This window comes from Molothrus aeneus, chromosome 7, assembly GCF_037042795.1.
Source record: "Molothrus aeneus isolate 106 chromosome 7, BPBGC_Maene_1.0, whole genome shotgun sequence".
Lineage (NCBI taxonomy): Eukaryota > Metazoa > Chordata > Aves > Passeriformes > Icteridae > Molothrus > Molothrus aeneus.
In genome coordinates this window covers 32,396,132-32,515,100 of record NC_089652.1, presented here as the reverse complement: position 1 = coordinate 32,515,100, position 118,969 = coordinate 32,396,132, and the positions used below count along the sequence as shown (strand labels likewise).

General features: G+C 41.5%; 4 protein-coding genes across 13 annotated transcripts; 2 read left to right on the top strand and 2 right to left on the bottom strand.

Moving 5' to 3' along the window:
- Positions 1 to 1,878: 1,878 nt before the first annotated feature.
- Positions 1,879 to 14,843, top strand: MCM6 (minichromosome maintenance complex component 6). Its single transcript, XM_066553525.1, has 17 exons — positions 1,879 to 2,000; positions 2,865 to 3,011; positions 3,573 to 3,683; positions 4,165 to 4,414; positions 5,086 to 5,251; positions 5,359 to 5,504; positions 6,396 to 6,546; positions 6,946 to 7,087; positions 7,358 to 7,499; positions 7,637 to 7,744; positions 8,301 to 8,456; positions 9,493 to 9,621; positions 10,481 to 10,642; positions 11,699 to 11,834; positions 12,095 to 12,262; positions 13,115 to 13,254; positions 13,863 to 14,843. Exons 1-17 carry the CDS (start codon positions 1,888 to 1,890, stop codon positions 13,974 to 13,976), a joined length of 2,481 nt encoding a protein of 826 aa, XP_066409622.1. The 5' UTR covers positions 1,879 to 1,887; the 3' UTR covers positions 13,977 to 14,843.
- Positions 14,844 to 16,465: 1,622 nt separating this feature from the next.
- On the top strand, positions 16,466 to 32,864 carry LCT (lactase). Its single transcript, XM_066554047.1, has 17 exons — positions 16,466 to 17,099; positions 17,983 to 18,062; positions 19,301 to 19,384; positions 20,079 to 20,181; positions 20,560 to 20,635; positions 21,364 to 22,051; positions 22,423 to 23,068; positions 24,378 to 25,934; positions 26,279 to 26,547; positions 26,694 to 26,984; positions 27,779 to 27,977; positions 28,593 to 28,795; positions 29,142 to 29,251; positions 29,779 to 29,913; positions 30,791 to 31,014; positions 31,778 to 32,014; positions 32,653 to 32,864. Exons 1-17 carry the CDS (start codon positions 16,466 to 16,468, stop codon positions 32,862 to 32,864), a joined length of 5,748 nt encoding a protein of 1,915 aa, XP_066410144.1.
- A 571-nt stretch (positions 32,865 to 33,435) lies between these two features.
- On the bottom strand, positions 33,436 to 47,961 carry UBXN4 (UBX domain protein 4). Its single transcript, XM_066553865.1, has 13 exons — positions 47,830 to 47,961; positions 42,342 to 42,444; positions 41,475 to 41,503; positions 40,540 to 40,658; positions 39,777 to 39,942; positions 39,253 to 39,355; positions 37,686 to 37,740; positions 37,359 to 37,523; positions 36,413 to 36,540; positions 35,608 to 35,710; positions 35,141 to 35,272; positions 34,607 to 34,815; positions 33,436 to 34,050 (listed from the first exon to the last, which is right to left on the bottom strand). Exons 1-13 carry the CDS (start codon positions 47,906 to 47,908, stop codon positions 33,912 to 33,914), a joined length of 1,530 nt encoding a protein of 509 aa, XP_066409962.1. The 5' UTR covers positions 47,909 to 47,961; the 3' UTR covers positions 33,436 to 33,911.
- Positions 47,962 to 51,058: 3,097 nt separating this feature from the next.
- On the bottom strand, positions 51,059 to 106,309 carry R3HDM1 (R3H domain containing 1). 10 transcript variants are annotated; one of them, XM_066553583.1, is made up of 27 exons: positions 106,197 to 106,309; positions 105,142 to 105,352; positions 97,989 to 98,030; positions 97,452 to 97,541; positions 92,133 to 92,247; positions 89,962 to 90,040; positions 88,386 to 88,445; positions 88,164 to 88,304; positions 85,559 to 85,667; positions 85,368 to 85,463; positions 84,046 to 84,083; positions 83,913 to 83,963; positions 83,551 to 83,762; positions 80,383 to 80,640; positions 77,750 to 77,904; positions 76,290 to 76,391; positions 72,872 to 73,132; positions 72,401 to 72,521; positions 67,567 to 67,721; positions 66,861 to 67,009; positions 64,728 to 64,831; positions 63,962 to 64,129; positions 60,873 to 61,042; positions 59,934 to 60,084; positions 58,567 to 58,646; positions 57,700 to 57,784; positions 51,059 to 56,302 (listed from the first exon to the last, which is right to left on the bottom strand). In XM_066553583.1, exons 2-27 carry the CDS (start codon positions 105,310 to 105,312, stop codon positions 55,962 to 55,964), a joined length of 3,504 nt encoding a protein of 1,167 aa, XP_066409680.1. In that variant the 5' UTR covers positions 105,313 to 105,352; positions 106,197 to 106,309; the 3' UTR covers positions 51,059 to 55,961. The 10 variants fall into 10 exon arrangements, with proteins under 10 accessions (XP_066409680.1, XP_066409681.1, XP_066409685.1 ...); XM_066553584.1 differs by having other exon boundaries at positions 58,567 to 58,643; XM_066553588.1 differs by lacking the exon at positions 63,962 to 64,129.
- Positions 106,310 to 118,969: the final 12,660 nt, after the last annotated feature.

Here is a 118,969-nt window from a genome sequence, read left to right as displayed (position 1 = left end):
CTGGGATAACCCTGGTGGGCTGCACCTCACAGCTGCTTGCTCCCTGCCCACTGGGCCAGGGCAGGAGGAAGGGAAGAAAAAAAGCAGGAAAACTTGGTGCTTTCACCTGGTGCCTGTCAATTCCAGGCATATTGGACACCACTCAATGTGAAAGTAAAGGATGGAGGAGAATGCCTTGACTATATCCATTGTGGAACACCATATGGCTGCCATGGACTCGGGTTCACACTGGGGTTCCAGAAACTTCCCCAAACGTATTTTAATTATTTATTGTTTCTTCTTTGGGTAATTGTAGATTCTTTTTTGAGAGAAGGATGGATTATTTCTTTTAAAACAAATCTCACAACCAACTGTGTGCATTTTTCCAAGTATTATCTCACAAAAAATGGAATTTACTCACAAGTGTTTTAAAAATTACCAAATTAGTTCTACAATCTCTCACTTACTATTTTGCAGTTAAGTCTCTGTTTGTTATATGGCAAGTGTGCTGTGACATGAACAAACACTGCTGCAGGAGGCTGCTGCTGCTGGCACTTCTGAAAGGGTTTCAAAACTGAGAAAGAGCCCTTAACTGCTATAATTACACCAAAATTCCAGTTTAGGCAGAGATTAATGACTTTACAGGTGGCAGAGCAATTGTAAGCAATTTTTCATAGATGTTGAAGCGGTTCCTGCTGGCAGGCACCGTGTGCCAGCAGCTGCCATTCGGGAATGGCTGTCAGCCATGGCACCGCTTGGCAAATGTTGCCTTCAACCATCCTGCAGTGGTGCCAATGAGGAGCCAAGTGTCCAGACTGTGTCCAGACCCTCACCTGGTGTAGTTTACACCCTTTCCACCTGGGCCAGTTCTTCAGAAGCTGGAGATGCTCCATGGCGTGGGTCTCCTCTGTGAGCAGCTGCCCAAGTGCCTCCTGTTCACATGGTGGGGATTCCCTGGCTTGGGCATTCTTCAGCGGTGCCCTGGCCACACCACAGTAATTTTAACTCCAGCCACCATAGCTGATTTCTTCGTGGGGAAAGCAATGTTGTGTGGAAGCTTCACTGCAGCTGCTCTGCTGAAGCTGCCCATAGCTGACACCTCCAGGCCTATGGTTCTGGCATCCCCAGCATAAGAAGGACATGAAACTGTTGGAGCAAGTCTACAAGAGTTGATAAAAGGAATGGAGCTCCTCACCTGCAAAGACAGGCTGAGAAAGTTGGGGATGTTTAGCCTGGAGAAAAGAAGGTTGTGTGGAGAACTCATAGCAAGCTTCCAGTATTTTAAGGGGCTACAGGGAAGACTCTTTGTCAAGAACTGTAGTGACAGGACAAGGGGAATGGACATGCATTGGGAAAGGGGAATTTAAGTGAGATACTAGGAAGAAATTCTTCACTGTGAGCATGGTGAGACAGTGGAAGAGGTTGCTCAGGGGGGTTGTGGATTCCTCATCCCTGACAGGGTTCAAGACCAGGCTGGATATAAGCCCCTGAGCTCCACGGTCGAGTGGGAGGTGGGTTGGGACTAGATGATCTTTAAGGTCCCTTACAGCCTCTTAGCATTCTATGCCTCTGTTTCTTAATGGGAAGGATTGTACTGCTCTGGCACAGCTCTAAGCCGCCCGCAGCAGTGAGCAGGTCGCTGACAAGCCCAGGACCGGCCCCGTTCGCTGTCCCTGGCGGCGCAGCTCGGGGCGGGACGCTGGTGCCGGCCGCTGCCCCGGCCGCCTCCTCAGAGTCCACCCTCAGCCCTGCCCGCCCCTCGCCTTTGGCGCGAAAACGGCCGTGGCGGGCGGGGCTCTGCGGCACAGCGGGCGCCGATTGGCCGGCGCGGCGGGCGCGCGGCCCACGTGGTACGCGGCGTGGCGCGAACCGCTGTGGGGTCGGGCCGGGGCAGCGGCAGCGATCGGGATGGATCTGGCAGTGGCGGCCGTGGGGGGCGCGGGCGCGGCGCCGCAGCACCAGCAGGTCCGCGATGAAGTGGCCGAGAAGTGCCAGAAGTTGTTCTTGGACTTCCTGGAGGAGTGAGTGCCGGGGGCCGGGCCTGGCGGCGGGCGGACGGGGTCAGCAGCGGGTGGCGGGCCGGCAGCGCCTCACGGAGGGGCCGCCATTTGGCGAGATCCTGTCAGGGCCTGGTGCCCCCTGCCCTTGGCGTTCAGCTGGAAAAGCTCGGCTGTGGTCTCAGGCCCCGCCGGGAGGAATCTGTAGGAAGGCAGCACGGTGCTCTCGTGGTAGGCAAAACCCTTCTCGGAGAGTTTCCGCGGAAACGCTCCCAGAGAACTTGGGAGGTCCTGGAAGTGTCTAAGGTTGGATGTGGCTTTGGGCAGCCTTGTCTAGTGGAAGGTGTCCCTGCCATGGCAGGGGGTCGAAACGAGATTATCTTAAAATCCCTTTTAAACTAAACCGTTCTATAATTATATGATTTTTTAAAGGTGCATTTGGTCCATTTTAACAAAGTTTTGTCACAGCTGTGGTAAAAACGCGTTCCACGGCTTGGGTATTAGACGTTAATATATCTGTCTCCCTGCGTTTTGCCTCCTGAGGGGCCCATCCGCATCAAATAATGAAACCATTAGCATCACCCAGAGGAAACAAAACGTTGTTTGCTGGTGCAGAGTCATTGTTAAACCTTAAACAAAATTTTATCTGGCATTGGGACAACTCTACTGCTATATGAAATGTAAATCCGGTGTGTCTGTGCTAGGGTGTGAATAGAGCAGATGTAGCAAGGGGGTAGAAGAAGAAATACTGTTGGAAAAGGGCTTTGCAAGGGACTGTGGGATGCCTGAATGTGAGTGATCCTTTCCTCTGTCTTTTCTCCTGAACTCAGAAGTATTCAGTTGCTGCCTGGTGTGTGACTCTGAAACATTCTCCCGAATCACTTTCAGGTTCCAGAACAGCGATGGGGAGGTCAAGTACCTGCGAGATGCTGAAGAACTGATCCGGCCAGAGCGGAACACACTGATCGTCAGCTTTGCAGATTTGGAGCAGTTCAATCAGCAGCTCTCTACCACTATTCAGGAGGAATTTTACAGGTGAAATGTAGAATTTTTTTTCAGGTAAAGCTGAGCTCTGCTAGAGTCTCAGGCCCATAATGTCTTGCTTTTATGTAAAAAAATAAGAGGCTTATCTTCTTTCTGCATCCTGAAAACATTTCTATTTAAGTTTTTTTTTTACTGTCTAAAAGCTTTTCTTAGTGGATTCCTCTCTGGAAACCATGAGTTAACCAGAAAATTTGCATTTATTGTGGTAAAGAAGTAGGTGGTCAGTATGACAATACAGAATAAACTCTAAAATTCCCTGCTCTGGTGATGTTTTATTGATTTGGTCACTTATTTTAAAGATATATTTCTTAACATAAGGATAAAAGTGTCATAAAATGAGACACTAAAAAGTCTATTTTCAAACAATAGTACAAATAACATTATTATGCAGTGATCTCACATTAGCATATCTGGAGTGGTTTTTTTGGGTTATACAATATAGAATTAAAAGCCAGAACCTGGAAATCTGTTACAAGCCTTTAATGTAATCTAAAGCAGAGAAGGCATTTTAAAACCTTCTCTAAAATTTGAACTTTTTTTCCCATATTTCAGGGTTTATCCATACCTGTGTCGAGCAACAAAGGCTTTTGCCAGAGACCACGGAAATGTTCCTGCAAACAAGGATTTTTATGTTGCATTCCAGGACCTGCCTACCAGACACAAGTAAGATGATTATTAATTCCAGAAACTTGTGCTGTTTTACTACCAGGGCAAAACATGTCAAAGCATGCTGAAAATGTTTTGGTTATGTAGTGTGAAATGTGTAGTTGGCCAGTACAGTTGTGACAAAGTTTCCTGATCTTGTGCAGGAGATTTTTTAACTCAGTTTTTCATTTGTAATTCACACTCAGATAGTTAAATTCATCATATGTCACAAACAAGTGTAACTTCTCTAGTTAAAAAAAAAAATAGCGTGTGTGACTTTTGAAGTACCAGCGATCTAACTTTTGCATTGGTTTGACCTTTAGTATTAATCTAAAAGTTTATGTAAAATCATAAAATGAGAATATATTGTAGTAAGTTTGTTTCTTTTGTTTGTTACAGCAGCTGTTTAGTCAGAGTTACACTGTATTGTATCTTAGTACCCTGGGCCTAAAATTGTCAACTCAGTAATTTAATCCTTGTGAATTTCTGCTGTAAACAGAATTCGAGAACTGACTTCAGCAAAAATTGGGTCCCTGCTGCGCATCAGCGGGCAGGTGGTTCGTACCCACCCCGTCCATCCCGAGCTGGTCAGTGGAACCTTCCTGTGCCTTGACTGCCAGACAGTGATCAAAGATGTGGAGCAGCAGTTCAAATACACCCAGCCAAACATCTGCAGAAACCCAGTCTGTGCCAACAGAAGGAGATTCCTGCTGGACACAAACAAATCAAGATTTGTTGATTTCCAAAAGGTACAGGGTGATGTTGGGGGGTGATGACGCCCAGTAATGTTCCTGTGGTAGTTGGAAGATGTTATTTGTACTTCTACACATCGAAGATGGTTAATTGTTCTGTCAATGTCAAGAAAAAACCTAAGGAAAGGCACTGCAATTTATGCAAAAGGTTTCTTCCTATCTCTGGAAGACTTAGGTAAACCTAAGGAAACAGGAAATTATTAGTTTTTTTGTGTGACATTTATTGTCTAAATAAGCCCCCGAAACTCCACATATTCAAGCCAGAGTTAGTTTCGTGTTGCCAGCACATCACGTGTAGCTGCTTTATACAAGTATGAAAAGAGGTGCTTATGGGTATCTGCAGTGTCTTGCTCTTCCAGGTTGATTTACTCTGACAAATCCTCACCACTTCACATCCCACAACTCTATTTTATGTCAGCCACATTAACTGAAATTTTCAGGTTACCTTTCAGAATTGTCACTGTGGCCCTTGTACATCCTCTAAGCTGCTCCAAGACTCCTTAGAAGCTGATTAGTGAAGGGATTTTTGATTGTGTGTTGTAGAGTGAGAGGGATTGACAGGGATAGCAGCAGTCAGATGCTGTTTAACACATCTGTTAGCAGTGTAGCTTTGGAAGCAGTTTCAGATCTGGTGAGGTGCTCAGTGTTGGAGTTTCTCTCCGTGCCAGGTGCGCATCCAGGAGACGCAGGGCGAGCTGCCGCGCGGCAGCATCCCGCGCAGCCTGGAGGTGATCCTGCGCGCAGAGGCCGTGGAATCCGCCCAGGCGGGTGACAAATGTGACTTCACCGGCTCACTGATCGTTGTGCCTGACGTGTCCCAGCTCGCCACACCAGGTTTGCTGCTACTCCATGGGGTGTCCTTCATGGGGTGGGACCATGACCTCCATGGGGTGTCCTTCCCGTGCTGGGAGCCGCTGTCCTGACTCCCGTTTCCCTGGCAGGGTTACGTGCAGAAACCGGCTCGCGGGTGACGGGGACAGAGGGCTACGAAACCGAAGGCATCCGGGGGCTGCGCGCCCTCGGCGTCCGGGAGCTCTCCTATAAACTCGTCTTTCTGGCATGTTATGTGGCACCCACAAATCCACGGGTGAGTCTGCAGAGAATGGAGATTGAAAGGTGCTGGTGATTTCTGTTCTGTATGGTTTTCCCTCAAATTAGGGAGCAGGAATGGGTAAAGCTTTAAGTGTGCGTGTGTGCCACCTTTCTATGTTGGTTTGACTGTCTTTATATTCTCATTGAATCTACGTAGCGAAGTTATTTTCTTGTCTTTGTTGCTCGTAGCATTTTTCACAGATGTGATTATTTGCCAGTGTTACAGTTTGTTCTAAACAGCTAACTGGCACATGTATTTCCATTCAGCTTTCATCCATTTCTGCAGCATTTCCTTTTCTTCCAGGAAATCCTATAGCTGCATTTTGTCACAGGAAAGACAGGGATCCTTTTTGTTCTCTCTGGTTTATCAAGTGACATCTTGGGATGTTACTGCAATGTGACTAATACTAAGTACATCTGGGTTTTGGCATGGTGTGATGCTGTAATCTATCATTCTGCTAACAGCATCACCATCACATAGGATAAAAAGAGCATCTGGTATGTTCTGGGAGTAGTTGTTTCTGGCCCCCATTTCAGAGCATCAAAAGACCTTGGAAGTTCCAGTTAATGTAAGAATGCTTACAAAGACAGTTTTAGTCAATGGAAGTCATATTGGTTTTACTCTTTTTTTTTTAATCTCTGTACAAGCAAGTCACTTGGGATTTTCTCACTAACTAAAGTTACACCATTGATTTTGCCTGCTAGGAAATTGGGTATTGGTTTTTAAAGGTATAAGGTAATGAAGTTACTCAGCCTAAGGGCAGCTTTTCAGAATGTGTTCCTACCATCTAGATTTCAGAGTAAGTTTTTGTGACCTGTCTGCAGTGCTCACATTCATTAGTGACTCTGTTACTACTTTTAATGCTGTTTTATTTCCGTGTTTTAGTTTGGTGGAAAAGAGCTCCGAGATGAAGAACAGACTGCAGAAAGCATTAAAAACCAAATGTCTGTAAAAGAGTGGGAAAAGGTTTTTGAAATGAGCCAAGATAAGAACCTCTACCATAATCTGTGCACCAGCCTCTTCCCTACTATCCACGGTAAGAATCCATTTGTGGCCTTAGAGAGGGAAGATTTCACTTACATAAATTAATTAATTCCTTTTGCTGTATCTGTAGTTTATGGGAAAGGTTGAAAGCCCTGTGCCAGCTACCACAAACTCCCCCTCAGCACTGGTTGTGCTAGAAGAGGAAAATTTATTTTTTGAGTTTTTGTGGTGTTTAATCATTATGGCCTGCAAGCCCAATGTAGAAGGTTGGGTTTGATGTCAGGTGTTCTGCTACTGAACCCTACAGGTTTTAGTGGATGCTTAGCAAATAGGTGATTTCTGAGCAGAAGTGTCCAAATGCTCTAAAATTCTGGCAGGGTGGAGGTTTTTTTTAAATAGGAAAATTGTGGTGGTTTTTTGGATGTTTAGTTAAATGTCTTTTCTGGGGCAGGTAATGATGAAGTAAAACGCGGGGTCCTGCTGATGCTCTTTGGAGGAGTTCCCAAGACCACTTCAGAAGGCACTTCCTTGCGTGGGGACATCAATGTTTGTGTTGTTGGTGATCCAAGTACAGCCAAGAGTCAGTTCCTAAAGTAAGATTAAAACCCACCTTTAACTATTGTCCAATGTGCACTGTGCCTTTTTCTGTGTTAACTGTAGGAAAGGGAAGTAAAATATTTGAGAATATTTCCAGAGATTGTGTGGATGTGAGTGAAGTATTTGAGCAGGGCTAAAACATACTCAACACACAAATTGCCAAATATTTTCAAAGGATGTTGACTATTAAAAATACAAGTTAATTGCACATGTAAAATTATCAGAGGTAGATGAAACACTGGAGGTTTTATTCCTCTTTTCCACAGGCATGTGGATGAGTTCAGTCCCCGTGCTGTGTACACCAGTGGCAAAGCCTCCAGTGCCGCGGGTCTGACAGCAGCTGTGGTGAAAGATGAGGAGTCCCATGAATTTGTCATTGAGGCTGGAGCACTGATGCTGGCAGACAACGTGAGTCTAGGAAGGGGAGAGGTTCCTTCATCCCTAGAATGAGTTTGATTGATGACAGAGAGCCCTAAATTGTCTTAGTGATGCTTGTTTCATAAGTGATTGATTCTGGGTCACTTATTTTCATTTTCCTGCTGCAGGGTGTTTGTTGCATTGATGAGTTTGACAAGATGGAGGTGCGGGATCAAGTAGCCATTCATGAGGCAATGGAACAGCAGACAATATCCATTACCAAAGCTGGAGTGAAGGTAGCTTGCACTACTCCTCTGTGTAGTCTGTAGCATCACCTGACTTTGTTATGTGTACTGATGTGGCTTCACTTGCCAAATCTTCATGTAACCTCTGCAGCTGCCTCACTGTGGCAGGACAGAGATCACTTGTTGCAAAGTTTTTGTGGCACATACCCAAAGAAGGTCAGAAATGTTACTGAGAGTTAAAAAGTAGTGAACAAGAAACAGAAAATGGGAAAAGCCTAACCTTGAAGTAACCCCAAAAAAGGTTACAGAATGGTGTGTGTTTGTAGAAAAACAGGATCTTGTGAAAAGCAATTTTCAGGGCTTGTTTCAGTATTATTGGCAAGAGTGTGGCAATGTTTCAATATTGATCATCAAACTGTGTCTCGGGGCAGAGACCTGGTTAGAAAGGGCTTGTTGGTGGATTTTGGGTGATTTTGGGGGGTGATTGTTATAATACCTGCATTGGACTCCTAAAAGGTGTTAAGCTAACCCATTTGGGTTGCCATGAGTTGGTTTAGGAAGTGGTCACAGATAGAGATCTTTTAAATTTATTTTTTCCCACTGTCAGGCTACTCTGAATGCCAGGACCTCCATTTTGGCTGCAGCAAACCCAGTTGGTGGCCGCTATGACAGATCCAAGTCACTGAAACAAAATATCAACCTGTCAGCTCCCATCATGTCCCGCTTTGATCTCTTCTTCATCCTTGTGGATGAGTGTAATGAGGTAATTTTAAGGAATTTTAGAATAGTTTGTGTCAGAAAAGATCCCTGGAGGTCTCTAGTCTAACCTTGCACTCGGATCATTGAGAACAGTTTGCCAAGACTTGACCTGGTGAGTTTTGAGTATCTCCAAGGATGGAGATTCTGCAGTCTCTCCAGGCCCCTGCAATGTATGACAACTCTCATGTGTTCAAAAATAATAACTTTTATATCTAATCAGAATTTCTCATGGTTCAGTTCATGTGGGTTGCCTCTTATCCAAGGACTATTTGGCTTCATCACATCTATGCAGGCCAGTAAAGCAGTTGATTTCCTTTCAGGCTGAACAGACCTTGCTCCTCTAGCCTCTCATACATCATGTTCTGCTGCCCTCTGATCATCTTGGTGGCCCTCTGCAATTTTGAGTGAAGCAAATCTCATGAGAATGTCTTGCTCCTGCTTTTCTGCTCTGTCTGTGCAGCTAAAAGTTGGCAATACAAATTTTAACATACTCTGCTGAATACAAGGATGCTGCCTTTTCATCGTGTAGTGGTTTGACCTGCAAACTTTAAACCATTAGTCATTTTTACAAATGGCTGGTCACTAAGGCTGAGACTGCTGCCACCTGTCTATGTGGCATTTGCCTTGGGAATGCATGAGATCCAGAGATTAATGTTGGTTCAGCCACTGTTCCGCTCAGAGTGATTGTCTAATTGAGAAGGGACTGGTGAGAGAGACAGCAGGCTGAAAAGGAAGGAAGTTCCCACGCTGCAAAGTGCTGCTTTCTGCCTGTTCTCTGGCTAACTTGTAACCCAGGAGAGTTCCAAGAGGTTATAAATCCTGAAACTGCCTTTTATCCCTCCTCTGTCCCCATGTTTCCTTGTATTAAAACCCCCAGGACATTCTCCTGGACCTCCTGGCAGAGAGTTTGTCTCCTGGAAAGGGCAGCTGTGCCATGAGGATTACAAGTAAACAGGGGCAATGGGAAGGAAGAATAGAAGTGTTGTTTTGCTCTTTGGCTGGTGCTGTGCACGTGATGCTGACTCAGCCCAATGTCCCAGGTGATAGATTACGCCATTGCCCGGCGCATCGTGGATCTGCACTCCAGAGTGGAGGAGTCTGTTGACCGTGTCTATTCCTTGGATGATATCCGAAGGTATCTGCTGTTTGCAAGACAGTTTAAACCAAAGGTAATTTTACTTTTTAAGTGAACTGGGGAACAGTTGTTCTGTCTGAAGTGGTCCAAAGGAACAATCACTCTGCAGCAGGTTTTTCTCCAGCAAACACCAAGACACTTGGGGTAGTGTTTTCTCAAGGAAGGAGCCATAAACTCAGGTTATTACCTAGAAACGGAGTGTATTTTGGAACCTGGTGCTCCTAAACTCCAGAAACCCAGTCAGCCCAGCTGAGACTGTTACAGTCCATGGCAGTCCTTAATCTTTGTCTAGAATAATTGAGGGATGACTTCATGGCCTTCTCATACCTCACAGGTATGGGTTATTCAACAAGGCTGCTGCAGAGTTTTTTGTAGTTTATTGACTTACTGCTTAATCAGTTTGTGTGTCTTTATTTTAAAAGGGTATTGTGCCTCTATTTCTTTGCTTTTTGGTAAAATACAGAACATGGCAAACTGGTCTAACTACAGATTTTTTTGGGGTCTATCCAAGTAGCAGCTTGGAAGGGTTGTGTGTTGGATTTTTCATAGGTCTATAAACAGAACAGTCTAGTAGGGACAGACATGAATTATGTCTGGAAACAAGTCAGTAGAAGAGAGACATTGTTAAAAAAACCTGCTGTAAAATAATTAATGCAGCTATGTACTTACTGTAATTTCATTGTCATTGATAGGTTTAATCATTATTACAACATAATTTCAACATAATGTGGTTGCCATTATACTTCCATAGAGTATGTGTATAGCATAGAATATTTCAGATAAAAGCAGCAGCCAGTACAGCAAAGGCTGTACGCTGCCAATCTAATGCAAGAAGAAAAAGCTTTAATACCCTGAGCACTGGAACTCCTGGCACTCTGTTTGATGGCACACAGATATCCAAGGAGTCTGAGGACTTCATAGTGGAGCAGTACAAGCGGCTGCGGCAGCGCGATGGCTCCGGAGTGACCAAGTCATCCTGGAGGATCACAGTGAGGCAGCTGGAGAGCATGATCCGCCTGTCTGAGGCCATGGCCCGCATGCACTGCTGTGATGAGGTACCGGGGTGTGATGGAGGTCTGGGTAAATGTTCATGGAATTGTGTGGGAGTTGTGCATTTGCTGTTTGACTGTGATTTTGAACATAGTCCTGTGGGTGAGGAGGAGAGCTTGAGTCGTGGTCGTACTCAGTCTGAGTCTGTATGCCAGAAACTGTTTTAAGGGATGACTTGTAAAACTGGTGTCAGCTGGTCCAAACTGAGAGCTTGCATGATTTTGTATCACAGCTGTGTCAACACGCAGCCTCCTACCCGTCAAATCATGGCAGTCACCAACTACTGCCAGCCAGGGCTGCTGGAAGTTTCTTTCCTGATCTTTCAGTTTGTAGTCTCTTGGCTCTCTTCCGTTTGCAATCTGAAAAGCCAAAGTTCACCAAAGTATCTGGACCTCCCCAAGAGTAGCTGTATGTGTGATCTGAGCTCCTGCTCACATCAACCACTGCTGAAAGGCACATTGTTCTGGCTGTTAACTGTAGTGTGATTGCTGCCCCTCTAGTCCTTGCTTTCAACCCCAGCAGGCCTTTTGAAATGTTGATTAGAGGCTATGTGACACATGCAGGGATGGAACCCTGCTCGCTGGTTGTGTAAGGGCACCCTTTGGGTTCTTTGAAATTAAATTCAGCTTATAATGAAACAGATAGCTTTTAGGTTATGGCTCAGCTACAGATGATTTTTCCAGTTTTTGCTTTTCAGTTCTGGAGGAGAGTATCATTAATTACATCTCTCTTTCATATTGTCTCTGTTTGGACCCATTTCTTTCATGTTTCTTGCTCCACTGATCTTTCTCCCAAATGTTTTTGGCTTAGTAAAAATTTTATTGACTCCACATGATTGCTAAATCCTGAAAGATTATACAGGCTGCTTTTCCCTCCATAACCTTGCTTGACCTTGGAGTACTTGTAGTGGGATAGAATTTAATTTGCAGAGTATTTACTGCTTAGGATTAATCAGCTGAGATGTGTAGAAAATCCCTTTGTTAAAATCAGAGATGAGTCTCTGGAGCTGTTTGAAAACTAGAAGCACCTCTGTGCCTATGTTTTTTTCAAATCTTCCTCAGGTTCACCCAAAACATGTGAAGGAAGCTTTCAGGCTTTTAAATAAGTCCATCATTAGAGTTGAGACTCCTGATGTCAATTTAGACCAAGACGATGACCAGCAAATGGAGGATCAAGAGGACCAAGATGGAGTCAATGGTAAATTACTTAGAGAAATTTTTCAAAGAGGAAAGTCCTTCCAGTCTTTACAGCTTACCTTGATTGAGCATGTGCTTCTCTTCAGTTTCTCATCTAATGTGCTCTAGAAATCTGGGCTCCTGCTCTTAACTCTCTTGCTTCTTCAGCCTCTTTCAGCAACTCACCTGGTTGGTCACCAAAAGCTTTTCAGTGGCTCAGAGTATTAAATAGCTAAAAGATGTTTCAGATACAGCTTTAAACGTGAGCATGTGTCCAAACAGGTGAGGCAGAAGCTCCAGCTGGGGTCACTGGTCTTGTGAATGGGATCAATGGCCACTCTGAGGATGTGAGCAAGGATGCTGCACCCAAAGCTTCTCTCAGGCTGGGCTTCTCTGAGTACCGGCGCATTTCTAATCTCCTGGTGCTGCACCTCAGGAAAGCAGAGGAAGGTAAGAATTTCTGCAAAGAAGGCAGACCCTGACTTCAGGGAGCAATTGTTACTGCATCTCTTGCTGTTGTACATGGGATTTTCACTCTTGTTGAGACAACAAACTTAATCAGGTCATGTGTAGACCTATGCTCATATGACAGTAGTATATCTGGTGATGGAAATAGGACTTCCTGGAGTTTCTAGCTCTGTTACCTTAGTCATTTATCAAAACCTATTGAGCTGAGCAGCATGTCAGCCAAGTAGAGCCAGGAGAGGCTCATTGTAGCAAACGATGGTGTAACCAAGCTAAAAGAGTCTGTAGCAGTGAAAACTGGAGCAGGAGCTTTAATGCATGCCAACAACCACCCCCTGTCTTAAGCAAATGGCTGGATTAGTTCTTCAGAAGCTAAAATATTTCAGTTGCCATGAGGCTACTCCTGCAGTGAAATGCAGCAGTTGTCTCATGGCAGATACTAAAGCTGCAAAGCTTTTGGAAGGGTGTGGAGATGACAGTGTGTGTTCAAATGTGAGTGCATGTGGAAGGATGGATGACTCCTGGCTTTGTGTGACAGTGCTTTTTCTTTAGCCCTTACTTAGAGGAAAGGTGTGTTAGTCCTTGTGACTGGTTTTTCTTGAAGCTGAAGGATTTGGAAGCCAATTGAAAGCATAGAACTGAAAGCTTCCATTCTCAATCTAATTATCTCCAATTAAACCATGACACAGCACCCTCCTGTGCAAAATATGGTGCTTTAGGAAAAAACCCTTAAGTCTGACCTTTCCTAAACATCTTTAAAAGTATGTAAATCCTTTTCTCCTATGGTTTGAGTGGTAATTTACTGCTGCTGTGTTAATGAAATTATTTTCTCTGCAGAAGAGGATGATGCAGCACTAAAGAGGAGTGAACTTATTAATTGGTATCTAAAGGAAATTGAATCTGAAATCGAATCTGAGGAAGAACTAATTAATAAAAAGAAGATCATAGAGAGAGTCATTCACCGACTTACACATTATGTATGTATAGAGATGTGTGGGTAGTGAAAAAGGGTTTTGACTTGTATAGGGTTGTAACTTATATATTAAAATGTTTCCTTTTTAATAGAATACAATCCTGTTTGGAGAAGTCTGTTTTGTTCTTCCATTGATTGATGCAGTATAAATGTCTTCTTTGTTTAACACCTGCTACAGTAATTACAGGAAAAACCACTGAAATAAATTAGAGATGTGTATAACTAAAAGTTCCAAGTGCTATACTGTGTCACTATAGAAGTGTGATATTTTTCTGGTTTTTTACAGCAATTATACATTAGGATACAAAAATACAATTAACACTTGTATTCAATGGATAGCCTTAAGTCAGAGGCATACAAGGGCATTTTGGAGGAGAAAGTATAACAAAATAAACTACTTTTCACTTTTAAAGACAAAAAACTATTCCAGTGGAAAGCATTAGGCTGGAAAGATCCCAGAAAGGATACAACATAGAAGTGATTTCCCCTGAATGCCGTTTTTAAGAATCTCTTAGAGCATCCTTAGAGGTCCTACTGATATAAAAATGCTTTTTAAAGAGTACAGACAAACATCTCTGCCCTTGTTTTAACACAACTCTTTGTGTGTTGCAGGACCACATTCTGATCGAACTGTCCCAGTCAGGACTGAGAGGATCCAGGGAAGAGGAGACTTTTGATGATGATCCATACCTGGTTGTCAACCCCAACTATCTGCTGGAGGACTGAGGGCTGAGAATGGCATTGTAGAGCTCACTGGTTACAAGTTGGAAAATGCATTCTTTTCTTGCAGGGGTTGCTGTGTGGCTAATTCCCTAAATTCCTATGACTGTGCCAAGAGTGTGGTCAGTAATATGTGATTTCTCATTTACACTGAGCATACCTGGAAGGCTTTTAAAGACATCACGCACATGTATTAGTTCCACTGTTAGCTCTGAATTTCAGTGCCATCATCTGGATGCAGAGAAGAATCATCCAATAGCTTTTTTCATCATCAAGCTGTGTAGATGTTTCTGTTTTAAATAAGATTAATTTTACATTTAGTAGACATTTTATGCTATAGGTTTTTACTGTTTTTCTTATTAACATAAATAAAAGCTGATTAAATGTCTGGGGGTGGGTTTGTTTTTACTCACATGTGAGATTGCTGTTTTCTATGCCTGTCATTTGAGGCTGAAAAAAACAGTAATCTAGATGTTTAATGTCTTAAGGAAGACCAGATTTCCTGGATGAGTGATGCTCTTTTTTAAGAAGTTTTTTAAACTTTCTGTAATAGACAGCGAGAAACTGATTGCTTTTCTTTCTTTTTAGATGGACTAAAGATGTGCAGGCTCCTGTTGCATATATCAAGTAGAAAATAGCAAATAGCCAAGCCCAAAGCAAGCGTTTAAGTCAGCAGGGCAGAAACCCCTACCTTGATGAATGTCTTGACTTGTAAGTGAATTAAAAACTGCCACCATTTGTGAGGGATTTTTAAGATTATATTTGTAAACCTGTTTGAAGATCTTTCTATAAGATAACTTTGCTTGAATTTCTACTCTCAATTTTTTTACTGTAAACTAGAGGGTTATTAAATTATCTATTAAGAATTTAAAATACCTGAATATTTGTCTTGTTTCCTGGATACCAGCACCTCAGAAACATTTGTAATGCATGAAAGAGATCAAAGTTACATATTTTATTTAGAAATAGTGTGAAATAACTGTTTCTGAGGGAGGCTCAGAAATGGAGCTGGTTTTTAAGACAGTATTCTTTTCCTGTTAATCTCTCCTAGCTTTCAAGAGTTACATTTGGTCTAACTAAGCATGTCATTAAAAATAACTCTTCTATTTAAGGAGTAGAGGGAATAATAAATATTTGTCATCAGCACTACCCCATCACTGGGCACTACTGCAGTAACTTCTCCACTCATTTCTTTCATAAACCACATTTTGGCAAATTCTACATTTCATTACAAATAGCCACCCACCTGCAACAATACTTCCATGTTATTCTATACTGTTCCTTTACTTTCAAAATAAAGATAGGAAGATGTTTGGCCTTCATTATGTTTCCCCCTCCCCTCCTCTCAATCTTAGTTTGAAAATAAATATTCTTCATGTAGGAGAAAGTATTTTTTTTCTGCTTCTTTCCCCAGTTCTGTAGGCTGAAAGGGGTTTTCTCTGAGTTAATGCAGCTCTACTGAAAGTAAGCACCAGGTGGTGCTGTAAAGTTAATTTTTAAACTTGCTATTCAGACATCAGAGTGGAGGGAACTTGTTCAGAGCACTCAGCACAATGTTATAGTGAGCTCTTTAGGGCTTCCTGAAAAAAATCACCTGGGAATCAAATAGAGTCAAAGTACACAAATTACAATCCCTGTATAAAGTTTGAGTAACAGCAAATGTTGAGGGATGTCTTCAGCTGTAACTTAAAAATAACATTGCTTGACAGCAATAACTTGCCCAGATGGTTGCAGATAAGCTTTAGACAAAATTTTGGTTATTAAAAGAAATTAACTCTGAGATAGAACCAGCATTTCATAGGTATGTAGAATTTTGTGTTTAATTGGTTTAGAACTGTTCTCAGCCCTTCAGTTCTGCTGTACTGGAATGCAGAAGAGCTGAGCTAGACGTGAAAAAGCAAGAAATTGAGACTAAAATTCCTGGATGATTTTGGGTTGGAGGAACCACGTTCTTGCTGCTGCCTGAATTCATATCAGAGTCACTTTTCCAGCTAGGTGAGGTGCCACATCTCAGATTTCCTTTATCCACCCAGGATTAGAGCACAAATGTGCTTCCTGCTGCCCTGCATGCCCTGAACTGTGGTGGACCCAGCCCCAGCCATGCAGATAGCACTGCTTTTGTTGGTTTTTGCATCCAGAGCTGTGCTGGGATTCTTCTAAAGCTGAAAAGGCTAAAAAGAGAGGGAAAGTTTATCTGCTTATTTCATCTTCCTATAAATGGGAGGCAATATTAGCAAATGTCAACTGATATTTAAACATAAAGGGAAACATAAGCATCTCAGAAAATGTTTTCACATGACCTTTCTCCAGCTGATTAAAAGTGATTTTGTGCTCATCTATGTTTTTTTTTTATCTACAGTGAAGTCCTGGTCTGTTATTCCAGTGTCAGCTAATTCAGATAACACTTATCTATGGAACAGATAATTTCAGTTAAATATTACTTCTACTGGTGTATAAGTAGTGTGGAGTAGTTGTTTCTGAAGCAAGGTTCAGAAATGGACCTGATTTGTAAGACAATCATCCTCTTTCTGTTGGTTTCTCTCAGCCTTGGCATAGATGGGGCATTGGCTCAGAATTTTATCACCGTTGCTGGGCCTCTCCCCAGTGAGCTGGCAGAGAGATGGGGCCTGCAGGACCAGGTCCTGCCCGAGCAGCAGCAGGGCCCTGAAGCCCAGGCTCAGCTGTGCCAGGCAGATCTGATGGCCTCCGAGCTGCCCCGGTACCTGCAGCGGCTCCGTGCGCTGGGGGTGACGCACCACAGGCTGCTGCTGCCGTGGGGCCGCCTCCTTCCCGAGGGGAACGCCATGAGGGCAGAGGGAGCCCAGGTGCGCTGCTACCGCCGGCTGCTGGAGGCCGTGGCTGCCGCGGGGCTCAGAGCCGTGCTGCTGCTGCACCGCGGGCCCGTCCCCGCCGCCAGCACTGCCAGGGCTTTTCCTGAGCTTTTTGTGGAGTACGCGGATTTCAGCTTCCGTGCCTTTGGGGACCTGGTGGATGTGTGGGTCTCCTTCAGTGACCTGCCAGAGGTCCTTCGAAGCCTGCCCTACACTGAGCCCCAGGAGCGAGTCCAGGCCGTGGCTGCTGCTCACAAAGGATTTTACTCTTTGCTCCATGAGATAGTGTCACCAGCAGGTAAGGAGAGCAGGGTTTTTCAGTATGACTCGCAAATATTTTGTGATTGCATTAAATGGCAACTGCTACGTAGATATTTTTGTGTGCCTCTTCCTGACCCACAGAGGAAAGACTAAAACCTTTCTGAAATGTACCTGAAACCATGAAGAGACAAGGCACAGGAAGTCTCCCATGTGATAATAACTGTGAGGAAGTCTGCAATGCCCTTTGTGTGACTTTCCTTATTGTGGACACTGGGGTTTGCAGTAATTAAATCCCAAATCTACCTGTGTTACACAGAGCAACAGAATTTCACCTCTTCTATGATGGATAGCTGGGATTTTCCAAGCAGATATCTCCTGGGGTCTGGCTTCTTTTCTCTCCCAGACAGACAACAAGTAGAGCTGACTGAGTCACTATTTCTTTTCCCAAATTTTTAACTAGTTAATTAATTTTTAATTCTTGCATTTGTCAGGAATACTTTGTTGTACAGTTCACACTATCTGGTGATAGCCTTTAGAAGTTGCCCAGATCCCCTCCTGCATCTCCTGTTCCTCCAAGTTCCTGTCGCTCCAACATCTCAAAAACATTCAGCATAGAATGGATTAAAAAAATCAAATTGTTGAACCATCACGAAGGCATGAAAATTAGTAAAGATATTACTTATGCAGGGAGTAGAAGGGCATTTTATTTACAAAGGCTCTTTGAATGGCACCTTTGAATTTCTACCTTCTTCAGTTCTCCATTGAAATCACAAAGGGTATCCTGAAATCAACTACCTGGAGCAGTGCCTGTTGTTCCACAGCTTCAACAATTTAAAACTGGTTTTAAAATAACTGCAGTAAATTGAAATTTTTATTTGTCCTTAATATGTTATCAACAGACTGCCTCTTTCTCTCTCAAGGTGGAAAGCTGTCCATTGCTTTGGAAATGGATGATGTCTTGGACAGTGCTTCATCAGAATTGTTTTCAGTTTCTCTTCAGGTAGCTCATAATATTTCCTCATTAAGGAAGTATTTCCAAAATTATATAAATTTGCCTTGATTTAGCTTTGGTTTTATTTATGGGATCAAATGACTTGTTGCAACTTAAATAAGATTTTAGCTTATTTAGATTTTTAGGTTGACCAGTTTGTAAGCTGTAATTATTTGATTAGTCTGATTATGTGAAATCAGTGATTTAAAAATTGTTTCAGCATCCTTTCTTGGCTGGTAGGCACTGATTAAGCTACATGGAGGCAAATTTGCTTTCATAATTGGCAATGTTAGCAATATACTTGCTAAATGACAAGATGTCTCCAGAAAGTCTACCTGTTACCATTTTCTCTGCAGGCGTACTTAGTGCACCACCAAAGTTATGGATACATTATCCTAATTAGCTGCTATTTAAAATATCTGCTGATTATGTTAAAACCTAGACTGAGCTGTGCTAAAAGCAATGTAGTTGCACAGGGATGGCACAACACAAGGAGAATGTAATCTCTACAAAGGCAATGACATTCTTTCTTAAAGATCCAATTCCCTGTTCATAGCTGTCCTCACCCAGAGGATGTTGATGTAGGTTGTAATGTACACAGGACAGTGCAGGGTTTTTTGCTGTATTCATAATCTTTGAACACTTAGAACCAGGTCAAGCAATGTTGTAGGATTTAAGCAAGGTGTGGTTTGTAGGGAGAGCAAAGATGAGCTGACTGAATAGAAGAGAACCTTGGACTGAAAAACAAACTGAAAGCTTATCAGTTTTATTCCAACTTCATCACCTGGTTTAACACGAGAGTGCCATCTGTTCCCTTGAGGTTGATGGCTGCTAGTGGGATAATTTAATCATTCCATACTTGTGGTGTGTAGATTTCTGAAGTGGACTTTCAGCCAAGGGTTATATAAGATTATATACCTGAACCACATAGTTATAAAGGTTTATCTGATAAATCATAAACAGACATAAAGAAATTACCTGTAAATCATTAATTTTAAATTCATAAAATAGAATTTAATGCAGTTAAGTTGTACTTTGGTTAAAAGGAGACATACAAAGCACATCTTCCCATACAGTATCCAGTTTGTGCTCTCTGTATTGTCCAGTGCTCCCGTACAGCTGTATGGCTTCTTACTCCAGCAACATGTCTTTATCAAACCTTACACAGTTTTATGTATTTTTAATGTAATACTTTAAAAAAATCCCATTTTTCTCCAGCATGATTATTTTCCTTTTCTTTTTTCCAGGATTCAATAGACTTTGTGTCTCTTAACCTTCAGTACCATTGTGGAAATGAAACAGATTTTGACAAGAAATTGAGTGAATTCCAGGTAAAGTTATGCACAGGGTTAAAATGATAACAGCAAACAACAGACCATAAATAGGAGCAGAATTTCATGTGCTGTGATGCATGTCTAAAGAGTTCTGATTTTCTGTGAAAGCTCGGGCAGCAGCTACATTAGGAAGCAGCTGCAAAGTGCTCATTTCTCTGTTGTTATTCTGACTTAAAAACTGTTATTGGAAAATGCTGGAAAAGATCATCTTGGTCAGTGCTTATTATTGATGCATTAACAACAGGAATGGCAAAATTATTTTGTCTGGGACTGAAAAACCTTCTCTCTCACGTGCTGTTTGATAACTAAGCTGTTAGGCCAATACCTAAGTCCTGAAAGATATTAAACTCCAGCTTGAGCTCTACAGCAGTGCTACCAAACTTCACATTCCTCATCAGCGGGGGTAGAAATCATCATCAGGTGCCAGAAATGTTACTGAGGGTGAGTTTATTAAAGGATCAGATCTCCTGGCAGCACCAACATCACTGATGCTGTAGCTGGTACCTATTATAACCTATATTAAATCTCTGGCAGTGAACTGCATTCTTAAAATTCATTAGCAAAGAGTCATCCAGCATCTGGGTAGCAGGATAAGGAGCTGCCCATTTAAAATGCACAAAATGCCAAGAGCATGGCTTTACTAGCTGGCTGATGCTTCTTTTCATACTACTCCCTGATTTCTGTTTTGCAGAGTGTCTGGAAGGACAAAGACATCTTGGTTTTTAGTTTAAAGGTCCTTGACTGTGCCTCCATGGAAGAGCATCCTTTCATACCAGTAGCTGCCATTGCCACAGGTGAGTGATGTTTGAAGAGGAAGAGTTTTTTAGTTAAGATCTGCATGTAGAGCAAATTCAAACTTCACTTTCCTCTACAAATAACTTGTAGAGGAAATTCAAAATCATCCAATCTAGGCTGCTGCTATTAGATGAAATAACAGTTTTTATAGTATTTTTGGAAGATTAAGGATGGATGGTGAGTGTTGAGGGAGGGGAAGCAGGAAATCTTTTCCAGATCTTTTCATCCTTTTCATCAGCCTCAAATTGCAGAAGGTGAAGTTTAGGTTCAATACTGGGAAAAATTTCTTTCAAGATATAATTGTTTGTTACAAGGAGTGTCATGCAGTCCGTGGCATCTAAGACAATATCCATCACTTACCATTTGTTTGTTTGCAGCTATTAATAAAGAAGAAGCACGTATGATTGGGTGTGACATTAATGAGTTCTTGGACTACTTACCTCATATTTTAAGGTACTATAAAAAATACTGTAACACCATACATTACTATAATAGCATACAATGATAAAACAGCTCCCTCTAGAAACCTATGTGCAGGCAGAGACAAGATGTTTTAGTGGTAATGTGTGCTGTTAGTTGCTGCAAAGGGCTGTTTTCTGCTGAGCCCAGTCTGTTCCAATTACTTGCAATCCTCTATCCTGCTACTAATCCTATAATGTAATCCTCTTCCACTCTCTCATCCTTGGTTACCCAAATTGCACCTTCAAGCCAGTAGTAACAAGTACATTTTTCAAGACCTCTGCTTTTTCCAAGAGCAAAATGGTTATAAATAAACAAATCCAGTAGAAGCTTTCCTAGGGGAGAAGTCAATTGAGCTTATGGAAATGTGGGAGATGTCATGGTGCAAGGAGATGCTAAGGATTACAATGGCAGGAAACTCATGAAGCAGTTGTAGCATGGGAAATTGCTGCTCACTGCAAGGATTCTGTTTGCACCTCTGACCTAACTAATGGATGATAAGACCCTATATGCAAAGAGCTGTTCTGCAGTTACCCACTGCCCTCCACCTTCATGTCCCAGCTGGGAGAGAGCAGCGTTAGATTGGTCAGATGTCAGAGCAACTATATATGGCTTATGTGACCTCAGAGGGAAGCAAACTTCCTTTATACTCCGTGTTTGCAAGTTTTATGGCACTGACGTCCACCTTGGGAGATTTTAACTTCTATTTATTATATTTCCAGTGAAAGAAATACTCTACAGGAAAAGCCAGATGCTGTTCTTGCTCCTCGGTCCTCGTATCAAACAGTCTGGGAAATGTTTGCTCAACAGTCTGAATCAGAGAGGGATTCTTTCCTGCAAGATGTTTTCCCAAGTGGGTTCCTCTGGGGCATATCCACAGGTGCCTTTAACATTGAAGGAGCTTGGGCAGAGGATGGGAAAGGAGAGAGCATCTGGGACCAGTTTGGGCATGGGGGCCATGTCCAAATGAACCAAACAGCAGACGTGGCATGTGACAGCTACTATAAAACCAGCTATGACATTTACCTGCTTAGGGGTCTTCACCCCCAGCTGTACAAATTTTCTGTATCCTGGTCTAGAATTTTCCCTGCTGGCACCAACAAGACCATCAATTCCAAGGGTGTTGATTATTACAACCGCTTAATTGACCGCTTGGTAGACTCTAGCATTGAGCCCATGGTGACTCTGTTCCACTGGGACCTGCCCCAGGCTCTGCAGGCTCTTGGTGGCTGGCAGAATGAAAGCATCATAGATGCTTTTGTGAACTATGCAGACTTCTGCTTTTCCACCTTTGGAGATCGGGTCAAACTCTGGGTTACGTTCCATGAGCCCTGGGTTATCAGCTACGCTGGCTATGGCACCGGAGAGCATCCTCCAGGAATCACTGACCCAGGAGCAGCATCTTACAAGGTAGGGGCACAGGAATAATTAGGATCCTGCAGCTACTCTTGTTGGGTTGTTTTCCATGATGTTTCTGTGCTTTAACTATATTCAAATGTAATGTTGCCTCTACTTGGTTGATCGATTTATGATATTTGTTAAAAATGAGTTAGTTAACAGATGTTATTTTATTTTTCTGTTCTGAAAGCTGATGTGGATGGATAGTCAGATTCTTTTGCTTATTCTAAAACTTACTACACTCCCTTGTCTATCATTACTTTTGTCAAGGTGTTTTCTTTTGGATGGAGAGGACATTTTCACATGGCAATAGATAAACCCAATGTTTAAGAGTTTTTGTGCAATGCAGTGTGACACATTTTCCTCTGCTTTCTGCTTCCTAGGTTGCTCACACAATTCTCAAGGCTCATGCCAAGGTCTGGCACCTGTATAATGACAAATACCGTTCTCAGCAACTGGGAAAGGTGGGGCTGGTGCTGAACTCGGACTGGGCTGAACCCAAAACTCCAGGCAGCTCCGAGGATGTGAGGGCATCTGAGAGGTACCTGCAGTTCATGCTTGGCTGGTTTGCTCACCCCATATTTGTTAATGGTGATTACCCAGATGTGCTGAAGGCTCAGATCCAGGAAGTGAACCAGCAGTGCTCCACGACAGTTGCACAGCTGCCTGTGTTTACAGAGGAGGAGAAGTCCTTGGTGAAAGGGACTGCAGATTTCTTTGGCCTTTCCCATTACACTTCCCGCCTGGTCAGTGCTGGGACTAATGGGACGTGCACACCGGGCTACGAGAGCATTGGGAACTTCTCCTTGCATGTAGATCCTTCCTGGCCACAGGCTGCCTCTCCTTGGATCCATGTGGTCCCTTGGGGATTAAGAAGGCTCCTGAAGTTTGTATCCCAGGAATACACAGGGTCAAAGATCCCAATATACATAGCAGGGAATGGTGTGCCCACAGGAGACGCCGGGGATCTTCTCAATGACACTCTGCGAGTGGATTATTTCCGCCGCTACATCGATGAGGCCCTGAAAGGTATGGAGAAACCAAATTATTTTATTTTTTTTTTTAATCATGGCAGGTGGTTATTCTAGCCCTTCCATGGTGGTTAACTTTAAGACATCACCACTTGCACAGTGATGTGAGGTCAGCCTCCTGTTGTGTAGGTAATGAGTGTGCATTTATATTCTTAAGCCTGTGTGGTGTCCAGATATGGAGCTCTCCATTCTCTTTAGATATTGGAATGCATTTTTTTTATGTGTGGAATAATGTAGCCTGGACCCTAAGGCCAGTCTCTCTGTGAGGACACTGTTCATGCTCTCTAGTTCTCCTGGAGATTACTGGTCTAAAGGCTTTTGCCTGTAGACCTCTCATAAATTGGGGCTGAACTGCCTTTACCAGTTAATCAGACCTACATGGCAGTGACCACTTCAGACTGGAAATATCTTCCTAACATTTCTACCTCAATCATTTTGAGAATGTTTAGGTTATGCTTGTAGAATGTTCAAGTTATGCTTGTATCTTTGCAAGATGTGTACCTTTTGACATAAAAATAGTGTTAGTGGAAGTTCTGGACTAACATAGAGAGCTGAGATTTCAAATAGAGATTTGACTGATGCTCTCTAGATAGACTAAACAATACTGTCAGGAAAACATTAAATATGCTGTATTAAATATGTTGGTGGTCAGTGTGTACAGCATTTGATCTGCTTGACCTAGATCTCAACATGGTGCTAGAAGTGCTGAAAGAGCTACAGAAAACACAATTTAGTGTTGCTGTTAGGCCTCAGCAGAAGTAAAGAGGATGGACTGCACATGGGAGTGAACTTTTTTTGAATAAGAGGATTCAGTGCTTTTTTGTAAGCAATGTGAGGAGGGATGCTAGACTTGCCTCTGCTGGTATTGGGTACACAGTTCAGCTAAAAGAAGCTCTCTGTGCTCAGGGAATACAGGCAAGCACTAAATACCTGATTCAAATGTTTCCGTTTAATTACTGTGTTAAATCTAAAAGTGAACCATACACCTAAATTGATGAAATCTCCTTGAAAACAAGAACAAAGGGGAAGGGATACTAGTGGCACAAGTGTCCTGTCCTCAGATACCTCTTGACAAATACTTCTTTTCTCACACGTTTCTATCACTAAGCATTTCACCAGCTCCTATTACCGTCCTGGCTGCTTTTCCTACCAGGTACTCCTAATTGTTAGGAAGTTGTTTTAGCCTTTAAAGCCATTTGTAAGTGCTTGGCTTGTCACACCTGTCCTTGCCTGTGGTGCTTCTGTAGTGCTGGCTGTGTTCAGGAGATGTTCAGGTGGGTAATTACAGTGTTCTGTTTCTGTGGCAGCGGTGAAACTGGATGCCGTTGATGTCCGGTCCTACATTGCTCGATCCCTGCTTGATGGCTTTGAAGGTCCAGCAGGATACAGCCTAAAATTTGGGCTGCACCATGTGAACTTTGAAGATAGCAACAGACCAAGGACTCCCAAGGCATCTGCTTACTTCTATTCCAGTGTTATTGAAAAAAATGGTTTTCCATCCCAAGCCTTGAGCAGATCTGCATCAGTGGTGTTTGACCGACCTGTGCCATCAAAGCTGCCAAGTTTACCAGCATCAGAAGTTCCCTCCAAGGCAAAGGTTGTCTGGCAGAAGTTTTCATCCCAGACTGCCTTTGAAAGAGACATGTATTTTTATGGGACATTCCCAGAGGATTTTATGTGGGGTGTGTCTTCCTCTGCCTACCAGATAGAGGGAGGTTGGGATGCTGATGGCAAAGGACCCAGCATTTGGGATAACTTCACCCATGTCCCAGGGAATGTAAACAATAACGAAACTGGAGATATAGCTTGTGATAGCTACAACAAGGTGGAGGAAGATATTTACATGCTGAGAGCCTTAGGGGTAAAGAACTATCGCTTTTCGCTCTCCTGGCCTCGAATTTTCCCCACTGGAAGGAACAACTCAATCAACAGCCATGGAGTCGCATACTACAACCGTCTCATTGATGGACTGATTGCAAACAACATCACTCCAATTGTCACTCTCTACCACTGGGACCTACCACAAGCTCTCCAGGACATCGGTGGCTGGGAGAGCACTGAGCTGATTGACCTGTTTGACAGCTTTGCAGACTTCTGTTTCCAGACCTTTGGGGACAGGGTGAAATTCTGGATTACCATCAATGAACCCAACATCATTGCCCGGATGGGCTACGGCGAAGGCTTGTTCCCACCCAACGTCAAGGAGCCTGGCAGCGCTCCCTACAGGGTTGCCCACATCTTACTGAAAGCTCATGCCAGGGTCTACCACACCTACGATGACAAATACAGAGCAAGTCAGGGAGGGGTCATTGCCCTGTGCCCCTTCGTTAGCTGGGCTGAGCCAAAGACCCCAAGCGACCCCAGGGACATTGAAGCTGCTGACAGGTACCTGCAGTTTTTGGTGGGTTGGTTCACACACCCGATTTTCAAGAACGGGGACTACCCCGAGGTCATGAAGTGGAAAGTCGGGAACAGGAGCGAGCTCCAGAACCTGCCGTCGTCGCGCCTGCCGGTTTTCACAGCGGAGGAGCGCGAATACATCCGGGGCACGGCAGACGTCTTCTGCTTCAACACATACTCCTCCAAAATTGTGAGCCATTCAACAACACGTCTGAGGCCCTTCTCTTATGAGTATGACCAGGAGGTTTCAGTAACAGTTGACAGCTCCTGGCCTTCCTCAGCTCTCACTGACCATCGGCCTGTGGCCTGGGGTCTGAGGAGGGTACTGAACTGGATCAAAGAGGAATACGGAAACCCCCCAATATATATTATTGAGAATGGCGTGGGGAAAAAGGCCAAATCGGATGTTGATGACAATGCCAGGATATTTTACTACAAAACATACATTGATGAAGCTTTAAAAGGTACCAGAATTTGCTTTTGTTCAGTGTTTTGTTCTGGTGTTGTGTGTCTCCTCTCTAGATTCCTGGTTACTTAACTCCTCTGAGGAGTACTTTTTAAAAGTGATTAATATTACTCTTTAAATAGTCTGAACACAATATAAACATAGTGTTTGATTTTATGATCTCTTTTGCATGGCTGTACTTTGTTTCCTCCAACTATGAAGATTCTCTCAATAATCTTAGTTGACCAGTGCCATGTGTATGAAACTAGGAGCCTGTATGTGCTTGCATGTAAATTCCTTAGGGTTCATTAGTGTGTGATTATGCCACTGATGCCTCTCTGTTTTTTTTTTCTGGTCTTTCAGCTTACCAGGTAGATGGTGTTAATCTGAAAGGATACAATGCTTGGTCTCTGATGGATAACTTTGAATGGGTGGATGGTTATGATCCAAGATTTGGATTGCACCAGATTGATTTTGACAACCCCAACAGGCCAAGGACGCCAAAGCGCTCTGCTGTGTACTATGCTGAAATAATCCACAATAATGGCATCCCACTGCCCAAGGAAGATGAATTTTTATATGGAGAGTTTCCAGAGAACTTCCTGTGGAGTGTAGCAACTGCAGCTTACCAGGTCAGGAAACTGAGATGGACTCCTGAAGTATCTGTGGACAGTTAATTCATTGTGTGGCACCACAGAGAATAACAGGCTGAATTCTGTGCTAGGCTGAGACCTAAATTTGGGTTTGCTAATAATTCTTCCCACATTTTCAATTACAGATTGAGGGAGGATGGAGAACAGATGGGAAAGGACTTAGCATTTGGGACAAATATGCCCACACTCCCTTGAGAATCGGCAACGATGCGACTGGAGATGTAGCTTGTGACAGCTACCACAGGATTGAGGAGGATGTGGAAATGCTGAAAAGCCTCAAGGTGTCTCACTATCGCTTTTCCATCTCCTGGTCCCGTGTTCTCCCAGATGGGACCACCAGGTACATCAATGAAAAGGGACTGAACTACTATGAAAGGCTGATCGATGCCCTTCTGGCAGCCAACATTGTGCCTCAGGTAACTTCACCCAGTAACTTTCAGGTTACTAAAAAATACCAAATCTGATGCTCAGAGCAACGTGTGTGTTTCCATCCATACCCTCATTCACACAGAAATTGTTTTTCATGGGTTTTAATTACATTTTGTGAGGAAACATGGGGTATTGCATAAGCAAATGAACTTGGAATGTGTAGGTATGTGTTGAAATTACTGCCTGGAAAGACCAAAGTAGACTTATTGTCAGCTGTTTCCAATTGCCTTCTTGTCCCTTTACCTTGGAAATAGATTCCACAGGGACCTTTGCAGGAATCTTTCAGACACTGAGGTGAGACTGACTAATGTAGTTCTCAGGATCTTCCTTCTTGCCTTTCTTAGAGATGGATGTAACTTTCTTTTTTTCCTGGGAGTCAGGAAGCTCCACTGGTCAGTGTTATTTGTCACATACAATGGATGGTGACCTCACCCCTGCATCAATCAGCTCTTTCAACACTGTTGAGTGACTTTGAGCCTTACCAGCCCAGACAGGTGTTCTAGTGGATTTTATTTCAGCTGAGAGTCAGTGCAGGTGCAGCAGTTCTTCACTGATGAATTCTGGCTGTCACAAGGTGGTTTTTTGGTAAAAGCTTCATCTTCACCATCAGGCAGTCCCTAAAGAAACTGGCAAAAATGTATTTTATTGGGTGCATGAGTGATCACTGCCTTAGGAACAGGTAACTGCAGATCAAAGCACAGTTTATTTGTGGTGATAAATGAATCTGAGTTACTATGAGATTGGCTGGTTGAGTCCTTTGTCCTCCTGTCTTTCCCCCCAGGTAACTCTCTATCACTGGGACCTCCCACAGGCGCTGCAGGACGTTGGTGGGTGGGAGAATGATACTATAGTTCAGAGGTTTAAGGAATATGCTGAGGTCCTTTTCCAGAGGCTGGGGGATAAAGTGAAATTTTGGATAACTCTCAATGAACCCTACAACACTGCCTATCTCGGCTATGGCGTTGGCACAGCTGCTCCAGGTAAGACTGCTGGGCATAGCCTCAGAGCCCTCATGGCACTGTCAGCACAACTGTTTTATGCTGCAGCAGAGCAGTTCCTCGGGGCTTGCAAAGGTAGAACAAGGAAAATGGTGTGCTGTGGATAGATGGGGTTTAGATTGCTGTGGTGTGCTGAACAGGTCCTTCTTTTACTCTGCCTGTCACCTCCAAGTCTGGATTACACTTCTGCCTGGAGCAGACCTTATTTCCAGACCAGCTCCAGGGACTATAGAGAAGATTTAGGGCTGAAGGAAGACCCAGCTCAGTAGCAGGGTAGAACCAAAAGAGGGGATGTGAGCTGACCTGAACACACAGCTTTCTGCTTTCCAAACTGGCAGCAGCAGCCTGTTGCCAGGGCTGGCAGTCCAGAGGGAGGAGGGGGCAATGCAGGGTCCTCCTCACAGCTTTCCCATGGCAGCTGCTCCTTCAGCTGCCTCTGCCTAGCACTGATTCCAGCCCAGGGCTGGGCTTGGGGCACCAGGTGTTGCACATTCACTCCTTTCCCAGGGGCAGTTCGGGGTGCCCTGGGGTTGTGTTAACCTGGGAACAGCCACGGGAGGTGCTGCTGCCCTGCCCGTGCTGTCCCTGTCCCTGCAGGCGTCTCGGTCCGGCCAGGGCGCGCTCCCTACGTGGTGGGGCACAACCTGATCAAGGCACACGCGGAGGTCTGGCACCTCTACAACGAGACCTTCAGGGCCAGGCAGGGAGGGCTCATCTCCATCACCATCAACTCTGACTGGGCAGAACCACGCAACCCACACAGCCAGGAGGACGTTGAAGCTGCCAGACGGTTCATGCAGGTACAGAGACCCCTGGTCACAGCTCTCCCTGCTCCTCTTTGGGTGCTGGACATGCCCAGAACCCAGGTCAGCATCTCACTGAAATAACATGGTGAGGCAGAGGCATCACTGCAAGGAAATATATCCCACTCTTATGGGGGCTGATCAAGAACACAACAGAAATGAGACAAAACATGGTTGCATTGTCAAAAGCTTATTGAATTTGCTGCTGTTATATGGGCATCCTTTTGTATCTCTGTGTGCCTGTTGTAAATTCAAGTATCACCTATAAAGCAGCACATGACAGAAGAATGGCTAAATCCCAAGTTTTGATATATGATTTATCTTCCCTTGTCTTCTGGTTTAGTTTTTTCTAGGTTGGTTTGCTCACCCTATTTTCAAAAATGGTGATTATAGTGAAGTGATGAAAAGACGGATTCGGGAACGAAGTCTGGCCCAGGGCCTGAGCAAGTCCCGGTAAGAGCCCAGGGCACACACCTGCTTTTGTCTCACTGGCTGTGCTGAATCATGTTTTTCTTACAGAAATGATACATTTCAGTGATTCTATTCCAATGTTACTGTAAAAAAGCTTACTGTATCCTCACAGAAAAATTCTAGTGTATATTTTCAGAGAATCACAGAATGGTTTGTGTTGGAAGGGACCTTGAAGATCATTCAGTTCCAATCTAGGCAGGGGGGCTTTATCTATTCCCTGTCTTTACCTCTCTTGCAAACTAAACTGACTAATATATCTTTGGGGTAACAAATTGTCAGCACAGTGACACAGTAACTGCCCTGCATTAGCCACAGTACTTTACCTGATGCCTGTGGTAAATTTGTTTAACTTTCTTAAAACTATGTACAGAACTCATTGGTCCCTCTCAGTTACATTTCTTATTTTCCATTCCCAGTTTCTCTCCTTGGGCTTGTGGTGCTGGTACCAGGGATCCCAGCATTACCCACAGAGTGGGTGTGCAAAGTGTATTCTCTGTTTTCTCTTGCAGACTTCCAGAATTTACTGAAAGTGAAAAACAAAGAATTAAAGGCACATATGACTACTTTGGCCTAAATCATTACACCACGGTTTTAACATACAACCTAAACTATCCTAAGGGTGTTATGTCATATGACTCTGACAGGTAAGAGATGGATGTGAATTATTGCTCAAGTAAAATCTGCACAGCTGGAGCCTGGGTTAACTGACAAGTGTAAATTTCTAGCAAATAAAGCTGAGATAGGTGTTTTAAGTTGTTAAAAACCAGTACTAGGGATAATATAACCAAGCAGTACCTGAGGTGCTGTTGTCACAAAAGTGCAGCAACAGCCTTTTTCTTACAGACATGAGGTGATAAACAGTATTTATCATATTTCCTGCCTCCAGTCTGCAATTTAAACGGTGAGGTGTTATCCTGGTTTATGCATACTGATCCATTTGCTGTTAAACAGGTTTAGGTCCCTCAATGCATTGGATAAATGTAAGTTCAAAGCCTAAATAGCTAAATCACTTCATGATTAAGTATAGATTAAGTCAAGATTTTTTATTTAGATACTAATTATTTCATTTCTCAACCTCAAAAAGTAAACAGTAGGAGCTTACTAGTTTTTCTAATGAGAATTCAGGTAATGGTGTGACCACACATGGGGGTGAAATTGTCTCCTTTCCAAAATGTTTCCACAGGGAATAGATGAAATTGGAAATAACTTTGCTTTGCTGGTACATCCCAGCCCCTTATAGTTTAACCCTCTAGGACAGTGGGCTCATTACATTCCTGCATGTAATGTAAAGGGCAATTTTGTGTGCTCAAGCATTGTCCCTTGAAAAGCAGAAGCCGCGTTGTAGCATGCAAAGATTTGGAACCAACACATTGTCAGCCACAGCTGATTTACACAGAGTGTTATTGGAAATGAAAACATGAGAAGGGTTTTTTAGGCTTGTGAGCAGCAGCAGCACCTCAGTCCTGGGCACGGAGCTGCCTGGCAGGTGGGACCGGCCCTGAGCAGTGTCCTCCTCCACAGGGGCGTGGCCACAGTGACCGACCGCAGCTGGCTGAGCTCCGGGTCTCTCTGGCTGAAGGTGACGCCCTTTGGGTTCAGGAAGATCCTCAGGTGGATAAAGGAAGAGTACAACAACCCTCCCATTTATGTGACTGAAAATGGGGTCTCAGAAAGGGGAGCCTTTAAATTCAATGACACTTGGAGAATGCATTACTATCGGACCTACATTAATGAGGCACTGAAAGGTAAGAGTCATTATTGACATCTGGTCATCCAAAGCTCTGAGAGCAGCACTGGCTTTGCCACAAGAGTGATGTGTATAAAGCAATTTGTAAAGAGCTGAAAGACCGCTGCTATCACACTTGCAAGTTACACAGTGACATGGGCTTACTGAATTCATTTCAAAGAGCCTTTGGGTTTACCCAAAACTGCTCATGGATAGTCACAAATGTGCCAGGAAAGATAATCTAAAGGAAGATAACAGACCCTGGGTTTAGTGGGGTATCCTGCAGGTTCCTTGGTTTGCTGCACCTGGTGAGAGAGGTACTACTACCTGATAAACTCCTTCTAGTCTGACTACTGCTGTGTCTAAAAACTGTATCTTTTTAAAAAACAACAGTAAAAACCCAGTGCCCAAACTGGTTTCAGTTACAGGAGTGGTTAAACAGCTTCAGGAAAGGGCTTTTTCAGTTTGCTTTTCTGATATACTGGGAGCAGCCAGGTGTTCAGGCATTTACTGCTGTGTAAAGGCCCCACAAACACTAGTTTTGGCAATGGTTGCATTTTGATGGGTTTTCTTCTCTATTCCTAAACCTTTGTTTCTTGCACAAAAGCTTTGACTTTTGGAGCAGAGAAAAGCAGTGTCCAGTCCTGGGCACTGAGTGCACCTGCTTGTTGGCAATAACCTCCCTGTGTGCCATGTGTGGGTGCTCTGGAGCACCTTCCTGCCCTGGCTGGCTGAGGGGTGACCACTGACCTGTTTTCTCTGCTCTCTGCTCCTGCCTGCAGCCGTTGTGCTCGATGGTGTCGACCTGCGGGGCTACACTGCCTGGACACTGATGGACAACCTCGAGTGGGCAGCAGGTTATGAGGAGAAGTTTGGGCTCTACCACGTGAATTTCTCAGACCCAGCCTTGCCACGGCGCCCCAAGGCCTCAGCCAAGTATTACTCACAGATCATAAACTGCAATGGCTTTCCAGACCCAGCCACGGGCCCACATCCCTGTCTGGAACAGGAGCCAGAAGGTAAGTGACACAGCAGAAATGGTGCTTGTGTGTTTGCATCTAATCCTAATCCCAAAAGAGTTCCAGAATTCTAAGGTTTTTAGAGACACCACCATTTTCTGCAATATTTTTTTAAAGACTGCAGTTAATGTCAGTTCCCTATGCAAAACCAGACTAACAAACCTTGTTGAGGTGCAAGAGCACCTCAACACATGCTTATCTTAAGAATGTAGCAAAAGTTACTCCATTAGACTTTACTCCAACAGAACTGCCCAAGATCTTTTCTAAACCACACACATGTGATACTCCCACAAGATTGTTTAGAAAAATTTTTGAATACTTTATACAAATCCTAGTTTTGAATAAGGCTTTGGAAATACTGATTCTTTTGTCATTTGTGTCTTCTCCACTGAAGTAGTACAATGAAAAGCAAGCAGTGTTAGGTGGGGGTTTGGGAATGAGAACCCTCACCTGTTCCATCAGGAATTGCACTATCAGCCTCAGCTGTGCCTTTACTCTGAGCTAGAATTGTATCAGTCCTGCTCCTGCCAGAGTATTGAAGAGCAGAGTTGAAGGCTGGTGGAGGCAGGGAGCAGCGATGCCCACCCCTGCATGGAACACGCTCTGCACTAACCCTTTCTCATTGTTTTCCCATTCAGTGACACCCACAGACCCCACTCCAGGAGCAGCTGACAGCGTGAGCTTTTTGGGATTGGATTTGACATCCCAAGGGGCAGAAACAGCACTCTATGTGCTTTTTGCTCTTTCTATAGTTGGAGCACTGGGCTTGGCTCTTTTTGCATACAAATATGGAAAATTGTCCAAAAGATCCCCTAAACAATCACACATGGAACTTAGTAGTAAACTGTAATATTTCCATCTCATAAAACATTTGTTTGGTTTGTTTTTTCTTAAAAAAAAAAAGTCTATAACAACAGGAAAAGGAACTACTGCTTGCAGTATTGCAGCTTTCTGTCTTGCCTCAGAGATGGCTCCCAGCATTGTATTGTTTTCATTCCAATTTAAAAAGGGGGAGGAAAATTATTTTTCTATGTTAACTGTCTCTTTTGTCCATGGGCATTACTGATTTGATTTCTTAAAGACCAAAGTAAAATTGGTTGTTCCTGTCTGCATATAAAGATTCTGAACATCAGCTGGCATCTGTCCTTGCTTCATCATCATCATCAACAGTTCTGAAAGGACCCCTGGAAGTTCTCCTGCTTCTCAGAATTTTAAGACAAATTAGTGTCTCTCCTGGTGAAAACTGCTATACTGCAACTACTGTACAGATTGGATTTTCACCCCCTTTTTCCTTTATTTTGTGTACAGTAAGGTCATTTAAACCGGAACAAAATGTTTGTCTGCTGTATTTTAAATTTCAGTGCATGATCCTGCTTGCTTCCCTTGTGACACCAGCACATCAGAGGAACTTCACAAGGTAGTCATGTTTTCTGGAAAATAGTTTATTGAGTGCTTAGGCAATTAAAAACTACAAGGTTTTGCTTGCAGTTGCAGAAGCAAGAAAAAAGTTAAACATAAATTAGTTACGTGATTTGCTACTTATAGTGCTTCTGAAACCCTCATTTTAATCAGTCATTGTCTACCATGACCTTCATATGAATATATCTGGCCCTTAAATTTATGTAGCAGAATATTTATAGATTAAAAAGTGCCTTTCTATGGCATAGGGCAATATTTATGAAAGCTGATGGAGATTTTCAGTCTTTTTACTAGGTTTCACCTACACCCACTTGATTTTTCTGGCATAAGTGACTTTATTCCATAATCCACCAGGAATAAGAATTAAGTAATTCAGTCAGTGGAAAATAAGCCCCACTTGTCCAGAAGCTTTAGTTGACAGATCAAATAAGAGAAGGAAAAAAAAAAGCAGCCAGATAGTAACTGCAGTTACTCAAAACTACATTTGTTGTGTAGAATTTCCATTCCAAGTATTGTTTTCATCTTCTCCATCATCTTGAGTCCTCAGTCTATATATTTTGCCTTCTTTTTTGAAGTCTTCCCCCCGCTTTTCCACTACTCGTTTCCTGACTGCTTGCCTAGGGCACAAAAGAACAGTGAGGTTTGACAGTTTCCTCAGTAATAATTACACAAGAGAAGCAACAACTGCAATAAACACAAATCATCCATCCTTCTCTTATCCTCAAGAATAGTTTTCTTCAACCCTTTGTTTCCTTGGGAAGCAATACCCAGGTGAAAATTTGTCACTTAGCAGTCAGACAGAGTGGCAGACTCTCATTTTCCCTGTCATTGAAGCAATAAGTGGCTTCTTCACCAGAAACAGCTGAGCAGCTCTCCTGGTACATGGGAGATCTCATTCTCTAGGCAATACAAAACCTGTCAAAACCAGACTTCATCTGCTTCTGTTTCTTGAACAACCATCCCCTAACAGTTTGATATCTCATTTTTACCTTCCAAACAGTATCAGCTGAAGTGAAGCTCACCTTTGTAGTTACAGCTGAATTCCCTATTCATAAATAACTGCGAGACAATGCTTTTCCTACTGTGTAATTGGAAGTTCAGTTCCCAACTACAAGATTAAAGCAATTGCAGCAAGAGGCTCGAGAAACAGCTGCCTGAAACGCTTTGCCTTACCTGCTTTGCTCGAGGCTGCCCGACGTGGAGGGAGCTGAGTGCTCTTGCTGATGAGCTGATCTCACAGAGGGCTGTGAGGGGGGTGGGCTCGTAAACAGGAAGTTGCTAATGAATCTCCAAACCGCTAAGAGGGGGTAAAGGATTGTGCCCAAGAACTTCCACAGATCACTGCCCGAAGCCTGAACAACAGAAGTCGCAGGTCTTCCTGCCTGTCATGAACACACCAAGCAAACCTGTCAGGTGTTAAAAGTCCTGCTCTTGTAGACAGAGTATTTCACACATCCTTTCTAAGCAGCTCAGCAGACACAAAAAAACAACTTTGGTTACAGCTTAGACAAGTGTCTATGCCACCATTTATCTGCTTCAGAGAAATTTCTCCAAATCAGTCCTGACAAAAACTAGAGTAATTTTGCAATCTTTAGACAAAGAAAATCCCCAAATTCAAGCCCAATACCATCACGGCCAACTAACAGCAAGTATCCAGCTACTGTACTGCTGTTTGAAAAATCAGACACGCCAAAACCCAGCACCTACCGGCAGCAGCACTACTGAAGCACTGGGTGCTAACTCGAGTTCCAGTAACTTCTTTCCATAATCTTCTTTGGTAAACTCCCTCCTGGGAAACATTGTCGCCAGTGAAAAATTGCCGTAAGTGTTACCAACCGTCTGCGAAGCACATAAAGAAAACATTTGATTTATAACTGCTCATTTTCAAACAACTGTTTATTTGCCAGCTGAATATACCTTAGCAAGAGTTTTGTATCAAATTATCAATCATCCTCAGAGTAAGAGATGAAATATTGTTCATTTTTCTCTATATCTTACTAATGACACACTGCAGCAATCCAAAGGCACTTGGTGGCACTGGAGAAGGCTGCTAAAACTCCCTTCAAATACCCATTAGGGAAAGGAGTTGATGACAACTCCACCACCATAACAACTACTTGAGGCTCAACAAATCCTAATCAGCACATAGCTGAGAAACAAAATGCCCATACTACCTGTGCAGCAAACTGCCTGGCTTCTTCTAGCCGTGCTTCAGATGGGAACTGGTTGGTGAAGGAAGATCCATCGGGGAGGCGGAACTGAATCCTGGCTATTGCACTGCGGGACAGGTATTGGGGTCAGTCAGGACATGAACACTTACAGACAAAGGCTCCTGGGCCTTGAGCTTGGTACTACTGAAATGTGGCAGAGGGGGACAGTCATCCTGCCCAGGGCAGTGCAGAAGGGTTGTAAGATTGAATTCACAATGGAAAACCACCTGCTGATCTCAATGGATCTCTTCCACAATTCCATATAAGGTTCCCATAGGTTTGGATAATTCTTAAACCAGCAGTGCTGGGCAAAGCAGGAGACAGCTCTGACATGGGCAGCTGATGGCTTCAACCCAGCCTTGCTGAATCCAAGCCATCCACACACAGCCCCTGGATCTGCACCAAGCTTCCCAGCAGTGCTGACATTATCCAGTCATTCTGTCCAGGCATAATCTTGGGCATTCTCACCTTATCTAGTACCCCAGCAAGCTCCATTATACTGGTATTTAAATCAAAGCTCAGACACAAAACAGCTCTTATCTAACTAAAATAACACACCAGTAAAGGTGGTCAGTGTTTCATGATCATGAATGTCAAAAAGATGAGAGCTCTCAAAGAGCATCACGTTCATGTAAACAGCTACCTTTAATGTCACTATTTAAACAGCTCAACATGGCAACCAGAGATGAGGAGATATATTAACTCTTGTAAAAAAGTTTCTTTATCTCTCTCCCCCAAAATACACACTTGTGTCTCTACTGCAACTCACCTTCGCTCCCTTTGAGCTGCCTCTTTTCTGGCCTCTATTTCAGCCTGTTTAGCCTGAAGAGCTGCAGCTTTTGCAGCTTCTGCTTCTTCCTTCGACTTTGCAAAGCGAGCTGCCCTCTCAGCACGATCCTGTGGAAGGATCAAAGGGAAACCTTCATTGTTAACATAACTTGTTGCTTAACATTCATTAGACAGCTATGATCTATACTCGTGAACCAACTGCACAGATACACACAGACCATATGGAGAAAAGACAGTGGAACTGCAAAGAATTATTCAGTGCCAAACTGCACAATCTTGTGTCATTAGCCAAGATGACACTTCTCACTGAGTCACTTCCCACAACCAGTTGTTAATAGATATCTTCCCATGCAAGCTCAACACAGCAGGGAAGATAAAGGCAAAAACCTTACACAACTGCAATTCTGAGTGTTCTATATCAAAACCTAATAATGAGGAAGAATTTCAGTTGTTATTTACTGTTTACATCCATATATGCACACACACATATATACTAACTTGGAAAATAATCCTCCTCACCATTCTGAGAGCAGTGTTCTTGTGTATGTTCTACAATTAAATACTCCTCATGCTTGTCTTTTAGCACCATGCCTAAATTGCAATTATTTTTACAGTTATATGATAATTCTCCACTAGGCTCAAGCAATATGACAGAAATGTTTGTTCATATAGAAAAGAATTGTGAAGATGAAAGCAGAAGTTTCATTTTATACGCAGGAAATGCGTATAAAATGAAACAGATTCCATTGTCTCCTATAAAAAAACATAAACCCCAAACACAAAAATTGTTACTATACAAGGCTATACAAGATTCCAAATGGAAAAATGAATAATCTTTCAAAGCCTCAGCAAATGAGAAAAATTATCATTTTAGCACACTGTGAGAGAGAGAAGCAGCAAACTCTCTTCCAAAATGCAAAATTTACCATTGCAATCTGTTGCCTTATGCGCTCTCTGGCAGCCCTCTCTTCTGCCTTTTCTCTGTTCCTTTCCTCCAACATACGTTTGGTCAGTTCTTCTTCCTGTCGTCTTTTGTACTCCAACATTTCTTTACCAGTTTTCCTTCTTTCAATTTCTTTCTTAATTTCTTTCTGAATAAAGAGATATAAAAATTGGACCACAAAATTACCTTGGGAAAGAGAAAAGACTGAAGTATGTTTGTGTAAGGTGGAATTAATTATTTATTATTTATTCAAATAAGGGTTAAAAAAAACAAACCTGCAACTGCAAGGGGTTTTACACTTTTGTGTTACCTGTTCTTCTTCTTTCCTTTTCTCTTCTCGTCTTTCTTCAAGCTTTTTTGTTAACCTGAATTTAAGAATAGAGTGAAAAGTCGTATCATTGCAGTATTTTCAAATGTTAATGAAGCATTTGCAAGCCCAGGAGAACACATGAAAATGAGCTGTAGCACTGTGCTAATAGCTCGTGTACCAGCAGTGATTCATTCCCATGTGGGTGCACCTTCCATGCAAAGGGCAGTGGTGATTTCACCACCTCCTTTCTCACTGCAGAGTTCTTCTAACATATTCCTTTTGTCCTTTTTCCACTCATTAAATGAAGATTCCTACATTTTCTTACTCTTGAATCAACTTATGAAGATATACAATAAGCAAATACTATTTATGATCTATGGTAACAGAAACACTAAATCTCAGTCTCTTTTTAGCTATTTAAGCCATCTGGTTTATTCTGCACATCATCTCCTAAAATGGAACACAAGTAATATATAGCCCTGACATAGATGCAGATGCATCTGTCTCAGCTATCCAGAAAAATGCCTCAGAATAAAGATTAACTTAAAAGAACAAAGTAAATTCTCAATACAGATTGACAATAAAATTCCAACATATTTGAAGTCTGGGAAAAGGGCAGGCATGACCCAAAGTCAAAAGTCTCATAATCAGAAAAACATATGGTAGCTGTTCAAAAGAAAGTGGTAATTACCACAGAGCTTGGCCTCTTTCTCCCCCTTGCAAAAAATGCTGTAGATAAATTATGCATTATTTAAAAAGGAACATTGATAAATATATTAAAATGTTTACTGCATTGCCTTATCAGTGGTAAGTAAAAAATATACCTCTTGTCTAATAACTTTAGAAGAAAACTAAAATAAGCATGAAAAAGATTTAAAATATATTCTAGTATTATAAATATTCCTATTTTCTAAACATGTGTTATGGTTTTAGACAGGTTATTTCAAGTATCAATTACTTACTAAAAACAAGTTTATAAACAATATCCCATATTTAAAAACAATTAATGATGAATCAATCATGTTTTGAGCCAGGTGTTGCTGATCACCAGGCTTCAAAAAACTGAACTCAAGTCATTACTGCTCACTGATCAAAACATGAGCCTCAGAATAGGATTCCACTGACTTTTTCAATGACTGTAGTCACCAAACCAACAAGAAGAAATAAGATGACATCTCTATACAAACCTAGGTTGGCATTTTATTGCACCAGTTTCCATTGCTTTGAGTTCAATGTTTCAATTAATTCAAGAACCTGCAGCAAACGTATTCTCTCTATTGAAGTTATATCAAAGGTGAACACTTACAGTTTTCCAGATTACCTTTCTTTCAAAGAACATGAGGAATTATATTAATTAAAAACCTGATTTGGTATCAGCCCTAGTATTGTCAGAGACATGTAATAGAAAGTAAGACCACCAGTATTTGCCAGATGACAACAGATGAAGGACCAAAATCCTGTAATTAAATGTGTTTGTTAAAAAAACCCCAAACCAACCCAAAACCCAACAAAACTGCCTCCTGAGAAACAAATACAACAGATTAAGAAGTCTGCAAAAAAGACTTGCCTTTCTACTTTGAGTGTAAGATCATTCACAGGCTGAGCATCATTTGCTTGCTCATCTGCAGAATTAGTTGCTTCCTGGTTTGCTTCACCTGAATTTGCTTCATCTTCAAGGGATTTACAAGAAAGAAGAAAAAAAGAAAAGGTGCATTTCTTATCATAACAATTATCAGGCTCACTGCTAGCCACAATTTTCAACTGGGATATCTCATACAGGGTTCTGTTACTTAGACTCTCTCCCTCAATCCGGTTTCAGGTTACTAAGCCAAAAACCTCTTTAACTGAACCCTTTTTCAGGAAAGCATACACAGTTTTATTGAGTTATAAACCAAAGATTCCTCCTTAAAACTAAGCAGAATGACAAGTTATCTTTCCCTCTAGACTTGCACAAAGCTTTCTGGAATATCCCAAGTTTTTCTTCAGTGAGTCTGCTCAATATGTATCCTTTTATGTACCATCATGTAACAACTTAAGAAAAGCCATTTCCAAAGCAAATGAGGTGCCATTTGAGGTGGCAAGAACACTAACCATTACCAGCAGAAGATGCTATTGTCTCAGGCATAAGAGCCTCAGCAGAGTTACAAAGCCCTGCTCTGGATTCTGCATTTTCTGGAGCACCATCAGACTGAGAGGAGGGACAGGGAGCAGATGCCTGACTGCCGTTCTCCACAGGCCGCCCTTTCCCTGTGTGCATCTAAGAAATTGGGAAGAGAGAATGAAGTCTATGAAAGTTCAAATATTTTTCACAGGTTAAAAAAAGGTCAAGACTGAATTATTACTGAAGAATCAGCCCTACTGAAATTATAAAACTAGAATTACCACATATTGTTGAGTATGGTACAATCATGCATTTCATATTTTTTTTTCTAATTTTAGTCTTGCACTTGAAATCAAAGTGATAAAGCAATCTACATTTGTATATAACTTTATAAGTCCACATTACAGAACAATATTACATAACCACATTATAAGCTGAAGAGTAATCCCCTTAAAGGTGAGTTGTCACATTTTGTCATTCCAGTTTAGAGCTCTTGACACATTTCTCCAGTACCGTGGGTTTATTTACAGAGGTGATCTAAACCAAACAAAAATTAATGCAGCACATGTGCACAGTGCTTCCAACCTGTGTGCTGAACCCAAGGTTGCAGATTTTATTGTTGGAAGGACAGAACCAGTAACTCACTGGTTCTGCTTCCACCAGTAACTTCCAAAGGCACAAGCTGAGGCCCAGGGCCATCACTGAACTGAGCATTACCAGCTCCACCTGGAAGATCCAGCCTGTCAGCATTACCTGTTTGACTTTATGGATTCTGGTAACAAGCTCTTCCACAGAAACGCTGCCAGCAATAACTTCCAAAGGGATTCCATTGTCTCCTATAAAAAAGCTGGATGGGACGCACACTACGGGATCTGCACAGGAAGTTAAGGGCAGTGAATGGCAGGAGTTGACACAGAGTGACAGGGCAAAGCAGACCTGCCTACAGCAGCTTCTAGGCCAGGGCCCTCATCCCCAGCTGCTCACCAGCAGCCAGGGATGGGGGAGGAAGAAAGAAAAAGATGCTGGCAAACATTACATGCAACTGGTAAGCATTTCTACTTTCCTTTTTACTGGTTTAAGCCAAAGTATTTTTCTCCAGCTTTTCAGGCAACTGATTATGCATTGACTTGAGAATATTTTGTTTTAGTGTCAGACAACATCTTAAGTAGACAGTAATGAAATCTCCCGAGGATGGAGGATATGCAAGTTAAGAATTCCCAGGATCACACAGAATTAATGAGCTGTAAGCAGTGACCTCCTTGAGGCAGGCAGGGCTTTACCTGGCTTCACACCTGGGTATGTGACAGAACCCAGGCCACTGTTTATTCCCCCTCCTCTGAACCTCTGAGCCCCAGCTCATAATTTAAAGCATTTTTTGTTTGTTTTCTAATGCTGATTAGTAGGACCAACAGGTTATTTAGATTACATAAAGCTTTAGATAATTTTCTATTTAGAGAATTACATAGGATTAACATAAAAAAACCCAATTTGCTCACTTTCTCTAATAACTGACAGCTAGTTGAATACACAGATGGTATCTATTAACACAGTTTATTGCATAGTTTTGTGCCAAAATAATTATTTTCAATAGCATTGCTTGTAAGTATTTGTCTTAAGAAGGGTATTAACTTGTAAAGAGCAATTATCTGTAATCATAATGTAGCATCTAAACAGATCTCAAAGGATACAAATTTGAGAAAACTGCAGGCATGCTTCACTGTTTAAAAGAAAAGATTCATTTAGGAGTAGCAATCATTTTGCAACAACTTCAGATTAAGTCTTTCATCATAAAAATAACTGTCCTACAAAACTATTTAAATACTTGAGAGAACACTAAAAGCAAATTTGCACTGCATCTTATCATTAACATTCTGCAAAAGTGTTGACATGGTGACAATCCTTGGTTGTCACAGTTGACTACATAAAAATTAGGAAAGCAGTGCTAAAAGGCAAGTCAGGAAAAAGAAATCTAGTCTATTGAGCATTTCAATGTAGTAAATCTAATAAAATGTCTATAGAGCATTTCAAAATAATACCATTTGGGGAAATGTCAGTGCACTTTGTGTACATGGACTGGAACACAAACATTAACAAAAATAGCTGAGTAATTTACCCAGGAGCTTAAATGCTTCTCCATTCTATGTGTTACAATGGAGGCAAACACATTTTCTCTGGGGCTTTACAGATTTTTATCTTTCTGAATTCATGAAAGGTTTTTAATTCATTATGTAACTTGGCAAATGAAGAACTGCCTCTAGCACTTGCATTTTTAATAGCATTTTTGTGTCTCTTCCAGTTGAGAAAGGGCAACCTCAAGCATTCTATTACTAGTACTGGAATACAGTCTGAAATACTCAATGAGTATGTGCAGAACACAAGAATAAATGTTAACATTTTCTCAGGCTTTAGGGACTCCAGGAGTACTGAATTCACTTCTGTTCTGGAACCCTGTATTTACACTACCTCCTAATCAGGGTGAGGACTTCAAAAGCCTCTTACTGTCATCATTATCAATGAAAGATTGTATAAGAGACAGAATTAGAATAGGCTCAAACCTTTTGGTGTCAATTTTAATAGCAACAAAACCATCTGATGCAGCTTCAGTCACCTTCTCGTCTTCCCACCTTGCAGCCATCTCAGCAGATTGTTCATCTTCACCTGCAAGACACAGCACACACATGAGTTAAACCCACCACAAATTGCTGTTTCTGCCCTGATTTTACCTTTCCTTCGATCCCTTGGATTCACCTTTGTAAAACGCTCTAGGGATTATTTTCAAGTCAGTTTATAATTATTATTTTTAATAATCTGGAGACAATTCACTCCAGCTCATTTACTTTGATATGTCAAAACTATGTTCTGCTTGCCCCTCATAAGTTTAATTATATATTAGTACATCAGTTGCTAGTAGGTAAAACTATGTTCTTCACTCCCTGTAAATACATAATTCAGCAGGTAAGGTTTCACAGTTTGACAGTGTAAAAAAAAAATCCCCAAACCAAGAAACATTTATTTGCAAATTATTTATAACTTAGTTTTGTATTCCATTTCCTGACATTAACAGTAACCGTATGATGAGAGGAAAAGGTGTGAGGAGCACAGAACAAGAATAACAAATGCAGAGGAGCTACTTGGATAAGAGGAACTGAAAAGGTGTTCAGGGGCCAAAGATTCAGAGGTGTTATTTTAATCAGATGAAACAGATCAATCATACATTTATGTCCTAAAACACCAGTTTGGTGAGGGTGTGGGTTAATAAATAGATTCTGATGAATATTAACCATCTTTCAACAAGTACACTGGCCTGCAACCATTTCTTTATCTTCAATCTGTATTACTTCCTAGCAGCTTGGAATGGACTGCAGTCTTAATGAAGAATCCAAGTCACAAGTATAGAAGTATAGCAGTCCATTATTCAGTGACAACAACAAACCACTTGTTTGTTTCATCCCAGTTGCCATTCCATGCAATATTTTTGACTTGTTAAAGATCAGGAGTTACATGTGGCATCTCCCAGTGAAGTGCTGCTATCTGGTCACAAGGCCTCTCACAGGGGCATGTATCAAAAATACAATTTTGGAAAAGTGGTTTTCAACCACATGTCTCAGTTTTTCCCTGGAAATTACTGGAGCAAGTAAGAAAGTATCTACCTCTATTATTATTCTTCTGCATAAGCAAGCAAATATTTAGGCTATTTTACGTGGGAACCTTTCCTCTTGCCATAAGTGCAGTGCTTCCAAGTGTGGTCAATGCAGCTGTTGTGCCCAGAGCAGCTCAGCCTCCTCTCCTGTTTCCAAATGCTCACAGGCAGGCAGCTGCTTCCCCACACACTGTTTCACAAGGACATGTGCTCAACTGATTAGGCTACTAAAAATATCTAAATACTTGCCTAACACTAACTTTTCCACACAGCCAACTGCTGGAGAGAAAAGAATGCTGAAAGACACAAACATGGCAGAGGCTGCTCACAGTACAGTCTGAGAGATGACTGAATGAAAATGCTGATAGCTCACATTTTATAAAGCTCTGGGCCATGATGTTAATATTGTCACTGCCCACTGAACAGTTGCTTATTCTCATACATCTTTTTGTTTTGATAACCCTTTCTCATTTAGGGGTTAGGGTTCATTTATTACAGTTTGTAGCTGTAATTATATCCTGAATTCAAAACTGCCAGGTCACAGGAAAAACATCAGAAAAGTCAAGAGGTCAAGTGCAACAGAACTTGACATAATTCATAATTCTGCTAAACACTGAGCCAGCACAACAGCCTTAGAATTCTGGATCCTAAACCTCTCAGATTTCTTGTTTCTCAAACAAAAACATCACTCTATTTCACTTAGTGAAATGATCTGTAAACAACTCAGTCACAGTTACACTTCCTCATCTCTTAAATCTGATCAGGAAAATCTATATAGGGAAAACATCAATCATCTCTCAAGTGATTCACATACTGGACAAGACTCTTCTTCTGCAATAATTTACTTCCTGTATGAGGAGCTAACTCAAAACCATCACAGGTTGTCAGAAGACTTTAATTCTCCTCAGCACACAGTTATCAGGGAAGTGTTTTCCTTTCAGAAGGAGAGAGATAAGCCAAACTTACTTCTCCATGTCCAACATTTCATAACTACTCAGTAAGAGAGGATTGCCATTCTGGAAATGCCAGGAAGCCAGGACATTAAACCACTCACCTCCTCCTCCTCTGCAGTATTTCACTTATTTAACTTGCAAAGTGCCTTGATACATCTTGGCTACAAATAACTAACAAACAGCTTATGTGAGCAAATCACCATTTTGTAAAAAAAATTATTCAAATAATAAAGTTATGAACAAAAGGAGGCAGGTTTCTACAAACATTGAAACTGAGCAAACATTTTAATTTAAAGCTTTTTATTGTCACACACATACCCTTTCATTTTTTCACTCTGAAAATCACTTTTTATGAGTTGGCCTGGTATTTTAATGATCAGAACATGTCTAACCTTTGGAAAGATACAAAATAATCTGCAACACCTCAGTCAGAGGAGGTTTTGTATCAAATGAACTACCAAGTTTAGATTAGTGACTCAAAGGATCAAAGGCTTTTTAACTCTGTAGGCTACAAAATCATCTGCAGAACAGCTACCAACAAGATACCAGGGATGTTCAAAGAATCATAACATATCCTGGGCTGGGAGGGACCCACAAAGATCATCAAGTCCAACTCCTGGCCCTGCACAGGACACCCCAAAAATCCTCCCATGTACATTTAGAGAGAGCATTTTCCAAATTCTCCCTGAACTCTTCCCTGAGGAGCCTATTCTACTGCCCAACAGCCTCTGGGGCCAGAAGCTTTTCCTGATATCCAGCCTGCACCTCCCCTGCCACAACTTCACACCATGCCCGGGGGCACCTGCCTTGCCAGACCTGTTGCACTGTCAGGAATCCTCTCCCTGAGCAGCAGCACAGGGAAGGTGCTGCTGGCCATTACTCCATGGCACAAATAACTCGTGTGTTCCCCAGTCACAACCCCCTTACCTGGCGTGTCCAGAGCCCCCCAACTTCTCACCTCAATATTTCAAAGCAGTTTCTGAGGCAGACCTGCTTCACCTCATGCTCTCTGGGGAGAATGGAGCAACCCCTTTTATTGCAACTTCCCATGAGTTCAATGGCATCTTTAATGCTCTTACACCATCCTGTCACCAGAATGTGCCATGAAGGTTTGAAACACTGAGCTCAAAATGCTGGGATTATGGCTGCAAGCAAAAAGCCTTTAGGAGAAACCTGCTCGAATGATGTACACTTACAATCACAAATGCCACCTCATTTCTAACATAAATAACCATATTATTACTTGCTTGACTAGAAAATATTCTGGAACCAGAAAGAATAATCTATTTCTTCATTTTCTAGAGAAAATGTAAGTGAAGTGCAGAGGAGAGGGAGAGAGGGACAGGCAGATGGTGGTGGAAACCAAACACAGATGGACATATCTGTCCAATTAGAATTTCCTAATTTTGGTCAACTGTACCTAACAGCTATCCTACACAATGGCTGCCCCAACACAATTTTAACTTCTCTCATTATGTTTTTTCCATAGATATTATTGGATGAAGTGTACAGAACCAAACACTGCTGAAAGCCTGCTCTCCAGGTGGGAAGTGTGGGGTGTAAAGGCTCAAAGTTACCATCACTGTGCAGTTTGAAACGTGTTTCTACCCAAACAACAAATTCAACCTCTGCTACACAAAACCAGACTATTCTTCCAGCACTCCACATCCTTCAAACACAGCTGCTTCCACACACACTGAGAAAGTTCTTGGGCTTCCCAGCTGCCTTTCCCAGCACATGTAACAGAACAGTTCCATGATCAGCTCTGCCACGGATCAGCTGCCCTGATCCCACGGTGCCCAGGGTGGACCAGATGTGGGCAGAACTCTCCAACTGTTCCATTTCAGAGATGTGCCTGGCTGAAGTCATGCTCTGCCTTTTCCAGGGCTCGTAGGAACAAACAAAACAAATCCTCACAGCACACACAGTGACAAAACTAGGTTACATCCCTGCAACCATAAATGTATCTCCCCTGTGTATCTACATATTCCTACACCCACCTAGTCAACATCAGAATCTAATGGGCCCCATTTTGTGCAGAACTTTTGTTTCATAAAAAATACTGGACATAAGTTACAACATGCATTTCTCCCTGATTTATGTATCAAGCTGAAACTACTCAGAGGCCCACCAAAGACCCTCTGTCACTGCCCTTTTGAGCTGGGCAGGTGAGAGAATGTCATGGAAGGCTCATGGGAAGAGATAAGGGCAGGGGGAGATCACTCACCTGTAATCTTTGCAGGCAAAACAGATTTGACTTGGGGAAAAATTTATTTAACTTATTAGTAATCAAAAATCAGAGCAGAATCAGGGGAAATGAAAACAAATCTCCTCCCCACCCCACCTGCAGTCAGTTCCTCACACCTTGTCTCTGCTGCTCCTTCCTCCTCAGGGGTTGGACTCCTCATACTTTTCCAGCATGGGATCCCTCCCAAATTGTGCAATGTGATTCTTTCTCAAGGGCTGAGGTTCTTCATGAACTGCTCCACCCCGTCCCTTACTCCAACACAGCCCAATCTGTGCTCTGACCAGACCTTGATTTCTATCAGTACGTTTACTATCCAGCAGAAAATGCTGTTCTCCAAGCACATGGAGACGTGTGTTAAAGGAATTTAACTGCACTTTTCTGTTCACATCCCCTTTGGGAGTGAACTTCTTGAAGCCACGTGAGTCCCACAGTTCAATAGTTCTTAAGGGAACAACTGTAAGTCACACATTCAACATTGTTACTGTTTCATGAAGCATCTGAAAGCCTTCAAACCACGAGCACCTAAGGCAACAGTAAAATCTTAAGAAACAACGCACACAGAGATACGGAAAAGCTCAAAAATAAGTTAAAGAGCTTGTCTAATCACAGAAGATCAGCTTCAATCGTGTTGGAAAAGACCTCTGAGACCATCGAGTCCAACCTATGACCAAACCCCACCTTGTCAACCAGACCACGGCACTGAGTGCCACGTCCAGCCTTTCCCTAAACACTCCCAGGGACCTCAGCACCTCCTGGACAGCCCATTCCAATGCCTAATCACCCGTTCTGGGAAGAAATTCCTCCCAATATCCAACCTAAACCTCCCCTGGCGCAGCTCAAGACTGTGTCCCTCCTTCCCATGTTTTTTGCATAGAGAAAGGCAGCATACACAAGACGATGTGAATTCCCGCAGGTTCCAATTACGGTGTTATGAAACACGCACTGTCGGTACGAGGAACGGAAACAAAACACAACGAGCAGCCCGGAGAGCTGCACCGGCGAGAATCGGGTGCAGGAGCGCAGAACGGAGGGACGGCGGCACATCGGACGGGCGGGGGCCGGACACCGACACCGCGGGCTGGGGCTGACACAGCACAAATCCCGCTCGGCGGGAGGGGCGGCGGGCGGGACACGGCTGGGAAGGCGCTGCCGGGCCCCGCCGGTGGGGGCGGCGGGCGGCCCCGGGACGTACCGTACCGTACCTGCCACGAACACGACGAAGACGGAGCTGCGCTCCTTGGCGGCGGCGATGGCGGCGGGGACGGAGCCGCCGAACCACATCGTGGGACCGCCGGGACCCGCCGCCCTCAGCGACACCGGCACCGCGCCTGCGCCGCCGCCGCGCCAACCGCCCCCCGCGCGCCTGCGCGCGCCGCCCGGCGCCGCCGCCCCCTGATTGGCTTCCGCTCGCGGCACGCGCAACGCCCGCCCGCCCCCTCCCCGATGGCGCGCGGGGGGCGGTGGCGGGTCCCGCCCCCCTCAGCCCGGCGCCATCTTGGCGGTTCAGGCAGGGCTTGGAGTATTTCCGCAGGAGGGCATCGCCCCTGCGCTCTCCCGCTGCGAAACGGGCTCGGGCCGTCAGGAGAGGCGGCGGGAGCTGCCCGAATTTAGCCCAGGGAAGGGAAGGCTGAGAGGGGATCTCGTTTATACACGTCCTGTGAGGAGCGGCTGAGGGGGCGTCTCAGCCTGGTGAAAAGGGGGCTCAGAGGGGCCGTACTGCTGTCTACAACTCCCTGACAGGAGGATGGGCCAGGTGTGAGGCGGGCTCTTCTCCCACGGAACCAGCGGCAGAACGATGGGGCAGAGCCTTAAGCTGCGCCAGCTCAGGTTTAGGTTGGACATCAGGAAAAATCTCTTCTCAGAAGGGGTGTCTGGACATTGGAACAGGCTGCCAGGGAGGTGGTGGAGTCACGGTTCCTCTCGGTCTTTGAAGGAAAGCTGGATGTGGCAGTCAGTGCCATGGCCTGGTTGATGTGGTGTTTGGTCAGTTTAAACTCGATGATCTCAGAGGTCTTTTCTAAACCAGTTGACTGTGTGAGTCTGTAATGCAGAATAAATACTCAAATAGAATTATAAGTATCTCAAAGTCAGATACCAAGAGGATGGTGCCAGACTCTTTTCAGTTGTGCCCCATGACAGGATGAGGAGCAATGGGCATAGACTAAAATACAAAGATTTTCACCTTAGCATGAGGAAGAGCTTTACATTGGGGGTGGAACAGGGAGGGTGTGGGGTCACCCTCTCTGGAGACTTTCCAAGTGCACCTGGACACTTTCCTGTGTCACTGCTCCAGGTGACCCTGCCGTGGCAGGGGCTTGGACAGGGTGATGTCCAGAGCTCCTTCCAACCCTGACAATTCCATGATTCTGTGAGGTAGCTGCCAGAAAAAGGGGCACCTCCTGCACCCAGGGCTGGAGGACTGATGGCCACGGGCATCCCTGCCCCAGCGCCCACCCTGAAAGTGGGTGGAAAGTGATGGAGGAAACGACACAAATCCATGTTAAATAGAATAAAAATAAGAGTATGGTGTGCAGAGATCCTCCACGAGAGGCAGGAGGTGAAGCCAGGACATCCCCCGTGCTCCCAGGCTTTGTGAGGGACTGGCAGCACAGCCAGCAAGGCAGGAGGACTCCTTGGTAGACATTTCACAGCAACTGGGACAGCACAGTTGATGTCAAGTGCTCTGATGATTACACTTTGGACAGAACACTGCTCTTGAGCTCTTCTAAAACACCCTTAGGACTGTGACTGTGTGTACTGGGTAACTTGCTGAGGCAGGTACTCAAATATTGAAAGGCCAAAAACCACACAGTCTCTCAGTCTGGAAATCTTTCACTGTTGTACCTTGTGTAATTGGATAATAACAACTAAAAAATCCTTCAGACTTACAGTGAAAAAGAAGCAAATCAGTGTTGACAACACTGTACAGAATCTGTTTTACCTCTCCCAAGATGCAGCATGTGGAAATTGTGTCACAGTAATCCTCACTAGGTAGGCTTTGCATGTGTGTCGTGCCTCTGCAAGTTTCTTAAAGAAATACCATCAGAACATGTTCCTGAGATGGATTAAAAAAAAAATCAGATATTTTTGTCTTTTCTTTACAATACAAAACAGATTTAAGGGCAATGCCCAAGGTTGGATAGTATCAAACTGAATTTGTTTTTGGAGATGAATAAAGAGACATCTCTGGTATGCAACTGCATGTGTAGCATTGGAGGAAGAGGTTAGGTTGTAAGGAGTATCTTGAATTCTCTAATAAATTTGGATGTGTTGCACTAATTCTCTTGGCATTCCCAGCAACTGTAGTTTGCATTTACTGCATTTGGAACCCTAAGTTGGAAGCCAAGTTTCACGAGACAGGTGAGTAAAATGTTGAACACTATGTGTTTTGAAAATTGTTTTGCAAATATGATTTTCAAACTCTTCAATACCACTTGAAACAAGGAAGAAAAAAAAGGGCTTACTATTGACTGGACATGAAATTTTTGTGAAGGTGTACAATCTCTTATACAATCTCTTACATCCTCAGGAATTATTTATATTACATTCTCAAAGAACTACAATTTTAGAAGTGGAAGTCTCCAACTGATTTGTTGGATATGCCTTTGCTGAGAAGCTGTGTCTGGAAACAACAGAGGTCTGCAATTTGCAGGCCTAGAAAAAGACAGGATAACTAACTAGTAAGTAGAAAATTTTATTGAGAAAAAATAGTTTGACAGCTGGAGCATTACCTGGGATTCAGTTCTTTGAAGGAGGATGTCTTGTGTGTTTTCAGTTATTGGCATGGGAAACAATGCAAGGCAGTAATTTGCATTCTAAGAGAATAATTTTTTCTCCCCAAAACCAGAACACATCTATCTGGATCAAAATGGGAAGTATCTTCATTGGGGAATTCCTATTTTAAATTGCACTGTTGCTGCACCCTAAATCAGCAATTAATTAACAAATGAAAGTTATCAGTTTAAGCCAAGTAAAAAGTCAGCAGATTTTAGCAACTGTGGAGTCAAGGGCTGGTATAAATCAGTGTGTTAGACTATCAGGGCACATTTAATAATGATGTTTCTTATTAGCTACCTTGTAAAACCAAAGAAGGGCAAAGCTAATTAACCCTACAACTAGGGCAAAAGTTAGGATATGAGAAAAAAGCAGAATGCCAGCTTCTCCCCCTCAAGTTCAAAGTGAGGCCACTGTAATTGAAGTATGATGTGCAATATTGCTTGTAAATATTCCTTTTAAACTGCCAAGTAATTTGGGGAGATCAAGTGTAATAGATCCCTTGGTGTTGGAGTCAGTCCATGCCCTTCCACCTCTGCTCACCTGGGTCTGAAACATTCCACTGCTGTCAGCGCCATGGATCATCATCAATCCCCAGCTAATTCAGATTCCCAGTTAACTGGGACACAGGAGCTGAATTAAGAATAAACCTCACTGTTAAGCATTATCCACAGCAACAGAGTTTATTTTTATAACTTATTCCAGTTTTAAAAGCATACAGCTGCCAGTGACACACAGGTTGTCCTCTACAGCTCTTTGGTTTACAGCACCAGGCTCATCTGACATTGGGGTTTCTCTCCCAAGTGCAGGCACAGTCCATTACAGCTGCAAGCATCCCTTTGAATGGCTCAGTGCATGAGCTTTACCAGTGAGACTGGAAAATGAAAATATAGCAGCAAACACTGAAGGGTTTGTGTCCTGGACCAAACTGAAATGCTTAATCAGGTCTTCAACAAGTTCCACTTCCAACCCAACAGATTTTGACAGACATTGCAGAACACCAAGTAGTTGCAAGCAGGATAAAAACGAAACCTTGCAGTGAGGGCTGCTGAAGTGAGTCAGGGCCAAAGCCCAGCCCTGCCAGTCTGAGGACACGAGGCAGACACTGAAGTACGAGGAGGCTCATACACATCATGGTGAGAACATCATTGCACACATTTTCAAGTAATCCAAGAGGCAGCTTCATTTACACTGAAGGTTTTGGATGTGGATGGAGACTTTGCTCTTAGGTTCCAGAATAAGTTATCTTACAGGGGCTTAATTTTCAGATTGTTCTGGAAATCAGGCCCTTTTAAGGGTTCTACGCCCAAGAAATGAAGCTTCCAAAATGAAGTCACATTAACATTGTGCACTTAAATTTTATACTTACATCAATAGCCAAAATACCCAAAATGTTTTAAATGTGAATAGGACATAGAGAAGACCTTCATGAAAAGACCTTCATCAACCTTCATGAAAACCGAGCTGTAAAAACATTGAAGGGATTGAAATAATTCCTTTAACAGTTAGAAATATATAAAAATTCCAGCTACAATAATTTGTTATTACCTGTAACTTAAAAGTGTTTTGGTCAATTTTCTCCAAAGCTTCATCTAAACATTCTTTGCTTCAGGGCTGAATACAGGAACTTGAAGCCTATACCAATTTTGTGTGGAAAAAATATATCATGGAGCTAAATAGTATTTATAGAAAGTCATAATTTTGACTCCCTTCCAGGCATCCAGGCTAGTACAAGGTTAACTCAAAACAACAGACAAGTCAAGTGTGAAGTTTTAAGGCACAAATGAGTGTCATAGGATGAGAATACAACTATGCATTCCAGCTTGAGAGGGAACTGGCTTGCAAGAAGATGGGAAATAGGTAAAAACTTCTCCCTGTACCCAGGTACCTTATTGGATTCATGGAGCTACACAGTTCTTTTGGGGCTTTGCTAAAACCCCATCTGCAAACAGCTGCCCTGTGCCACCCTGATCCTCAAACACCACATGTCCTACAAAAGGCTTGGGGCTGGCTGCAGGTGGAGACACCCAAGCTCTACAGTCTGGGCACACCACAGCACACATTTTCTGTCTTCACAGACACTCTGCTCCTTTTCAGTTTTCTAAGTGTATGTGAGTGAAAGAAAAATAGCTCATATTAGAACAGGTGACATTTGCTCAGGGAGGAATGCCAGGGAAGATGCAAGATGCTTGTTCCCAACCAAGCCTGCCTTACCAAAACACAGCAGCCACAGCCTGGCAGGCACATGTGGGCTCTGAGGGTGTTTTAGGGTGTGCTGCAATGAGCCACCCAATTCCAGCATCAGGCCCATATGGTATGGGGAGTCCTCAAAGTATGGGGCTTAAATTTGTATTCTTAAGTTCTAATTACATTTTTTGACTGTAATATCAGAAATTATATGAAGTGTTAACAGTTCAAGGAGGAATTTTACACTATAAGTGTGTTAATTAAAATTAAAATCAAGAAATAGTAGCTTTTAGTGGAGTAGGTAATAGCTGCTTTTGTTCAGCTTTCCTGCTTATTCTTCCAGTGCTTTTCCTTAGTTTTAAAAGTTAAGACATGCTTTCAGTAAAACAAAACATATTATATTGTTGCAATGGAAGTCCCTACTTAATTCCTTTTGCCACTATTTACTTTAAAAATAGCTTTAATGGTAAATGAGAGGAAGCTCAAATACACTGGAGTACTAAAAGATTTGTTTAGAACATGAGAATGCATTTTACGTGCATCTATTACATGCATAAAGTGCTTTTATTTGCTCTCTAGACTGTGATCCAAATCCGTGGAACAAATGCAATTCCAGGGGTTTTGCACAGTGCCTGGGCTTCAGTGGTCTAAGGAACCAAAAGGGGCAGAAGGGTATAAAGGCCAGGAAGGTATAAAATGGCTTGGTTAGATGAGTTTGCATCCTGTTTGCTTCCTAGAGAAAGTATGAAATAGCACAAACCCAGGAATAAACACAACTGAGAAGTGGAAATATTTTGTTTGCCCACTGTAGACATCAGAAACCTCTGGCAGTGCCAAAGTCCTGTGAATTGTACCCGTGGGGCTCATATCAACACATCCAGATAAAATAAAGTGACCATCCCTGTTTAACACAGGGTAAAACAAACTCAGAGAGGAGGGCAGATCTAACTGGAAAGGGTCAGTTTCTGGATTAGACTACAACTGGCTTCTTGTATGTTTTAACTTTTTATTCTAGGGCAACTTGCACTCAAGTTTATAAGTTCTTTGATAAAAATTAAATGTTTTCTGTGCTGCCTTATTCCTAGCCAGTGTATCCCTCCCTTCCTGTTGTTTGGGCTGCATTCTCCATGCTTACCTCACATTACCTTTTCTTCTCTGTTTCTTAGGAGGACAGTTTATGAGATGCTGCAAGCCTTGCAATATCCTTTGGGAAGGGTTTGATTTGATACAAATTGAACGCTGGGGTCTTTCAGGACAGATGGAAGCTCTCAGCTACTGCCTGCCCTTCTACATCTTGGAAGAATCTTGTTGTGGAATGACTTAATGGTGGGAGGCAGTGCCTTGCTGGGCTGAGACACCTGTCCCTACAGCCCTTTCATCTCTTGGCTACTTTTACAGGATTAACCATAATCCTGAACTAGCATGGCAATCAGCAGGAGGCAGTGACAGAATGCAGCAGCAGTCATGCTGTCTGTGCTGTTCAGAGGAGGGTGGATTGATAAACTGGGGCTTTGGGTGCAGCAAACTGCAGCAAGAAATACATCCTCAGTCAAGGACAACTTGAATGCCAGTGCCATCCTTTTAGAAAAGGAGACTGGCATGAGTAGATTTGTCTTTTACCTGGGGACTTGAAGGTGAACATCCTCCCCTTTGTTTTAGGGGAGCATCTAAGTAGACCTTTAGTAAATCCCTGTTGCTACAGCATTTCACAGAATCTAGTCCCATAAAACTAATTCATTAGGCTACATTATTCCCAGACAGGAATAAGTTTTCCTCCAAGTACTTCATCACCCTTTGGGTGTTCAGGGATAGAATAATTTGTATAAACAATGAAAATAGATGCTGGTTTAAGCTCCTTAATTCTTCACCTTTACCCCCCTGTAAAACAGTTTTAAACACAAAGTTTACTTTGAGTTTCCTCTTTCAGAAGTCACACATGGACAAAATGATAGCCTTATGAAGTGACCAAGTAGTTACTTGTCTATACAGTAAATCAGTTCCTGAGCTAAAAATAAAAAATCAGGAGCAGTCCCTTACAGCATCCGACTATTTTCTCTTTTTTACTTATATAGAGAAACATTTAAATATTATGAAGGGCTGGATAATGTAAATGTCAGAGGAGGAACAGCAGGTGGTTTTTTAAGAGGTTCTAATATTTGTGGGTTAAAGTTCTTTTCTCACATTTGCAAGGATTCCAGCCATTAATATGAGCTCATCCAGGTTTCAGAAGACTCCTAGAAGCTTAAACAAGTGCACTGAAAAAGTTTGTGTTTGTAAACATTTATTCTTTTGAACTGAAAAAGGCTTGCATCAGCACACATTGTACAGACTTGCAAATTACACAAGTTGAAAAAAGTTTTGTTTCATTTATGTGCAATGAATCTTTAATGTCCAGTGAGCATCTGCAAATGATGAAAACTTAAACTATTAAAAAGGTTTCCAGCACTTACCAAACACAATTATCTTAGCGTGAAAAGGAAGAGAAAGAGACCCATACTGGTGGGAACACAATTAAAGTGCAAACATTTTGTCACTTGTATGAAGATACGTAAAGTTTCTTCACACTTCTGTTAAAAAGAAATATTAAAATGTGATTCAGTGAACATTCTTTGTAACCTATTCATAATCCCCTTCTAGTAATTATTAAACTTGCTGGATCAGAAGCAAATTCTTCAAGGGTACAAACTTGTAATTTCTTTTGACATTGTTTGAATATATTGCAAAAGACAAGGACCACCTAAGGAGTTAGTTGCTAAAATGATATAACAGATTTTCTTTTTTTCTTAAAGAAAAACAGAAAAAGGAAGAAAAAGAAAAAGAAGATGAAAAAAAGAAAGAAAAAAAGAAAAAACACACAAGGGGCAAAGAACAGGTTCACTTGAAGATCTTGGGTAGTTTGCTAGAAAATGAATAGAATTCCTTGAGAATGGTTCTCTTTTCCCCTCCACCAATCCTCAGGTTCCTGCCTTGGAATGGACTGCTGTGTGCTGGCTGTGAAAAGGGATTATAAAATACAAATCTGCATATGGATTTTTATGAACATCTGCTGTACAATAGAACTTTGGATCTGATACAAGATTTCAAAAATATAAAACAAAACTACTATAAAAGTAGGGGGCATTTCAGCAGCATTTCTCACAGAAAGCCGCCTGTTGCAAAGATGATTCCTTGCTATTGTCTGGGAGCAACTCTGTAAATTTTTTTCTTCATCTTGCTGGATTCACTGGGTTATTTATTCTTCAATGGCAAATGTCACGTGACAAAACATCCCAGGAGTCTCTCTGAAGAGAAGGGAAAGGCCATGACACCAAACCGATGGAGGAGGGAGAGTGGGGGCAGCCAGGGCCGAGCGCCCAGCCCAGCGGTGCGGCCGCTACTGCGAGCTGGCCCTCTCCAGGCCGTGCAGCTCGTGGTGCTTCTTGCTGCTCCTCAGGCGGAACTTGCTGCCCGCGCTGCCGCTCTGCCTCTTGAGCGCGCTCTGCGCGGCCGCCATGCTGGGGAAGGCGGCCAGCACCGTGTAGCTGGAGGCCAAGTCCCCGGCGCCCCCGCCGCCGTCCCCGCAGAACCGCCGCTGCTGCTGCTGCTGCAGGCACTGGGAATCCCGCAGCCACCGGATCTTGGCGCCCACCTTCAACAGTTCTCCAAAGAGCTTCTCTGCTTCCATACGAGTGATGCCTTCGGGCAGCTCAGTAATTTCTAGAACTTTCCCCACAACTGAAAGAAGAAAAACAGGGAATCTAAACCTGTTTTTGCACCTATTGATACAACATCATCAATGAAATATTTTGGCTAGCTGGATATTGCAGCTGGGCACTTGGCTTTATTCCTGGCCCACAGGCCTCTGAATGCAGCACCAGCTCTAACAGAACCCCAAACGCGTGGTTGCCGTGTCTTTTAACCCCAGGGAGAGGGGCAGGGCAGGGGTAGGGATCCCACCACCCAGGTAAGGCATGGGCAGTCTCAGGGGACAAATGACACCTGGATGGCCCAATGTGCCCCAGGGCTGAGAGGCATCTTTTGAACTTGGCCAATCACACAACGCCCTTTCTGGAATGCCAGGACTGACAGACAGCACTCAGCAGGGGCAAGGGAGGGGAAGGGAGAGGTGATCGGCACACCTGGGGAAGGAACCGGGATAACTGAGACACGCTATGGCATCACACTGCAACAAAAAATTACTGATTTCATACTTGTGTCTACACCTGGCTGATACCAAATCCACAGCATTTGCCTTCCTGATATTCGAGAGAGCCTTTGGTCTCACATTTAGCACTGCTTATAACTACAATTTGCTTATTTGTACAAGTGTGCAAATAAAAGCTGGGAATACAAAGAGGGTCCTCAGAACAAAGAGGGGAAAATAAAATCATCAACAACTCATTTTGCAGCAGGTTTCAGAACTCACTATAGCATCTCACTGGCCTTGCCTGGTAACGCTTCACACATCACCATGCTAAAAAAACTAGTCTGTCTTACCTCAAAAAAAATCCTTTCCATTAAATTGTTAGAAAAACGGATTTTTCTGTAACTTTCTGTGAAGAGTTGACAGCAGGTAGCAAAAATTCTCAGTAAAGGTATTAAGGTAGATGCCATCAGATTTTATTTTCATCATAAAAGATGACAACTTTACTAATTCCAACAAGCTAATCTGTAGATCTCCTAGAATGTCTCCAACATCCATGTGTTTAAATATACTAGAATGGGAAAAACTAAAACCAGAACAAACCAAAGAGCACAAACTAATTTGTGGTTTTTGTCTGATTTCACTTGTTAGGCCAGTAAAAGGAAGCAGGGATATTTATATTTCATATTTAATGTAACAATATCATAGAACTTAGGCCCAGTAAACTGACTTACTCGCTCTTTCTTTTAGTACTCTCCAATCCTGAACTTCTCTGGTCTTTTTCTCCAGCCTTCAAAACTACACTTTTTCCATTTAACTTCATTTTTCCCCTCTCTCCATGTTTTCCTCTCCATCCTTATGTTTCCACTGTTTGCCACGTCCATTTCTCTTGGCTCTGGCCCTTCTCACCTGTGCCTTTCTTGTACACTCCCAGCCCATCACCATAATTCCTTTTTCTGGAGGACTGTGTCAGTCAGCAATTCCATACCTGGTTCTCCTGCACCAAGATCTGCTGAAGCAGCCTTCTTTGCTGGTTTCTTTCCCCTGTTTCCATGTCTGTTTCCAGGCTGACACTGGAAAGATTGACATAAAGAGGGTACTTCAATGACAATCCATCAGTACCTGGAACTTTCCTGTCAGCTCAGTGACAAGCAGTGCAGAGCAATGTCTGCAAAATGACCTGCACTACCATGGGACAGAGAAGATCTTCACATCCAATTTTAGTTACTGAGTTTGATAATCCTACAGTCAGGCACATTCAATCCTTCACTACAGAAGGAGGCAATGATGGGGGAAAAAAATCACCTTAAATCATCTTGGAAGAACATCCCCCTGCCCCAGCCATCACATCCTCCAGCTGGCATTGGGTGGAATGAGCAAGGTAGAGGCAGGGGGTTTGTGTGTCCCAGAAATTAAATAGAGGCAAAGACTTTTCAACTTTGCTAACAACAATATTTTGGGTTTGTTTTTCTTAAAAGGAACAAGGAACAAACTCACTCTTTGTTTAAAAATTACAATTTTTTTAAAATTTTTTTTTTTTAGAAATTGTTACTGGAATAAAAGAAAATAGTTAAATAGTTTTAGCAAAGGGTCCCCTCCCTTTAGATTTTTGAATTAGCTAGTGAATTGCTTAAAACCAAAAGCCATAATTCAGATAAATGTTTCTCACTTTTTAATACAACAAACAAGAACAATGGGGAGTACTGACATGGAATAAAATTTATTGCAAAGCAAGCACCTTCCACTCAATTACTCTCCAAGTGCAATAACACATTCCCCTGTTCTAGGTGGTTGTAATGGTAGTCCAGAATTGTTTTTTTTTTCATTGTTTCATGAGATTGTTCTCTTTTAATACCTGTTGGCTTGTTACTTGTCCACGTAACAAAGATGGATTGTATTGCAGGGGTTGGCCAAGCAATGGGTATCTGGCATCTCCTTAAAGAGAAAGGTAATTAGAAGGGTTTTTCTGGTACAGGAAACTTCCTCCAAGTCCCTCTCACACTGAAAATGTTACACAGAAGAGAAAGCAGAATTGCTGTGCACAAAGCTGAGTCTGGCTGGGCTAACAAACTCAGAGCTGCCCTGACTCCATCAGCATCAACCATGTCCTGATCCCAAGGTGAAAAGGTACAAACTTGCTGGTATTTAGGGATTACACTCAAAGTTTTTCTTCGCTGCAGTCTTAGATAAGCCCTTTTGTTTCAAAATGACTTTAATAAGTCTAAAGCTCCTCTCAGCATGCTAATTTAGTCATTTCATGGTTACAGCCCTGATTAGAGCAGGTCTATCTTCAGATTCCCATTTGTTGCAAGGATGCACAAAGACAATGCACTAGAAGTTTTCAGTAATCACAGCAGATGAAGGGAGCTAAGAGGTGTGCTTCAAACAGCCCACCTGGAATTGATACAACATCAGAACACAAAGCAATGACAAAGATTATGCAACAAATGAGACAAAGACAAGAAAATAAGGTTCTTTTTATCAATAAGAGAGGCACACAGAATTTCTCTAAGTTTTGCCTTAAAGTAAATCTTTGTGTAAAACAGACCTGCTAATTTGGAGTTTGGGAATTTTAGCAGGATACTTTTGCTCGCTGACTAAAGGGGTTTATATTATTGCATTATCAACTATCCCAACTCAGTGAAAATTCTGTATTTTCTGTTGACATGGCAGCAGAAGATTGAAATTCCTCTACAAGGAATGTTTTGTGTCCTTGAGTGGCTCCTATCTGAAATACTAACTGAGGTACAGTCCTGGCTAAAGGCTTCATCCCATCATGCTTGTTGTTCTACAGAGGAATGAAAAATACATGCTTAGGCCATGGTGCAATTCAGTGCATTATCAACTCATGATTTATGGTTAAGACTTGAAGCTAAATTCTAGCAAACATTTTATTAATATTTTCAATGCTGAAATGGGAAATGTCACAATATGAGAAAGCCAGTGTGCTAGAGAAACACAGGAGAGGAGATTAATGAGGAGATGAAAAGTCTTTGAAGATATGGGGAACAGTACCAGTGCAGAGAGATAAGATGAAATTTTAAATGATGTTTGCATCATATAATGCAAATATTATAATAATTTTGGTGATTCTGCTTCAACAGCAATACTACTAAAGTGAGCCACAACTCATCAGAAAATCCTCATATAACTTGTGTTTTAAAACAAATAGAAATTTTCAAATAGGAATCACACATACATTTTAGTTAACTAAAAATATACCTTGTCCAGGGACAAAAGGTCTAGAAAACTGGGACACGATAGAAAGAGGTGCCAGTGTGGGACGGATGTTCTTCATGTTGGACAGCTGGGCTGGTGCTGGTGATTGGGCCGGTGAGGTGGCAGGGCTGCCCAGTTGAGGACTATGCTGCAGCTGGAATAAACAACACCTTAGTGTTTCAAAAAGTACTACTTGAACAAGCTGAACAGCACCCACAGCCTTCAAAGACTTAAAAAAGTTAAACTAGCTCTAGTAAGTATAACCAGAACAAGATTTTTATTCCCTGTGAAAAATGCCAATCACTTGTTTTTAAAATTTTAAACGTTGAATAGTATTAAAATGGTTAAAAAAATAGTAATACAATTAGAGTAATTATAATTTGGACAAATTGAATTAGGACAATATGAGACAATAGAGACAAAGAGTTACAGATGTTGGGTACCTTCTTCTGGGCAGCACGAGCCCAAAGGATTAACCCTTAAAAACAACACTTGTTTCATATTCATACATCTCATACATGATGCATAAATTCCATTTAAACACAGGATTCTGTCTGGTCACCGACAGCTTCTTCCTCTGAATCCTGACAGTGCCTTCGAGGCAGGAAGAAGTTCATTTCTTCTGATAAGAGGGCAAGAAATTATTTTTCTCAGAAAGATTTGGGTGTCCTATGGCTGCTATCTCACTGCAAGTCCTTTCTTTAAAAAAAGTATCCTGCATAGCACAGTTTCTATTTTAACATTTTTTTATAACCCAAAACTCTATTTAACACAGTACTTAAGAGAATGAATACAGCATTGCTTTCTAACACAACCCATATAATACTCATTTGAATATTTGCGAAAAGCCAATCACAAAATAGGCATTTTTCACATTCCCCAAAAAGCACTTTTTCAAAAGACAGAACTGATGCACATTTCAAGTCCCGCATCACCTCCTACCTGTGCAGCACCGTCTAAAGTGCTGATTTCCGTGCCCTTGTGCCCGCGGGGGTGCTCACAGTAGTACTTGCCCGCTCTCCTCTGCGGCGGGGACGGGTTCCGCGGCGCGGCGCTGCCGGGCACGTTGAGCTGCATCATCACCACCCCCGCGGCGGGCGGCGGCGCCACGGCTGCAACACAGGGAGGGAGGGAGCACAGCACCGTCAGCGCTGCCGGCGGGTGCCACCGGGAAAGGGGCAATGACATCCGCAACGTGCCTGCCTAAGGAGCTGCTGATTCGAGAAAAATGGAGCCGTAGCTTCGGTGCAATCACATTTCCACTTTGCAATAGCTAACTTAGAGAGGGCTTCCCAGAAAATCAGGTAGTGGAGCCACCGAAATTCATTGCTGAGAACACTTTTGAAAGAAATCACTCTATTTATTAGTAGTTGACAGTATTCAACATTCACTGCAGTTTCTATCAGAGCACTGTGTTGCAGAATGTGATATTAAGTGAAAATAGTTTTACATGATGTCCAGCAATGCAGACTCAAAATGTTTTCTCTGATACAATGGCATCTATCAGAAAGAGCTGGGATCAGCCTTTGGTCTAGGCAGGCTTACCCTCACAAGTTCTCCCTGGAATGCTTTTCTGGGCAGATACTGCAAACTGATCCCCACACCCTGTCCCACCTGGGTCCTGTGGCAGCACAGAAACTCCAGAGCCAGGGGACAACACCTCAACAACCGGCACTGCTGCACAAGGTTTCACACCAGCAGCTGTGAGGAGAGGCTGCCCAAGAGACAAACCATCTCCCCACTCTGCCCCAAGTTATTTCTATAATGCCCTTTTTATTTGTAAATGGCTGTTTGCAATTTCCTTCTCTGCTCTACCCACTTTTTACAACATTTCTCAGAAACCAAGATTAAAACACACTTTAAACATCATTTAATCATCCAGAAAGCAGGATTCTGCAGCGTTCTAAATTTACTGCCACGTCATAGCATCAAGGTACAGATTATAGAATGCATTCATCTGGTGCTTTTTATAATGGGCTATTGTTTTCACTACCCCTGGGCTCCACAAAAAGAAAGAGACTTCTTCAAAAATCAAACCAAACTCTGTAGAATAAGGAATGCATAACATTAAAACTACACTAGCTTTTGTAAATTGTATTTGGAAATATTTATTACATGGCTAACTGAATTAACAATGTCTTCACATCTATACTTTCTTTTTAATAGCAAGAAGTTTTACCCAGGTGTTACAGATTGCAATTGAACCATCAGGTATCTGGCCAGCTTCAGCAGAGGATATAAATTAAGGAGTCCCTGCAAGAGCCACATTGTGAATATTTCTGTTTTGTTGCATAACAGAATAAACTCAGTTTATGACTGCTACATAATCAGAATAATATATAACACAACAATTTTCCACTGGTGAAGCCATTAATTTATCTAGTCCCTATATGTAAACCTGAGATATGCCAAACACCTATACACACACACTACATCTAGCACACCAAAATGGGTTTAATTTTAATCTTGTATGCATATATTTATATATTTTATAAATTATAATAATTTACAGCTTACTGGTTTATATACAGTATTTCACTCTGCAACACTCTAGCATACTCTTTCTGAATTATCTCTGTTCTGTGAGAATGGAACACCCAACAAAAATATGTTTGTCTTCCTGAAACATCTACACCACCATCTCTAAAAGAGTGTAAATCTAAAATGCAATTTCAACTGCAGAAGAAAACTTCAGGCATTCAGAAAATCACGTTTTTTCTTTCGGTTCTAATTCCCTAGCACTTCAGGCAATGAAAATAAATGGAATTCTTTTCCTAACCAAGTATCCTGACACAATGCAATGTCATACAGTGCATAAGTCAGTTTGCAGACACTTTATGACCTGTCAAATCCCATGAGAAGTGAAACCCAGAAATCCTTCAAAGCCTCCCCAGCTTTACAGCCTGGTCCCCTGTAACACAACTCTGCTGCTTGTCTGTGGACCTGCTCACTGGCCCCACCTCAAAGGCCTTCATTCAGCATCTCAATGCCTTCACTTGTTGAAAAGCACAAGTTTTGATTTATTCCCCAGAATTGGCTCCTTCATGGAGGGCTTCCTCCTTCCTGAAACTCCCTGAACTCCCAGTTTGCAGGTCTGAACCAGGCCATCCAAACTGCACAAAACCTGCACTTCCAGGATAGATAGGAGAGCAGAAAAACAAACCAGTGCAAACTCCCTTTAGACATTCTGAAATGACAATCTTCCAGAATTAAAGCAAAACAAACTTGAAGCAAAATGGAAACCAAACCAAACCTTCCCATGAACTGCTAATCCAGCTAGCTTGCCACTTAACTGCATGTTATCTATTTACTAATAAACAGGTTCAAAAACACTTTAAAGATAAATGTTTGTAAGAAACACCACATCTGTAACAGAATCTAGGTCATTGATCTAGGGTTGTTTAATCTAGTGCTTGCTTGCAAAATACTGAGATAGCAGAATTTGAGATTATCCCTTTTGTACCTAACAAGCCTCTAATGTATCAAATTCCCTAACAGTAAATAAAGACTGTGCCACTGTGGTCACAGGATTGTTCTGTAATCTCTTATTTGGTGGTTAACCCTAGTGCTCTTATTTTCCTGACCAGTCCATCATCAATTTTATGGTTGGAACTTCAGAGTTTTAAGTGTTTGGATATTAACATTTATGAAGGTTTCATGGATTGATAAGATCAATGTCAGCACTGCTTTCAAACACATTGAGGCTTCTGTTTACACACCTTCTAAAAATGACCCAAGTATTTTGTACATCAAAACCTTCTGAACCCGACTTAAATGTTTCTGCTGAGTAACATTTACCTGCTGAGGGTGCCTCCAGGCTGCCCCCGTGAGCCACTGTTTCACTTAAAATCCAACTTATCATTTTAAAAGGTACAATAATAGCAATACAGATGAAGAATTAAAAAAAAATTAAAAAATCAGAGATGGCACCCAAGTTGCAGTTGTTCTAGCAGTTAGCCATGAAACCAATCTGCAAATTTACAGCATGTTCTAGACAGAATGGCTTAGATGAAAATCCCAATAAAATATACCTTTTTTTGGCTGCATGATGGAAAGACCAGTGGGTGAACTTTTACATGATGAGGGTGGAGACACTATGCTGTAGTGCACAATGGAAGCAGCCTGCTGTGGCTTTGACTTGGATGAAGGTGGCAATAATGTAGGAGGTGATGGCTTCTGACTCGAATGGTTGCTATAAACTATGAAAGTAAAAGCAGTAAATAAGGCTGCCATAAAAACATAACACCCCACACAGCTTTGAAGTTCTTTCAGCTTTCCAGCAGGTCAAAAAGCTACCCCACAATGCTCAGTTTTCAAACTCCCCTCAAGAAAATCACTGCTCCTACTCTGTTAACTGAAATCTAGCATGGTTCTTGAGTAGAAGAGCCAAGTATGCTGCTTCCAAAATGTACCTCACTCCTTCTGTCAAACAGAGACCCAAATCCCAAGGTTTTCAGACCCATCTGGCAATTGAGAAAAGGATGGAAGTGCTTCTGCTGCCAATGTATGGTTCCCATGTCTATCTTAACTACCAGTAGATGTGCAAGGTATTATGATGTATGGTATTGGATTTTAAGAAAGTAACTTGAAGTATTTCAAAGATAAAAAAAATTGAGATTTCAAATTAATCTGCTTCAGTGTTAAAAATGGAAAATAAATTCAAAAACGGAACAAAAGAAGAAATAGAATCCAGCAGTTAATTCTAAATCAAACCCTTAACAGCAAATATCCAATCACCCAGCATAATAATAGCTAGACATTTTTTAAGCTTATCAATAAAAAGTTTGTTCTCCCAACCTGCACACTGCTGTCCTTGAAGCTGCTGTGAGTTGCATGGTGATGATGTTCTAGGAAACTGTATCTGCTCTGATCCAGGAGGCTGCAAATATCCTACAGATGAACTGTAATAACAAAAAAAGAACATGACTAACAGGCATTTATGCTGCACTTATTTAATCACGACTTCTACATTTGCTGTGTACATGTACTGCAAATCACTGAGCTTTTGTTCATTTTAAATCAGTAATATTCCCACCTACCCTGAATTCATTCATTCTTCAGAAGACTGAAGCTTCCCACCTCTTCCCTAGCAAAAACATGTGCCCTGCCTACACTGAGAAACTGTATTAATTCACCTACTTTGATATTCTATTTTTGTGTCCACAGCTCTGTATCAGCATAAAGACATGCAGCAAAATAATAACAAAAAGACAATTTGTTGTCTTGCTCACTGCAGCAGAATTAGGTCTCGGTTACGAGATCCCCACAGCCCCTGCCATGAGGATTTGGGATGCAGTCCCTCAGCTGGGGGCTGGCCCTGGGCAGCTGGGGCAGCACAGCCAGAGAGGAGATGGAACAGGACTGCAGGGGAAAAGGATAACTTGAAAAGTTCATTTATGCCAGGCAGCTTTTCAGGGTCGTCAGGGGAAAACCAGGTAACAGACGTGGTTAGATTCTATTTTACCACTAATGCTCAGCCAGAATATCAGGTTGGTGGACCATAGTCAGAGCAGTGCCTATAGAATCCTGTACTAGCAGATAACCATTCTGAGAATAAAACAATTCCTTTAAATTGTGGAAAAAGAAAAAGTAGGTTTAATCCTCTTGGACCTACTATTTTTACCTATGTTGTCGAAAGTTTGTTCCATCCTTTGTCCCACAGGTCACTTATATAATTTTAATTTGAAGATTCCCTTCCATTAAAGCAGACAAAACCAAGTGAAAACAGAGATGCTTTCACACAGCTTCTGCTCTGCCTACTGATTCTATTTTTCAGCAGTGACCTGAAGGCTTGACCCTCAGCTCCTGCAGAACAGCACTCTGCTTTCCTTGTTCAAGTGCTGCAGATAACTATTCTGATGAAAGCAAATGCTGCCATTGGTTGCTAGTTTGCTCTGAATTCCTAATAAATGAGAGGGACATTCTAAATTACACAAAAGATCAAGCAACCAAACTTAATTCAAGAAAATCTGGAATGATGCCTACCTGTGACGTCACTGAATCTCAAATATAAAACAGAAAAGGATTAAAAACCCTTCAGACACAAAGAACAGGAATCCAGATTTAAGTAGACGAAACCATGCGGCGATGACACAAATACTACTGAGGTCTGCACTCTCAAAAGGATGAACAAGCTTCAAACTGTTGCTGCTTGTTTAAAAGCTCCCAGGTATTTTTAAATGCTGCACATTTGTAAGTTCAAAAAAACTTGAGAAAGAAAAATTTGTAAGAAGCATGAATCCTAATGAATTCTCCTAGGTACTTCCTATCTGTTCTCAAATAGACTTCTTTGGGGACACAGATGTATACTCAGGGAGGGCTGTACATGCAGAGCAATTTGCTGCTACCAAGGTAGGTAAAAAAAAAAAAAAGAAAAGAAAAAGGTTATTTATCAAACAAAAGCCAAGTTTCTACACTTGTTTCACACCCAGCTTGGTGCCAGCAAGCCTCATCTACAATACAAAGTAAGCTAAACCTTTTCCAAAGAAAGTTCCAAAGTTCCAAAAAAGAAGTCAGTCTTTTTCTGGGATTCAAATGATTTTTCCTCTACGCATTATTCATGTAGTATCTTTGTCAAAACCAGTGACTATGGATAGTCATCTTAAATATTACTGCAGAAAGACTGAACTGCTGAGCACACTGGTGTCTCATGGGTAAGAAATGGAATGCAGAAAATTTAAGAGGTGGAACTGCAGTAAAGTATTGCTCAAAGTGCTATGGAGACAATGTTTTCCAGTCCAACAAGTATGTCACAGTAAAGCAGTACTGCTTGTTTCACTTAATTGCATAAGAGCAGAAAATAAACAGAATGTAAGTCTGCTTTTAAAATAATAGTTTTAGTATTTGCTGCAGTACTAAAACCAGATCCTGTCAGTTCTGACAAAGCCACTAAGCCCAGCTGCTGAGAAATCAAGGATCAGTTAAAGTTACCTTAGATTGTTCTGTTGGCCTGATGGAATGACACTGTAGTACACCGGCATTCCTGTGGTGGGCAGCCCTTGGCTGGACTGGCTGGGAATTATAACAGGCTGCTGAAACGTCTGCTGGGGCACTGCTGGGGAACCTTGAGGCACCGAGACCTGCAATGGGCCACACAGTCAGATTTTCTCCTGCAGACAATGTTTTTGCCTCTTGACCATCATCCAGCTGATATAAGAATTTAAAAATAACCCCAGAAACTGAAAGATCTCCTGGAATTCTCTAAAACCAGAATAAGAGTGGTAACAGTAGCTAAAATAACAACACCATCTTAAACAAAAAAACCAACTTTAATCTTCTTCCTCCCCAATGGAAATGTTGCCTCCAAGGGACTCCATGAATTAACAAGCTATTTTCTCTACAATAGAAACTGGAGTGGTGGGAAGGAAACCTTCCAAGCTTTTCTCCCCCACCCTCTGAACTGCAACTGATGCAGCACTTGGCTTTCAACAGCACCAGAACTTGTGCACTTGTGACGAGCTCTTGTTTCTTCTCACTTCAGTTATGGGTTTGAATCTTTAGCTTCTGTCCCCAAAGTCACCTTTGGCACCTGCTTGCAGCTTTCTACCATTTCTACCATAAAGCAAAGGACTTAAAGAAAACCCCAACACTCAAAGCCACAGAAGAGTCATTGCAAAGTTACGAATACATTACCCACCTGATAAGATGGCACTGAGGGATATGGAACAATCACACCTTGAATTTGATTCCCAATGTTGTTGTGTTGGCCACTGACTAGATTTTGATTCTGAGACTGCTGAACTCCAACTAAACCCTGGTAGTTTTGCTGCTGGTTGGGCAAAATCTGGTAACCTGAAATTATACATTTAAATCTTACTTTGAAATAATGAACACATTTTAAGCATAGTTGCCTATTCAAAAATACACTTGTAGCATTTTCCAATGGCTTGTTTAATCTGGCAGCTTCACAACAGTTGAACTTATCATGCATATAAAAAGAAGCCAACATTAAAATTAATAGATTTACTCATTTGGATTCAGCATGAAATATTATCCATACTGTTTGCAATGGTGCTCCCACATGCGTGCACTACTCATTTACACTCTGGCTTACATGCATTAACACCTTGATTTGACAGGTGAAAGCTGGAAGCACTTGAACAAAGCATGCTAGACAGGATCAAACCCAATTCATTGTCTGCTATTGTGAACAAGGCCATTCCAGGTACTTCGGTTTGAAAATTCCACATATGCAAAATTCAGCTTGGACCTCAGGTGCCCCAGGGTCAGAGCATCTTGACTGCAATTCAAAACTAAATCAGACTTCAGAAAATTTGCATAAGGCCTGGGTGCAAATCCTTTCCAAAGGGGCAATTTCTTCTGAAATCCGTAATGCTAAAACCAACTGGGGACTGAGAAAAATCTTCCAAGTTGGTAAGCCATGTTGGTACATAGTGGAAGATGCTTTATATTCAAAGTTATCTTAGGGACACAAAGAAAGATTTTCATATTCCCCCCTCTACAGTGTCTCTAAAACAATTTATTATTGTTTAAACTGGTATCCTCTACTATCTTTCAAAAATTGCCTAAAAAAACCCACCCTACCCCACCCCAAAACCCAAACCAAAACACCCCAAGCATGAATGCCAAACAGGAAATTGGTGCATTTATAAAGTCCAACCTAAACTCCCCTTTCCTCTTTTTTTCAAAAGCATTTCGCAGGTAACTGCTACCATGATCCAAACACATGCAGAACACAAGTTCTTTTTTTCTCATGTTCCATCATACAGGTGTGCACTACTTACCACATCAGCAGAACCCCAACACAGTCAGTGTTTCTGAGACAAAGCCAGTTATCCCTCCAGAAAACAAAACTGGGCTTGTCAAGATGCACTGACGGCAAGAAGAGTCTGCGTTTGAGTTGGACACATTCATAGCCCACTGACCTTGACATTCTCCATGCTCCCTACCTTGGCAAGGAACTATAATAGAGCAAATTTAGCTGCAAAAACTCCCTTGGGTTTTCTTTAAACTGTGCTAAAAAAAGGCTCAGTCTATTCTGAAAGTAATCCAGTTAACATAAAACACCTTTTTGTGAGCAGCACCCTCCGATGTTCATTGATTTTGTCCACACAGTACAATGAACATTGTGCACTAACAGCCTCAGCAGGCTCTCCATAGAAATTGCAACAATGAACACCAAACAAAGACTGTTAATATTATCAAATATTGCTTCAGAAAATTAAAGGGAAGAAGATTCAGTCTGTTAAAACCAAGACAGCTATTCATTAGAAACACACAACACTATAAATATTTTCAGAGGACTAGACAAAACTTCAGAACAATACATGCTTGAAGTAGGACTAGTACTTAGAATTCTTAATAACTTAAGTTTGAACTGTGCACAAAATGCCCTTCATATCTGTAATATTCAAAATGCTTTAACATACTTTGTTCTAAAGTGGTCTATGGCCCCTAAAAAGCAGCAGAATGGGAAGTTGTGCTGTGACAGTGCACCTGCAGTCTGAACCCCTCATGTCCCAGAAATTGCAATGGACCCGTGAGTAGCTCTGCAGCCTTTGCTGGCACTTGCAGAGACAGATACAATCAATTCTGCAAGCAGAGGGAACTGGAACAATACAAATTGGCTGCCACAAAGGTTCCCCAGAGCGTTCCAAAGAATGCTCTATTTTTAGCTGCAGTTTCACCTCTGCATAGAGTGGGCTGACAGAAATGCAGCACTCAGCACAAACCCCACACCTGCCACAGCAGATTGCCCCATTACACAGAAATACTCTGAAACTGGAGGTAAAAATAGGAGCAGGTTCCTTAATATTTACATAATTCAAAAGAAATCACAGTTAAGATAAGAAAAGTTAACTCACAGAATATGGAAATACATTTTTTGAATAATGCATTAGGAGTGAGAAGCAGAGTTTATTGAAGAACAGAAAAGCAAGTACAAGCACTCAGTTAATGAGCTGGGAGTTGATGAGCTTGGTTTTGACTATTACAGCTACAGCTACTGTTGCAGCTGGAGTAGTTTTATCCCTGGCTTGTGAAACAGAAGCCAGTTGAACTGCAGCTGATGTTCCTACAGGAACTGTAGTTCGGACTGGATTTTTAAACAACTTGGAGATAGGTCTCGTGGTAACTGGGCTCACATTAACATGGCAATTGGAAATGTTTTTTTTCTTAAGGAGAGTTTTCTTCTCCCGACATCTTTTGGGCAACAAAAGCAGTTTTATTAAAAGTGAACCCCCCAAAATATTTCACCTGAAACCCCTTTAAAAAGGAAGCCAGGAAGCAGCTGAAAAAGAGACCGGTTCACTGTGAGAAATGTAAACCTCTCAGACAGTGTTACGGCCCCGAATCCAACAGCTCATCAATAAAGTCAGGCCACTCCTCAACATTAGACCAGAAGTGGCTGCAGTTGCCATGCTCTCAGAAGCTGCCATCTTTTATCTGAATTTGTGTTTGCAAAGTTATTTCATAGTTAGTAACCACTTCCTGAGATGAACAACCCCCATGGCTTTTATGTAATGCAAGACTTGTAACTCTCATTTTTGCCCAGCCACTTTGCTGTATGAGCCAAGTAATGTGGTGCCTTTGGCTCAAAAACCACACATTGCTAAAAAATAAGCATCAACCACTTCAGGTGTAGCTTTGTGTCAAATTAATACAAATATCAATGGTTTAAAATAAATTACAAGGGAAAGAATTTTCAAATACACCATCTTATGAGGTATTTCCAGAACACATAACAAGACATGGAACCACCAGTTTCTAAAATGCTGATTCAAATTTGCCTATAAAGCATTAAACGAGAACCAGCAATAGCTGGAGAGCAGTTTGGAGATTTTCAGTTAAACACTAATTATGCAGTTTCTGGTAAGATCCTTCTTTCTCCCATTAGTGCTGGTAAACACCAAGTAACCCAACACTGAATAGAATTATTGGCTGGACCATCCCCATACTACCTAAACAGGATCCCTTGATGTCAGAGTGCAGGTACAGGGCACATGATCAAAGCAGTAGAGCAGCTGTCTGCACAGCTTGCTTATTTCATTTCTTCCAGGACAGAGAGGGAGTTTATCTGCTGACACTTTTCACCCACAGGCAGTGCAATTCAGTTAAAATATAAAGAGCTAAAAATATACAAGAAAGGAACTTACCCAATAGCAACCAGTTAATCCCTTTGCACCTTATCACCCCATGCTTTCCAATTCAGACTGCTTTGTTGGGGTACAAATGTACACTGAGCTCTCTGACTTGGGGAGTTTGTGTGCTGCTCACACAGGGTGTCCCCACAGTGGGAAGTAATCCCCCTTGAGCCTCAGACTTTTTGCTATTAAATAGTCTAGGTATTAAAAATTCTGAGGAAGGAAAGCAGGTTGTGTAATACAGTTGGGTAACACATCTCGAACACCAGTGGATAATACAAGTTGCAAAACCAAGTAATTTGTTTTCCTTTGAAAAAAATCTTTGTGAACTAAACCCTGAATAACTCCATCAAATGTTGCTACTATTGGAGCACTTCCTAGAAGAAGTGCAGAAGAGGAGCTATCCCTCTTACATGCTGCTTCATAGGACACAAATAAATCCAGTTAATATTTGTAAAAGTTGATCTTCCATCCTGTCTCTGTAGAGCAACACATAGAGGGGCAGGGGAAGGAATTAAAAAGACCCTCCTGAGGGAAACTCAGAAGGATGTTATGGATTCAACTGAGAGCTGGTATAAAAGTCTGGTCTTTAAGGATCTCTGCCTCCAAACATCACTAGTTACTTCTGAAAGTTTGACCATGAGTCAAGATATTACTGAGAAGTAAATTTGTTTCAGGAATACAAATCTTATTGAAGCAGTCATAACAGTATTTAGAAGTACAGATTGTGAGAATAATGGTAGCCTACAGTTAAAATCTGTAAGGAAAAAAAAGACAAGAAGAAAGGAAGGAGATGGAAATGAAGTTTGCTAACATTCATAGAAGGGTAAGTTAGCTGAAAATCTTTACTAAAATAGTAAAGATTTACTAACCACATTATATATTCCATCCAATACCCTGATACCTTTAATCACAGGACAGAAAGACAGAGTAAAACAGTATCACCAATATCTTCTGCACAGAACTCTTTTCATGCCACAGCATCTAAGATTAGGATCTTTAGCTTAGAACTTTCAGTTAAGGGACATCTCTTTAATGTCACATCATTTAAAGGTACTAATTGATCTTACTTTGCAAGTTAATCAAGTTATTAGTTATTGGGTCACAAATTTTTTAAATTATTAACCTTTACATTTAAAAAGCCCTGTAATTAAAGTTACAGCATGAGCCACTCAAAGGAATGGCTTGAATCCCAAGTTTCATGCACAAGGGCTTGAAATTTCTCCACCTTAGGTTAGCTACACTTTGTATTTTACATTTGATCCTCTACTTTATTTGAAATTTTACAGCAAAGTAAGTTTAAAATGAAAAAGCGGGAGAGAAACCACCCCACGTGCCCTAGTGAAATGCTGCAAGAGCTGAACAAACCTGTCTGCTGGCCAGGCTGGGGCAGGGCCTGGCTCTGCTGCGTGCTGTAGTGGACAGACACAGGGCGGTACTGCTGGCTGGAGTGCGGGTACTGGCTGGGGGTGCAGTAACACGGCGGCATCTGCAAACAACAGTCAGAGGGTCACTGCCTGCAGGCAGCTTTAGAGCAGGCAGACATCGAAATGCAAAATCCATGAAACAAAGATGCAAAGTTTATTAAAAGGTGCAATGGATGATAAATAATTCAACGATTCAAAAATTCCTTATGCTACATAAATTTTCTCTTTAACAGCCAATTTCTCTACTTTCCTTGTCGACAGTTTACCTGAGGAAAGTAAACTGAAGTCATTCATGACAAAACACATACCCAGAAAAGAGCCCAACCCCAGAACAGCAGCAGAGCTGCAGTTGCACGGTTCCCTGCTGGAGCAGGGTCAGTTTTCCCCCAGCCCTCGGGAGGCCGTGTGGTACCTGTGGCACGGGCTGCTGCACGTATCCCTGCTGCGGGAGCACGGGCTGGCCCACGGCGTGCGCGGGGCCCGAGTAGGGCGGGGCGGGCGCGGGCGGCGCTGCGGGCGGCGCTGCGGGCGCGGCGGCGAGGATGAAGCCCGGCTGCTGCGGGGGCTGCAGCACCACGCCGGGCTGGAACAGCGCCGGGCCCGGCTCCGCGCCCTCCGCCGCCGGCTGCCGCGCCAGGCTCAGGTGGCTGAACTGCGATCCCAGGTTGTCTTGCTGCAGGCGGGGGGGAAACAGGGAAAACTACATTTGCAAATGCACGTTCGAGGGAAAGGAAATAAAATAGCCAAGTACTTCAGTAAGTTTCAGACAGCACGTCTCACATTACTGGGCAATAGCAACAGCAGCCAAAGAACAACAGCAAAGAAGGTGAAACACTAGCAAATTATCCTCAGGGCTGACAGCAAGAGAACATCCATGTTCAGACTTCACTCTTTTCACTGCAAATATTTTGCCTTTTGGATTACATCTGCCTTATTTTAAGAATTCATTTGTCAAAAAGAAAGTTCAGAATTTGTGTCACTAACATTTTCTGATTGGGCTCCAAAACTTGAGCGAAAACATCTAACCCCAGTTAAAATAGCAGGATGCATTAGGATTGCTGAAGTAAAATTTTGTGTTTAAGAGTTTAACATAATGACACTCTAATCCTGAGTTAAAAGGTACATTCCTCTAACTTAGCTATTATCCTACATGCAGAGATCAATTTTCTTTTCATCTGAAATCAAATAACATCGAGAAATGTGTTCCAGTGGCTACCCTCTATCTGTGTTTCATTAATATCTGAAAGGATGCCACTGATTGCACTCTGCACTGAAGGGGTCCTGTGGAATCTGAAACTTCTGTTACTGTAACCCCAAGCTCCTTTTCTTAGCAAGCAATTCAACATCAAATTAGCAACATCCTGAAAATTAGAAGTGATCACTAACTAGTATTGCTTGTTTTTTGCTAAACAGGAAGATTTGGTTCATACTTTGAAAGTGGACTCTCCAAACATGCAGGTACATTAAAACTATTTCAAGACCATCTGGTCTTAGATCATCCTAAGAAGATAGGAATTAATCAAGAGAAAGTAAGTGCAAGCTCCATCTTTTACTGATTAGCTACATTCACATTTTATGATGTTATGGTTTTTTTTAGTTTCCAGGCTAAAGATATTATTAATTACTGTCAGAAATATGAATTTGCACCTAAAACTTAATTTAGTATACCTTTCATAAGTATTTAGTACATCTTAAAAAGCCTTATTTTCATTAGGTAGCAATCTGACTTTGGTATTTCATTCCTTAATGGTGCCTATTAAATGCAACTATAATGCTTTTCTACATTGGATTTTACATTCTGCTTTTCCAAATCCCAAGTTTGAAGAGGAGATACTGCATGTGAGTTTATCTTAGCTCTCAATATGTCTGAAGGATATACTCAAGGCACACCACACTGATTTCTGTTACACTACCAGTGTAAGTGAAGTCTGACCTGGTCGCTTTGTCCTGCAGTGACAGGTATGGAACAAGCAGGATTCAGCCCTGGAACATGGCATTCCCAATCAATGCAGAAAGCACTCTCCTGGTGCCAACTACAGAGGTGTTACACTTGGAATACAATCCAAGACCATCAATCCTTTCCATTATGTTACATTAGTTACCATCAGCAGGAATAAATTTTTGAAATTGCCAGGAACCCATTCCCTGAATGGGAAATGCTTTGAAATTACCACAAACAGGAAGGAGTTTCCTTCTCTGCTTTAGCACCCATTCAAACTCTCAACTTCAGAAGCAACATCCCTTTTGAATTCAGCTTAGACTGTATTTACTATAAGACATTTCTGATTAATGCTGAAAATTAGCTGCTGTACAACCCTGTGATGAGTTAACCTTGGCTGGTTCCTAAGTGTCCCCCAAGTCACTCCACCCTTCCTCTCATCCTTAGCAATACAGGGGGAGAAAATACAATGAAAGGCTTATGGGTCAAGAGAAGGACAGGAAAATCATTCATCAATGACCACCACAGGAAGATTAATTTTTTTAATGCCACTTAATAGCAGAGTAGGATAGTGACAAGTAAAAACAAAACTAAAACCAGCTTCCCTCAACCCCGCTGCTTCTTCCCAGACTCAACTTCACTCCCAGATCTTCTACCTCCTCCAAGTATCACAAGGGATGGAGAATGGGGCTTGTGATTGGTTCCCAGTCATGTATCTACTGCTTCTTCCTCCTCACGCTTCTGCTCCAGGATGGGGTCCCACCCACAGGATACCATCCTTCACAATCCTCTTCAATGTGGGCTCTTCCCAAAGGCTGAAGTCCTTCAGGAATGCAGTGTCCTAGTGTGGGTCCTACCAGAAAACCTGATACCGAAGGCTCCAGCTTCCTTCAGAGCATCCATGGGATGCTCCAAGGCCTGCAGGATGGATATCTACTCCACCATGGTCCTTCATGGGCTTCAAGGGGAGAATCTGCTTCACAAGTCTCCTCCCCAGGCTGCAGGTTCTGCTCCAGCACCTGGAGCACCTCCTTGGAGCTATTTCTCCCTCCTGTCCCTCACACCCTTTTCCAAGCACACTGAGAGATGCCACCAGTGTCAATGACTGACTCAGCTTGGGCTGTGCAGGGTCAGCCCCAGAGCTGCCTGAAATGGGCTCTGTCCAACGTGGGGCAGCTCCCAGGCTCTTCTCCCAGAAGCCATCCCTGCAGCTCCCTGCTCCAAAAGCTTGCCACATAAACCCAACACAAACATGCACTCAGTAGAGTATCAGAGCAGACTTTGACCTGTTCAGATCTCCCTAGTTCAGTCTAATCTAGTTCAGATTCTCCCTTGGATAACAACTCTCCTTTACTAAGTTTCAGTTTCACTTTGTGTGACTTTTTTTCTTTTTTCCTGGTTTTTGATAGACTAAGGTATTTTATTTCCAGCTTCTACTTATTAAACAATAGCTACTAGAGAAGTGGGACTGTTGAAAATTCTACCAGAGAAGCTACTAAAAGGTAACCAGAAAAAATCAGAGCAGCTGATCCCTCAGAATGAATTAAGGTTTAGCAGAAGAGTGAGCAGACAAGGAAACAATAGGAAGCAATGGAAAGAGGTTAATCCAGAGACATAAAAAGGTACTGACTGGCTAATGAAACAGCACTGAAAAGCTTTCTTTACAAAGGGAAAGGGAAAGAATGTATCTCAAAATATAGAGATATATCTATATGGCCTCAATTGCACGTATTCCTGCTGAATGTGAAATGTTCCCATCTCGGGCACTCGGGTGTTGTGTCACTGGGAGCCAGTCACTACCCTGGTATCACCCAGCACTCAAGCAGCCAAGCAAAGGGCAGCAGGCACCAGAGGAGCCTGTGCCAGGAGCAGAGAAGAGAAGGTGTAATACCACAGAGTATTGCTGTGCAGAGGAGGCTGGCAGGAGCGGGGGTGGGTACGACACTGCAGAGTACTGGACAGGCTGGGAGGAAGGCTGCAGAGCCCGCAGAGGCTGCAGAAATAACAGGGTTATGAACAAGGTTAACACCAGAGTAAGAGAAGTGAAAACAAGTCTTTTGTAACAGAGAAACTGTGCTCTAGAAGAGCAAGTCACTCCACTCTCAGAAACAGAATGGATACCTCTTTTTTCTTAAGCCTAAGCCCACATAGAATGAAAACAGAAATAACTCTGAATATCTGTGTCCCATAAGACATCTATTGCTTTATTTGTTATACACTATATTAGCTATCTCAGCAAATTGTTTCTATTTAATATTTACTGTTTCCTTCAGAGAGACTAAAAACTCCACATGCATTTTAAACATGAACTCCTTCAAAGCACCTAAAGGCAGAATGAATTTACTACTACCCATGGATTCAAATGTACTACTTTCATTTACTCGACAGTACTAAAATATTTTCCCTAGATAGTTATCATTGCTCATAATATTTCAGGCTGGTTTAATTCCAGCATCCATTGAAAAAGTGATCAGAGAATTAGTAAAGAATTTGTGAAGAAAATAGCAAATATTACATACACACTACTGTGAACTAGAAAGAGTACAAATGAGACCTTTTTCAAAACAGACCAGCTCTACTGTGGCATACCCAGCTATCTGAACAGGTTTAAACAGGGAAAACAAACAAACAAAGGTAAAAGTCTTAGATGAAGTTCTATAAATAACTTTTCGATAAAATTTAAGAACCATCTGAAAATACCACAGGAGACTACAGCCAGTACCTTGGTGCCTGAAATAGCTGCTGTGGAGAGGGAGAACCCTCCCTCTCCTGTCCAAGCATTTTGCTTTTCTTCTCCTTCTAGGGCTGGGGCAGTCTTTAATCTGGCCTATTTTTCTAAACTCTTGTACAAGACAAGGATAAAATACATTTTGTACTCGTGTGTGTGGTTTTGTGAGCAGAATATGCTGAAGTGTTACTCATGAGAAGTTCATGCTGTACCAGTCCTGAGCTACTCCTACTGTGCCATGACTCCTGCTTGTGCTGTACAGCCCAGGAATTTATCTGGCTGAGAAGCAACCCTGAGACAAGAAGCCCAAGGTTCCAGTTGGATTAACTCTTCCCAGCTGCCAACTATATTGCTTTTAATGCCTGGGTAACTTCACAGTGCAATTAGGGATGAAGGCAGAATCTCTTGTTCTTGGTAACAGAATATTTTCATACTAAAATTCCTCAGTATTTTTAAGAAGAGGCTGCCTACCATGCTCAGGCATGATCAGAGCTGACAGTTGTGAGGACTGGGAGGGAAAAAGCCCAGTTCCCCTAATGTGTGTGAGTGTTCTCCACATCCAGTGCAGAAGAACAAATAACCCCCACCCCTGGTGCCCCTGAGCACGTGTTTGACAAGTGCACCTGTGAGAGGATGGGGTTGGCTCCGGGCTGGTGCTGGCTGGGGCTGGGCAGGGCAGGCTGAGGTGCAGCTCCAGGCACTTGGCTCCTAACAGGCTGCTGAGGCAGGGGAGGGTTGTACACCACCGGAGTGCCGTCGGGATTGAGGAACGGCTGACCTGCCCGGGGAGACACAACAAACACAGCCAGCTGCACATCCCAGCGGGGACAGAGCACACAAACGTACTTACAGCAGGCAAAGTCAATACAATAACAACACTGAAATACAAGGGAAGCCATACTGGTTTATAGGAGAGTCATGCCAAATAAATGCCCACAACCATAACAGCAATGACTACATGCAGCTAAAACCCAAAACATTAAAGCTCAACAAAGATACCCCAGTCTTTACATAGTGAACACACAAAAATTTCTCATATGCTACTCATCTTGAAACTAGATTTTTAACCAAATAGATTGAATATGACAGGAGTAATAAAGGAAAGCTCTACAAAAAAACTGTTTTAAGGACATTTTAAAAATTTACCTCCTTTAATCAATTTGAAAACCAGTCAGAACACAGGAGAGCTTAAAGGCAAGTATTTTTTGAAAACTATATAAAGCAATAGCTGCCCTGGCATTCCCATGACTGCTAATGAGATTACTGTTAAAGGACTCTCTTCCCCTATTCTTAGATTAATTGCCTTTTAGCTTTCAAAATAAATAACACAGAATTATTCTCCTATTTAATAATTTGCAACCTTAATATTACAGCAATGGGCCAATGAAAAAGAATTGAAAAATAAATAGCATAAAAGTATCTTATAAAAAAACCCAGTGATTTCTTTTTGTGCCTGGTTGGAAAAAACCAAAACAAATCTAAGGAACAACAGCCTGGCTGGAAAGGACCTGTGCCTACCTGCTTAGTGACACGTGTTGGCTTATTCTGATGCCTAAAGGGCCCAACACTGATGTAAATTTTTCTCTCTTCTGATTTAAAGATGTTCTTATCCTTTCTAAAAAGGTTTAAACTGAGCCTAAAGCCTTTGCACCCTGTCAAAGCAGACTAATGCTCCTCCAGACTTCTTGGTGCCATCATACTTAACTGCAACTGCCCAACATGAAGAGTGGAACAGCTACTGAAGAAAGGACTGAGGAATTCATGGCAGAGGGAGCATGAACATAAGCTCCAGCAGCTGGACTGCAGCTCATCAGGTGATACTCAACTGAGCTTAATAGATCTCTCTTCAACACTCAATAATTGGGAATGTTCACATCAATAGGGACTCCAATTTTCTTATTTCCTTTACTACTTCATGCTAATCACCAGAGCTTCACTTGTTTCTTGTAGTGGCTGGCTAAGAACTGTCTTTTCCTAATGACCAAGGCACAGATTCCTCTGTCAGAAACCCTGAGGAACCAATCTCTGCTTTGGCTGGCACTGAACAGTAAAGCCAGAGGAACAATTATAAAATATGATGGTTCCAGTACACTGGAAATTAAAGTTTATCTGCACCTAAATGTTCCTTGTTCTCCAAGTGTTCTTTGTCTTCTACTAGAAGCTCATTAGACACTAACATAATTATCAAAGACTACTAATGAACTTAGCTCTAAGATGACAAATACATTCTCCTCCAAATCCAATGGCTATCTATGAAAATTAAGTCCTACAGCAATTCATTTGTAACCAAATTTTTAGCAATTCATTCATATTAAGGAAAAAGAGGAATTTATCTATTTCAATGTTATACCTTCTAGTGAAAGAAATTATTTACTTCATTTAACAACCCCAATGAGAAACATTTTGCTTCAAACATCACGTGCAATTATATTCAAACATAATCAAGTCCATCTACAGAATGATGGTAAGTATATCCTGAAGTATTTTCTTTTCTACAATGAAAACAAATAATTATACCAAAATTATGACCTTTTACATAAAAGGTAAATTAAATTTTTCAGTATTTCCTAATTTTTCAGTAAAAGTTTGCTCTGAGAATGCTAATTATTTAATCCAGACAAGTTATTACATATCTCCTTGCATCTACATTATGAAGCAACATTTTTCTACTATTTACTAAAAAATACCAGTATTGGCCAATTACACCAACACTGATTTAATCCTGTTTTAAAGTGACAAGGACAAGTTTAGAAATAGTATTTCATCCTGTGCTTCTTTCTTTCACTTGTATTAACAGCCTTGAGCATAAAGACATGAATGTGTTGCATCAAAAAAAAAGAGATGATAAGTTCTTTCAAGTCAATATAAATCCTATCTCAGGCTCTCTCCCCTCACTGAAACTGTGTTATAGAAGCACTGCAAAGGACATTTTCCTCTCCTGAAAAAAGCTGAAACAATTAAGTTATTCTGTGTTCTGGACAGTAACTCATATGATTTTTGTATTTTGTGCAAGTCACTCATATATGTAATTTAAAACTCTTCTAGAGAAAATCATGTGAATTTATTCATTCCTTTGATCCTCCAGTCATGCTTCCTCGTTAAATGAAGTGCATTGAATGAACACAACCACATTAAAAAAAATAAAGAGAAAAATAAAGGACAAAGGACAATAGTGACATGAAGCCTTATGCAAACACTCGTGCATTTTTTTCCAAGTTCCCCAGTGCAACAGAGACACCCCCAAGCATGTACCAACCTGTTTGAGGGTTGAGCAGCACACTGCCAGGCGGGATGCCCGCTGCTTCCAAGGGAAGCAGAAAGAAGCTGCTGCTAGCAGCAGGTGCCACTTGCCCGCTCATGCCACCATCAAAGGAAAGAGAGTTACTAGAGCTGACAGTTGGATACACGGCAGGCGTGCCAGGGGAGGGCTGGCTTAGAGCTGGCACTGGAAGAGGCTGCTGGCTGTGAGAGAGAGAACCCGTGGAGGACCCTACACTACTAGAAGATTCTGAACCTAGGAAAGGAGTAATGAGAAATTGGTTTTACCTGGAGACAGTAACAGCAAGCTCACTTTAAAATATACACTTGTAAGTGCTCACCCTGAAAGCTCAGCATTAAGCACATTATTCACAGCAGCCTGGTCAATGGACTCCCCCTCCATCTCCCCTGGAATACCATTACAAGGTCCCTTCTGTGAACCAAGGGTTAATTCAGCACTGCTTTGCACTGCAAAGTAAGGCTTTCATATCTAGCTTGGTTTTTAGGTCAGAAAATGCATATTTGTACCTCCAGGATTCATGGAAGTGGTTGGTCATTACTGCAAAACAGTAGAGTGGATGCACTGGGGCAGTGAATCCCAGCCCCAGCTCCTGCAGCTGTGCAGGGAATGCAGCTGCAGGGCCCCGCTGACCCTGTGGGTTTGCTGGCTAAAGCCTCCTGCCCTGCACACACTGCCTGCATGCAACAAGGACCAGTTTCTTTCCTCTGCTGGGGGTCAGATCTTCTCTGACTCACCTGCTGGACAATTTGCACTACACTAAAACCCTCAACACTGTTTGTTTCCTTTTCTGACAATTTGCAGGCTGAAATCAAGAATATAGCTAGGAAAAACAAAATGAGGCTAAGATGGTAGTTTTAGCCTGGCTTTATGCAACAATTCAAATTTCAAAGGAGGATGAAACAGCCAATTGAAATCCGTACTCATTTTACAGATATGAATTACTATAAACATTGCAAGGCAGTGGAGAACCAGACCCTGAGCTTTCTGAAAGCCAAGGCATGCAGCTAAAAGAAATATTCCAAAAGTCCAGTATGGAGAGGTCTGTGGAACTGCTGCTCCCAGATCACCTGACACCTGGAGCTTTAGGTATACCATTTAGCAAAGACTTTGTAAGTGCATGATACTTGCAGTACTTGGAAACAGAATACAGTTGTTTAAATTTACAAACTCTCCATTAGCAGCCTCTGTTCAATCAAGAAGAAAAAGAAAGACTCAAAAAGCACTCAGATGGAATTTATGTACTGCTTGAAGTTACTCTGCAATCCCTTATAAAAGTTGCTAATTGTAACCCTTCAACTTGTGTTTACAAAGAGAGCATAGCTTGAAGCATTGGCCATTTTTATTGCTGAATTAAGTGAAATCAAAGCTATTAATTATAAACTGGGTGAGATAGCACATCCAGCTCTGTAAAACCATCATTGCCTGACCAGAGTTACTTGGATTCATTTCCAAGTGTGTTCACTTCTAGATTATGCAGAGAAGTGAGGCTAAGGCCATTGTAACCAGAGCCAATCACATCCCTGAACAACGTGAACAAACCCAAGCTCAACATGTGCCAATCACCACAACCTGGAACTGCACGAAGCAACAAGCATCAAGGTGGGCATTTCCAGCCTAGAATGTCCAAATTCTCAGAATGCCAAAATAAAGACTCCAGCAAAAATTTTAAGAATCCTTTTATGTTCTTGAAATTTAGCCAACAAAGATTTCTAAGAATGTATTTTATTGTCAGGCTGCAGCTTCTTTTCAAGCTGTGCCAAATAGCATCACTACACTGCTAAGTGGAATAATTCCATATGATGGCACAATTTTACAGCAGAAATACCTTGAACTGGTTTGGGTCTTTTTTTATACAAGTATACAATGGACAAACAGAATTTGTTACTGTTTTACTGCATTAATATATAGCAGTGTGGCCATATGCCTAAAAGGTAGTAGTGGTTTAAGGAAAAGCAAAACATGTAAATAGATCCTCTTTAGAAACCAGTTTTATAAATAAGATCCAAAGCCAATACTAATAAGGTAGGCAATTATATTATGCTTTTTTATAGTTCTGTTTCAAATTCTGAAACAGCCACCAATAACACACCCATGTATTACAAGCCTGAAAATTCTCCAGAGATTAGCAACTGGAACAAATTATGTTGGCATTTGAAATACAAATATTTACTAAGTTTCATTTTTGACCCACAGAAGATTCATTCCCATATTTTCTGAGATTTTGTTTTCACATTAATTACAAGTTAACCCCCTTTGAAACCCTGACTCCTTATAAGAATTTTCTCCCACATTTTTGAATTTGAAAACTAAACAGTAAACTTCGTTCCACTGACCTCATTTCTCAGCAGTCTAAAAATTAAGTAAGCATTTGAGCCATATTCATTTTGATTTAACAATAGAAAGAGAACACAACAAAAATAACTACCAATTCATAGGCTTTAAAGCTGTTTTATCTGACTAGTAGGATAACAGTGCAGAATTTCCTAAGATGTTGCAATGCAGTTTTGTGTAGCCATGATATTTTCTGAAAAAGGATTTGTCCTCCTGAGAAGCTGAGAGGCCTCAGGAACAAAATGTAACCAATGGTTATCTGCTGCTGTGGAATGCAACAGCTGGATCTGTGATTGGCCATTAATTAGAAACAACCACATGAGACCAATCACAGTGAGCTGGCTTGGACTCTCTGTCTGAGACACAAGCCTTTGTTATTCATTCCTTCTTTTTCTATTCTTAGCCAGCTTTCTGATGAAATCCTTTCTTCTATTCTTTTAGTATAGTTTTAATATAATATATATCATAAAATAATAAATCAAGCCTTCTGAAACATGGAGTCAGATCCTCGTCTCTTCCCTCATCCTAAGACCCCTGCAAACACGGTCACAGTTTTGTCCCACTGGAAATCGAGACCTGAACCCCAAATATTTTATACTAAAAAAAATCTGGTAAAAAAAGTTTTCAAACCCTTTGCATGAGATGAAAAGCATTGGCACACCTGGAAATTCTCCTTCCAAAGCCGGAAGTGTTTGCTGCATTTGTCACATTCGGGCTCTAGGGCTGGGTCTGTAGATGCAGGGAGCCTCCCCACGGGAGCACCAGGCACGCCCCCCGGCTCAGCCCCCAGAGCCCGCCCCGAGGCTGCCGTACCTGTTTTGGACAGCCTGCCCGTGCTCTTGCTGCTGGCAGAGCTGTCCCCGCGGCTCAGCACCGAGATGCCGCTGAAGCTGCTGGCCTTGGTGACGGCGGGTTTCAGGTTGCGCAGGGAGCTGTCGGAGTCCGTGCTGCTCCAGGGCCGCGGCTCCGTCTCCGTGCTGCTCTGGTGGCTGTTGGCCGATCTCCCCGATGCCTCCTTATTGATTCTGCAAGTTACAAACTCAACTGTTAGCACGAGCAGCGCTTGCAAAGGAAGGGAAAAGGAAAAAAAAAAGAAAACAAAAAAACAGGAAAGAAAAGGTAAATGCATGCAGAATACTTTGGGTTTTGTTTTTTTAAAAGAAAGCATCAAATACCTAAGTATCTGTCGTCTTTGTTGTGTACTATTAGTTTCTTCCTCCTGGATTCTGTTGACATTTTAATAAGATAGCTTAATATTTATTAAGAAAATAGGAAGACAAAACAGAATTAAACAGTAATTTTTCTTACCTTTTATCAGTGAAATAATTCTCTTGGGAACACAGGGACTGAGGGGCAAAGAAGTGCAGAAATTAATATGAATGGCATTTAGAACCCCTACTACAGAACACACAGCAATCTGGAGTCTTTTGCATTACACACAGACTTCTACAGCACCCTCTTTATATTAAGCTGCCTGAAAAACTTTACCTGTTGGTGAACAATTTCCATGAGGAAACAAGACAACATAAAAAGGCCCATGTGCAGGAGATCAAAGTCAGCATGAGGATAGTTACAATGCTGCTGAGTTGGTTTCTATCAGACTGTTTCTGAAGTTACAATTCTTCCCTTGGGCCTTTGGTGCCTTCTGTCACTTGCAGCTGGAGTGTGATTCCCAGGGCTGTCACAGCACCTGAGCTGCCTTGTCTTCTGCTGGGAAGGGTGGAGGGGGAGAGGCCACTGCTGCTGCAGTAACTGCTCAGTGCCCTGGGTACCAGTCTGGGTGAGCTACAGAGCACATGGCAACAGAACCAAAAAGGCTGCTCCTGACTCAAATTATGTTGTCCTTGACTGTGACTCCCAACATCTGGCGCAAAGCTTCTAAGGGTTTAATACATAGTAAATTAAAATGCAAAAGGAAAATGCAATTTTATATCCAAAAGTCCATTCTTCTTGTTTGTAACTAAGGTGAACAGAAAAATATAAATTAGCCTCTCAAGAGCTCATTACTCTCTTTGGAAGCTGGTTTTGGATGTGCAAGAGTTATAGATAAATGTCAGAAGTGGATTATTAAAAGTAAGACATATTTTTTAAAACATAATCACTATTTGCAATTGAATTGTAGCCTACAATGTTGTCTTGTAGGGTATCTCCAGTCAGGAGATCAGATTCCTGACAAGAATTTCACATATTGGACCTCAAATCATTTTACTGTTACCACTCATAACGTGGCTGCTATAGATACAAGTGAGAAAAGAGTTAGTTTTTTTTTAAATTTTCTTGGGTTTTTTTCTTCTTTTAATTATTGCTCTGAGCAACTGACACGATTGCAGTACCAAAATTCTGTAACTTAAATTGCAGCGAGGGACAAAACAATGAAAAGGGAGGAAATGCATTGCACTAGGTAACACTAGAGAACACTCCTCAATAATTCTTGGGTTGTTTGAGTTTCATACAGCAGCGATTAGAGAAAATAGATTTCTCAGTAACTGCAATATCATTTAAAGCCCACTCAGGCCACACTCTCTTATCTGCTCAGTGTCATTCAGAAACAGTTTCCTGGAAAGCCACCTGTGCATGTATGTGTGTGAAGGGTTCATAGAAAACAGTGCCAGACTGGTTTTGATACGTACATCTTGTGCAAATATCCTTTCTCTAGCTCTCTGATATTCTTCTTCACGTTCTTCTATAGATTTACTTCTTCTGTCATCTTTTAATCGTATTCTCATCTAAATTGAGTGGTACAGTGTTATTTTGCAAAGGAAAACAGTAAGAATGCACAGTCAAACACAGCAAGCGGAAAGAATAAGCCATGTGTGTTTACCTGGTTGTCATCTTTGTCTAAACTAGAGTTATCTCTCTTAAGGATGTACCGCTTCTGGAAGTCATCGCTCTTCTCATCCTTTATATGCTCACAAAACTTTTGGTCAGGTCTGAGAAAAGTTGTTACAAAGAAAACATTTATGGTTTTGTAAACATACTGTACACACAGTGGAACAAACTGAAATATATTCAGGTGTAATTTAAAATATACTTCATATTCCAACTGAAATAAATAGAGTTTGGCTGTCTGGGCAATGGAAAAGATATGGTGCACCCCTGACAGGTCCTGTCCTGAGGCATAACAAACCTGCTTTTAAAAACCTCTTCCTCCTTCAAAGCTTTTGCTGCAACTCCCAGTTAAGGTGGGAAGCAAACCACATGCCCTTGGGAAATCAGAAGTGCTTTTGAATCCCAACTGGTGCCATGCAATGGATATTGGGCATGCATGGAAATGAAGACAGGTGTTTGCCGCTAGAGCCGCAATACCTCAGAGTTCATTTCAAGGGAAAACAGAAGAAAGAAGGTAGAAGAGAAAGCACTGAAATTTAGAAACTTCTAAAACAAAATTAAGCAGAAATGAGTAAGAGAAGAACAGTATAATGCAGGCAAGCAAGAGCTTCACACAGTCATAGGGAGAGAGTGAAGCAACAGATTATAAATAATGCTTTGGTATTTTGTCTACTTTGTGAAGGAAAAAGTGGTATTTTGCAAATCCTTGTTATTAAAGAGAGATACCAAGTACCTGAATAATAAAACAACTACTATCGTAAGAGAAGAGCTCAGACAATCAGGAAATATTTGTCTGATAGAGGACAGAATGTCCTCTATTAGAGCATAAATGTATGCTCTTCTCTATTTCTGTTATTTGTCATTACCTAGGACTTCTGGATGGAGTGAGGGGAGCTCTTTCTACAAAACAGCCAGCCCTGCCTATTGGGTACTGGCTGCCCAAACATAATTAGCAGGCATTTCAGAGAACCTTTAGACTGTCTTACCTCTTTCTTTTAAAGGTCTCTGAATTTACTGCCCTGCAATCACCAACTCCCACTCCACTGAGACGTGCCAGTGTGCACTGGGTGGTTGATGTCAGTAACATCCCTGCTCGGCGAGGGAGCCGCGAACCTGCCTATGAGGAAAAGGTAAGTTTGGCTTTATTCCACATGGAGCAGATCTCCAAGGTTTTCTTTCTAAATTCTTATTTTGTATCCAAAGTGATTTAAAATAAGAATATTGAAAACATCAAGAATCTTTATGTCTGCAGGTTAGATGAAATGCCTGCTAATTAGTAACTATACCTACAGGGGCTTCCAGAGGCCACAAGCTATTTAAATATGGTCTAAAATTTTTTTTTTAAAGCATAAAAATGAAATAATCTTTCACTAGTTCTTATTCCACAGTTGAAGTGGTAGACTGAAGCTTCAGTCTAGAGATGCTGGTAGATGCAAAGGCAACAGATTTGAAATGTTTGGCTTTCTAGCCAATTGAGATATAGATTGTACAGCCAAAGCAAAAACACATACATAAATAATAAAGTATTCAACATATATTTAAGCTCTCTATATATTTCTAAAACTTCTGAGGACAAACTGTTTACATAAGTGCAATTTCAGTGTGGCATATCATTTCAGTCCTACTGACTCTAAAATAGGGTGGATAATTAGATCTTTTTCTCCCAAAGCTATAAAGAGTGTACCTAAAGACTGAGATTAAGATATGCAGGCACTGTAAACTCCTGTTTTCATGTTCAAGACCAACAAAACACGGTGTCAGGCAAATGCTCTAAGTTAAAACTAGAAACTAGGTGGCATAAATATGTCAACACATTAAACCTTTGTCTTTTTGAGAGAGAATGAGGAGACAGAGCAAGTGCAGAGAATGGAGAGAACAGCTGGGTCCCTTGAATGAGAACCTCAATTCCACACAGGTTTCAGAGTTGCTGTGGCCCGCCCCAATGCTATCTTCTCTGCAATATGGATTTTCCTGGGGGTTTCTCCAAGAACCCCCCAGCCCTCACAGTAAAGCAGCACACCATGGCTTGTTAACCTGATTGACATTTCCATTGATGTCTGTCTTCCCTGCTATGTTTATTTGTAAGGCCATGAGAGATCTGTAAGCAACATTATTCCAACAGAAGAACTTCAAACAGCTGAATTTTCCCAGTAGAATTTTACAATACAAAAGCCACAGTTGTGCAAGTCCCCTCCCTTCATCAAATCAGAAATGACCCTGTTCTAAGATAAGAGCTGGCTCTGCTATCCAAAAGAAATAAAGAATGCACTTTGTACACTTTACTGGTGTAAATCTTTAAACAAACAAACAGTTGCTATAAATTCGCATTTCACAGAAACAAAATTAGCAATGAGTCTCTGCCAGAAAAGCAACAAAATTTCTTAACTCAGAGATAACATCCTTCTTTCCCCAAAGAATTCAAACATGTCACATTATCACACAGCAAAAACATCAACAGTAAAGGGCTCTAAACTAGCTCTCCTTGATGCCTGCTCCCAGAGAGGAGACAGACCTCACCTGCTACAGCATCACTGCCTCACACATCCCAGGCGTTAGAGCTATGCATCAAAAGGGTTTTTCAAGGCTTTGACACTTACATTCTTGTATTGCTAGTTTTATTTACTATCACTGACTTCCCACTCTGGTCCACGTTGTGCTCTAATCCAAAGTAAGCAGCTACCCTGTGCAACAGCATTCTATGGTAAGATGTCATTGGGGGAAACTTTTTTCTTGGTACTCTGGAAGAAAGGAATAGTAGCTTTATTAAATAAACAGGAACACTCTTGAATTCTTTTTTCCTATGAGAGTACAGTACTTACTCATTATTACCAATGAAATCTAAAATTTCCTGTTCTAATTTCAGCAGCATCATTCTGTCCCTGAAAATAAAAACACAGCAACTCACATATGAGACACTCCAATAACTGCAGTTGTATTCATCTTAAGAATACACAGATCAGAGCTGTGATCAAGGGATGATGGCAGACTGGAAATAGGACCAGCAGGTGTCAAATGCAGAATTTTTAGGACAAGGTATTCTTTTTTTTGCTATTTTGTATTGAACCATGCTGTTTTGCTCTCAGGTATCAGAGTACACAGATCCTCCAAGAAGTCCCTGCCCAGGAGGCTCAGCAGGAAGCACAGTCATGGAGAGGGACAGGCTCCAGGAAGAAAAGCAGGGCTGAGGTTGTTCCCTGTTGGTTGGTGTGGGCAGGGAGTGTGCAGAAGCCTCAGCTGGCCCTTGGATTGTGAAGCACATCAGGGGATCACTGAGAAAGTGGTGGGGGCACTTCACCAACAACCAAGGGCTTAAAGCTGGCACATGTGGCAATGTGCTGACATATTAGAAATACAAAAAAGCTAAAACTCAAGGTGGTAGGAAGGAACACTCTTCCTGAAACTGCTTGCACTGGTTCTAATAAGCTATTAAGATGCAGTGAAATCCAGTGATGCACAGTTCATAATCTGTGCACATCAAGAAACCAAGCTTCCCAGTCACTGTGTGTGGAAACACATGGAGTTCTTCATTTACAATTCCTTGTTTCCACTGGGATGCTTCATGGCTTTAAACAGGAACCACCTACTAAGTCTCACAGAGGTCCGTGCTTTCTGATTTTACTCTACAGGACTATGGCTTTGGCCATATGATGGCTCATGTCACATTTATTCTGACTAAAATGGAATCCAAATAAATGATCATATTGGAAGTTCTACCTATAACATGAATGAATAACAAATAGCAGTGAAGCAGCTTTTGTGGCACAGCGCAATTGCACGAAGTTAATTCCTTGCCTTGCACTACAGCCACAAAGCCAGCACAAAACCCCAGTGAGGCAAAGAACAAACAAGACAGGGACAGACTGCAAACCTCAGAGCAACAGAACCAGGTCAGCACTGTTGCTAACAAATGATGGACTTGGATTAGGTCAGATTTGGTTTCTCATGTGCAGAATGAAAATCTCTAGCTACAGTTGTATGGTACAGTTTTAAAAAATGCCTTTATCTATAAATTCAGTGCAAGACAGATTAGGATCAGAGAAGACAGTTTGGTCTCTAACAAACAGGTGCCAAGACAGTGCAAGGTTTAGAGACAATGTATTGAAGCCCATTCAGGGAGAGAATTGCACATAGACTGAACACATCATTTGCATATTAAGCATTAAAAGCATTTAAACCACTTCAATGTCCTGAACCTCTGCTCAAAAAGCAAACAAATTGCAGTGGTGTTTTAGACAGTCTGTGCAACAAAATCTCACTCTGAATAACTGACATGGAGAGTTAGACATTTAAGAGGGGGAAAAAATAAAACCACAAACAAAAAAAACAGGTAGTGTGATGCCTCAGGCAACAACAAGAAAGAAAAACATAAAGAAAGTTGACATTATTGATTCTTACCTGGGATTGTTTTTTAATGTATTTACTAAAAATTCATGAAGATCTATACCAGTGGAATCTGTATACTCCTGGCTGGAATCTAAGGGTAAGGGGAAGAGAGCAAAATTACATTCTGAAGAAGCTATTTTCCAATTATTGCTGAACAAACTATACATGGATCAATACTATATAACCATTAAGTACATTGCTGCCAAAATTAAATGCTTCCAGTTTCCAGGAGAAAGGCCCACAAGTCAAAAACAAAACAGAAAACCCACCACCACCCACTATCCCCTAATTCAAGGGTAATGCAGAAGCAGGAGTTTCAAGAACACCACTATTCATAACAACTGGCTGTATGTTGTGAAGCAGGTAATCACCTTGAGAGACCCAATTTCCAGCAGCCTGCCACATTTTCTCACTACCCCACACTGCAGGGTGTGTACACGACTGTGGAGCAGCAGCAGCCCATCTACTCAACTACTGGATGCTGCCCAAAGAAATTTTGTACTTCAGAATGTAAGTTTAACCTTCACAAAGTGGTGTTTTGCTTTGCACTACTAAAAATCCTTGTTCTGTTGGGCTTTGTTTGCACAACATCATGTTTAGATGACTACTTTTTCCAAAAGGAGTCTCAACCTTTCCCCTCCTTTCCAGTTTCAGTGAAGCAAAGTGTTCAGTTACATACTATCCCCTAAAATCTGTCCCTGAAAGGAATGATTTAACTCCAAATCTTCCCTTACAGGAGCACCTTCAAGTTCCAGGTACTAGGATTCAAACCAACAGGTGTTGGAATAGTATTTTTGGAACTAGCTGTCTTCCAAGAACTACTTATGTGTTAACCTAGTCTCAACTCAGTTAGGCACAACTTAAACTTATGCCCATGTCCCAGCTCTTCAGGCTGCCCAGAGAGTTTAAGGGAAGCCAACCACGTCTGAGCATTTATGGTTTGGAATTACTTTTGATTCTGAAGAGAAGGCAAAAAAGGCTATCCTGACAAAAATGTAAAGATTCAGTAATAATTTACTTCAATTTTTCTAATTTGCAAGTGAGCAATGATTTAGTGATAATTACTAGAACTGATGCTAAAATTCCATAATTTTCTATTTTGGCATATCCTATATTGGGAAGTAATTAACCTTCAGAGGAGAGAGTGGTTGAATTCAGAACAGCCACCTCTAACACTGGCATTTTGTCATTTTGCTCTCAACCCCCCATTATTACCTGTTGGGTATTTGGGGGTGGTGTTTAAGGCATCATTTCAAAGACTGAGATTTATAAATGTAGGTTAAGTTCTCCATCCCAGTGCTTTTTATTTCACAAATACCTGGCTGCCAGCTGGGACAAGCTGCACTGAAATTCCACATGAGGAATGCCTTATGGAATTGCAGGACATGAGTTGGACAAGTGCCACCTGTCTCAGAAAGAATTCCAGCTCTAAAGGTATTTCCTATACTCCGTCTGATCTAAGATATTTGGGTAAACATTCTGGATATTTAAAGGAAGAGCTGTAAAATGATTTGCCATCTTAAATGCATAAGGAGGCATCAGGCAGCATGGACATGAACTGATAGCTAATGTCATTGATTTCACAGCTCTCTTTCAGATTAACACCCATAGATTTTCAGCACACAGACTGTAACTTTAATCCAGAAGGCAGGAAGATTTAAGTGAAAACATAATACTTGTCCTTTTTATTTATGTAGTTCTACCCTTACTCCAAAACAAAAAATTCCAGATACTATCAGAAGTAAAATAAACAAAGGAGAACACGGATGCCTGTTGAATGAGGATCAGAAAATGTACAAAGGGAGCCGTGCCACTCTCACTTCAATGTCACAAGTCCTGTAACAACAAAGCCCAGGAACAAGACACGAGCTTCCACTGACTCGTAAAGTCAGCTTAAAGAACACTTGGACACAACTGAGACAACACTGCTGGTTTTTTATGCTGCTCTGCACAGTCAGGACAGAAAGGAGAAGCACTTGCTGGAGTGTTTGATGAAGTCTCTAAAGCTCTCTTTCCTTCTCCTCCTCTAGGTCAAAGGTGTCTGATCTATTTGCTTCATTTGCAAATAAAATTTAAAAAAAATAACGCAATGTTTATGCAATGAAGACCTGGAAGCAGAACTGTATTTTCCTATGTTCTTTATCTATACAGTATATTGAATAACACAAGGAGAGACAGCAAACCTCTTGATAACATTTTTCTGGACAGTTTATCACTGGATTTTTCCTTTTCTGATTCATCTTTTGCAGGTTTTTCTTCTTTTTCAAAAGACTGCGACAACTGGATCTGAATTTTCTCCTGTCAAAGAGTAAAAATCAGTCACCACACAAATTATTTGAAACAATACCTGCAGGAGAACTGTTCTGTATTACCTGCAAAATAATAAAGCAACAACAAAAAAAATTGTTTACATATTCTTTCTGATTCCATATGTGCTCCATGTTACCACACAAATTATTTATCAGTAAATCAGAGTGTACAGAGAAGGCATAGAAAGAATCACAGACATTTTAGAATTTACACACACTTCCAGGCCCTGAATGCTATTGTAAAATGAACTCAAAGATCTTACTCCATACATGTAAGAAAATATTCTGTTTTTTCAGATGTATAAATGTTATACTGCCTCTATATTTTTAAGTCATGTCTCATCCACAATGCTTTTTCCTCCCCATTCTTCACAGTTCTTTACTGTAAAAGCTTGTTTCAAGTTTTGATTTGGTTCATACCAAGAAAAAACAAAACAAAACAAAAATTTCTATATAAGACCAGCATTTCCAGATCCACAAAAAGGGGAAATATTTACAGTACAATATATCAATGCAAAGTTTGCAGACCTGTCATCAAGGCTTAGTTTCATAACTTCCTGTGTATTTTGATAGAGTGGCTTTGTGTGCAATCACCTCAAAATCTGTGGTTTTATATCAGCAGGTGAACTATTATAAAACCTGTTTCTCAAATACAGCAAAAACTTTCCCTCTGAAATTAGTGACACAATGCTCTCCTAAACACCCTGACCAGTGCAAGACTGCAGTTTGTTTTCCATGCCCCTTTACTGTTTCAGGAGGTTGTCTGTGGAGGACCAGCACATTTCAGACAGCCAGAGCCGAGGAGTTTGGGAGCAATGGGGTCACCATGCCTGAGGGACTCCCACGGGAGCAGCGGCCAAGTCCCGTCAGAACCAGACTCCCCTGTCACCTTTTAACTCCCTCAAATGACAGTTCTGCTCCCCCAGATGCCAGCTGAGTCCATGCTGTCACCTCCACATTCCTGATGACATCCAATCCTTCCCAATGCAGAGAACCGCCCCTCACGCACTCCTGCCTATCCCTGTTCTGCCCTGCACCTTAATCCTTTCCCACACAAGTCCTCACTCTTCCCTCAAGCCCCTTCTTACCCACATCCAGGCTCTTGCTCTAAGCTCTGCTCTTGTGTCATTGCCCAGCCTTGATCTCACCCGTGGAATGCAGCCAGAATTAAATTTAGCCAGGATCCACCAGGCTGGAGCTGTTCACGTGCCCAGCCCGCAGCCACTCCTGCCTGTGCCGGCACAGGGGGAGCCCTGCGCCCCCCAGGCTCTGCCCAACAGGAGCTCCCATCTGCAGATCTGGGGCCACAACTTCTTCAAATGAGGGAAACACAGTCACTGAGAGCTTTACCAGCTCTCCCTTTCATTATGACTTTTCCCCACAATAAATGTTCCAATTAAACTTTCTAATTCATGAACACTCACTAAACAACAACTCAGTGTCAATGAAGACTTCTCAGCTTTGGACAGGATCTATAACCACATCTGATAAATACCAGCAAGTCACCAGCAAGGAACTCTCTCATCTGATTCTTTCCTATCTTGAGAATTCACTTGGCTATAAACCTTAAGGAGTCCAGAACAAGTCTTTGCATTCCTTGCCTCATAAACTTGTGGGTAATTCAAATGAGCAATTGATTTGTCTCTACAAAATGCTCTACACTCACCATTCAGCAAGTAGCTGTGTAACCTTTATTTGAGAAAGAAATGTTTGTCATATTAAGAAGTTGTCCCTGACTTGGATTCACCAATGTGTTATCCTCCATGTTACAGTAACACTCTACACAACTATCAGTAAATTAAGGAAATTTTCATAGTCTGATGTTTCTTCACTAGAAAAGTGACTGCAACTTCTAAACTCATTTCAAGAAATGCACACAGCAATAGTTGAGTCAAAGGATCTCAGCAAGTAATCATTTTCATACTTCCTTCCCCAACAAGAGCTAAAAAAAGGAATCACCATCTGAACAGCCAGTTCTGCTACTACCACCAGCTCTACTTCAAAGTGTGATACACCAGAACTGGGTACCAAAGGGCACTTTCTTGTGATTTCATGCTATAAAAACTGTAGCATCTAATTAAATATGACCTACTTGACTGGAAAGCTGCTGAAAAATCTTTTAACTTCTCTTCCCCTATAAAACTCTCTTAATCCCACCCTGTTTGCAGCAGGCCTCTGCTGGCATTTGGACTGAACAGACTCCTTGCCCTAACTTTGATCACCCATCCCAAGCCCTCGTTGTAGAAGAGGAAATTGTCACCAAATTTTGATGAAAGAAGAAAAAGTTGAACAAACAGGAAAATGTCCCAAATCATCAAAACCTGATAAATCCTGCCAGCTTAACACATTTGGGAAAAAGGTAAGAATATATCTCAAAGGCCTACATGCTGAGGCTGGGCTTTCTATCAGAAAAACCAAATAAGTCAATAGAAACTAACATTACATCCCCTTGCCTTCTCCTCCCACTCCCTCTCCATTGGGCTATTTTACTTTGCTTAGAAAGTTCAACTTTTTGAAGATTTATTTACTTGTTATTCATAATAACAGCTGTCATTCATATGAAAACAGCTCTTCCTTAGAAAGGGCTGAACTGGATCACCCTTTGCTAGTGCTTGTACTTTGTATTGGAAAATAAGAGTCAGAACAACCTGATGTTTACACAATTGATGGCCAGAGAATATAGTTAGTGTATAAAGATAAAAGATCAGACATATCACAGTTCTGTTCTTCCTCTCACAATAAATTTGTAAGCTCATACTTTCACAGTACCTTTTAGTAAAGGGCTGCCAGTGCTTTTTAACAAGTATCAAAAATATGCAAGGCTCTTATCTAGGTTTCTCAGGAAGAAGCAGTATCTTCCTTCATGTTGCAATTGAAAATAGAAACATGGATCAGAAAAGAAATTCATCTGCTTGAGACAATTTCTTTGGTCTGTCACCCTCTTCCATCACAGCCCTCTGAGGAGAAGCAGCCAGTGGTGCCTTGCTAAGTGCCTCCTGCACCCACCTGTGTCAGGAATTTCACCCTGCTCGAGCTGCTGGTGTGAAGGGCTGACTCACAAACAGTCACAGACAAGACCATGGATTTATCCCCAAACTCACACTATCAGCAGCAACATTATCCTGAATTTAACCTGTCTTGTGTCTTAAAACTAAACTGGAAGCCACTTTTTAGTTGCAATCACAGATATAACAGAGTAGTGACTCTTCCAGGGAGGGGAGCATCAGAGGTGATTCTCCTGCTGCAGAGACACCAGTGCAAGGCAGGCTCTTCCTGCTCCAAGCCACTGGACCTCCCACACATCCCAAGCACAATTAATGCTTCAGAGTATGGGGCTGGAGGCATATTAGTCCCAATTGCAGCAGCTGATTGGCACATATGAAGAGCTCTGCCATGCTTTCCCAAAGATAGTTTAGGAAAGGAGGGAAAATGGGTGAAGAATTTGCCTGTGTGAGTTGGTACAGAGGGTCATAGGAGACCTGTGCCCCACAGGATTGCACTCCAGCATCAGAACTTGTAACAGATTCCCACTTCTTGCTCTGCAACACATTTCTCCACCCTCCAGGGAAGAACTAAATTTGTTCTTGCAATCATTCTCTGCACAGCTATTGGGATTCATAAGCCATTTCTTCTACATTACTGCTTCCAAAGAAAACTCACAGCTAACTCTAATTTTGTTCTTAAGGCAATCTGCTTTCTGGTATTCCTTTTGTACAAACTTACATTATCACACAATCCAATTCATTCTGCAGAACCAGCCTTGACATCCTTCCTGCTGCTGCAAGGACTCCTTTCAAGGGCCACGTGGCAGCACAGAGCTAGGGACAGACTCCCAGAGGACTTGGCCACAAACATCACCTTATAAATGTCTGATTTTAAACCATTCAACACATGGTCTTGTGTGGAGCTGGAGGTTGGAAAATCCTAATGCCTCTTATGTTGGAAGTATACCACTCATGATCACTCCACCAAATCAGGTTTCTTGTCATTTGCTACAGTGACTGACAAACTCCACTGCTTCAGACTGAACAACTCAGCCTGACCAGATCTCTCAGTCGATTTTGTTATCTTATGGGAAACAACATTACAAAAGGACTGTAAATCATTGTAAACATCAATAACTCTTCTGTTGGCTTTTAATCCTTTACTCTGCAACCTATTCCAAACTATGACTTAGATTTTCATCATGGTAGCAGGCCCAGTTTCTGAATTCCTCTAGTCAACACTTCAAATTCTGGTATATTAGTAAAAGCTTACAAAAATACAATTTCCTTATTTTTCCAAAGGAACAAAACCCCCGCAAACCTGGAGGGTTTCAGTCCAAACCTACTGTTTCAGTCTCAAAAAATTTTAATTAGCTTGACAAAAACCTACATGAATTCTCAATGTCCATCTTTCCTCAGAACTGAAGTACCACCTGTCCAGCAAAACCCCCTCACATCCTGCTTTCTACTGCTTCCTTCTTAACCAAAGGCAGACTTTTCACAAAAGCACAGTTTAAAAGCTTTTCAATAACAGCAAAGGCCCATTTTTGTTTTGATAGGCATGAACAAACCCAGCATTTTGATGGGCCTCACTCATGTACAGAACTAAAGCCAGCAGCAGGGTTTTGTTCTGAAAATACAAACTGGTATGGAGGTAAAGTCAGGAAACATGGATTTTGTTTCAATTCTCTAAAGTAATTTTACATATTTTGTTCAGCATGTAGGAACTTCTGTAAGTGTGTTCTATAATTTTAATAGATTAATTCAGATATACCTCAGGCTCGTATTACGAAGCTATCAGCAATTGGGACTAATATGCAGAAATTCAGTTACAAACCAGAAATCACAACTGTTTCCATTTTCAAAATGTACAAAGACAATAAATTAGGCTTCATACTAATCACAATGTTTCTGTCTTACTAATTGCAGACAGCACTTAAGCAGTTGAAGAGTCCCTCAAGTGCACTGTTGGACTAACAAGTTTAAAAAACTGACAACCTCCCTCTTTCTGCCCACAGATATCAACTAGTATAGCTCAGAAAAAACAAAGCAGCAAATTCTGCACCTGATATTATCACCTTTATTAGATCAGTAGAAAAAAAAATAAAATCAGATGGTATCCACATATTTAAAGAATACCCAACAGACTTTCTTTTGAACAAGAAGTTACTTGAAATTGTTCCAGAAACTTCAGTAAGGTGATTTTTACCTGGAGGTCCTGGGATATTTCAGCTGTAGGAGGTGGTGGATATTCTTCACATACAGCAAGGCTCCGAACTAACTTTAACTTTGTGTTTGACTAAAGGAAAGTATGTAAAATTAAAATCTGTGGCTTATAAAAGATAATATAAATATATCATAAGCCGTTATTTTTTTTCATTCATTATATGAAAAACAAAATGGCTGAAAACAGCATTTTTCATGTTTTCAATAGAATAAATAATTCCCTTTAGAATGAAAATACCCAAGCAGTTGCAGCTTTTGAAGGCACTACCAGCACAATAGAGCACATCTAAAGAAAAGTAAATAAAATACTGGGAAAGTGTTTCTCTCAGTAACAATAAAAAGCCACCAAAAATATAAAGGCAAATCACAAAAGCAAACAACTAGGCAAGACAAAAATCCAACAGAATAAAACAAAGCTACGATGCCAAAAAATAAAACTAAAGGCACTTTCCACAAAGTAATGAAGCTGCACCAAGCATGAAGGGCTCCCTTCGCATGCCAGCACGCCGGGCTACCGTACCTTGGACCTTTTGGCCGTCTGTGCAAAGGACTGCGCTGGCCGCTGGCGACAGGCACAACAGAGAAGGGGTACATTAGCTCATGGCACAAGTTTGTTAATGCACAGGCTGTACAAGAGAAAGCTTGGACAGTTAGCACCGACACGGGCACATCTGGGAAAGGAACAGCAGGTGCTTTGGGCTGACGGATCCGGAGCTCTCCCGCTTTCATCAGGCTTGTCCTTGATTTCCCTTCTTCATTTATCAACAATGGATACCAGAGCACTTTTACAGGAACCGAGCATTATCCTTGTTCAGTGGCATCCAAGCAGTTTACTCTCTCAGCCAGCTCTCAGCTACACTTTCAATTCTTGTTTCCTAATTTCCTTGGCAACGTGACATGGTTTTTATAAATTTTCTTCCTACTCCTGAAACCTTCCTAGAAAAATTATATTAAAAAAAGGAAAGCATTGCCTCTACCAAGGGAACAGATAACAGATGATAACCTATCATAAGCAGCTTAAAACATGTGGGATTTTTTTCTTTCATCTTGGGACCTATACAAGTATATTTTAAAACAGGCTACTGATTTTTTTAATTTAGTAATTTACTGTGAATTAATATGCTTTTCCTCCTCCCAGAGCCATTTTAGTAACTTATTATGCAATAATTTGCTTTTTCCTCCCAAAGCCCTTCTTCTATTACAATTGTTCCTTAAAAAAATGACCAGGCTTTTACTACAGTATGCACAGCTGAAAGGTACGTTTGAATCAACAAAAGCATTTAACGATTTGTTAACTGCATAGTTAAAACTAACTCAACCCTCAGTGCCAGCAGCACGAGAATAGAAACATTTAGAGTGACATCACATAATTTAAGTACTGGTTTCCCTGGAGAACTAAAACTGATGAATAGACAAGCTTTTAACAGAACAGGTTTTAGGGAACACAGGCCTAATATTTGTAAGGAGAAATTAACATCAGTAATGCAATTTCAAATGTTGTTTAATGGACAGTATTTCCTCCTTTAAAAAGGAAACTGAAGTGAAACTCCACTGGAAAACTCCATAAATGCAGCTCTCCTAGCCTTAGCTCACAGGAGATGTCTCTCAAGCACCTGAACTAAGCAGGGCATACAACATCACTAAAAAGAAACCTCACCTACAGCAAAGAGCTCTACCATGTAAAGGCATTTTTCTCTCGTTTTCCTCAAATCCCACATGTCTATTTTGGATGTTGCACCAGCTTAGCTGAAGAGCAGCAGAAGGGGAGCTCATTTCACTATGTAACAGAATTTTAAATAGCTGCACTGAAAACTAACTGAACTCACCAACAGCTTTTTAAAGGAAGCTTGCTGAGATTTTGAGCAGCAGAGACAGTTCAAATGCTTTCATACCTGGAACCATTCAGACTCTGAGTTTTACTGTTTCCATACCTGGAACCACACAGAGACTTTGAGTTTTTCTGATACGTGCAAAATATGTTTTCCTTTCCATCATCTCCTCTGAAAGCATTCCTTGCATTCTGAAAGCTGGCCCTGCATATCCCCGACAAAGTTTCAAGCCACTAAATTTCAAAAACTGGATGATTTCCCAAGCTCCTATCAATTACTCCAGCCTCAATCAGCTTAGGTGTGTTCAAATCAAGTTGTGCAAATTTAAAGTCACAACAGGACTGTCAGTGGAGAAGCAAAAGAATCTATACTCAGGCAATTATCTTTTGCAAAATTCTGCAAGCTTTGAAGCCAGTACATAAGCCAAAAGAATCTATGGAAGGAAACACCCCAGATCCAGATTTGATAGGGCACAAGAGGGAATTCAACCCAGTTATATGGGACATTGAGCTCACTAATTAGATAAGTCACACATATTTCAGTTATTTTTAAGAGTGATTTTACAAAAAAGGGGAAAAAATGATTGCTGGGACTAAACACCAATAATATTGGGGAGAGCTGGAGGGCCACTGTAGGAGGGAGGTTCTCCTTCACAGATGAGACAAGTATAACTCCACCCATCATATTCAAACTTCTCATCTAGAAACAAATGCCCTGTCCAACAGTCCTGTGATAGATGGGGACTCCTGGATTCCCTGTGTGACTTTAAGGATGTCCAAACCCAGATTCCCAGTCCCCAAGGCCCAGCTGTGACTGTGAGCAGTAAGCACCACACACATGTCAGGGGAGAAGCACAGGAACAAAGAGGCTGGGCCCGGGCTGCAGGGACAGCTCAGGTGAGCACAGCCCAATGGTGCAAGGTCTGGCCTGGAAGTACAAACCCCAAATTCCTCTGGCACCACCAACAACTGCACTCTCAGAGCTTGAGATGGGTGGGTACAATCCAATGATTCCTTTCTTGGATAAAACCACACTGACAGAGGAGGACACCACTTCCACTGGAATTCCAGGACAGCAGGTAGCCAATGCACATTGTAGCTGTTAATGCACATTTTCTCTCTTTTCAGGCTCATGAATTTTATCTCTGTCCTAATTTCTCTGCATTAATGAAGTTTTGCTCCTACAGAACATCTTTATGTTCCCCATCTATGAAAAATAATTTCTAGCTCATTTAGAATATGCAATCCTTGGTGAGTGCAAATTAGGCAATTTCTTTATATTTGCAGCTCTCAAAGACTTTCACTGCCTTAAGAAAACACTGTGTTAATGAAAGCCCTATTTATAGCCATTATGGGCAGGATTTCAAGACAGTGTTTAAAAGCAAGTATTTCAAATAATTGCATAATGAAAATAATGATTAGGTTCTTGCCTTTGATAAAACCCCACCAACACAACTTTTAAGACCAGCTACTATGCTACATTTCCAACTGCAAAATAAAAAGGGAAGTAAGACAGCCTTTATCAAAAACATATAAATAACCAGGTTTTCAGTAGGAGTATTTGCCTACTTTATTTTTTCCTAAGTACCTCATCAGCTCACATATACTAAATGCAAAGTAAAGATCTGGAGCTGTTACATGCCTTCCTCTATCATCACTGTGCTGTCTAAACAAGCTGGATAAAAACAGGTCAGGCACAAGATGGCAAACTCAGATGTGTGAAAGGTTTTGTGAGAAGGGGTTTTATTTCTGAAGTACCATTTGGGCATTTCTGAGGATAGGCACAACATGATAAACCTCAACAAAGAGTGCTCTAAGGACATTCAGTCTTTTACCTTTCTGCAAAATTAGGTCTCAATTTTAAATCCAGTCAAGTGCTGCAGTCCCAAGAACCATGGATAGCTTTGGAATGCTGAGGGAAAGAACAGTGTGGTCCATGATCACTTTCTGTCCTGCATTAGTGAGCAGTGACAGCAATTTTCCATGACACAGTAGAGGATGACTGATGGAAAAATAGTTTCACCCTTGGACATGGAGGCAGCTCAAGAATAAGAGAATCTGCCCAAGCATTTATCTATTCAGAAGTATTACATCCCATATTTTGGAGACAAAGACAGGTAAATCTTGGCAAGACCAAAACAGCTGGGGAAGAGGCAAAAAAAGGACTTCAGGGAACTTCAGCTGTGAAACAGAGAGGGAAGCTCAAGGTTTGTGTTAGTATGGAAGGAAGATACTTGCAGGAAGAGAGATGTCAAGTTGCTAAGTAAAAAAAAATAAATCTAATTACCCCAAAGGACAAGGATATCTGCTTAATTAGCATTAAAAAAATCAGAATTATACTCACTTAACACAACATCTGCATTGCCTTTATCATACAGTAGATAGGTACAACCCTGCATTCATGCCATGAGGCTCTTTTGGGTTTTAAAACAGAAGTCTTCCTAATAATAAACATAAGGGACTATCTTGCAGGATAAATGCAGGATCTTAAATGTGTTGTCAGGATTTCCTGCAGCTTTGTCCTTACAGTGGATGCCACTGTCTCACCACCCAGAGACAGAGGCAACACACACCCTGTATTCCAGCTACTTCTCAATTCATTGGTTGGCACCTGGCCTGGGTAAGAAGAACAGGTAGGAGACAACAGTGACTGGTGAACCAAAACCCTTTTGATCACAAAATCCTCCATAGTGCTGATGTGCACATGACTTCTGTGAAAGTACTTTTCATAACAGTGCCTCTTGTCTCCAGTGCCATTTAAATGACACTTGAACCTCACTGCAAATATGCCAGTTTAGAAATGTTCTCTGTATCAGTATCTCTACTTCTGCACCTAAAGAAATGCTTAAAGAAATCAGGAGTGCTGGCCATGTAGTGTAATTAGGTACCTTCCTCATTCACATTGTACCTCCAACATCAGACACAGCAGCCAATCATGCATAACTTCCAAATAATCTGGAATTTACAACTACAATTGCATTTCAAAATACAACCATCAGTTTCTGAACTGTGCTGTTCCAGAACCATGCCTGAATTCAATGGCCCACGATGGAATGTGTTGCATGAACCTCTCTGATCCTTCAGAATCCATTCATAAGAGCATACAGCAATGGAAAGAAGGTGTAGCTAAGATCAAAGTTGATGATGGGACATGGTTAGATGATCTACTTGATAAATTGAGCATTAAATTTATCATTGAGCATTCCATTGATGGAATGTCAAGTTCAAACAGAGGAAAAATCATAGCCTGTTTCTTCCATGGCTTTAAGAAGTCAAAAATGAAGTGATAACTGTATTGAGGAATGTGACTGTAGTTTGTCAGTAGGTACCAAACCTATTCTGCCACCAGGGAGGAGAGCCAAACCCAACCCCCCCCACAACCCCCATGACCAACCCATCCTCTGAAGCACTCAGTAAACAGAAGTACACAACAAATTCCAGTAAGTTTCTGATAATCTTTTCTAACATTTCTCAGCAAATTCTGCTCTTTTTCCCACCACATAGTAACATTTAATCAGCACTTAATGACAAGTACTATGTCCACTGAAATTTCAAACTGTTTAACCATCCATTAGTTAGAAACATGCTGACTGCTACTGTTCTACAAGGGGTTTTTTTACCATGGACACCCCCAAATTTTTGTTTTGTATTTTAGCATAAAACATGCTTTAAATGGGAAATCTTCAAATATGAGACTTATATATTTGCACTGGCAGCCTCCACAGCACAAGTGACATTAACTCCTGCTGATTTCAGTTGCTGCAAGGGGCTTGCTCACAGTAGCCAGATTCCATTTGGTAACTGTCTATCTTCCTGCCACCCTGGAAATCTGCATCCTCAGCCTCAGTTTTGAATTAACTGCTCATGTAACATCAGTGTTCTGAGTCTGCTGGAGACTGCAGGACACCACACTAAATGCACTGATAGCAGAGCTGTTTCTATCCACCAGCCCTCAGCACACAGTGTCCAGCCCATCCTGTGGATGTGAGACAATCACTCCAGCCACCAGCTCCTGCTCCTGAACAAGCTCCCAGCCGAGCAATGAGCCCCCTGCCAGCCCACAGCCCCTGGCAGCACTGCCAGGTTCATTGCTCTGCACTCTGAGGAGGCAGCAGCAGTTGTTTGCAGGAAGGCTTATTTCTTACTTGCCACTTGAGTCTCATAGAAATTTCGACACTCAAATTTGTTAAATGAGAAAATGTGAATGAGATTTTTTTCCAAATTACTGAACTGCATGAAAATAACTAAACTGTAGATTAATTTTTAAGGCTCAGTACTACAATATTCCATTAATTAAAGAAAATACCAGCTCAGCTATAATATCTCCCAGCTTTTCAGTAGCAGTTATTTCTCATATTACAGGAGAAATATTTCATTTCAAGGATTTATTTTTTCCATAAAATTATCTATTTACACTGATGCCAGCCTTAATAAAGCCAGCAGATATTAAAGTGTAAAACTATTGTTATTGCAGTGGTCTACAAGATTTATCTGGAAGCAATTTAACACAGCAGATAAAGCTTACTTTACTCAGTAGAATATTGAATTGTTAGTCTTGAACAAAACTACTCCCCAAAGAGCCTCTTACTCAAATCTCAATAACAAGAATCTAATAAGCTACTGTCCTGTTTTTGCAACCCACAAGAGATCCCTCAGATCCCAATCAGGATTTTTGTAAAAAATTGTTTTGTATTAACCCACAGACACAAAAATTCCTATAGACAATAATACTTTTTGCCAAACACAAGTTTCTGTGTTTCCTTTTGCAAATCTGGCCTGTTGTGTAGGTTGTGTCAGAAATTTTCAGTTGCTTTCCTGAACTCCTCCCCTCATGTGAGCTGCTGACACTCCTCAGTGACCAGGTGGGCAGCCTCAGCCAGCCAGGAGTGAGCTCTCTCTCACACCTAAATCTCAGATTAGATTAAATGTGCTGCCACAAATTCTTAACCCTTCCTTATCAGTGTGCTCTCCATTAACACAAGGTATTTTCACACTATTTGCTTTGCCTCCTTCTCACTTGAAATGTGATGCCACAACTTCCTTACAGGTACTTCACTTCTCCCACCTCCAAAAGCCATCCATTTATATGCCTCAGCTTTTCAGCGTGTGTACAAGGAACTGCCTCAGCTTTCCTGCCTAAAAGTCACCTCCCAAAGCTGTCAAGCAGCGAAGATCAGAGAGGAGAAGGTGCAGGGAGGATCTACTGCCCACCAAGGCAGGATGATGCTCCCCAGCTCATTCTGCAGGTGGCTGGGGCAGCAGCCAGACCTGCTGGCCTCAGGAGCTCTGGATCCCTCTGGCTCCTGGGGATTTGGATTACCTACAGCTGATTACTTCAGCCTTATGCTGAACAGCTCTGCTGGAAAATCTACACCTGAGCCACCTGAAAGTGCAACAGCTCAAAAGCCCTGGGCTGGCCACCCCTGCCTGGCTGAGCTGCAGCACCACGTCCAAAGCAGCAACACAGCACACACAGCACAGCTCCAGACTCTGTCAGGACTCAGCAGCAGCAAAAGCCAGCCTGAGTTTGTTCCTTGTTCTGCTACAATGAAAGACTTCACATATGCACTCAGGGAAACACAAACACGGGCAAATTGTCTGGTTCCCAGCAAAACCACTCCTCTACTTCACAGAATTAAAAATGACTGAGTCACATTTATTTACAGAGAAGTGGGGCAAAGGAGGAGAGAGGAAGCAATAATCGTCATATTTGCTTCCCTAAAACCAACAAAGCTTTACTCACTGTACCAAAGAAACATATAAGAGGATCAAGAGAATGGAGAACAAGAAGACAGAGTTCTTTAACATGACATACTAGTGAAGAATAAAGTGAAAAGCTTCTTACCGGCATATTGTTTTTGTTATCAGGACAATTTTCATCCTTTTCCACTTGAATCTCTTCCTCACTTCCTGATTTTTTTAGGTTTTCAACTGGGTCTGTATCTTTAAATTCAGCTTCTGAACCCTTCATTGCATCAGTTTCATCTTTTACAGTAAGAATATCAGACATCCTCATTAGAAAAGGTTATTTTAAAATTCTACAAGAAATATGGAACCTTTAGGACAAAGAAAAAGTTAATTATTGAGTAATTTAAAATGAATTAAAAAGCCACCCATACCTAAACAGCTATCCAAAATAAACATGATTTTGCAAAAAGGATCCCCCCCTCTCCTATGACACTTTTTTCTGTCTTGTATTAGAAGGAATGATTTCTTTTTAACCACTTTTATCAGTGGTCTGTAACAGCAGACATTCACACAAACAAGAATTGAGAGCTACACTCTTGGATAACAGTCCTAGATTTTCTCTTCCACATTTTAAAAATAAACACCTGAACATTCAGATACTCCAAACCAAACTAGGCTCCAACAGAAACAAGGCAAGATTTTCTCAAAGGAAAAGAAAATCACATATAGATTTATCTTGAAGGGTTAGAAGTAAATAGATGAATCATAACACCCCAAGTGTGCAAACATTCATAAATTTCATGAACTTTTAAAGTTTCCTTGTTGACTGGACAAGTTCTGAATGCAGGGATTATCTTACTACAAACTGTAGCAAAACTAGTCTTAATAAAATTAAGCATTCTCTCAAAAATAACGAAGAAAGAAAGAAAGAAAGAATTTAGTAATTAGGATAATAACCATGATCAGCAATTACAATTTATAATAAAAAATTTAAATGCTATATAAAGATAGCTAATAATTCAACCCCAAATTTTCCATAGGAAATAAGAAACACAACTCTTTGTCACTACTCAGCTACTGCAAGATGTAAAACCAAGGATTTTCCATTTCCTACAAGAAATAAAGAGTAAGATCTGGATGCCTAAACTCCTTCATAAGAAACAAATAACAATCCAGTAATGTTATGGAAAAGCTTAGTGCTTGCTTTAGTACCTGATATGTCCTAGAGTTTGGGGATTGTGGTGTCCCACAAAAATAAAATGGAATAATCCGAAGATCCTTTTCACAGTTGTCAGCCAAGATGTCAGTTGTGATGAACCAGCTGGAATCTGGCAGGAGGAGTCCCATGTCCTTATCCCCAGTGTAGAGTCCTGGACAGAACTGTTTGGTCTTGAATCAGCAAGAACATCCCTTTTGAATGCCTGAAAAATCAACAAAGAGAATTCATTATACTTTTATTTGCTGTGGAAGGGGAGGTGGAACATGACGACACCTAAAAGCTGAAATAGTCATTTTAAGAAAAGAAAAAAGAAAGAAGAAATCAGCATTTGTCACATCCAACCTGCTTGCTCTATCTAGCAGCAGTAAGAGTTTCATTGGATGTCCAAGACATTTCTGCATTACAGAGTTAACAAGCAGTCATAATAAACATTTTGTTGGCATTCCTGAAACTCTGTTTCTATAAACAAGCAGGTATCTTCCCAAAGAGTCAGAAATATGCAGCCCAGCAGGTGTGGAGGAGTAACAGGCCACGAAACTCACAAATGGCTGTCAGCAGAACAGTTTTTCTCTTTGCTGGACTTAATCATCTATGAGCACAAGCCACAGGCCCTATTTTGGGCAACTGCAATCACACAAGATGGCTTTACTTTATTCAAGAAAATAATTGCCCTGGGATGAGGATGACAAAACTGATGAGTCTCCATCTTCCCTCTTTTTCAGAGTTGAGAAACAAGTAACAGCAGCAGCTCCAAGGAAGCATTTGAAGGCCAGGCCAGAGCTCCAAGAGCAGAGGCAGTGGAGGGAGCCCTGAGAACACCTGGTGGTGCCCAGCTCCTCCTGCTCCCTCGCAGGGGAGATTAAAGCCTGGCTACAACCACTGCTCCAGAGCTGAGGAAACACAGTTTGGTGAGAGATGAGGTACTACAGACATCTGGAGTTCTGATATTTACTGCAAAGCACAGAAAAGAAAGATAAAATAAAAGATGGCCTATGGTTCAGGCCTGTAAGAGATGCTATTTACTGAATCTAATGGAGGGAAAAGGATTACAGATGAAAGGAAAAACTGGAAATAAAAAGATGCAAAAATGCAACAAAGGATATCCTGGATTGTTGGTTGTTGAGGTGTTTTTTCCAGACAATCCAGATGCTGATATAAAATTTATTAAGAAGCTCAGAAGCTTTACAATAAACAAAACTTGAATAGAGATGCTGTTTCACTTTGTTGATTGACATGTGATTTGTACAGTACTTATATAAATGTTAAAAAATACTACAGGCTGAAGACAGACAAAACAAAACCCAAAACATTTATGTCCAGTTGCAAATATAATGCTGCCAAGTAAGTGTAATTTAATTACTACTCCCTATACAAATCACAAAATAGTAATGATAATCAACATCCAAGTTTTTTTTTGGTTCTATCAAATACACTAAGAGCTCCTGCCCATTTGCAACACCATTTTAAAAACACATAACAGCATATTCAGTTACCAAAACACAGCCTGCAAATATCCTTGCTGGCCTAGGTCAATCCAGGAAACTGATGCACAAAAAAAGTCCTTGTATTTCCTATGACAAACTAAGTGCAAATTAGTTCATAACTTGTTCTGAACAGATTTTTCCCTGCAGATAGATTTAAAGCCTACAGATTTGGTGTTATGTATCCAACAGTCAAAGAGACAGAAATGAGGAAAAGCTGTGGAGCTCCAATTCACACAAAAAAATATCTCAACTTTGGGTTCATAGAATGGAGCTATTTTGAGTCAACTGGAATCACCATATGTGCATCTATGAGTAAATGCCAAACTCTGTGCTTCACACTAGCAGCAAAGCACACAGAATAGAAAGATGAATCTTTGCTTACCTGATTATTTTTAATAATACCAGCCATAGATTCATTGAGGTTGGTAACACAACCTTATGTTTGTGATCCACACCTGTGAGTTTAAGTACTTGGATAACATTCCATCCCTGGAATTTCTTCTAATTCAGGCAATTTTCATAGCTGAGATAATCTGCTTCTAGTTTCTAAACTTCCACAGACTGGATTAAAAAAAGATTTAAGGACTTTTATGTGCTGCAGACTGAGTGGGGGAGCAAACCACAGGCCATCCTTATTAATCCCACCTCTTTCACCTCCCCATACAGTTGGATGTTAATTTCTTGTGTCCCATGTAGGACAGGTAAAAGGAGAAAAAAAAGCAGAAAGGCAGTCCTTAGGAGCTGCTCTGGTTTTGGGGGAGAAAATAGGGTCTGGTAAGCAAACTGATTAATTGAAACAAAATCCCAGCACTGGCTTTACACTGGATTGCAATACAGACCAACAAAGTTTTTGCAGATTTTAACAGGAGGGACACAAATGAGGTTCTGCCCTAAAATTATCTAAAGAGCTAAAAGGACTGAATATTAGGGGCAGAGCATTACCTGGGTTTGCAACTAAAAGCTCAAACAGCTCACAACATGTCTCATGAAAGAAAATCTACCAATTCTAGTCTCTTTTACAGGTGACAAAAATAGACACCTGCTTTAGTAGACAGGAAGTAAAAGGACTTGCATGTAAGAGTGGAGGATAAATGTCATCCCCATGCTCCTCACCCTCAGGACTGCTGTCCCCATCTAAATACTCAGAAGTGAAATGCACATTCTTCTTCATCACATTAGCTACATTATACCCCAATATTCATCCTAAAATTCATCCTATTATTATTATTATTATTCATCCTAAAATCTGGCAATCTTCTTTCCAATAAGTGGTCACCACTTTCTCTATGCAGCTACTCTCCCCTTTCAGAGGGCAAAGTGTTACTATCAGCTCTGAGATGATGTCCAGTACTGCACAGACATAAGCTTTGCAGTCAGCAGATCAGAAAATCAGTGCTGTGCTCTTACTGCTTTCTTTTGCACAACCTAGAGGATAAGTCATAAAAACCCCAAAAGATCAAGCAAAGTCATTCCTGAGTTTTATGATGGCAGCCTCGTGAATCTTGATACATGAAAAACCACTGAGTCCTTCATTTTGTGTTCTGACATGGAAATTACCACATATAAACCCACTAAACTGACTTGCAATGAGCAGAGATATTTCTGGGAATAGGATCTAGGAGCTACTCCACTTAATCCAATTTCTCTAAGAAGCATCAAGAGTTCCAACTCCTTGCTGGTAGTGTAGATGGAGATAGGAAGCTTTGCACTACCCATGACAGAAGAAATCCATTCTATTTCTTCTAAAGAGATGGTAAAAGAAGGTGATTTTTTTCTTTAATTACTGATATCATTGTTGTCAAAAGACCCCAGGAATGACTATAATTAAAATAATTTGTATCAATCAAATTCAGGGCAGAAAATAGGATTAGAAGAGTGGGGGTGAAAAAAAAATCTATGTTCAACATGCAAAGTGGACACACTTTGGAAAGGTAACATGAAAAAGGAATGTGGAAAGGTAAAGTGCAAATTTATTTCTTGAACAAGCTTCTGTTAATTGATAAATAACAGAATTCCTGCAACCAACAAACACTGGCCTCTTCCCACAACTTCCCCAGCCAGTTTGTACATAACTCCCTCCTTCAAATGGAAGAATTGATGGATGAATCCTCCAAACTCTGTGGGAGAAGTTTTGCCTTACCCCTGACATAACAATAGTATAAACCTTTCTTGGATGTGGAAGTGCTAATTTATTTTTTTTTTTGAGAAAAGCCAGGACCTTGCCTAGGAAAATGGATCTTTGAGGATTCATATAAGAGACCTGCACAACAAGAGCTTTTTCCTGCTGCTTTTCACATCAATTCTATAAATAAACCTATATTAACCTCATAACCTCAGGGTTCCTGTGGCTAGAACTCAACAGCACCAGCCCAACTCAAATAAAGCAACAAGAAGGTGCAGATTAATGTTATTATCTAGTAGCTGAGAGCCTGGAGATGAATCCTGAGACAAAAGGTGGATAACCTGGCAAATATCTATATTTGGAACAAATTAGTTCCCCCTGGGAAACTTCTGTTAAGGCAGAGGTGGGAAAAGGACTGGAGAAAAGTGCCCAAGGTGATGAAGGAGAGGAAAGGAGAAAAACAAACAAAAGCAACCCCACACAACCTTGAAAATCCTGGCTTGGAGAGCAAGGGAGGATTCCAGAGGGAGCAACAATTCTCCTGCCCACAAACAGAGCAGGCTGTGCTCAGGGATGATCCAAGAGCCATATGCCAGGGTATGCAACTTTGCTCTCCCTACTAACTTGTGCCTCAGTGGCCCAGGCTGTTAAAATATACTAGCCAGCACCTGTAAAAATGGAGCAGCCGATACTAAGACTGCCATTCATTTAACAGAAAATTCAAAGCAGCTTTGTACAATTATCAGAAATATAAACTAGAATTATGCAGAGACAGCTGTTCCCTGTTTCCAGAAAAGTAAACACACTCCTGCTTTCTGCATGTCATGGCTAAAGTTTGAGACCCATGAAATGACCAACTAGGGAGCAAAGAGTCTGCCTACTGAACTCTGATATTGTGCAGGTCTGATCTAAATTAAAATAATTATTAGAATCAAACAAATGAGATATTGGTCCACTTTTGAAGCATGAATCTAAAAGATTCCCTAGTTTTGTTTACTGGAAAATGCTATACAAGTGAATCCATGCTGCAATGATTTAAATACACTTAAATCAAAGATTTATGCTTTTCCTGATGATGCTATTTACACAGATTTTGAAGTTCTACATTAATCAGTTAACTACTAAATGCTATTTACTCTATTAGTATTAGAAGATACTTATTTGATTTACCAAGGTACTTAGTAATCAGATTTTCCAAGAAAGAGTATGACAAATCAGAATACAAAAGTATAATGTGCAGCTATTCTACCTCCTCCAAAATTAATTAGGGACTGAATGCATCTCACTGTCTGTGCACGTTATGTCCTACTACCAAGTGTAGACATCATTAAAAAATTAACTGGATAGAAATAGAATCAAATGCACCAGAAGCCATTTGCAGACTTTCTCAACAAAGTTTCCTCCAGTTTGGAAGGAAAATCTCCCAAAAGTGAACCCCATAAAAGGCCATCCCAGGTCTTGCTCTAGTTCATGTTGCTGCAGTTTTACAGAAGTGATTTGCTCTCCTGTTTCCTGTGCTGCCCCTCTGCCAGAGGTGCTGCTCCAGCAGCAGCAGAGCCCAGGTTTGCACTCCCTGCCTCCCTCCCTGAGCTCACAGGGACTGGCACTGCCTGCCCCAGGCAGGGCTGGGCACCCCTGGGACCAGGGCACCACCACCCCACCTCCCTCACTGACACAGCCTGGAGAGGGGAGGAAAAGGCAGAGACAGCCTTAAAGCACCAGAACACACCTGTCAAACATCCACTCCAGACACACACACGCCTCAGCACACAGGCTGCCATTTGGACAACAATAATGCTTCTTAAATACCTTCTGTTCTTTACTGGGACATTTTACATGCTACAAGCTCTCTTACAGAGCAATGTAGTGCCCTTCTTTTCCACACTCAGGGCCTCAGATAGGACACTACCACTGCTCATAAGACAGTTGACAGGCTGTTAAAGAGGACACCTTTCACAGGAATAGGCATGTGAGAAGCCAAGGTGTATTATTAGCAACTATCCCTCCCCCTCCTTTTATATTTTAAATTCTGAGCAATACTCTAAGGCTCTTTAATCCTGCTCACCTTCTCCTGTGAGTTCATTCCTGAATGCAATAGAAACACTGAGCTGACAGTGACAAAGAATAACAAGATAATTCCTTCAGGAATGTAGCTGCATAAATGAGAATAAGATATTTAATGACAAGCAAGACTAGAGCAGTCTTTTATTCTACATATTGACAGGAAACTGCAGTATCCAAATACCTGTGGAAATCAGGAGTTTGTTGGCATTTGTTATCCATAAACTCAAAAAATAAAACCTGAAATGTACCCTGAAAAAACTCTGCCACTACCCAGTGCTTCTTCAGAGTGCTCTGGTCCCCAGGAGGCTCAGCTGCTCCATTCTGCACAAAGCACTGTCATTCCTCTTAGCTCCCTTCTTGCACTTCGCCTTTGATACAAATGATCAGAGCCAGGTACATCAAAGGAAATAAACACCTTTGGTTTCCTCCTGGAAAACGAAACAGTTCTCTGGATGTAGCTCCTGCTACAGTGGAACGTGACAAAGGGGTTCTTATAAGGTGCTTCCAACTCACTATTAAATCTGGCAGACTACAGCCCTGTTCTTTTCACCATTTAGGAAAGGAAGAGGTTGGGCACTCTAGGATACTACCTAAGGAAATACAATCCCACTGCAGTCCTTGTTTTGACTGGAGGAGCACCCAACAGGAAGAACAATGGAAGTCCAAGTTGCAGGGTTTCTGATGAAATGACAGTTCTAGCATTGAACAATCTGTGGTGGATGAAAACCAGCCTGGCAAACATTCACATACTGTTATTATAAAACACAGCTCTGTGGCTAGGCCACCCTCATTAAGGTAACAAAAATAATTTTAATAGGTTTATATACTATTTAAAGATGTAGCTCAATTAGGATCTATTCTCACTTTTTTTTTTTTTGCAGCTTTAGAAAGAGAAGAAAAAAAAAAACTTCCCAGACAGACTTCAAAACAGTTCACTGAACACTATTTTTTATATAATTGTCTCCTGGCAAGCATCTGCACAGGGTAACATACCTTGGCAGACAAAAGCCCTTTCAGCTTGAACACTATTAGAGCATTAACCTTTCCAAAATGCCATACCTCAGAGAGAGCAGAGCATTAGGTTAGTGGAAAATCCATCTGTTGAATGGCTAAGCCTCTCATCCCCCAAAGAACACGCCTGTCCAAAGGCATGAGGAAAGAACTATTTAGAAATGCTTATGAAATACAGCATGACATATCTTTAGTTTTTGCTAGCATAGTTCTGTTGGCTTGGGAGGGGAAAAATGAATGCCCTTCTCACATGACATTGCTGTACCAGCAAAAGCTCTGTAGAAACAACTATGCTGATGAAGACTTTGTTGGCTTAGCTGTCCTCATTCAGAGAAACCCAACTGACAGCAGAAAAACTCCTCCTGGCTCTTGAGCCGTCTCCAGGGCTGATATTCAGAAAAGTCTGTGTCCATGTGCCCACACCAGCACCCTCCCACAACTTCCAGCCATTTCTTCCTTTGAGCAATCCCCAAACCTGCCCTTGCTCTCCTCACCTTGTTCATATTGCATGCTCACCCAGCATCCTTTATCAGCTCCTTTGGACATCTTGCACTTTTTTTTTTTGCACAATTTTTTCACTCACTTTTAACTATGTCTTTAGAAAGGTTCCAACAGTTCCAGGACATGCACACATAGCACAAAAGTCTGCATCACCACATAATCTGTTTAATATTTATCTGTATGTATCTATTTAAAATACCTTTAAGTCATAAAGTCAGTCAGATCACAGGCTCAAATGCAAACTATCTACCTGTTTTCAACTATCAAATAGCAACAGTCGTCTTGTTAAAAACAATCCTTAAAAACTGAAGAATCATCTGTTATTACATTATTCTCTGAAGCCTCATTTCTAGTGCCAAGGCCTTAAAATGGAATAAGAGTAACAATATACATTTTTTTGTGTCAATTGGAAATCAATAGTTTGGGGAAAAAAATACTTGGTTTTCTCTTTATGAGGATGTCAATGCTTGCTAAAGGTCAGAGGTTTTATAGCACAATAAAATATAGCCTGAGTTGTTCACAGTTGCTTTAAAAGACTTTTAAATTAAAAAATTGGAAACTTGTTTTATATTACCCAATTGTAAACTAACCAAAGGTATCTTCAAGAATCTTTTAAGCTTAGCATTGGTTAATTTTGATATACTAGAAACAGTCCAGAAGTAAGAGAACATAAATATTTTAAGTTCAGATGATGTAAAAAAATCATCTTGCTACTCAAAACACTCCATAGAAAACACATAAGATCAAACAAAGTCATGCCATCTACAAGTCCCCAGATGATGCAGCAGCACACTAAAACCTTAAAATAGTCAAAGATTGATTTTTTTCCCCCCAGCTATTTTAAGTAAATGAACTGAAGCATTGCCTGTGACTATTTCTAGTGGAGATCCTCCAAATAGCAGCTTTCTTAAGACACAAATCTCCATTTCATTTAGAGAACAGCCATCCACAACTGCTGCATACAGCAGCTAACAATTTTCTGTACATAAATCAGGTTTCATTCTTAGAATATCTAAGCTAACCATCATATTTCCATCAGTAACATGAAAAAGTGTCTCTAAAACTGACAGGAATTTCAACAGTGGGTGGTAGGAACAGACTCCTGGAGGTACCAGGCAAGGGTAATGATTCTGTTTAGGACCCTAAGATATTCAATATTATGCAAAGGACTTAGTGAATTTTGTTATAAAATGGAAAGAAAGGGCCTTATTAGAATTGGTGCTTTTGCTTCTTCATTTTTTTGAAAACTAACTCGGTAAATTACTGTATAAATCTCTGTATAAAATGAAGACAAAAATCATCAAAGCAAACAAGAGAAACATGACAGAACTTCCCTGGGGCACTATCAATGCTCTCACCTATGTCCTGTTGCCACAGCTTCACCAATACCACACCACATCAGCACCATACACACAAGCATCATGTGGCTGCTTCAAAACCTGGTGATTCCAAACATCAGGCAAAAACAAATCACAATTTCAAAACTGTCTACCCTACAAACTTTAATCCTCTAGCAGTGTATTTTTGCTTAATTTGTAACAAAATCACAGCAGTTCTAATAGTGCAGAAATTTGATAAAAATTAAATGACTGATCTTCATGGAATCAAATGTCACCAGTTTAACACCCATCCAAAATTACTTGTTATCTCAACAAAAAGACATTTGGTCCACAACACAAGACAGTCATCAACTGCATAGGAAAAAAAATCCATTTTCACATAGCCTACTATAAATACTGTTTTCAGTTCGAAACTTATCTTTACAAAAAAAAAAAAGCTTGCTTGTACTTCCTCATTGGAATGGAGATAACAGTAACACTTTAAAAAAAAAAAAATCCACGGGCAAAAAAAAATTAGGCATCTCCCCCATTTCTGCCACCTTGGGAAATTCTTTTAGCAGAGATGTTTTTAATGGTTTTCCAACCACAGCACAAATAAAACACCCGGTAAATAAAAATTAGCAAGAGTGCCATTATTAAATAAGGTGTAAGAAAAAGTCCTTTTCAAGTCGATGTTTAAAGAAGGAAGAGATTTAGGGATGCTAATGATCTCTGCTAACTGATTAGGCCTAGAATGGCTTTTGTGGGAAAAGGGAAACCAAAGGCAAACTGCAATTTGTCTCGAGACATTTTATTCTTCTCCTCTCAGGCAGCGTTTGCTCCAGGGCTCACATACCTGCACGCTCTCGGCATTTTGCTCCATTATTCAGCCCCGGGGCGTGCTCTCCATCCCCCGGCCGGGGCTCAGCGGTGCCCGTGGAGGCGGAGCGGCTGCGGCGGCGCTGCCCGGAGCCGCGGAGACAATGGGAAGCCACAGCTGGGAGCCGCGCTGGCACTGGCACTGGCACCCAGCACCGCCACCCAGGGAGCTCCTCCTCGGCAATTCACAACCTCCCGAGGCTCTCCGGCTGCTAGAAAATGGCTGGACACATTTTAATCGCTTTCTCCATGAACGCTCAGACTACTCTAAAATTAAAGTTTACACCACGCTGCGAGAATGTTGATGTGACAAAGAGGCAGGGCAAAAACATTCGTACTGTAAAGATATTCATTTCTTCTCTAGACAGCTTTATTTCTTCACTTTGGCATTGTGAACACAACACAAAAAGTCATCAGTAAGTTAGTCCTCAGTGCCAGCAGATAAACACACTTGTCACTGGCAGAACGAATGCTATGATAATTTTCTGGACTGGCACATACCCACTATCAGAATCCAAATATGGAAGAAAAACGTCGTCTCAAACAGAGGGGTAAAAAAAAGCCAGTCCTATGATAATTATCATACTTCCAAAAGCAGCGCCCAGACCAGCAGTGTGCAGTTTTGTTGCTTGGGAGAAACCTCTAAAGCTAGCAGCTGCAGCATCACCCCGTGCTCAGCAGCACTGCTGCACACTGATAATCATAATCCCCTTCCCGGACTCTCCAGAGACCTCTGCGAGGGATCCTGCACACCAAGTTAGGCTGCAAGGAGAATGGGGCAGTGCTTTTAATCTGCAGGCTCCAGAGAGGGGAACTACAAGCCTGGGAGGCTGCAATCCCTGCCAAACAAGAGATCAGCATCCTGTATATTGAAGTGACAAGATTAAAAAATGACAAGATTAAAAAACCATACATACATACATATATATAGATATGTATATATATATATATATATATATATATAGACAGACTCATTTCTACAATGTAACAAACACAGGAAATAAAAAATCTAAATCAACCATGGAAAGATTTAGACCTGTCACAGACTGCAGCAGTCTCGGAACTAAAATAGATTTTTATAAATAAATAAATATAAAATATATATCATATATAAAAACATCATTTGATATTGAGACTGCTGCAGTTTGCAAAAGATCTTAATCTTTCTATGCTTGCTCTTCCCGTCTCGTGGCACCTCTGTGCTCCATCTTTAAAGCCTCCACTCTTTCTGCCCACACATGGCAGTGTCACACACTCCACACATCTTGGCTGTCGTCCTTGAGCAGCAGCATCACACGGGGGTGGGGGGGAAGTCAATCTTTTTGATTTAGCCGAAGACAGCAGTTGTTGGAATCCCTGCTTTTCTCTGGTGCACTGAGTTCAGTGTCACTGCTGGCTATGCCCCTCCTCTACACGCCAGTTCCCTCCCCACCTCATCACGGGATCATCCCTGAGATCCCATCCCAAACTCGAGGAAAATACACACCAAAGGCATAATTCTGGGAGGCCCTTGCTATTTTTACATAGGTTACAGCTGTAATGAGAGCATTACTTCTCATGAAAAAGGCTTCCTCAGCAGGATGCTAGACAAGAAAATCACTTTTATTTTCCTAATTGTAAAATGAATTCCAAATAGCTGATCACCTATGTGCACAAGCCATTTACTGCACGGTCCATACTCTGAATGCTGCCAAAGAGAATAGTTTTCAGTTTCTGAGCACATTATACAGATTACTTTAATGTCAGAATAATCTTTTAAGCAGTCTCCTCACACAACCACAGGAAAATGTGTCTGCTGTGCATGTCTGGCTAGTGTTCTAATCAGATTTGGTATTCACATACGCCACAGCAGAACACCTAGGAGAGCTTTGATAATCAGGAAGATCAGCATCAAGATGCAGCTAGCCTCAAACAGGAAATAAAGTAGGAACCAATGGAGAAAAACCTGAGCAATGTCCTATTGGTATACTCTGCACTGCCTCTAGGAACACTGCTGTTAATTTTTCTAAAACTCACACACCCACACACTATGAAGAGTTGGGGCTTCTGTAACTCCTGTCCTGGAGACTCATCCTAAAGGAGAGGATAGACTGGTCTGGGTTTGCTTTCTCATAAGCAAAACCTTTTTATTCCCTACACACACGGTCTGCTCTAAGTGATGGATTAAAAATTGGAATAGTACTCATTACCTGAATGTGCCTGTATCAGAAATGGACTGTAGAAATGCCCAGCTGAGGCTGTGTGTTCAGCTCTATGGCTGCCTTTATCCAAAGATTGTGCCACGTGCAAATGAACACGGGCATAACATGCTAACATATGTGAAACAGGAAAACAATTGGAATAAAATATCATAAAAACAATGCTGTAATTTCTCCCTAAATTAGTCAAGATACATAATTAACATGCTTAAGAGCAGTAAAAACTTACAGCCTTCTTTATAGGAAAGAGGAGTTGGAGCACTCAGGGCTGATTTACAATTGCAACCCTGACTTGATTGACTAAGTTAACTCAAAACATGTAAATTGTATCTCCATTATCAAACACACACAATTACATTTACTGAAATACCATCTAACAGAATAGGCATCATAAGCTCAAAAACAGATGAGCAAATAAAAAGTTTAAATTCAATTTAAATTTCAAATCCATAGCACAGATGAAATATACAAGCCAGGTATTCAAGAGATAAAAGAAAAACAGCCTAGAAAGCAACCAGATGCTTGCCAAAGGAGGAAGAATTCTAGGCCCAAGAAAAAAGTGAAGATATGCAACACCACCTCTTCAAAGCCATTTTCCTGACAAAACAATACCCTCTGTCATAGCTGTACTTAAAACTGCAGAATGTAAGTGATGAAAATGAATCTTTATGTTTTTTAATCTCATAACAAACTTACACAATTCAGTAAGAGGCAAAAGTGCACCATCAAGTGTCTGCAAACCAGTGTCTGGTTCAGAGTAGAAAAGATTGGACTGTCCTGAATGAAATTTTCTTTAAAACTTAAGAAGGAATACTGACACAGAGACAGAAATGCCAATTGATAAAAAGGCTCTGCTACATAGGATACACTTGGGAAGATGTTCCTGGCTCTGCAATATCCAAGCACTTGAGGCACAAGGACCCCTTTACTCCAGAACAAACTCCAGCAAGACTTATAGGACTGAAAAGGCAGGACACAAACTCCTGGAGAAGGACACACACATTGCAATGTTCTAACTAACAACAGCCTTTCCATTTAGAAGAAAAAGATGAGAAAGAAAATCAGTTCTTTGAAGATTTTTAAAGAACAAGATAAAAAAAGCAAGCCCTTGGACCAACCAGAAGATATCTAAGAAAAAATTTGAGACACAAAAAGCTTGAAAAATACTAGAATACTAGGGATTATGGG

What these genes read in the sequence shown, in the direction of transcription:
- MCM6 (XM_066553525.1), top strand. Translation starts at nt 1,888, where the DNA reads ATGGATCTGGCAGTGGCGGCCGTGGGGGGCGCGGGCGCGGCGCCGCAG. An exon ending in CAAGACAGTTTAAACCAAAG is followed by an intron (nt 9,622 to 10,480) that starts GTAATTTTACTT and finishes GATGGCACACAG; the next exon opens with ATATCCAAGGAGTCTGAGGA. An exon ending in CCTCAGGAAAGCAGAGGAAG is followed by an intron (nt 12,263 to 13,114) that starts GTAAGAATTTCT and finishes TTTTCTCTGCAG; the next exon opens with AAGAGGATGATGCAGCACTA.
- LCT (XM_066554047.1), top strand. Translation starts at nt 16,466, where the DNA reads ATGGACCTGATTTGTAAGACAATCATCCTCTTTCTGTTGGTTTCTCTC. An exon ending in AGTAGCTGCCATTGCCACAG is followed by an intron (nt 20,182 to 20,559) that starts GTGAGTGATGTT and finishes GTTTGTTTGCAG; the next exon opens with CTATTAATAAAGAAGAAGCA. An exon ending in CAGCCAACATTGTGCCTCAG is followed by an intron (nt 26,985 to 27,778) that starts GTAACTTCACCC and finishes CTTTCCCCCCAG; the next exon opens with GTAACTCTCTATCACTGGGA.
- UBXN4 (XM_066553865.1), bottom strand. Translation starts at nt 47,908, where the DNA reads ATGTGGTTCGGCGGCTCCGTCCCCGCCGCCATCGCCGCCGCCAAGGAG. An exon ending in CTTCGTCGTGTTCGTGGCAG is followed by an intron (nt 42,445 to 47,829) that starts GTACGGTACGGT and finishes TGTGTCTTGCAG; the next exon opens with GTGAAGATGAACAATCTGCT. An exon ending in ATTAAAATTGACACCAAAAG is followed by an intron (nt 41,504 to 42,341) that starts GTTTGAGCCTAT and finishes TCTTTTAAACAG; the next exon opens with TGAAGCATGCCTGCAGTTTT.
- R3HDM1 (XM_066553583.1), bottom strand. Translation starts at nt 105,312, where the DNA reads ATGAGGATGTCTGATATTCTTACTGTAAAAGATGAAACTGATGCAATG. An exon ending in CAAAGACGACAGATACTTAG is followed by an intron (nt 83,763 to 83,912) that starts GTATTTGATGCT and finishes TGTAACTTGCAG; the next exon opens with AATCAATAAGGAGGCATCGG. An exon ending in CTTTAGACGGTGCTGCACAG is followed by an intron (nt 60,085 to 60,872) that starts GTAGGAGGTGAT and finishes TGTTTATTCCAG; the next exon opens with CTGCAGCATAGTCCTCAACT.